We start from the raw sequence: 121,896 nt of genomic DNA, 5'->3' as shown, positions 1-121,896 counted from the left end.
CATTTTTGAGGTTTATGTCCAGGTGAAACATAAATACAAGGACGCCGATGGAGGAGTCAAAAAAAGGAAAGGAAAGAAAAAGCAACGTCACTCTTCCACCGTGTCAGGATCATATGACTACTATATCATATTTCCAAAATAAAAGCATTTTATCGTGAAAACAGTTATAACTACCTTATCATTATAGTTACAATTTTTAACCTATACCCAAACTACAACACAATCAATAAATTAGATACACAAAGAGTACATTTACGCAAAACTAAATCGCATAGTCTATGTCTGATAGCCAGCATAGCGGTGGTGATGATTTATTTTGAAGGTCCCAGTGTTTGTTTTGCAGAGTCGTTTCCGGGAATTGACGGAGAAGGACGGTGACGTCAGAGACGTTGGCCGCTCAGTCGTCGCTCGCCGAGCAAGAAAGATCTACCGCGCAGCTAGCTGGAGACAGCTACCAAAATATAACTGTCATTTAGTAGAAGGAGCTCTCTCTTCTTCTAGTATATCTAATTTTTTCCCCCCAGACACACTGTCAAGATGAAGAGGCGGATACACTTTGGTTCCGTGCTGTTTCCTTTGCTAATCTCATGTTTCTCTTCGTGCTCGGCGTTTTATCTTCCGGGTTTAGCCCCAGTGAGTTTCTGTGAAGAAGGCAAAGGTGGCGACGATTGTCAGGTATGGTCGCTAAATAATACTTGCATGTCATATGTAGTCCAGTGGAATTTTGCACAATTTATGTTTTGCATTTCTGTTTTAACACGTTGACGTCCCCAATCTTCGTTAGCTCCCAGTATTCCCTCCTAGGCCCCGGCTATCACCTGGAGTCGGCGTAGTGAAGTAACGTTCAGTTTCTCGTGGTGTTTACTTTGGAAGCTGGTGTCACATTTGTAATGAAGCTTCATTACACTCCCGACCATCGATTTTAATCATTAAGCCCAACTCAAATATTGACTCACTAACGCTCCCATTTGACGGAAATTTCCTGCCAAATTTACCTGATGACATCCAGGTTAAAGAAATAACATGGATCCCTTTATTTCCGTTTGGCTTAATTGTCTATTTGACCCTTTATTATTCACCACCTTCAGACCATCTGGTATAATATATTGTGGATATCCTCTAAACGACTTGTCACAGCCAGTATCGTATCCAGCCGACTGGACTGAGAGGCTGCTTTGTTTCAAGTTGCCCTGTAAACTCAGTGAAACAGGTTTTCTGTCCTTACAGACAGAGATCCAGCTTTATGTCAACCGCTTGGACTCAGTGGAGTCAGTTCTGCCTTACGAGTATGATGTGTAAGTACAGTTTAATTTATATGTGCATAGCTATGCTTTCCAACCGTTTTCTCTTTTGTATAATAATATAATTATATGTTAAAGGTTCCCATTTTGCAAAGACGACCAAGAGAAAAGGCCAACTGAGAACCTTGGACAAGTGCTGTTTGGTGAGCGAATTGAGTCGTCCCCTTACAAGGTCAGTACTATCAGAAAATGTCGGCCGATTAGATGTTGCATATTTATTTCGTAGTGTATACTTGCATAATACAGCACATCTTTCCTGCACTCATTACAGTTTATCTTCAATAAAAAAGTGGACTGTAAGCCGGTGTGCACAACTGAGTTCAAGAAAGGCAACAAGGGGGACATAACCAAACTGGATTTTCTCAAAATGGGAATGCAGCTGAACTATCAGCACCACTGGTTAGTAGAAGAGAAACATTACTGTGATTCTATAATTGTATAGGGGTTTTTCTACTTTTTAAAGTGATTTTTTGATTGTTTATTAAAGATAATATGTGACCAAAGTGCATCCCTTTAGGTATTCTTGTAAGATATCTTTTTAATAAAAAGCTTGAGCAGCTTCGATCGTTCACAAGCCAACATCAGCATTTTGCTACTTTTCTCAGTTAATCTAGACCGAGCTGATGCAATGGCCAGAATGATGAGGCTTAGGTCAAATTACAAAGTAGTCTGTCTGCACTTGCTCTGGCTTAACTGTATTAAAAATAGGCTTTCTAACAACTGTATTGCTAAAAGGTAGGGGGCTTCAAGGCAAATGATGTTTAAACATGTGTTCAGCCTTTAGATGACCTGAGCAAACATTGAGCCCAATATAATCCTGATTGTTTAAAGGAAAAATCATTCAAAGCTTTTTTTTTAAATCAATTTCGAGCCATGAAAACAACGGTAAGTTTTCGTTGCAAGTCTGACCTGACCAACTTGTTTTCAGGATCATTGATAACATGCCGGTGACTTGGTGCTACGATGTGGAAGATGATCAGAAGTACTGCAACCCCGGCTTCCCCATTGGCTGCCTTGTTACAACTGATGGCAGAGTGAAAGATGCCTGTGTTATCAATGTACGGTTGGTTTTTATACATTTAAAATATTAATTTCATCTAGCTTATAAGGTTTTCAATAATCAGTCACTCAATTCTGAAGTGGTATTTGACTGTTCAGTAAGTTATCTGTAGTGATGTAGGCTGTATGTGTTTCACCTGATTTTTTATATATTTATTTTTTAAAACAAAGTATTTTATTATTTTTTTTAAATGAAGAACTTCCAGTCCTTTTATAAGTGACGAGACCCAATTAGATATAACTTTCTTGGGATGTTTGTGTGAATAGTTCAATGTCACTAAAGAACCGTAGAAAGGTTGATCAGCTTTGCTCAACAAGCAGTACCGGTAGAGCAGCATGTTTCCTTCTGCTAATTGAACGAGGACGAAGGAGTGAACCAAATCGACAACTCGACTTGTCAAACAGTCAAGTCAGGAATGTTCTGCAACTTAAGCATTCCAGGTAGACTGGTTTCAGAACTTAAACTGTGATTTATTTCATAACAGTATCTATGACATAGAATTCTTGTAACAGAGTATTAAAGTATTTAACTACCCATTTTTGCAGTTGTTCAGCATATAAGATCCTCATTGGACGGAGGCAACTTGTTCTGATTTGAAAGGCCTCGCAATGGATATTAGGACAATAGACATATGTACTCAAAAATACAAACTCATGTATTGAACAGAGCCGAAACGGGACTCATTTTACACTCTTGAGTTTCATACGTCAGACCAGCCCACTTTAGATCACGACCTATTAAAATCATGTAATTATAATCTTACATTTGAAGTCTATACCTCTGTTCTGTAAAGCCTTGTAATTCATTGTTTTTTCCCCCCAAATATTTCCAATTCATTACAAGTAAGGGTTGCTCCATAATGAAAATGTAGTTCAACACAAGTGCACCAACATTATACAATAATTTTTTTTCCTTTTTAAATAATTTCAGAATGTATATTTCAAATAAGTGTTAACAGATATCCAAACCTTAAAAATGAAACAAAAACGGAAGTTATTAGCTTCAAAATATAGAATTAAAAAATAAACTTGTTGCTTTGAAAAACAGATGATGAGCTGTTTTTCAAAGCAACATGACCGACAGTAAAACATGAGTAAACCCTGAGCAGTGCACTGGTCTCTGCCACTTTGTTTAAGACAGTATCATTGACCAAAGACATGAGGATTCCTTCCTCAGTGCTCATGAGCATGAATGTGTCAAGTTTCTTCTGGTCAAAGTGCTCTCAAAAAGTCAGTTTTTAATAAAAATTTACTGTTGAAGAACTTCTCATATATTAGAAGTAATGCTTGATGGTTCACACACTGTTACAACAGCTCACCTGTTCCTTCTATACTGACGGAACCCCCCCCCCCCACCCCCCCCCCCCACCCCCACCCCCACCCCACCACTGGATCTGCTTCTGACACAAAGTCAAATTAAAAAAAATGTGGAATAGTCCCAGTCTTTCGGATTAGCCACTCTGGGCCTGATATTGAATATATCTTTCTTTTTCTGTCAGAATGAGTTCAACAAGAAAAACACCTTTTACGTTTTCAACCACGTGGACATCAAGATCACCTATCACAGCGGAGCACAGGAGGACTGGAGAGGGGCGCGGCTTGTTGCTGCCACACTGGAGCCAAAGAGGTAACTGCTGTTCGGTAGTGAATCGACGACACACCGTTGTCTTTAAAGAAGATATTCTGGTTATACAGCCCTGACATGCATGATATGTGTTTTGTGCACATCAGTATCAAACATGCCGATGCGAAGAACCCAAACTGTGAAGGAGGCCCCCCGATGGAAGTCCCTGGAGAGTTTGATAGCGACGTGTCGATAGTTTACACATACTCCGTATCATTTGTGGTGAGATTCCAAACTAAATGATTAATTATATGTGGCACATTTCATTTTCTATGGACAGCAATAAGATTAGAGACTATTTCATTCTTCTTCAGGAGAACAATTCCATCAAATGGGCTTCCAGGTGGGACTACATCCTTGTCTCCATGCCTCACACCAACATCCAGTGGTTCAGGTTTGAGAAGACTCATGATATCTTGTGCCAGAAAAGCACGATTCCTTTAAACGATCTTGGCTCTTGAAGCTTTTCAGTATTTGCAGTGTCTTACCCTTTGTATTTTCCCAGTATCATGAACTCCTTGGTTATTGTCCTGTTCCTCTCTGGCATGGTTGCCATGATCATGCTGAGAACCCTGCACAAAGACATTGCCAGATACAACCAGGTGGACCAGGTACTGTCATGGAAGTTGTACATTGATTCATAGAGTGAGATGTTCATTAGGCCGTCATGTTGCCAGCGTGCAAAGTATCATTCAGTGCCAGCAGCCTCTATCATTTGATAACTGTATTGATTTGAACACATTTTGTCACCTCGTTGGCGAATTATTAGATCTTCACTGAAATATTTGCATTGCTTTTACTTGAAGTTGAGATTTTTGTTTATGCAATGCCTGGCAAGTTTTCTCACACATATGTTTTAATTCTGCTTTGGGAAGTTTTCATTTAAATTGGACGATGCACAGAACCCCATATTATGTTTTGTCGCACTTTACAGGAAAACTTGGTAAAGGTTCCATCATCCAAGGGAAAAAACAGTGTGCACTATGTAAGCTTATTGAAAGGCTTTTCGAACAAACCCTTCTCGCAGTCATTTAATCAGGTGGTTGGGTGTGTGTGATTTTAGCAGTGGGGGCACCTTAGAATTAATATAAATGTGGTGTGGCGTCTTTTAACTGAAAGTTGATATTTCTAGAAACTCCCACGTTTCTAGAAAATTTTCAAATCAATCAGCTCACTGACGGAAATATTTTTCCACATTGAATTTGACACATTCCCTGAGGCTTTGCTTCATTCTTCTCTGCTACAAGGTGACATAATATATGTATATATAGACTGGTGGGTATTTAACATTTATCCTTTTTTTTTTCTTGGGTGTTTTTTTTTATTTTTTTTTAAGAGCCCTCATATCATTTGCAAATGTTAAGCATTTCCTTGTCTGTACCGCTGTTTGCCTACATTCCCAGGAGGACGCACAGGAAGAGTCTGGGTGGAAGCAGGTGCACGGAGATGTTTTCCGTCCCCCGAGGAAAGGGATGTTGCTCTCTGTGTTTCTGGGGCAGGGCACGCAGATCTTCATCATGACCTTCATCACTCTTTGTAAGGACTATTTTACGGTTGCCAATGTAGTTAAGCACATTCAACTACAAATAATTGTTGTATTAATAAAAGTAGAATGACAAATCTTAAGAATAATCCAAAGAAAGTGAGGTAAATTGCCACAGGGTGCGTTGCTGTGTTGAGTGCTGGCTTTGTTTAGAAGTGACTCATGTTGATGCCTTTCATTGGAGTCGGAGCCAGTAAAACAGGTCGGGTGCGAACATATTAAGACATTCAATAAGGTGGTGAAATGTAATTTTAAAAAAAAAGCCAGTGTAAATAACTCAAGTGCCTGTTCTGAAAACTTAAGTACAGCAAATATTAATATTGTTTTAAGCTTTTGTGTAAATTAAGTGATTATAATTTACAACCTTTCTGACATGTCATGATGAGTGTACCGATGACTGTTTGTCTTCTGCAGTCCTGGCCTGTCTCGGATTCCTGTCACCGGCCAACAGAGGGGCTCTCATGACATGTGCCGTGGTCCTCTGGGTTCTTCTGGGTACTCCTGCTGGCTATGTGTCCGCTCGTCTTTACAAAAGTAAGTGTGTCATTAGTGATTTCTTCATGGCAGATTATAATCTTAGGTGTCCACTCAGGCAGCGTTACAATCTGTGTGGCTCTGCCCATCGTGATCTCTTTGTTGTCTGTTTCTGTTGTCAGCTTTCGGAGGCGAGAAGTGGAAGACAAACGTCTTGCTGACAGCTCTGCTGTGCCCCGGGTATGCTCACTTGACACGTTCGCTTAGCTGCTGCTTGTTTTGCCTCATTTCAGCCTTTCACTGCTGGTGTCACTCTCTGATTCAACTCTCTAACACTGTACACTGAGGCTATCACTCGCACTTGTATTATGTTGCTCTGTGTCACTGTCCTTCATCCAAAACTTTCCCTCCAGCATTGTATTTGCAGACTTCTTCCTGATGAACCTGATTCTGTGGGTGGAGGGATCCTCGGCGGCAATCCCGTTCGGTACGCTGGTGGCCATCTTGGCCTTGTGGTTTGGAATCTCGGTGCCCCTCACCTTTATCGGTGCCTACTTTGGATTCAAGAAACCTGTGAGTTTGGTCTTTTAATGTACTCATTTGCCTCACTGAAGGTATTGAGATTAAATACTGTGCATGTGTGTGAATTTGTATTCTGCCTCTTTCTCTGATTCTCTACAGGCAATTGAGCAACCGGTGCGAACAAACCAGATCCCCCGTCAAATTCCTGAGCAATCCTTCTTTACCAAACCCATTCCTGGTATAGTGATGGGTGGCATCCTGCCCTTTGGTTGCATTTTCATCCAGCTTTTCTTCATTCTTAACAGCATCTGGTAAGACGTTGGGAATGTGGTTTATCTGCTCTCTCTAATTCTTATCCTGTCTTTGCAGTAGCACATAATGACTTCCCTTGTAATATTTACATTAACATGGACGATTTGTATTCTAGGTCTCATCAGATGTACTACATGTTTGGATTCCTGTTCCTGGTTTTCATTATTCTCCTGATAACATGCTCTGAAGCCACAATTCTGCTCTGTTACTTCCACCTATGTGCCGAGGTACTTGACTGTTAACTCCTTAATTTTTGTCTCATTTATCAAACTGTGGTTCTCATCTTATCCCGACTTCAGATTGTGGGATGGTAACGTGTCGTTTTGTGTTTTTTGTGTCAAGGACTACCACTGGTGGTGGCGTTCCTTCCTCACCAGCGGCTTCACAGCGGTCTATCTGTTCATTTACGCCGTGCACTATTTCTTCTCAAAGCTGCAAATAATTGGCGCGGCCAGTACTATACTCTACTTTGGATACACCATGATTATGGTCCTAATCTTCTTCCTCTTCACAGGTGAGGCCTTTTGTCAAAGTCTCTTATAAGCACATTCTCTCTGTGTTTTATTTTATTTGCGGTATTGCAAAGATGTTGTATATGTGCAATACATTATTTCATTTTTTTGTCTTTATTTAACGAAATGTAGTTAAATGTCTGTACACATAAAGTTGTCCTTCTGAACAATATGCATTGTAAATGATCAATGTAGACACTCCCATAGTTACCTCATAGGTGTTGTTTGCTCAGTGTTTTGACACCAGTTCACCTTCAGGAGCAATCAAGATCCTGTTAACTTCAAATATAAACCAGGACACTATTTGCACTGTTGAACTTGTGTTTTTTTTTCTTAAGCACTAGAAGTCAAGTAGCAATAATTTGAAAAGATCCTTTGTTTTGAAGCATAATCATAATCAGAGGGAATTTTTGAACAGACGTCAGAGTCGCTTTTGGTCAGAAGTTGTTTTGTAGACTTATTTGGGATCGTTTCTACTGTCGGGTTTGACAAGCAGGAGCCCCGTTTCACCAGGGACTCCCTGTTTTTGTTCTTTTGTTGTGTAGATCAAACGGCACATCCACCAACGTTCACTCTGTGTTATAGATGAATATACGTCTATATGCTGTCAGTGTTCTCGAACATCTTTGTTCATACAGGAAATCCAGCTGTGTGTCTGAGGTGGTACAGATCCTCTAACACATGTTGTTACAAAGCTGGGATGAGTGGAGCATTGTTGCTTCTTTTGTCTCCTTGTTAAAGGATTGACACATGCCGAGGTGCCAACATCTCTCACTGGCCCTTTCAACGTTTTTTGGGGGGGGTTTTTTGCACCTCACCTCAAGTGATGCCACGGGAACATGCGGAAAAGGGATAATGTTAAAGAGTAGATAACAGGCGAATACACGCCTACTCTGCATGTCTTCTAAAAATATGCAGCATGCCATGATGTCGGATGATGACATACTTTATGGTGCTATTCTGCCATTAGGCCAGATAAAAGTTGGGCTCGTCACTGCTGCACTGTGACAGTATCTTAAGACAGAGCTGCGAGTACGAAAGGGATGAAATGTCAAAAGATTATCACCAAGAAGTAATCCAAGGATTCATGGAAAAGATTATCAGTTTCCCTCCTTGCTTTCAGTTTTGATCTAAATAATCCTAATCTTTCTCATTTCCCTCTTGTGTTGTTGTCTATCTTATTCACCTCATCCCAGCGTTGCTTTGGGATTATGCTCCATGTCCCCCATTGAGCAGTCAGATAGGACTTTTATACCCAAATGAATTGATCCAGGATTTTTACCACGTTTTTTCAACTCTGAGCTCAGGCAGCCATGTTCCTCCTGTGACAAGTGCTGCAACTACGAAAGCTTTCCGAGCTGTATAAATTTGATAGCTTTCAAAATTTTGGTGGTCTTTTAGTGGGTGTTTAATATGTTTAACAAAGTCCCATTAACTTATTTAAGCTGTGTACTGTAGAGATGCGCAATCATTTCTTATTTGTTTCACCTGCTTTTCGTTTTCAGGTACAATCGGCTTCTTCGCTTGCTTCTGGTTTGTAAACAAGATCTACAGTGTGGTCAAAGTGGACTAGAGGACCGGGGGAAGGACTGGAGTCCTTGGTGTCTCAGCGCTGACTACCTTAGTGCTGTTTGTGTGATAAATTGGTCTGAGTGGACCTGAACTGAAACCATCTTTTATCATAACAGAAAAACAAAAACAAACCCTGAAGAACAGAGCCCGTCCTCTTCTGTGCTTTAAACCTCAACCTGTTGCTATTTTCTTGATGAAGTCTATAAACTTTTGTGTTCACTGTTGAGCAGTAATATTTTGAATTGCGCCTTGAAAATCATTTGAGGTTTCAATGATTTAGATGTGATAGTGAGCAGCTTTCGGAAAATGTTTTTACTTTAATTTTCTAAAGAAAGTAAAATGTTATGTATTTTGCTTTTCTACTCCCTCATGGCTAAATGTTTTTTTTTTTTTCTTTACTTGTTATGTTGGGGAAAAAAAATTGTACATATACTGTAAAAAGAAGAGAGAAAGTGAGAGAGTGCTACTTAAAGATTGTCACCGTTAAGGAAGTTTTCTTTCAAATTTTCTTTATTTTTGATTTTATGGTTTGAGAAATGGGGGGGTGTAATTCTTCAGTCTGTATTGCAGTTAAGAAATTATATAAAACACTGACATTGCTATGATACACCCATTTCTTGAGTTTTATAGCTACATATTAGGTTGCATCGCATCGAAGGGTACACATGGTGAAGGAGCACATCTGTATCGTAGAAATGTTCATAAAGGACGATCCCTCCATGACCTGCTTGATTTGTTTGGCCATGGAGGAGATTCTCAGTTAATCAATAAGTGATTCAGGAGCTGGCCAATTAAATGCATTTGCACCATTTAGATAAGTGGTTTGTGGATCTGTTGACAACATACAACACTGCTTCTTTTTGCTTCGAGCAGTGAGGAGCCACCACCAGGGGTGATAACATTTTTATGAATAAATGCAATTAATTCAACGAAAGCTTTACACTCATTTTTAAGTCATTTGATAACATGTTGTCAATGAATCACTGTTTCTTATGTGCGTTAAATCCTGAGTCATTCTCATCTTGTGGCTTTACCACTGCATTGACTGCTGTAACTAAAAAAAAATGTCAAGTGATTTTTGGCACATTTTTGGAATACAGTATAATGTTGCACTCAAGTTTCATACAATTTGCTTTTATTAAACAACAGACAGCAATTAAAGTTGAATAAAGGAACCAGAAATAATACAAGTCACAAAAATATGTACTTTAAAGCATTACTTCTCTTATGTGCTGTCACAATGTAATACACATAATCTTTAATGGAGATTCTGACAAATTTATTATACAAGTTTGATTGTCACCTATAATGCTGCAGGCAGGATTTACCCAGACTTCAAATCCATTTAAAAAATGTTAGTTTTTTCTCAATTACAGCTATCACAGTCTAATAAGAATACACCAGAAACATCCTGATCACTCGGCCAAACAATACTTGTTTTTTCTAAAAGGTATAAAAACTTGACAAAATCCAAACACAACACTCTTTAAAATAATGCACATATTTTTTTTTTTATCTCTCTGTGCTCATGAAGACATTTAGGCTCCATGAATTGACTTTCTCTGAGATTAGACTCAGATTTGTGTGCTCTTAACCTCTCCTTGGCATGGCATATATATATATATATATGTATATATATATAAAACCTTGCATTATCAGGAGGTATCTTTACAAGTGTGTTCATTAATCTGTTACATAAGATGTTGCTGCATGCAGCCTACACAAAGTAACTGGTGCAAAGAGTTCACTGGAATGATATTTATCTGTTTCTTTAGTATAGTTTTTTGTTTGTTTGTTTTACTACCAAGAGTACTTAAAAAGAAGCCTGGCAATACAAAGGCAGTGAATACTGAGTCTAAACATATGGTGGTACATTGAGGTAATGTTACCACATCTGTTAAGCTTCAGCTAAAAGAAACAAAGGACTAACATCTGTGTGTCTATCCAATTGTATGTTCTGTAACAGGCACAATGAATCACATTTCTACTCTTTTTTTTTTTTTCTTCTTTTTTTAAAAGGCGCTTTTGAGAATGAGAAAAGTCACTGCGACAGGTAAACACACACATGTAATTTCTGCTCAACAACAAAGGGGCACTACAAACATTTCCAAAAGCAAAACCCTGAGTTCATAAATTGCAAACAAAGATTGTTTGCACACTAAGACTTTAATATCCCAGACCCTCCTGGAGGGTCAAAGTTTAAAGGGGATTGGGTAGTTGTGCAGAAATTGCAAATGAAAAAAAATAATTATCAGGGACATCAGTGGCCAATAATTAAAGCAAACCTGTAAAAACACCATGACCAACATTGCTTTGACAAGTCAAGGCCAAGTTAAGCTTGAATGGTTTGGATTGGGAACAATTTCAATGCCCATTTAGAGTGACAGTACAATTATTTGATACATCTAAAAAATACACGGTTTATACAGGTTAAATCAGCAGCTGCAAACACTGACTTCCGAGGCTTCTAGCTCTTAAAACAGCATTTATATATATTTATCAACAAACAGTCTTTTTCTCACGACCAGTTCTGATCTACAATCGTAAAGGAACAGTTACCAAACCAGGTTTACGTATACATTTGACCTCACATTAATCCATCCAAATAAGGGTTATAGTGGCTGGAGGCCATGGGAAGGTTGCAATCCACCAAAGGACTGACATGAAAAGACACACAATCAGCTTGACACACAAATTCACAGATGAGATGTTTTATCACTTCATTTAACCCTATGACAAAATAGTACAAAATGTTTTTTTTGTGATCAGGTAGGTAGTATTACTGTCAACAACCCCAGAGTTATGTCACACTGTTTAGAATATTACCTTATGCATGAACGCAGCACCGCAAACTCCTCAAATAAGAGCAATAATGTTCAATGAGCATTCAAGTCCGCTCATGTGCTCCGTTTGCTGTGGACCGTAAGCTCTCTTTCAGAGCTGATACTGGTGGAGGTGGTGTCTTTCCGGCTGTCTCTCGACTTCCTCTCAAAGGTGGGAGAGGAGGATGTTGTGCACTCTTCCCAAGTTCGAAGAGGGAAGACTCGAGCGGCCAGGCTGGGCAGGTGAGGGTGGTTTGCCATACGGCCCTCGGTCGTAGTGAAGCAGCTCTCCACAGCAGAGCTCTGGTTGGTGCGGCCCTGCTTGCAGAAAATCCCACAGAGCAGAGCCAGGAATTCTTTCCTCACACTACGGTGCATGTAGCCATAAATGTAGGGATGTAGGCAGCACTGTAAAAAGAAGAGTACAAGGGCAAGGGAGGATAACCACGGGGGAACAGCTGCTCTGGTGCTCATAGATATCGTGTTCAGTATGCTGTAAGGACCCATGCTGAAAATATATGAAGCCATGATCACAAAAACTACACGGGCGGCCTTGCAGTGGTAATGGAAACGTCTGTGTTTGATACGAACTGGGTATCGTTTTGATGAGCAAGGGCCTTCGGGTGAACTGGATTGCTGGGGCTGGGGCTGGGGCTGGAGTTGGAGCTGGGGTTGGAGCTGGGGCTGGACATGGGACTGCTGCTGTGGACTGCTCGGTCCCTGGAAGTCCTGTGGGCAAGGTTGGGAGTAGGATTGTGTTTGTATGGGGTGCACAAGAGCGTTCTGTCTCCGGGCTGCTCTGAATACCATCCAGTAGCATCCAAGCATGATGAGAACCGGCAGCCAGAATGAAAAAGTGGACACCACAACAGAGTAGGAGAGACTGGACGACCACACAACAGAGCAGATGTTGTGATGACGGTCAAAGTCTATCGCTCCCCAGCCGTAGAGAGGAGGTGTGCTCTGCAGGAAACTTAGCACCCAGGTGCAGATGATTAGATTTGTGCCCAAGTGAGGGGTCATACGGGTGGGGTACGACAGAGGGTGGATAATGGCCAAGTAGCGATCCACAGAGACAACTATGATAGTATTGACCCCGGCAAATGCAAAAAGATGCATGAGCACCACCAGAGCCTGGCAGAGCCGAGCGTCCAGCGGCCAAACACCCGGTACCGTGGCTGCGATGACAAAGGGCATGACTAAAATGGTTTGAAGTAGGTCCGCGAGGAGGAGGTTGAGGACAAAGCGATTCGCCACGTGAAGCAGCTGGGGCTTCCTCTGGAATACGAGCAGGACGACCACATTCCCAAACAAAGACACGCACACGATCAAAGATATGAGCACCATCTTCACCACACTGTTAGCGGTGGAGGACCAGACTGGACCCTGGCCGGCCCTGGAGACGCCAAGCTCCCGCGGAACATCGGTGAAATTGGTGCCCACCGTGGGCTCCTCAGAACTTGACATTGTTCATCTGACATCAGCGGAGTGTCGACGTGAAGTCAGGTCAGTCCCATCTTGATGAGGAGAACATCAAGAGAGGTATTAGTTTGCTTTGAGAGCCATGACTTCGAAATCCAAGATGTGTTTGTTAGAAATCATCCACAGCATGTGATGACAGCAGTCCAGGAGAGGAGACTCATCCACGGGCAGCTGCAGACCATCAACACCGATTCCCTGTTCATCGTGATCACTGATTAATCCCTGAACGTTTCAGCCACCGCATAGGCCTGTTTCTTCTCGCAGCCCACATCTGCACAATGGGGGGAAAAAAAAAAAAAAAAGCCATTTTGCCGACAGTTAAAGTGCCACCGTTCAAGCCACCAGCCTCGACAGCGAATGTCCAAATGCTTATCTCTAATTAATGTATAATACCTGCAGATGATCAGTCATGCGGTGTTTTTCGGCGGAGGAGGATGCTCAGTCTCCTGCCTCTCGTTTCAGCCTTCAGCTCCAGTCGATGGCAGCGCGCTTTCACGGCTCAGCGAGCAGACGCTGCGCGTCTTCACCCAGCGGGGGTCTCTCATCCACACCGCAACGTCTCTGCTCTTTTCGGATTTCATGGCAGATCAAACATTTATTATTTTATCAGCCCCCGATCCCGCGCTCGGCGGGTCTTAAGGCTACTTACGGTCGAGTCCTGTCTCCGAGGTGTCAGGGAAATAACAAGGACACCTGCACAGAAATAACCCCACCACCACCACCACCAACACCAACCCCAGCCGGAGCCTGTCACCGACCCCCTCCCATCCCCGCTTCCCATTTTGTGCGTTTCATCATCATCCAGCTACATTTTTCTCCTTTCTTTTTTTTTTTTAACGCTGTGTTCAATTAACCCATCCCTCTAATTGGTGGAATACATGCATGTAAAGAATATCCTACTGGACACATTTCCTATCCTACTACACAGTACATTTGGTTGATACAAAAAAAAAAAAAAAAAATCTATCCTTGATAGATTTTACTTCTCCCAGAAGCACAAAAGGCTGGATTTCCACGTACGCATAGTCCTCAGGATCTCCTTGGTAACAAGTGATTCAATCAGACCGCTGCTTATGTGATCTTCACATAATAGACGCTTGTCAGGGCAGAGGACGAAACAGGACTTATGAAGTCAGTCCTGCATGGCAAACATCCCAGCATTCTGCACACAGAGCTTTTTTAAATGACCTGCATATGGTTTGTTTAAAGAATAACCTAGTAGATCACTAGATTTCTTCAGGCAGGGACTCAGTTGTGTGGGTTTTGGATTTATATACCCTTTATGTCGAATGAGAAGCATCATAAAGATGAATTCACATTTTTTTCATTATTCTTAATATGTTAACAGTTCTTATTCTTTAATATTCTTATTTTCATATCTCTGAGCATCTTTCTGTACTGCTTCATCCTGGTCAGGGTCACGGGATGCTGGAGCCAAGCTGTGGACTGAGCTGTCATCTCCCAATTGGAAGACAATTGCAAGGCACTGAACTGCTCCCAATTGATGGATTGAGCGCCTTGCATGGCAGCCATTAGCGTGTGAATGGGTGAATGTGATTAGTAGTGTAAAGTGCTTTGGGGACTGCTCAAGCAGTTGAAAAAGTGCTATATAAGTGAAATCCCTTTACCATGTGCGAGGGCAATGTCGCAGGGCAAACACACAGAGCGACAACCACACACACTCACAGTCACACCGAGGGGAAATTTATGGGGTCACCAATTAGCCTCACAGCATTTTGGACTGAGAACATGAAAACGCCACAAAGAAACTCTTGTATTTGACCCTCTCACAAGGCAAAAGCACTAACCACTGCTCTACTATGTAGCCCTTATCTTGAACCACAATGTGCTATTTAATTCAAGGCAAAAAAATAAAAAAATCCTCATATGTTTTTTGAAGTTGTTTGTTCAGAAGCAGGACAGTGCAAGTTAAAACAAACGCATATAATCAAGTTAAGCACATCCTTCTCTCTCATTCTTTTTTTTTTTTGTTTTATCCCTGTGTGTTTGTGAGACCTGTCACTATGGACGATTGTCCACTAATATTTACAGAGTGTTGTAACGCTGACTCACAGCTGACACCGATCTGTCTGATTCACACTAGGCAGAAAATACAGAGGCGGTAGCGCATATTCGTTACTCCCTCTTTTGCAGATCAAAAGTAAACAATTGACATATAATGCAATATTAAGTGAGCTATTTTCAACTATGTTTCAACTCTTCCGGGCTGTGTTATTCAACCTCTGGCAGGATGAGGCAGGAAATGCAACTTTGAATTGTTCTGAAGCTAAAAGTGACTACATGTCTAAAACAATACAAAACAAAACAAAACAAAACAAAAAACTCCTGCTGAAATGAAATGCATTCACATCAACTCTCACATGGTTATTTGAGAACAAAAAGCCTCCACATTTAAATTTTATGATTGTGTGGACAGGCACGTTTTGGTCACTTAACTTTATCTTAAAATCTGAAGGGCTTTCCATGAATACTTGTATAAGCCACCCCCCCCCCCCTTTTTTTTTTTTTTTGCAGGGAATGCAAAAATTGCCTCTCCATGTGAGGCTTTGTAGAAAAAAAAAGACTTCATTGAGATGCATAGAAAACAAAAGCAGTACTACATTGTGCCATCCAATTAGTCTGTAGCTTACATGGCCTACTAATCAACACTCATAATTAGCCATTTTATTTCAAGTCTTTGCTCCATCCCAGCTATCAAAAAGCCCTTTGATGTGATCATCCAGCACCCTGTGTTTTAGATTTAGATTGCAAATGGAATACTGGTGACCGCAAATGAGTGGGGAGACGTCTCCCTGTTCTTCTGTTGAATGGACTGCGGTTCAAAGAGAGACCCACAGGCCTGCCGCCTCCTGGCATCATCAAACTCACAATGCAGTATGAATACTCACAGTAGCCTCAACTGTTGATACCTCTGTCATTCAATGTCTCACTCACTCACTCACTCACTCACTCACTCAGTCACTCACTCACTCACTCACTCACTCACTCACTCACTCACTCACTCACTCACTCACTCACTCACTCACTCACTCACTCACTCACTCACTCACTCATTCACTCACTCACTCACTCACTCATCACTACACGTTAAAACTTGTGAACCAACAAAAGTGAACACACACTGAGAAGCCAGTTTTTATACAAATCCTCTCTGAATTACAGACCTATAAACACTATGCATGGTAACAATAATATCACTCTTGTTTGTGTAGACTGATTCAGCCATTCATCCATGGTATAAATTGGATTGAAAATTCCTTTATAAGTCCGACAACTGGGAAATTTCCAGGTGTTTCTGTGTTGCAGCAAAGGAGGAATCACATCTAAAAAAAAGTACAGAGGTAAAGAAAACACAATACAAGATAGAATTTAGACAATAAAAAGTCTTTTTTTATTTTTTTTATTTTTCTGTTTTGGCCAGTAGGGGTTGAAACTCTGCAAATAGCATTAACATGAAGCTCTGTAAAAAAAAAAAAGAAGAAATTAAACGCCTGATAAGAAAACGCCCGGCTTTCTAAAGAAACTACATTCTTTTAAGATAGATATACTGACATTTGTCCTACTCGGTCTGTAGCCAGAATTCTAATCTGAAGATGACTCACACCCACTGTGTTGTAACTGACTTGTGTCTTCACACCAGTGCAGCCTGTTATAGTTTGTGGTTGGAGGTCAGAAGACATTGCGGCTTCTGGATAACACCAGCTCCTTCGTTCAGCCTGAAGAGAGCAGGAGACCAAAGCACAACGAAGAGGCGAGTAAACGTGGACTTGGCTTTATCAGTTCAGACATGTTTACAAATGAATGCACATGTAAATGTAATCGATATAGTCTTTCCCATGCAACAAAAGATCTAAGTCAGTCACTTGATTTCCTTGAGAGCAAAACCCCTCGTGTAGGGGATTTCATGCAGAAAACCGGCCGGTTATTTAAATAATTAAAAAAATAAAAAGCTTACCTGCAAAGCAACCGGCAGCAGGTATAGGTACCTACACTGCATGTCACCTTCCCTGTACTGTAGTTGTAAGACCTTTTTATTGTTCTCAAAAGCTAAAACATGTTCAGGTTTGCTCAGAGGAGGACTCGGGACCCATGATGTGGCTGTTGATGGAGCAGAAGCTCATATTATTGTAGCAAACCAAAAATCCAAACAAACTAAAAAATCACAAAATCCTGGAGATTACAGGAGATTATTGCCAAACACAGAGAAACCAACAACCGGAACACACAGAAGACGCCCCACATTTACCACAGCCACCAGGTGAAACACATCAGGGCGGGGAGCAGCAATCAGACACAAGAAGGGGAAGTCAAGGAGCCTAATACAAGAGATGTTAGAATCTCAAAATAACACAAGAAACAAAATGTGTACCATGACAAAACATAGCATGAGTAATTCAATAAATTGCCAAAAGCAAGAATTCAACTAATACTGCTGTTGATTTCCTGCAGCTGAAATTGTTTCCAGACCATTGCCAATATTGACACCTTTGTTGTTTGTTTTCTTAATTGTTGAATGTTGCCAAAAATATGTTTTTCCAGCAAATACACATAACATATATGTTCCCTGGACATATGAATGTGAATTGTGTTCTACGACACAGAACTCCATTTATCTAATAATTTTTTTTAAATATAACAGCTTGATTCAGTCAGATAGATAATTAGGCTTCTTACATATTAATAGTACTCTCAGCAAAAAACAAGGCAATCCAATGCCAGTGTAAAACAAAACCTTCATAAAAGTTATCTAAATTATCACATTACCTGTAGTTACAAGGAAACCAAGGCATATTGTATTGGATCACACTAGACTGTACAAGGGCACCAAACAGTTACATGCACAGACAGAAATCACAGCAGTATGAGGAGGAATAGGGGCATTACCTGTGGACCCCACACAAAATTGGATGTTAAATAGGGTTTTTTTTTTTTTGTCTGGTCCCATCCCCACCCTCTAACACACAATTTACAGAAATCCTATTCCACGGGCAGTTGAAATCTTCTCTTTGTACCTTGCTGGTGAGGACAGAACTAACATGTGTTTCTGTTGTTTTAACATAACAGAACATAATGATGCAGTTGCTACTTTTTGATGACAGAGTCCAAAGAACCCCCCCCCCCCCCCCCCCAAAAAAAAAAAACAACAACAAAAAATTAAACAAAAACTGAACCATCATAAGCTTCATAGAAGTGAAACTCTGGCAGAGCTGTTCCATTGTTTTACACCCTGTTCAGATGTACTTAAAAAGGCAACGTATGTATACTGTGTTTACACAGACAAGCCGATGTAAAACCTCTGGCATACACAAGCCGACAAAAGCAACAACAAGAAACTGGACATGCTAAAATGTTTTGGTCTTGTTTCACCTCTCATATGAGAGGCTTGTGAAGCATCTTTAGAACCTTAAGCAGTTCCAGTTGCCTTTTAAAAAACAAAACATGACTACCATATACAACTGAGACTTTCCACGGACAAGAAAATACAGCAATATCAAAACATGCCAACCTTTAAAAAAAAAAAAAACCATTTGCAAATGCAACCAATATATTTTTCACACATTTCTGGAAATGGATTCTTCTAACAGTGAATGTTTTTATACATGTATGCACTGAGTAATTTCGATTCACAATGTAAACAGCATTACATGTCAAGCAATACAAAAAACAATTTTTATGTGTCTTTTTTCTTGGTAACCACTCACATTTCTGAAGTAGGTTAGATTTGAAATGTATGAAATATTTTGATGGGCGTAATTCATATTTTTGGTTTTTCTTTTCTGACAGAATGAAAAGCCGCCTTGTGCCTTTCCAGTATGGGCCCCACACAACCGTGTCAAACTGAGACGACGGGCTTATGGCGGAGCTGAGGTAAGTGGAGGTGGTGTTGCGTGAGTCATCCTTGAACAGTGACATTAAAGCTGGTTCCCGAAGACCACGTTTTTCTCTGCATTCGTTGTTACTCCACGGAGTAATTTTGAATCGCCACGTTTCCCATCGCATGCGCGTACAAATGTGAACATGATGTAATGGTTGGAGTGAGCGTGCTTTTGATATTTGATATTAAAGAGATTACAAGGGAAATCAAAGTCTTGTGACATGAGAGCCATTCCCTTGTTGTCACGCGAACACTTTTAGCGATTAAAAAGATTGCGTCTTAATGTGTCTGTCACAGCAATTTCCACAAGTTTCTTTACTGATGCAATTAAAACAAATTTGTAGTAAATCAAATTTTTTTTTTTGTCTTGATCAGCCTTTAATAAGACATGCAGAGAAACGTCAACAGGTTATATAAAAATCCACTCCAATATATGCTGCTTTTGAGTGTTATCATAGATTAGTGCTCGCCAACAGCTCAGGTAAAAAGGGGACATCACAGCAAAGACTGAACGTCATCACACTTAATTGAGTATTTCTTAATATGTGGAATGGACTGACAAAATAAGGATCTAAAAAATGTGTCGTTAGTAAAGCTTGGAAAACATCTGTGATTGCAGAAAATAGTTGTATTGATGACATTGTATGAAGTCAGATAAATATAGGCGCTCCTCATCGTGGAAGCTACGGTAACACAACGTGTGGTTTGTGTATGTGCAGTGAATGTAAAGACAGCCTTGTGCTGGGATTACAGTGTGTTCCCACGCCTAGGACACATAACACACACGAAGTAAATTACACACACACACACACACACACACACACACACACACACACACACACACACACACACACACACACACACACACACACACACACACACACACACACACACACACACACACACACACACACACACACACACACACACACACACACACACACACACATAAAAGATAAAGCATGGTTGTAGCGGGCAACTGCAAGAAGAATTTCTGTAAACAAACAGATGACAAACAGATTGAGAGCGGCCATCACAGCGCTGCTCTCTGAAGGGAGCCTTTCATTTTATTGCACAATAGCAGTTGTCTCCGAAGCCCAAACAGTTTAGAAGTAATTACTAGTGTTTTCCCCAGAAGGTGATTACTTTGCCACACTTGGCAGCCATTGTTACCGGTCGTGCACCGCACTCATCAGCCCCACAAAGGGGAGAAGTGCTCGATTGATGATGAGCCCTCTGTGGCTCGGAGAGAATTTAAAAGTACTTGTATGAGGCTCTTTCAGGAGATTAACTTGCTATAAGGGCTACCTGCCATGGACACATTCCCTGTATTCATGGTGCTGGCACAAAGACTTTTTAAGAGGGGCACAGCTGCATGAAAGCAAATGGTGAATGGGGATAACACTCACAAAAGACAACAAACCTCAAGTGTAAAGAAATAAAGTGTTTTTTAAGATCGGAGGCTTCTATTCAGTGCTCGGCCATTCCTTCTTTTGACCATTGAGGATCCGGACACTCTACCATCCAAAGCCTCAATCTAATTATTTTAGGACAAGACATGTTATGGTGCAAAGTGGCAAAGAGAGAGCACTTTGGACCAAAGTGCACTTTAATTCAATCATTCTATTTGACAGATTCCCCCTTCAAATGGACGTCACACACCAGTTGACTGGCACAATCAGGAGGTTCCTCGCAAAGCCCCCCACCCCCGGGCCCTTTTGACTATGGTCAGGAAGAGCGAAATACCATGCACTCATAAATATAAGCAAAATATAGGATATGAGTGTATGTGTCATTTATTGGTGTATTTTACAAAGGAGTGAAATTGTGTAAAGAAACTCAGGCTAATTTATTTTAGCCGTAAATTGTAGAAATCTTCAAAGGAAGATTAGACCACAACCACAGGGGCCCAGGTCTGAATCCATTCATTAAGGAAAGAGAGAGAGAGAGAAAGAGAGAGAGAGAGAGAGACGGCATGTGTCCTTGCTAGTCTAAATGTGAAAATTGCTCATGCCATTATTTCAGATGAGAAAGTGGGAACTGAATGGATTTGCTTTAATATAACAGACATGGGATACCACATACAGAGAGACGGAGGGGGGGCCAGACTTCTTTGCTTTTGCTCACACAGTGGAAAGGCCCTGACAGGTGTGCTTTTGTATGCGTATGTCTATGTGAGGGTAAGGCAGATTGTGTGTGTGTGTGTGTGTGTGTGTGTGTGTGTGTGTGTGTGTGAGTGCGAGTCCGTGTATGTGCATGTGAATTTGCGGATGTGAATAAACACAGATGTAAGTTGTGTGTGTGTGTGTGTGTGTGTGTGTGTGTGTGTGTGTGTGTGTGTGTGTGTGTGTGTGTGTGTGTGTGTGTGTGTGTGTGTGTGTGTGTGGGTGTGTGTGTTAAGCTTTTCCACACTGTGCTGCCACTCCCTGGTGTAGAGAGGGGCCTTCTCACTTCTTCTTGGTCTGGTCTTATAGCGGGCCACGGTTCATTGCTGACCTTCACAAGAGTCAGACTAACTGATCCTGAGAGAGGGAAAAAGTAAGAGCCCGATCGTGGGCATGAAGTTATTTGTAGTAGTGATAGCTCATGGACAAAAGAGTGTGTTCACCTGAAGTAAATTCACTCATTCTGCTCATACTTTGAGTCGCCTTACCGGACGGGATTAGGTCGAAACTACAAATCTCCAAAACCACGTCGCCTTCTCGGTAAGACAATTTAAATTTCTATGCTCTTATGAAAGTAGTGAGGAATTTGTTTAACTTCTTTCGTAATTTTGCAAACTTTCATTAAAAGTCTCTTTCAAATTAGACACAAACACGTGCACGGACGATTAACAATTAAAACAATGCCTGTCTTACAGAACAGGGCCATAGGCCGGTTCACGTTCTGCCAGGCTCTTGGGTGTGATAAACCGCCAGCACTCCGATTTTGACGTCAGTTCCACGGTCAATGAGGTGAATGACACTCTGAGGTCAGAGGTCACCTCAGCTAATTTAGTGATCAGGGACGTGAGATCAGACAATAATCCCAAAGCTGACTCTTGGGTAACCTCTTTGTTGTAGACTCATATTACGAACTGTTTGACCTAAATGTATATTATTGCCTGTTTTTCGATTTTGTTATTAAGGGGCATCACTTCAAGGAGGAGAGATATGTGGTTAGTTGTTGCTTCTATTACTGCGGCTGGAGAATGGTGTAGTTTTACATTTGACCACAAGATGTCAGGGTTTGACTAATAACAGCGCAATACCCCAACCACCCCCTCCACCAGCACCTGAGGGGGAAACTTGTGAGTAGCCTGCACATGGTGTGACAGCTTCCCCAGGAAGCTCGGGTGACATTTGCCTCACTTAATGACACAAGCTAATTAATCATTAGCTGTCCCAGAGGTATTGCTGTTAGAGAGGCTTTGTCGTGCCTCTCCTCAGTAGGGGGTCCCAGCTTCAACATGTTATGTATGCATAACTGCTTCATCCCACGCTACAACATCTTAATTCTCACCCGTTTAGCTAGTTTGACTGAACTACACTCGTTCTTTTACAGCCCTTCATCTCGGATAAAGTATAATCGGCTGAGAGATAGAGAGCACTGTAATTTCTCTCAGCCCCTCGGATGTAATGTTGGGCGATGAAGTCTCGTACTTTGTGTAAGGTAGAACTTGGCCTGTGTTGTCAGCCGTAGTGAGGATAGGAGATTGTATCCGTGGTTAATTGAACAGACAAGAGTATGGGTGAGTTATATTTGCAGCATCAATGATTTCAACCACTTCATCAACACCTAATGAACACCTTTAATATCAAATGAGTGCAGTATTACTCACCTCTTCCATTTTGTTGTAGTGTATATGTGTTGTGACTGTATTGGAGTGAAGCAGGTTGGAGCGAAGTTTCAGCCTTCTTGTGATGGTGTTTAAGCTTTCTTAGTACTAATGAGTCATCGTGACTTTAATAAACTTAAGCTGATAAAATATTTGAAATTTGAGAAAATGTGAACCCAACTTAACCAGGCCAGATGGGTTCTGGATAATTGTCTCTGGTGTGGTGAACCTGTATTTGTTTAGCCTCTGAGTTCAACATGACTAACAGAAAATATTTTATGAAATGAGGAGAAAATGAAAAATGCCCCTTGTACATGTCTGTGCCCCTTCAGCATCATTACTGCCCCCACCCACTGGGCCCCAGGCTGGTTTTGGACAAGCCAAGCTTGTTTGGTATGTAGTTGGGGCTCTGGGTGATGCACCCAGGTTCCCCCTTCACCCACCAGAGAGGACTGTGGGGTGTTGCATATGTGCAGAAGGCCATCGGGGGCACGCGCTGATGAGAGCTTGGACTGCAGGAGGTCTTTGAAAAATGTTAGAGGTTTTAGGATGAGACTCAAGGTACCCTTGGGATACCATGATCCTTGACACCTGCTTGCTGACCCTTGTGCTTTGTTCTGTGACCTGAGAATGGTGCATGCATGTGGAGAGGCGCAGACCTGCTACAGCGAATCCAAAAGTTTCATTTGGACACAGATTTAGGTGGCGAATGACCACATGTTTGTTGCAACTTTTTTTTTTTAAATGACAGATATTGTTAGTATAGCAGCAGGATTGGTGTACATATTTTCAAAGCTCTCCCCAAATTCGTCTATATTTTGCATACTGTATGACATTTACCTTTGCCGACTGTCGTTTACACTGCAGAAGTTAGCACTCTTGTGTGAGACTGAGAAAATTCTCAGTTTGATCCTGGAGCTGGGCACCATTAATGTAGAATTAGCTTTCCCAGGTAATTCTTAGACAGATGCTTGCTTTGATAGAACCATTATAATAGGCCTGACAATATTTATTTGTTTTTGTATTGAAGTTATTAAACAACAGCCTCATTTTTAGACAGTTTTCTTTGATGCAACGACCTATTGATATGCAAGGGAGTACCAGGTGAGGCTTTAAGGCCTTGACTTATTTTCACTTGGATAAACACACAATTCTTCATTACCTCTCAAATCGTGGGAATGATTTTTTATCTCCTATGAACTGTAATTTTACTAGTATAGACTCAACATAGGCCCTTCAGTGTGCACAAGATACTAAGTAAATTTGACTTCAGATCCATAGTGGTAGGGAAAGAGTCTGAAATAAGCATATGTCCCTGAGTAAACCTATCCGACAAAGATTAGCTCCATTTATATGCTATTATTGTGCTCACAGTATGTCACCTTGATGGAACGCTACATGACTTAATTTTTCGCTTAAAATTAAAATCTTTTGTGCATGACATCTAAGCCTTGACCTTGTCGATAGGGACACTGTACTTTCCACATTCTTTGCAGGAGGCCTTTGGACATGACACAGAAAGAGATAACTAGACAATACTGTTCTGTGATTGTCAAAGTACCTGCTGAACCTTTAAGATGCAAAGATGGGATTGCTGCTGCGTTTGCTGTCATCTCTGTCTGGAAAACCACCGGGGCGTGTCCCTCCTGTGGGAACCCCATCCACAGGCCTAAAGTGACTGCACCACCTTTTCCTCCACACCCATCTCTGTTCCCTGCCAACAGCGCACAACAACACATATGCACCTGCACATGCACAAACAATAACAGGGAGCAGCCTGTGCAAATATACCTCACAGTGGCAGGATTTGTGCCCGGGAACATATTTAAGGATGCACACTCGCTACCCGTCCCATCTCAGCGGGAGGCCACAGGAAACAGATGAGGACTAGTCAGGTTGATCAGGAAAACTACAGCCCACCTATACTTGCCAAACACCGTGCTCACACTGCCGACCTGTGGGCTTATTAACAATGAATCACTCCAATTTTCTGTAGAAAGGGGAGAGACAGACTTGAAAGGGCCTGTGCCATGAAACTGATGGCGAGCAGAGAAGGGGAGGGTAATCGCTTGTCATTGTGCGCTGTTTCCACTCCTCCTGATTTATAACGGGGACACCCAGTTGTTCTGCATGCATCAAACTCCGTGCATAACATTTTCCATTTCGGGGTAACAAGTTTATATGTGAACCTTTAAGATTACTTAGTTACATACTTATTTGTTGTGCATCAAAGTGAAACAAACTTTTCAGCTCATGCCCCTTTGCAGTCGAAGCTTCTTAACCATGGCTCTTTCATGGTATCAGGGGTGGGGCTAGGAATTGCATGTGATTCTCTATCTCTAGGAACCCCGCAATTACATCTGGCACAACTCTGCATGAAGTAACGCTTTATAAGCCTTTGTGCATCGTGGCTTTGAAGATCCGTGGCCTTCTATAAGTTTGCTTTTTGTCCCCCCTCTGTTGTACACCCCCCCATCTCCCCATCCCCCAGCTTTGGACAGAAGACAGAATGTGATGTGTCGTCTCCCTCCCCACACAAAGCCCCAGTGCATTGGACACACCTTGGACAGCACAAAGGATGAAAAGCACGACGAGGCTTGGACACGCAAGACCACGCTGCCAAGCCCGATAAAGACGCTTCAAAAGTCGAGCAGCAAACAGTGGCCTTCTTCTCGTCTACTTGCTTCTTTTGCTTCCCAGGGCCTTGCAGTGGAAGAAAAAAAAAAAAAAAGAGAATGAAAGAGGTTGACTGAGTAAAACGATATTTGTGTCTTTTGCGTATTTATCCGCATGAGACCTATGAGTGTGCTCTGAGGTAATGTTGTGTCTGCAGGAAAATAGACAGTGTAAATGTGTGTGTAAACACCTAGATTAACATTTGTATGTCTGCTCATGGTATGAGTGCAGGATTAACCAGAAACACCCCAGCTTTGTAGCTGGAAGCCCATAAATAAACTCTATTGCCCATCTCCAATCCCCTTGTCTCCTCAGCCGTCTTCTCGATAGAGGCGAGCCACAGTCATTTAGACTGGAATGGACAGTGGTTTACTGTCTCATTAGGCTTGTTTGTCTGTTTGCATAAAGTTTGGTAACATGGAAATAAATCTCACATCTGGTCATGAATTATACAAGAAAACGAAACTGTACCTCGTTGTTTTGAAAAAGAAAAAAAAGGCCATATTCTACACAGAGAACCAGTTGACAATGTCGCTCTATTTCTTCTCTTTTTTTATTCCCTTGTTAGTACACAAAATTATCCAGACATCATAAAACATGACTTTACACCGGTAGCTCCCTCCTCCTTCCTCCTTCCTCCTTCCTCCTTCCTCCTGCCTCACTCTCTCGCTCTCTCTCTCTCCTTCGTTGCCTCATTGAAACAGATGGCGTTTTATGCTGGGCACAATCAGGACTATTCAGCGTCAGGCTGGGCAGGCCCTCCCCACCTGCGTTCAGCCCAATCACAACCTAATGAACACATTGGGAGCAGTCTGTTCCAAATTACTCCCAGTTGGAGCCAGGGCCACAGGTAACCACCCACCACCCCCCACCACCCACCCCCCCGTCGCCCTCGCACTTTGCCCCTTCGTCTCCGCCTCACCTCCTTTGCAACAGTTGCCTTGCCCACCCGCCCAAAGTGACATTGGCTCCAGCGCTTAAACTCTATCTTTGCCTCCTAATCAAATCAAGATCCATATCTCTGAGCTGTCAGCATTCCAACACAGCTCAGAGAGGCTATGTAAGCAGCGACAAGCATATACATTACATGTGCGGAGATTTGGATTGACAGCTAACGTGTTTATATGTTGGAGCTGAATTGGTTCTATTTGATATTTCTCTGAGAACTGTTTTTCCTTACGCGTAAGAAGATTTCTGCTTTTACTATTTATCATCTCCCCCACCTGCGCACACAAGCACATACACTTGTGCTCATACAGTGAGAAAACATGAACATATACGGGACTGTTCAAGGCCCCACCAATTGCAGTGGTGTGAACCACATCAGGCCTATCTGGGAGCTGTATCAGCATGTTCCCACCGCCTTCAAAAAGACCTGTTTACACATATGTGTTTAGATCGCCAGTACTCTTATTTTCATTCATGTTCTGTTGCCTGAATATGGCTTCTATGTATTTATGTTTTATTTATGTATTGATGGTGAATGGAGAAAGTTACCTGTTTCTTTCTAACCATAGATTTTGCATGCCTGTCAGCACTACACTTGAACAGCTTTTATCGAGTTGATGTGTGTCACGGCGAGCACAGAGCTGTTGTATATCGTAGGCCGTTGACACCTAAAGTGTGCTGTAGCCAAGAGCCTCTGACATTCTGATACACCCTCCAACATCCCCAGGGACAAAAGAATGAAACCGGGGCGCCTGCCTCGTCATGTCTCATCAATTGCTGGAGGACCCCAGAAACCGCAGGCCAACTAGCAGCTGCCTCGTGGGTGTCCATCACTGGATTTGACAGGAGAGCTGCCCTGCTGGCTGCCCTTCTTCACTGTCCCTCTGGTCAATCTACACCTCAATTGGCCCTGCACTGGTGGGTGATGCCTTCTCCTTCTGCCGCATGTCAAAAAGAGCCAGGAGCCACATAGGAAGTGCAAATATCCTCTAATGGCCTTGATCCAGATGGATGCGCTCATGACAATAGGCCCCCGTGCCTGTGGTTTGGGTTTTGTCAGTGAGAATCCCAGAGACCACCACAATAACAGAGCAAAATTATGCATGCAGGCCAAGTACCATTGACATGTTAAGGAGCATCGCCAGTTGCTATGATAATTAAGTTAGCTCATTCCATGGCAGAGGGCTCTTTTGTCTTAATAATTCTTTAAAGTCACTTTGGGGACAGAAGGCAGGCCATAAGACAATAGATGCAAAATGAGAAATAATGGATGCTCTGGGTCACCATTCCTCTGCCCATTTGCTTAACATAGGGCCTTCATGGAGACATGGAGCAGTGACTGTGTGAGTGTGATGCCTCCAGAGGCGTGTTTTGTCAGCTCTACTTTCGATCACTCAAAAGATTGGCACATTCAATGAAGTCCATATGGACATCTTGCGAAAAAAAAGCCAATTTAAAAGACCAAGTATGAAATATTCAGAGATCTGATCTATTCATGACAGTGACAGACGCTGAATTCTTTATGTCTGTTTGACCTGTGGCCCACAAGTATGTCACTTTTTGTAACATCACACTTGCCATGAGTGAAGACTGACCCGTTTAAGCAAGCAATAACATCAATAGCATCCCCTCTGTTCACATTGCTTTTAACTGGGATGTTTGGTTACGGCAAGGGGTGTCTGATCTCCCCTGGCCTTCATAGGGTCTTGGTGAGAGTGGCCACTTTGTGTACAGCTGCGGCATGTTTTGCCAGTAAAGTAAAACCAGGAAGCCTTTGTAACCTAACCAAAGTCTCTTCGAGAAAAGGTTGGAAGTTCACTTCTTATTTGGAGACTCCAAAGCTTTCTTTCCGTGGACACACTGAGCCAGGTCAAAGACTTCAGAAGTCGCTTTGCTCGCATTCATGCAGCTGTAGGATGAACTAAGAGTTAGTGAACGTCTGTTCCCAAGTTTTGTTCTTTGTCTGCTGTTTCGCTATCTTGTATTTCTTTTCTTAGGTTTGACCAAGTGCCAAAGTAGTCTTCAAACCGGTCAGTTTATTATTCATTCAAAACAGACATCTAACTATGAAGCTTGTTTGTACTGCCACATTCACTTTTTTATTTTCACTAAATGATGCCAATCTGCCACAGCAGACAGGCGCTGAGTGAAAAGATTTTAAAATGCGACTGCAGCACTTTCAAGGCAGGTCCTCTGTGTTAACGAGATGGTAGTTAATGGTTCTGCTTTTATGGTGGTGGTCGCATGTATAATTAAGCTGCTGTTGTATTTGTCATAAAAATCACCGGGGGTGCAGGAAATGTTGCAGGAGCCATTTTTACTTTGAGCAGTGGAAAATTAAAACCGTCAAACCTCACAATGTTGTTTTGACATCATTCCAATGTTTATGGATTTTCCTGTGTGTGGTTGAGGTTTTGGTATTAAAAAAAAAACACTTAAGTGCCTCACCTTGTGTTTGTTGGGGGAACAAAGGTTGCAATGTTTGCACAATGTAGATTGTCCCTTCTGGGAGGTCTTGCCTCTGGTGATACTTGTTGAGAAGCCTGTTACAGGTCTGCTATTAATGGATGTCTGGCTGTTAGTGATGGTATTCCTGAATCATACATTTTGTGTAGCAAAATGTTATCTACTTACTAAGCAACCATTTAGGAGTCCATTGTACTAGGGGATTTGTGCCAATAGCGTGCAATGAGTATAATGCCAGTGCAACATTTTTAAATGGGAGGGCAATCCCATTGTAATAGCACTGTAAAAGCACACTGATAGCCTCTTGCTCTAAATATTACCACTTCTCGAGCAGATTTGTATTTCTCTACGCAAGATGCAAAGACATAAATATTGATTTCCATCTCCAGAAGCAGTGTTCACGCAGACTGTACATTCAACACAATCTCTCACAAGACAAACTTCTTAAGCAGAGTTTCATTAATTCATTTTGAGGACAGCCGAAAAGGTATTAGGAATTAGTCACTTACAAGGATTAACAAGATTTAAGGTGGCAGCTTGTTGGCAGAATGTCATGCACTGCAGACATGGCTTAGATAAGCCTGATGTATGATTTACCTGCATGGCACCGGCGGTATCTATGCGGATGAGTTGGGGTGTCATGGCCCCAGTGTCACCTCTACAATACCAGTTCCCTGCTATGCTTATGACTCTGTATCTATGCTAATATGGGAATCAGTAGGACAGAAAGCTCATCTGGCTCATGCTTTTGCTTTATCTTATCACTCTACTTGCCATGCTCCTTTCTGCACTGCATCACCACATACCTGGCATGCTGTGCACATAAAAGGAATGCAGTCTCTTCTGACTCTTCTTCCATCTCTCACCTTCACAGTTTTTTTGGTATTTCTCATTTCTACCTTTCATCTTTCGCCCTGCGTCAATGTCTGCAATGCTTTGTTAAATTATCACCCCCTGCTATTTGATATAATGCATTGGCTGTGGCATTGAAATTATACAGTACATACCCAATCTTATTCTTCCAGTTTATTTTATAAGTGTAATCTCATAATGACGAGCCATTGAGTGAAAAATATCAAATCAAAAGAACATCCAAAAAGTTCTCGTCCCCATCAGTTTTTGATAAAGAATGGATGGGTCCAGACAGTAAATCCTGTCTGACTTAACTAACACCCCCGCTCCGTCCCTCTTAGCCTCTTTGTCTCCACCGCGCCCTCCCTCCCTGGCATGATTATTTCTTATCATGTATTTATTTGTTTAATCCACCCCTCCCCCCACAACACTTGGCGGCCCTCTCCCAATGCACGAGCTGCCTGTCTGGCAGCGAGGCCCCCTCATCCCCCACCTCCTCCTACTTTTCCATATCAAGTCCCCATGCCATCCCCACCCAGCTCCAGCCCAGCCACAATGGGCGGATGTTGCTTCCAGAGCCTCAGAGCTTCATTGGGGGGGAAGAGACCCCCACCCCTACATTTCATCCTTACATCCCTCCCACTTGCAAGTGGCCACCACTAGCCAACCTCTATGCACATTATAAATAATGGATGCATTAGCATGCATGAATATCTTTTTAGAAGGGGGGCGGGGGGGGAGTGCCTTAATTCATTATTAATCCCCTTCAAGGCAAAATGGGCCGGGGATCTGGTGGAGCTATAGGCCTCTGCTGAACACCGCTTTTGGGACCTCACTTGTCTGTGCTAGGGTCCTCCTTTTCCCAAAATTGGTGACCAACTCCACCCACCCATCTCTTCAATCTTTGTGAGGCTCCTCCTTTTATCCCCTCAAGCTGCGCTTAACACATCTGGATTGGGGGAGGGGTAATCTTTAATAACTAAAATTTGGGGGTTTGGTGTAAACTGGGATTTTAGGATGAACATTTTATAAAGTGCTAAGAGATGGAGATCCTTTAATCTACTCTTGGCCGACAATAAAAAATGTATACATCTCCATCAAGATGTGTGTTTTTTTAAATACGCTTCATGAAGGTTCCTGTGTACAAAACAATGGATTAAAAATGTGTGTTTCATGGCCAAATCTCTATTTTTTTTTAATACTTCAAGGATTATTTTTCAGCTCACCTACATCAGTTTAGGTGGGCGGGTGAATCCTGCATATAGTGCATGTGTGTGTAAAGTTGATTTGGTAAAAGTTGGGCACCAGTGCTTTGTTGGCTGGTCTCGTTATAATTCTCCACTATTCAAAGGGTTGTTACTTTATGGAGGTTGTGTTATCACGGAGCTCCTCACTTTGAAGTTATCACCAATACCATTTGGTTTAGGAGCAGGGCTTGGAGATGAGAGAGTGAGAGTAAGAGCAAAGGGGAACAATTTGGAGGGGCTAAGGGTAAGAGGGTGGGCTGATACAACGAATGCGTACAAACCTAGTTAGAGAGCGTTAAGTCGTGTATGTGGGTGGGTATAAGGAATTATTGGTATTTTTAACCCTGGAACACTACGGTGGGTATTTGGGACAACACATCAAATACATGGGTTAGAGGTTAAGAGCATGTGTTTCATGGAGATAAATTACTATACAGTGATTTAACAAAGCATGTGGGTTTGACAGAGAGTACCTCCTAACACTTTTGCGTGTGTGTGTGTGTGTGTGTGTGTGTGTGTGTGTGTGTGTGTGTGTGTGTGTGTGTGTGTGTGTGTGTCTGTGTGTGTGTGTGTGTGTGTGTGTATGTGTGTGTTTATGAGTAAGATGGAGAATGCGTATCTTTTTATTGTATCTGTGTGAGTCACAGGGCACACCACCACTCGGCACCACACACCCCTCTTCCACCACTAGGCTACACTGCCTGCCTCGCTGCCTCTTCCCCTGCCTTCCACAGCCATCTGACTGATCCAGCCAATCCTATACAGACAACAGCGCCACATGAGAGCATCATCCTATCAAAAAATACTACACTACACACTAGTGTAAAAGCTTTGGGCACTCACACAGTCCTATACAAACTGGATGTGTGCCTGCTTTACTCACATTAATACAATGCACATAATCCTGTTTGTTAGAATCACCATGGCATATAAATATGACAAATCCATGTGACAAAGTCAGACACAGCTTCATTATTCCCGTGTGTAATACTGTTAAGTGCACATGCAAAACACGTGTTACAGTAGCCCATTTGGGAATAAAAGAAATCTTAAAAAGTGCACGTTCAATTAGAGCTTTCACTTGTCCTCAATGAGTTTGTAAAGATTTTACAACAGAGCTGGAGTGTTTTAGAGCCTTTGACTTTTGACAAGACAAGTAGTTACTGAAAAAAACAAGAAGTTGAAAATACTTTCTAAAACTCAGATTTTTTTATTTTTTTTTGCCAAGAGTGCAAATGAATTATTGTCAAATGCTTTAATAACAGAGATCTGAAAATCTCCCAATCATAATGTTCATGTTTTGAATGGTGTGTTCCACCAGAGGAGAGTTGTCAATGTTCCTGACAGCCCAGTGTCTCCAGCAGGACAGAAGTGCCGGGGGTTGTTTTATTGGCACCCAGAGGACTAAGTTTCGGGAATTCTTCGATCAAACGTTCTCGGCACGACGCTAGGAGTGACTTAGGAAATTTGGGCACCACACTGTGTTTCTGAACTTTGTGCAACCTCTTAAAAAAAATCCTCTTTCTGGGCAGATCGTTGAAATATTGTAAAGTATTTGCATACTGATGAGCATCTATCACTGGGGCTTATGGTATGAGGATAAAAGGAGACCCCAGATAGATCAGAGATGTGCAGCTGGGCCTGGGTTCAAAGGTGAAGGAGAGAGATCTGAATGAGGAAAGAGGTTTGCACTGATGGCACGGTCAATTTAAAACTGTCCCCTTCTTGCATCTCACTTTAATTTGCCTCACTGACTAATTATTCTATGGACTAGCACCTGGAATAATCGACTTGAACTTATTTTTTTTACGCTTTCCTTTCCAGACTCCTCAACGCAAGTTAAACCTTAATGTTTAAACACAACTGAGAGTAACCACATTAGCAATATGCAGGTTATTTTCGAACAGAATAGAAACAGAAAAGCGTAACTGTAACTGTATTCCTTTTTAAAACTTGAATCCAATGTGACATCAACAGGTGTCCGAGAAATCGGTGACAAACATGGCATACATTGTGCTTTAAGAGCTTCATCACACGGTCACGAGTTGTGATGTATAGTGTTTTTGAAGTGTGATGATGCCGCCGCCGTTGCATAATCGTGGCCGTAAATGCGCACCGCGCACCAGGAAATGAACCTCGCCGGCGCATCACGGGGGGGGGGCTAGGATGATGTGAATGTGACGGGTTATATAAAAGTATAGTGCACTATTGGAATGAGCCAGATGGGATGATAGCTGTCATTTCTTTTTTAAAGAATAACGTAATTCTCGTCCGCGTACGGACGTTTCGCTCGTCTGTGACCTTGTGAACTTGCCTGCCGCGTGACCTGGAAAACAATCTGTGTTATGGCTCCCCGAACACCCCTCCACGTCTCCGGGCTTATTTGTACGGGCTATTCCCCTGGCAGGAAGTGACATCAACGGGTCCAAACTAAGAAATATGTCGCAGGACGGACTGTCTAAAGATGTCCAGGACTGGTGTTTGTAAGGGAGGATGCCTCGCACCGGCTCCACAAAGTGATGCGCACTGGAGAATACAGGAGTGCGCCACACAGGCGAGACAGACAGACGCACGGGAGGCTGAGTGAGTCGCCTGCTGAGTGCTTTAATGCCGTCACTTTCATTCATGCAAGTTCAGATATGGTGCCATACTTTGCCCCTGTCTGAATGCGGTGACGCAGCGCATAGCAGAAGCGATAAGACTTTACTGTGTTGAATTAGGGACATTTTTTTCTTCTTCTTCCAATGTCGCTCTTGTGGGCTGAGGTGTGCTGCGATGCAACAGAAAGCAGTTCCGTTTGAATGGCAGGTGCAGGAGATAGGGCAGTAAAAATCCGAGCCGGGGTTTGTCGGCGCGCTTTTTGCGCATTTTGATTTGATAAACAGAGCTATAAGCTGACGCAAAGACCGATTTAGGACTATTAGGGGAATAACATAAGGGTCATGTGAAGTTTATCAAGTTGGATGCGTGTCACGTAGCTTCGTAAGCGTCTTCCAAATGAATGAATGGCGGCTATTTTTATCCGTCCAGTGCGTGTGTGTCTCGTCCTCACGGGGGAGGCTCTGACAGACAGTCAGACCTGCCGTGCGTCCAGACTCCAAGTGCTGCAGTCACGTGGTGTCTACTATAAGCCTCACGTCGGGTACAGCCTCCTGTGGTCCACAGGCCATTTGACACCGAGTTTTCTTCCGCAATCGAAAAAAAACATAAATAAAAAAAACAAACAAACAAAAAAAGCTAAGTAGTGAAAATAAAATATGCTGAGTCATCACTTTTGGATGGATTCAGAAAGTAAAATAGTGTAGTTTTTTTTATGTTTTCCTAATGTTATCTCAATTGAAAGTCCCCCTTAAGTGCAAGTAAAAACGAATTTATTGAGGAATACAGGACACTAAACTTCCATTATACTATATGAGAGAAATTAAAGCGTGAACCACCAACTTGAAAGTCTTCATAAAATACTTTCTGTCAAAGAAAGTTGGATCGACAGACATTTGTATTCAACATGTTGTATCACCTCATCACCCGCTATCCTTACCTCTCTATCTATCTATCTATCTATCTATCTATCTATCTATCTATCTATCTATCTATCTATCTATCTATCTATCTGTCTATCTGTCTATCTGTCTGTCTGTCTGTCTGTCTGTCTGTCTGTCTGTCTGTCTGTCTGTCTGTCTGTCTGTCTGTCTGTCTGTCTGTCTATCATCCATCCATCCATCCATCCACATTTATCCATCCAAACATGCTCAACAGATCCACACCTACATTTCTATGCACATTTGCACATGCATCTATCCAAACATCCACACATATACTGTACCATATGTATGTATGTATGTATGTATGTATGTATGTATGTATGTATGTATGTATGTATGTATGGCTATATGAATATTACATAGACATTATATAACTCCTAAACCCAAGTGTTGGCTCCCATTTATTTTATAAGATGTCTGATAAACTAAATTGATCTTTGTCTTTTCGCTGCTCTCTGCCAACGATGCAAGCCCCAGCAGATCTTGAGCCATGTTCTACACTCAATGCTGCTCTTGAAACATCGCTCAGTGAGATTCAGGGACAGTGGAATAGGAACCTAAATATTACAATCCATCACTGCTCTGTGGTGAAACTAATTCAAAGATCTAATCCTAAAACTTTAGACCAATAAGCATATTTTATTGGCTCGGAGTAATTCTTCCACATTGTTAAATAATACATCAACTGTACTGTCGTGCTGTTACAGTATACATTTGGCACGCGTGTGCAGCAGTCTATAGGATTACTGGTGTATATAACTCACACTGCTGTTGCCTGCCTGTCCAGAGTGATAGCTTCATTATTCATGGTTGCGTGTAGACAGCAGTGCTTAATCTCTGGGTTGAATGGGGCAGTCTGTGACTGTGGAAGTAAATGCTTGTGCTCGGTCAGCCTTATCTGGCCCTCGTTGAAGCATGGAGAGGCACCAGAGAGAGGGCGGACTGCTGAGCAGGGCCTCGGGGTGGCAGGTAAAGGCCCGGTCCTGTAGCGGCATTTGGGGCCAGTTTGAGGCCAGTAGTAATTAGCCAGACTGGACCCGGGAGCAGGGCCATATATTCTCAGCGGTGAAAAGGTCTTGGCAGGGGGTCTATTGGTGCTCGACAGGTGCAGCGGGAGGAAGGCGTCAGGAGTTTAGGGAATCGAAACCAGAGATGAGGCCAAATGAGTCAGATGCTTGTCTTCACCCCTGGAAGAACCTCTTCCTGCCCCTGACAGTATGCATTTTCAGATTTATGTGTAGTAGTGCATACTTGTGGGTGTGTGTGTGTGAGAGAGAGAGGGAGAGAGAGAGAGAGAGAGGGCGAGAGCGAGAGAGGGGTTACCATGGTGTGATACTGGAGTGGGAAGATCAGGGGGGGCATGATGTTTTGAGTTGTGGTAATCATCTGTCTGACTTTGTTTGGCTCACATTTGTACGCAGAAAGTGGGCACACTTTTTGTTTAAACATCCATGTGTCCACCAGCATTATGCAACACTGCTTGAGGAGCTTTGATCGTTGAGCTGTAATGACAGCGGCGAAGAAAGGAGGGGAAAAAAAAAATCATGCCAAAATGTATTTTGACATGTTTTTGATGCCAACAGTCTGCCGTGTAACTGTGATGAGAAGTAATCTGGAAGTTATGTGTACTGTGAAGGGGACACACATCTCATTGTGCATGGCCGTTAGAGAGAGGAAAAGCAGTGGCGCTGACCATGTCATGTTTTTTCTTGCTTCCGGGCTGTTCTGCTTGAACTCAATAATCCTGGTTACAGCCATTACAAATCCTGCTGTCTTGACTTGAGACCCCAGACAGGAGACAGGCTGTGCAACTTGGTTTCATTTAGCATTCCTCTGGGCTTTATGGGCAGGTGTTTAACATTACTGGCAGGATATTTATTGGCAACTTTAAAGGCAAGTTTTTTTGCTTACCTCTCAATTAGGCACACACACATACAATGTGTGCACTGTAGGTGCAAGCAAGCTCAAACAAAGACATGCATAAACATGGGAGAGTATGTTTTATACGCATTGATCAAAGATTGACAGCACAGATGCTCAGCAGAAGTTGCCGTCACTTCTTTCTCCAGCTCTGCCACACATGTAATACCTCTTGAGTCACAGATCCACATCCCCAGAATCCACCTCTGACCCATGACTATCGCTATCTCTCTCTATGTGCCCCCCTTCTACTTCACCCATTATGCCAGGTCAGTGTATGATGTGGGGTAGGAATGGGTTTGGAGGCACGGTGGGATGTGTGGCCTGTAATTACCGAAGCTTAGCAGGGCCAGTGGCTGTGATGTGCAATTCTCAAATCAAGGTGCAGCCTGAAGACTCAGCCAGCCCAACTGCTGCCCTCTGCTACTTGATTGCTGGCAGCTGGGTGAGCCATGTCAAGTGGCAGGCTGGGAAATGTGAAATCCCAGATAAAGCACAGAGCCCTAAAAAGCCATGAAGCTCCAGTAATGAGGAAAGTGATGGGGTTTTGGGTTTGGGCACGCTTAGCAGGCAGGCAGCAGGCAATTGTAGCTCTTTCAACCTCTCCCTCTTCTTGGTGTGTCCATATGTGAGAAAGAGAGGAGAGGTGAAGGTGTTTATATATTTGAGTTTTCTAATCCAGGATTTAGAAGGACCCAACAAACTCCAACAATGTAGAACTGGTGGGTAGGTCAGCACAGCTCCAGGTATACCCACCCTAAATCCTCCCGGGTCATCGCCTGACATAAATCATAAACCTACAGTACATCCTGCCTATGCTCTCCGGGTTTTCCCTGGGCCAGTTCCTTTGAAATTAATGGTAAACTCCCTGCATAGTCTCCAGTTTGGTAGCAGCAGAATAATCCCTGATATTAATGGCGGTCTGATTTTGAACAATTTTGGAGCCGTTGTAGTAGTTAAATGCATTCCTCGTTTTGTGGAGGCCATTATTCCTCCTTTTTAATCACCCCTTTGGCTTTTATAACCTCCCCAAGCCTTAGTGTGTGGTTGGGGGAAACCACATGTGGGCAGAGAACAAGGCTTGTGTTTATCAAACAGTTAAAAGTCACATTTTGGACTTGGGTGTAAGATGAAGATTAAAATCATCAACATTTGCTGTGATGCGTCTTATTTTTTATATATTTTTTTAAGTATTATAAATCAGTCATGACTGCAGCACAGAAGCAAACACAGCTTTGTTGTTTGTGTAAATACCTCTATTATTCCTCATAACAACAGTCGGTGAAAAAAAATTATACTACAGTGGCTATTGTATCACATTTGCTTTTTTTTTATTATATGTCTCTACAATTGATACAATTGTACACTGCACCCCCCCCCCCCCCCCTTCTCTTTTTTATCAGTGCTTCAAGCAAATACCAAAAAATAAATTTGGCATTGCTTTTATTTGGAACCACCCTCCAAGCATCTTCATTGTCTGCGCTTGACAGTGTGACAAAAAATTCTCCTTACAATATTATTTCTCTGATGAGTGTCATTTACAAGCAAAATAATGTTTTGTTGCAGAGTTTTGTTTTCATTTGAGACAATTTTCTCCTTTTCCATACTTTTTATGAACACTATGACTATAGTGGTCACAAAACAAAAAGCAGCATTTTCGTTATAGTAATACACTGTAAATGTAATTTAACTTCTCCTCACTGTTTTACGTTGGTCATAATGTATGTGATTTTGAAGACCACACTTTCAATTGTTAAAAAAATATTTCAAATTGTCCACCCTAACTCTGACCTGAAGGCATCTTCATAATTAATCTTTAAAGACAAATCATAGTTGTACTTAAATGAAAAGCTGAAGTATATTTCAAAATCCCTAGGACACTGGTAATATTTATTTTATTAGGGACTATTGCACACAGTTGCTGCACAAGCGAGTATTTACATCAGCAGGCGGCAGAACGTTTGGTTTAAAACACTCAAACTGCAGTGACAATTTTCAGTGTAACAATGTCAGATGAAACCCATTGCAATGTTATGACTGAATGATGTGTTTTTAATTGTTTTGTTGTTTTTTTTCCGAGATCTGAACCACAGAGAAATGAGCTGTGCTAGGATTCTCTGCAATGACCACATTTGTTTATTTCTGTTATTTTCCCCCAATCAATCTATTGCTTGTTTTGAATTTTTTTTTTTTATAGTAAAGCAGGCAAACAGCTTTGTCATTTCTTTTTTTACCCTTCTAGTGTGATTTTGTGGTTTTAATTAGTTTAGTTTATTGTTGACAAGAGGGCCCCCGCTTATTGCTTTGCCCTCCATCGAGAGGACGAGGTGTGATTATACTGCGCACATTTTTTTGTTGTGGGTTCTCTGCTCATGTGTTTAATATGGCTTCAGCCTGTGGCTTTTAGTTGACAGCATGTGTGAAGTGGCTCGTCCCGGTGATGGTTTAGTTATAGCGAACTGAAACACCTGGGTGTTGAGACACCAAACGGACCCGCTGCACTGCGATGGGTGACATGCTGTCACGCTAGACTTGATGGCATAATTTACTCAGGTCACAGTCACGCATACTGTTTAGCAGGGTGGGAACGGGGGTGCTTAGAGTCACTGCTTGTTTACCCTGCGCCTGATGGCCCCCTGCCAGCAGCTACAGCAATTATCACCTTGGAGGAATGTGGGACCCTCGTGTTAAATTCCCTTTGACCCCCCAGTCGGAGAAGGTCGGGAGGTGGGAAATCTCCCCGGGGAGGCGGTGGGCACGGGGATGTGCGTGCATGGGTGACACAAGCAGTGGGTGCAGGTCTGAAAGCTGTTTGCGTGTTTATGCATGTGTGTTGTGGCTCGAAGACACACAAGATCTCCATCTTTAGTTCTGAAACCAACCGCTGTGCTTTCAGAACCCCAACACGGCAAACAAGATTTGCATGGTGTGTTTACAAAGTAAATTGCTTTCTAAAGATCTTAATTCCACTTAGAGAAACATTGAAGGTGGTCCTGGAGCATACATGTGACATAAGTTATTAATGACAGAGGGTTATCTGAAGGTAATGCTCAAATTTCACTTTGGCACTAAAGTTTATTATGTGAAAAAATGGCTTTTTGGTGGGCAAGCTTTTAATGAGTGTTTGTCTCACTGTTGCATTTAGGATGCCTCAATAAATTAGCCCAACCACACACGAAAGACCTCAGCATTTGTGATTTTAATGTGTTTGTTTGTCTCAAGCTGTTTTTAGTACACAAGTGTAAATCACAACTTTACAAGTAAGTGTAGCGCACAGTGAAGGGTGGCTGTTAATGTGCATGCGTGTGAGAAAAAAGTAGGCGAAAAAAAGAGAGGGCACAGACTGGATTCAGACATGAGAACTGCATTGTGTCTAAAGCTTTCTGCATTAAACAAAAAAAATTAATTAAGGAGAACATATGAAACATTGGCACAGTCAAATTTACCCAGACATACACATCTTTTTTTCTTCTTCTATCTTTCAGTGCCCCATATCGAATGTTTTCATAACTGTGAAGAAAATAGTTGGGAAATAGTATCATATGTGCCGTAGGGAGTGAAGAAAGCACGGAAATCGATTGCGTATGGAATCACTATTTTCTGACCATGATTGATGCTCCGAGCTTATGCATTTTTATCTCCACTTTTACAGGCTCTCTATCACGGCTGTCTGCTTAAAGGGATGCTGTCTGCTATCCAGTTACGGCTGAGGTAAGATACTAAAATCATGAGCTCGTCTAGTGCTCTGTCTGTTCTGGATGGCTGTGTTGACATAATATATCGGTACAGTTTCTGTGTCATAATCACTTCAAAGGCGGGAGGGGAAGTGAGCGTCTTCCTGGAGCATCTCACTGATCTTAACCTCGGTTACCCAGAGACCAGCAACTGTGCTCTGTCCAGAGTGGTCTGCGTTAAGTTGTGCATTGATTAACTCCCACTTGAAGGCAGCCACCCTTGAAATGTGAGGGCCTTTACGCGTTGTGACAAACCAAAGTATCCCCGCAGTGTCATCAGATCACCATGCCACTTTCAATTAACGATCACCCCAGACCCTCTTTGCCCCACTGGCAGGACGGAGGAGCTTTGGTGGGGCCAGACCAGCAGCTTAGTCCTGTCCCAAAGGTCCAGAACTCTCATCATTTATTCATCTACACACAGGCAGACAAAACAACACACACACACACACCCGTCCTGTACTGGGACCGCCAGCTGCCAGCTGAAGGAGAGCAGGGCTCAGTCAGGGTGGGGTTAGGTGGAGAAGGGCGGCGCCGTTATAACTCAAACACGAGGCACAATCTGCACATCATCCGCACCTTCACCCTGTCAGGAGTTCAACTTCTCCATGTTGCCATGGCAATGTAATTTACTCTGCCAGAGGGGTTGTTCTTCTCAGTTTCAAATTGCACTGTAATGTTGGAGGTGCTTGGAGGGGTGGAGGGGTTGTGGGGTAGTGGGGTGATATGGTGCGTGCGGGGGTTTGTGTGTCTGTGTGTGTTGTGTGTGTGTGTGTGTGTGTGGGGGGGGGGGGGGGGGGGGGGGTTGCACTTTGCTGTGCTGTGATAAGAAAGTCTTTGAAAAGGATGATGGACTGAACTTGAGAAAGCATTTTGATCTCGTTCGCATGCTAATGAATCTGGTCTTGTGTATGCATTGTATAGCAGCCCTTTGCTTTTGTTTATTTAGGCTGTTTTATGTGCAGCTCTTTATCCTTCAGACATTATTCGGTCATTTGCACTTCTCTCATTCCAAAGATAATTGTTGTATGTGCTAGGCCAGACACAGCCGAACTCCCTAACTGTGGCTTTTTGTCCGTCTGATAGCCTGACTGTAAGTAAGCTCCCTTCTCGCTTTGCAGGCTTCTGTCTCCCTCACACACATACACACACAGCCACAGCACTCATCCATGGGCAACACACTCATTCACACGCGCTTTCGCATGACTACACAAATGCACAAACGGGACTTCAGCCTCAACCGGCTCACGCAAACAAAGCACACTCACTTACTCACTCGGGAATTATCGTGGTAGTAAAACGAGAGAGGAAGAGTGAGCGAGTCAACGAGAGAGAAGGGACCAAGACGGGGGAAGCAGAGGGGAGGGAGGTAGAAGAAGAGTGACTGCCCCAACAGAAGTATTTTATCCCCAAGCGGTTTTTAATCGCTGCCATGTCCATGACCCAGTCGTGAGGACAAGCCATTGTTCCCTACTGTGGCTGCTGTGACAAGGTTGATGTAAGAAACTGAAGTTGTGGTGGTTATTTATTGAAGGTGAAAAACTTACATTTCAACTCACAAACTCCTATCGACATACTTTGCAATGCAGGTGTGCAATGCTGTTTGTTAAATCTATTTGAGCTGCCGGTTAACGGCTCCACGGCTCAGCAGCTGACTCGTGTTGAGCTTTTGAAGGATGCGACAGACGTGTTCTGGAGTGCGTTGTTCTGATGTTCCCACTTGTTTCCCTCCCTGCCTGTACTTCCCCTTCTCTGGCTGTGTGTTTGTGTGTGTGCTCTCTCTGGTCCGCTGCTTTGGCACAAAAAGGAAGACCAGGCCGCCCCGTTCTTTGTTTTGCTTCTTGTAGGAAACTAGCAGCAAATTGTGGCTCAATGAGGCGTTTCTGTTTTGTATGGTCTGATAAAGTGCAAACGAAACCGTCTGGGCTACACTGGCCTGCTGCAGTGTTTTCTATTGTGGTTCGGCCTATGAATGTAGGTCTGTGTGATGGTTGGTTAGTGTTGAACATTAGGTGACAGGGTGGGGGCTGCTGGGCGGAGAGACCATTCACACAGTTTTAAGATGTCACCCTGTGTTTGGAGCTCCTGTCCACTGTGTTTAATTGTGATGAGGGGTGATTAGAGCTCTGCTAAAAACTGAAGCAGAGTTGTATGTCTTGCTTGCTCTTCGGGGGTTTTCAAAGTCTCAATATTGTAGAGTTCCCAGACAGCGAAAACATGACACACTTGTCAAAGTGATCAGAGCAGGGCATATGTGTGTGGGTGTATTGATGTGCACGCGGGAAATATACCAGTTTTTACTTCAGTGCATTCATCCAGCACCTGCACTAACTACTGAGGTTGGAAATGAAAGGGATGACTCACAGAATATGCAGTAAAATCATGACGACAATTTCAAGAAGCCAAGCTGGAATGTTTTTACACTAATGTAAAGTCTACTTTACTATTCTGTTGTGATAATTACTTTGGTCAAATGTGGATTTTTCTGCAGTTTTTGAAGAAAATACAAGCTGAAGGTGTATAATTTTCCTCAAGTTAGATTTATGGGCGGCCACATCACAAACATAGTAAGCCATGACATTTTAAATGGGTAGTTTATCTTTTTCAGTGTTGTTTCCTCACAGGATTTTGTATAATTTATTCCAACCCCATTGGGATGCACCACAACATAATGCTGCAAAGAACCACAGATCAAGTTCACGGAGTCAAGTAAAACAAACACATGGTTTGGGAGATAGACAAAGAAGGAGGTTCTTGGGTGTGCCATGGCCCTTGTCTAAAGCGGTTATGGGGCCCGCATGGGCATTCTGCTCTCCAGAGGCTGTTGGGGGTAATTATCTGCCAGGGTGCACGTGTGGGACTGTGTGTCACGAGTGTTATGCCGGACATTTGCGAGCATCCTGTCCCGGGTCTTGGTGGTTCGACTCCAAACAGGATGAAATGCGTACCCACTCAACCCTATATACTCCTTCACGCTTCTGTGATCTATACGTGCCCTACACACACACACACACACACACACACACACACACACACACACACACACACACGGTTTAGGCCCATCTTTTTGTTACATGCTGGAGTTGAGGAACAGGATCTGAGAGTCCCAGAGGAGGAGCGTGGCCGGGGGAAGAGGCTGAGGAGCCATCTTTGACATGGGGCATGGGGCCCAACAGCACAAAGCCCGATTCCCTGCTCCTCCATGTGGAAAATGGCAGGAGGAGGAGAAGGAGGAGGGGATGGAGGCAAAAAAATTTGCAGAGTGGAAGAAGGAGGAGGAGGGAGCGACAATTAGTGGGATCTTCTTATCACAGGGGCAACACTCATTTAATTGACATTTGAAGTTTGAATTAATCCAACAAGTCTATAGGCACTATGACAATAAACCTGTCATCTGGGGTCTGCGGCAGGGGAAGGGCCAGCTGAGGCCAAGGTCACTGTTAGAGGTAGTCGTGTTGTTGGCTGGAAAGGTTGTCCACAACAAGATTATAACCCATTATGCATTTAACCCATTTGGATAAGTTTCTCCATGACTGCTCTTAAGCGCTAACACAGTGCAGACACTCACCACACCAAGGGTTTTTATGTGTTTGCTTTTCCTCCACTTTTTTATTTTCAGCAGAAGCCAGAGTGAGTAAACAACATTTTTTTTTGTACCACAATAAAGCTGACCCTGATAATACCAATGGCATGACAGAAAAAAAACACACAAAACGAGGTGGCCAAGGGGGGAAAAAAAAACTAGTCTGCTCATTCCTGCTTTTTTTACTGAAATCAATAAGCTATTTAAAGTCATCAGAAAGAAGCATCGCTGTCAGCCAGCCACTAAGGGAAATGAAAGCACAGTAAGTCCTACTGCCATCTGAAGGGAAGACTTGGAAAAGATGCAAACCTTCACCCTTAAATTATTTTAATGCACCAAAGCTATTAGACTGTCTACTCACTTTATAACGATGGCGCATGTTTACAGCTCTCTGTTGGTTTTAGGTGAATTTTTACTTGAATAATTTTGAACAAATGTAATCGAAAGCAAATGTAATGTTCAGGCATTATGCTTTCAGCACTATTTCATATCAAGATGTTTTGTTGAACCAAGGGGAAAATAGTCATTTATAATTTAATTATTTTTCGCCATACATTCACCCAGCAAGCCTACAGAAAGAATATTACAATTTTACCAAAATGTCAGTGTCCAGCGTCCAGTCAAAACATATCTGTAAATACTTTTTTACAACCCACCCTTTAGAACTCATAACGTTTCTACTAAGAGGTGAAACTCCCTAACTAATCCTCACGTCTTCTATAACTCATCATCGGACTTGGAGTTGTTGTTGGAGCTGATCTGAGCTAACTCTGGGTCAGTAGGTACACCCTGGACAGAGCAAACACCGGGAGACAGAAAACCACACATACATTGACACTGATTCTCCGAGTACCCATGTCTTTTATATGTGGGATGAAACTATAGTACTAGTGTATTGGTCCTGGGAAAACATGCAAACTCCACCCAAAGAATAAAACTGCGAGAGTGCTAACCACTACACCATCATCCAGTCCCAGTCAAAATCTTTCTGATAACACTATGAAGTAGTAGTATATCTGTTTCTCTAACTAAAAGGGGAACATTAAATCATTAAATTAAATAGTTGTTTGGGCCCCCGGCTGGCTCAGTTGGTAGAGCATGAGACTTGCTATCTCAAGTTAGTGGGTTCATGTCCCACACCGGGCGCCACCTTCCCGTGGGCTCACCACCTGCAGGAAAGGTTCTTAATCGGTGCAATGTGGTCTGGGTGACAGTGCTCAGACTGCGACCCAGAAATGGAGAAGATGGATGGATATAGTTGTTTTGTAATTTTTTTTCCTTGTGTAAAAATCATAGGACACATATCTCTCTTATGTGTCTGAAGCTTTTCTGTTACAGATGGTAATTGATAACTGAATGACTTTCTTTATCTGCTGATTGACACCTGCTACCTGAAATAGGATTAAAGCAGCTCTCTGAATCACCAGATAGTCCAATTCACTTTGTGCACAGTGGAAACAGCACCACATCACACGGCCTGTACTTCACTTTATTTAACTTTTTCTTTAATTTGGTGGGTTTAAATGACCTCTCCATCACTACGGCATACTTTGCAATTGTACGTGTGTTCCTTTTTTTTTTTTTTTTTTGTTCTAATCACTATGCTGACAGACAGTTTCATTGTCCAGGGTGACTTTGTAGAAATGGCAGAGAGTCAGAGGAGACTCAGAATACTTTTAAGTCTTACAGCCAGAGCATAATCCTCTTCCTTTATCTCTCCGGTTGATCTGGGCCAAAGCATTGTGTGTGCGAATGATTCAATGACTGCCTGCTTTTCTGAAGCGCTCACTCCCATACCCACTCTTCCCCTGTCTCTCGCTCGTTCTGTTATTCTCACATGTATCTCTGTTGTTTTATCACTCTGTTGTGTAGTGACCAGCCTCCCTTCAGTGGTCATTTCCTATCAGCTTTGTGTGGGTGGTTACTGGGTGGTAGTGATCTCTGTTATGAGTCTACTTTCTTTTTATAAGAGAAGATGATCTCTCCCTTGCACACACACACACACACACACACACACACACACACACACACACACACACACACACACACACACACACACACACACACACACACACACACACACACACACACACACACACACACACACACGCAACCTTGCACTACACACCAAACAGACACCTTGGATTACATCCAAGAATCACAGCTGGATTAATGCGTGTGTGTGTGTGTGTGTGCACGTGCTTGTCTGCGTGTGTGTGTGCTGCAGATACATGTATGTGTGTGTGTGTGTGTGTGTGTGTGTGTGTGTGTGTGTGTGTGTGTGTGTGTGTGTGTGTGTGTGTGTGTGTGTGTGTGTGTGAGTGTGTTGCTGTGGGGGGTTGGGGGTTGGGGAGTGGGCTGCATCTGGACCATCTGATTGGCCCATTGGCACAGGAGCCAGGCAAGATGCTGATTGGATAGCTGTATGGAGGCTAGCGTGCAGGTTTATGTGTGCCATGTAGCTTTGCCTCCCATAGTGCTGGCCAATAGCTCCACATATTGGATGCATTACAGATTAGAGCCAATGCAACTGTGTGCACAGAAATGTGTGTCTGCGTGTGCGCCATTGGGGAGCTACACAGCTCATCTATGCAAGAGCACTTTTATCTTCTATGTGCAAATCTGCACGGTCTCCATTCACCGCAGTGATCACGAAATGCATTTGCCTCTCCCAGACTAATCATTAATTATTAATGGCAGATTTGACTTTTTGAGTTTCAGATCAATGCGGTAACTGCCTACTGTTAGAGAGCTTGAACTGCTCTTCCATATATTATTTTGATCAAAATGTCTGAATTTATTAAGGATTCCTGGTGATACCAATACTCAATTACAACCTAATTTACAATAGAGATTTTTCAAGGTTTAATCTGGGAAAAGATGCACTGATATCTAAATCACATTTCACTACATTGCACTGCCAGTGTTTTTCTTGCCTGCTAGAATTGACAATATAGGTCCAAAATCCAGTAATAGTTAATTTAATATAATAGGTTGTAACACAGCTAAAATTGGATGGAAGGCAAAGTAAACCACCACTCTAAATGTCATGTCTTCCCACTTTGAGTGGAAACTGATTTATTGGAAAAAGCTCATGAAGGCACATAGAGAAGATGCAAATGCCACAAAGCCCTGAATCAAACACCGCTTTTATTGCTGTGAGTGAACAGTGCCAACCACTTCCACACCAAACCATCCCCTGATACGTTCATTCCTTGGGTATGTTTCACTCTTCAAAAAGACTTTATTTCAGTGTGACATCAGTGTCTCTTCACCAACATTCTGGTCTACGAGGCCGCGTCCACATTAGGACTTGAAAAGAAAAAAGAAAAAAGTTTGTCTTCATTGTGACAACTGAAAAATAACTGGATGGTTACAGAGAAAACATGGCAATAAACGTCTGAGAAGCTCATCATCACCTTCCATCGCTTTTTAACCTGATAATGGACATAAAAAGGAACAATAAGGAAACATTTGAAAAGAGAAGAAGGAAAAGTAAGAATAGCACACAGAAAGGAGGGAAGAAAAGAGACGTGTTGAGTGCTGAAAGCGGTAGCTTCCTCGTCTTTGTGACAGCCTTGCCTATTAGAGGTCCTAACTCTGTCATTAAACTTGTCAACACCACTGTAATTGATGTGAGTACTGGGCTAAACCATCGAAGCTCACCATGCATGTGGCACACACACACACACACACACACACACACACGCACACACACACACACACACACACACACACACACACACACACACACACACACACACACACACACACACACACACACACACACACACACACACGAAATGTAAACTATAAACAAAATGTGACCGTACCCTCACACATACTGCCCATATGGACATGTCGAAATAGATTAACAGACACACATACATATTCACGCACAAAAACAGTCGCACCATCAGCATGGCTGCACATGCCACACGGTAGCTGCTTATTGAAATCATGGCAGCACTGTCAACCCCAGACGGCTCTCCTCTGCCCACCTGTCAAAAAAAAATTGAGAGGAAAATTCACCTGGCTGATATCTCAATCTCCTTCAGCGCTTAGCTAAGCTTAAACCGACCATCTGGCTCAGCAGCTCTGCTTACCTCCCTCTCTCCTTCTTAACCAACTCTCACTCTCTCTGAGGCTTTTTAAAGCGTGTCAGCAGTTACCCGGCACAGCGGTCTTAGTAAGGCTGCTAACGTGGCTAAGTGTCCCTCTGCCTCTTAGTTAGTGGGTGCCGTGTCTCTGTATATGTGTGTGTGTGTGTGTGTGTGTGTGTGTGTGTGTGCGTGTGTGTGTGTGTGTGTGTGTGTGTGTGTGTGTGTGTGTGTGTGTGTGTGTGTGTGTGTGTGTGTGTGTGTGCGCTTCACAGATGGCAACGGGAGGGGAGGGAGAATTGGATGGGGTGATGGAGAGAGCTGTCTGAGGATCCGGCAGCTCTCAGGCAAGGCGGTCTGTCTGTGGGCATCTGCACTGGCAGCCCCCCCATACCTCACCCCCTCCTCCTTATCCATCCACTGCAGCCACGGCCACCTCACCATCTCGACTTGGCAACAAGCCGCCGTGCAGAGCAGTCGCAACAACAGGATTCCCCTTGACCTCTGAAGTGATACTTCACTATTGAGCTTCTCAAATTTTACCCACTCAATGATTATTGTGATAATTGTTCGGATGAAAAATGCACAATGGTTTCTTTTGGGGGAAGGACCGACTGTACAAAGACATTTTTTATAAGGAAAAGTGTTAGAGTGCACATCTGCCTATGCATGTGCGTGGATTATTATGTCCTGTGATGTGTCTGCTATTTTGTCGAGGCAGGATGGTCACGAACTTGTATCATGGAGTTAAAATTCATCAGTTTTTGCCAGTGCATGCAGTAAAGTTCTTTGAAAGTTTGACCTTTTCCTCCGGAGGTAACATCCGCACACAAAGACACGGCGTAGCTTGTCATGCATGCACTTTGGAGTTACTCTTTGTTTCAGCTCACCAAGGAGCGTAACTTTCAGTTCTGACAGAATAAGTGAATACATTAAATAATAAGCGCATGGATCTCCTCGCTCGGTAATTTATGCAGATATCCTCTTTAGGGGAATACAGTTTTGATTGGCTAAGACACTGCAGCCGCTCTTAGTAAGGGCTGACACATCTGTTCCAGAGAAATTCATGGAGGTTTGGGCACTGGAGGTGTTGGTATGCACTGATTAGCGCAAGGCTGTCTTTACCCAACTGCCGGGTTTCCTACTGGGCTTCCATAAACTGTTTACTAAGGAGTCTGTTGCCATGGTTTTCAGCCATGTTCCAATCAGTCTTTTTTGACCACTCAGCTTTATTTATTCCTTAAAAAAAAAAAAAAAGGCCCATGCCTTCTGCATCAACCAACTGTTGTACCCCTCAAACCAATTGTTCTACATCATGTATATACTGAATTTCATTCATTTGCAGCATAGCAGGCTTGGATGATGATATGAGACTGATTGGATGAGCGTCGGAGAGAGAGCCTTCACAAGCTGACACCTTTGGCTCATGGGCGGTTTTGAAACGGAGGCTTTCATGAGGGAAAGCGATCACTATCATAATAACCTAATAACACCATGTTCTGTGGACGTGATGGAGTTCTAGTTAGAAACACATGCTAGCCGCATTTTTTGATCTCTCTTGAAAATGACTTTTTTTTTTTCTTTCTGAAAGCGTACCTTAATGACACCCCTGGGTAACATCCGATGAAAGTGAGATAAGAACCGACAGCCTTTTCTTTTCTCTTTTTTTCATCCAAAACAGCCTTTTTCTTGATCTTGCACATCCTTTTACTTTCATTTTTCTATCCTTTCAGTTCCCTCTCACTGTGTGTCCCTCTTCCTTGTTTCTATGCTATAATAAGTAGCAATAACCAGCAACAACTCTTCTATAGATCAGATAAAGTCAAACCAGCACAATTATGAGGCAACTTCTAGATGTCAGGTCTCGCCTGACGAGTGGATTGGTTCTCAGTTTGTCCGGAAGGTCAGGGGTTCGTCTTCTTGCAGGCTCCGCGCCGCATCTTTAGTGTTTAATAGTCTATTAAGCTGTTTATTTAGACCCTTTGCACCTCTCTTAACAGGAAGCCATAGCCTTCAATTGGATTACAGCTAATTAAATCCAACACACATGGCGAGTCAACAGACAAAGGTGCCATATATGCACGGTCTTTGCTTTGCTCTCACTCTATCCTCCCTTTAGATGGTTGCAGTTCATCTTTGACTCCTTTAAACTAGATCTGCTTTCACAATTGGTGGATCTTTAAATGTTTACCCCACTTTAATCCCACCCAACAAACAAGGCCGAATCTTTCTCTTTATTGTATTTTATCCTCTCTCATCACCAACTACTTTGAAGCCTTGTTGACAAAATAAAAAAGGTCCAGTCGAAGAGCACAATGTTCACTGTTATTTACAGATTTGGGGAATTAAACTATATGAATTGATGATTTTTAAAGGAGTGTTCACATTTGGCATATCACGTTGATCAGAAATTTACAACCTGCTTCCAGAAAATCTAATCTGTACTCAGACTTCAGTCAAACCGCACCAAAGGCATCCAGACCACCAGAACTTGCCTCCCCTTCTTTGACACGGTCGATTCGTGCATGCATTGGGCACTTTCCTGCTGCTGTTTTGACTCCTCATACATTAAAAAAAAAAAAGCTCTTGGTGAGTTCTCAACTTTGAGAAATCACACCACAACAATCCCACATGCACTGCATTTCATTCAGACCTGCTCACACCATTGTTGGGAAACGCTTGAATGTTCTGTGGTGTAATATAAGTGACAACAGCTTTGCGGCATGTCTTTTGCTTACATTTTTTTCCAATGTCAATATTAAAATCCTGCATGAACACAAAGCGCACCAGACTAAAAGGCTGTAAAAAAGTATTTTTTAAGAGTTTGTTTCCAGTAGACGCCGAGCTCTGACTTTATGACTGTTGTGCAAACATGACAGTAATGATTTTATGGTACGTTTATATTCAGGATTTATTTTTTCTAAAAATGTTAAACCTTTCCTATGTACAGTATGACAAGAAATATGTCTTTTGCTTAATTGAACATTGCTAAGAGGATAAGAACGCACTGGCAAGTCAGCTATTCAACCTGACTTTTTCTTTTAAATTAGACCCTCCTTCTCTCCCCTCCCTTGTGTGTCGATGAGCTGTTTGTGGCGACACAAGGTGACGTGTGATTGTCTGCGGAGTGTGAAGATCATCACTGGGCTATTAACAGTCGCCAAAAGGGGACCGTTAGTGAAGTGTAAACTAGCTATACCTGCTTGGTGTGTGATGGGGGCTTAAGAGGAGGAAAACTCGGAAGAAAAACAAACCTGGAATTTAAATTGCACCATACAAATGCAATGAATTGAGACATAAAGTTCATTGGTCTCTGAGGCATGTTTATTTTGATGACGGTATTTATCAGCAGGATGAGAGCAGCTGTCGAAGGCTTCCGCAGCCAGCTGATTCACTGCTTTGACCTACTGTTTGCCTTGCATTTGGGCCTTTTTAAACTTCAGCTTAAATGCTTTATGATTAAAGGTATATTGCAGGGCTAATTGCCACTATGAAGTACAGTTTGTTCTCACTGATTTTTCATGTGGAAGTATCAGCTCTCCGACATCTTTTCTCCAGCTCACTTGCTCGCGCTTGCTTTCTAATAATACCCCAGTCTCAGTATTCAGCCAGTCAATTAGTCAACTACCTCATGTTCTCTCTGCTCACACTTCCACTCTCTCATGTTGGAGAGGGAGAACAGAAAACACTGTCAAGAAAAAGGTGAAATGATGGACTTCAACCATCTGTTTTCTCTGGCAACAAGCAGCTCCTTAATCTTTGTCCTCTGGTATGATAACATTGTTGGTGCAGTGACGCTGTTTAAAAGGTAGAACAATTTTGCCTGAATGGATGGATGGAAGTGAGTGGCAGCAGGATCCAGTCATCACTAAGGGAATGCACTCAATAAGAGAACTTCAACGATGCAGGAAGCTTTAAGAGTCTTATCATTCTTCCAAAAAGCCCTCCATTGGATTCAGGACTTGCCTATAACCACATACAATATATATACACACTCTCAAGTGGTCACAGGCATTGCACACACTATCCAACAAAAAGCCTTTGAAAGGCTCAGGAGAGTTGCTTTCCTTTAAGTCTTTTTATTTCCACCTCTGTGTGTGTGTGTGTGTGTGTGTGTGTGTGTGTGTGTGTGTGTGTGTGTGTGTGTGTGTGTGTGTGTGTGTGTGTGTGTGTGTGCGTGCGTGCGCGCGCACGCGCATGAATGCAGGGCTGGGTGTATTCATCTACAATCACTACTATTGCCCTAGAATTAAGGTGGAGACTCATCAAGAGAAATATTCAAGTGAACGTTCCTGCCATTCTAACACAGACACCTCCAGCAATGTATCTTCAGCTTCCAGCATCCACTCAACAGGAAACACACAAAAACGCACAAGGTTGTGTCTAATCTTCGCCGCAAGGAAATTCTGAGCGTAAAGGTAGACAGGAGTCATTTTTTATTTATTTTTTTACTGCAAGAGAGAGAGAAAAGCAGTCAGGCAGGTTGCCACAAACAGGGAATACTCACAGATGGCCCTGACAGACTGACAGACACCGGATGAGAAAAATGTACATTAACGGAGAGATTGTCACATAAGACACATATTTACAAGACGTTTGTGTCTGCAGATAGCTGCACTAAAATATGAGCACAGCTGCATGTTGTGGCAAAGCTACCCTGGACTCTCTTCTCTGAATGTTAAACTGCTGATGTGATGCTTGGGTCACAATCATTAAGCAGACAAACCTGCGATTCTGTTTATTTTTCCAGTCAAATGTGTGTTATATTGAAATTGGCTATTCATTTATTTTTGTGTTATTTATTAAATTGTTCCCCCCATTTGTTTCATCTAATTTTAATCATTCCCACAAAATAAATAAATAAATAAATTATAAATACATTTTTCAATCAATGCTTGACTGACTTATTTTGTTATCTGATAGGCAGGAACATTTTGTGGATCGAGGATTCTGAGGATTTGTGACTCTTTTCTGGTGTAAAGTGAATAGTTTTGGGCTCAGGACTGCTAAACATATTACACTGGACTGGCAAATTGTTGTTGTTGTTACTGTTGTTCTTGCAGAACCTGGGTTTCATGAACAGGAATCTACCAGTAAGTTTGACTGAACAATCGGACTTTTCTCTGAAACAAAGCAAAAAACTGCAATGACGTACTTCAATGCACAAGAAAACAGGATTATTATTAATTCAGAGAATCCATTACTTGTTCTAGTACCATATATGTGTTGGTGAAAAAGCTTGGTATGAAAATAGACTTAGAGTTTGGACGCGGTCCAAAGTTTTATTCACTCGGGAGTCTGTAAACTATTGTTTTGATGCAGTACTGGTTTCGCTCTGATCACCACGTCATTTTGCAATGTTATTGGTTGTTGAATGTAGCTTGTTGCCGTCTCACTGTGGAATCAGGAATTTTATGACGCTGTCTCATCAGCCCATGCCGTCTGTGGCCGTCCACAAACCTTTATACGACATAGGACCACAGATTTTAGTCTGATTATCAGATCGATTGGCCTTTTTTACATCTGAGACAGAAGCTCGTTTTAATGAAGTAATCAAACAATTACGTGACTATTAGTGAACATTACTACTTTACTTCTCAATGAGTAACGATGCATCCAGAATATGACTTTGAATAAAACCCTTAAAAAATGCAACTAAGACTATAGCAAAAGCAAATACATTTTAAAGTTCTTCCTTAATTGGACTTTTCACATTTTTTTTTTGCATTGTTTAGTTTTTACAGCAATGTAAATTATTCATGCTGAAATTTTCTAAAAGCAGATTCTTACTATTTGAGATTTTTAATGATATGTAAGCTCATGGTTGAAAAAAAAACCCCTACCTTTGTTTAAGATGGAAAAACTGATTTAAAGCAAGAGGCATTACTTATCAAAATATTTGTCCTTTTGTATTAAAAATGTAATGTTTTTGCAGTCCTAACCTAACCATGCTACATTACCTTTATGAACATATAAAGCTAAACAAACCTGTTTTTATGTGTATATTTTAATACGTGCAGAACAGCTGTGCCAGATTTCCCATACTAAAAGCTACAGAAACATTACAGTTTGTGATTCCACGTTTTCACATGGCTCCTTCTTCTGGCGCTGTGCTGCGGATCCTAGTATTCTTTGGGTGAGATGAGAGAGTGATCTGTAGATTGTTTGGCATGAACGTGAACATATTGAATTCTGGCACAAACCAGCAACATTCTGTATCTTCAACAGGAAAACGGTGTTATCAGTTACGTGTACGATAATGAACAACTCGCACACGCGTAAAGACGGGCAGACGGGCCCCTGCTTGTGGTGGCTGATGTTCTGTTGGCGTTGGGGGGGATGCTAGGCTGGATCCTGCTGCGTCTTTTGTCACCCTTGCTAATTGAGTGATCCTGGTGACCTTGTCGCCACTGCCTGGTAACACGTCAGCAGGAGCTGCTGTCGCTTGCCTCCACTTTAAGTCATAACTAGATGACTGGCTTTGTGATGGGTGGTGGTTATGGGATGTACCTGATACACTGATAGTTACAATGATGGAAGGCTAGATGAAGGGCTGACATATGAGGCACACCACAGCCAGGCTGGAGGGTTAAGTGCAGTTTAGCGACTCCTCTGTGTTTCTGCTTTGTTTGCTTGCAGGGCCGACAACGCTAACAATACTGAGATCACGATTCAGCTACTGGCCTGTGACTTCATTAAGATGTGGGTGGATGCATAAAGAAGTATAGGGGGGAATATAAAAGATTTAATGTTCCTTCAGGACTTTTTCTTTTTGCTGTGGAAATGTGTGGAGTATGAAGGGATACTTACACAGTTTGAAATTAGTATGCTCTAAACATATGAGAATAACACTTGACAGATGCTCACAGAGTGATATCATGCCCCATCTTATGATTTTTCATTAAGTATGCTGTAACAGCTGCACTTGTACATCTCACTCAGTAGTGACAGACGTAGCATGCCAAGTCTTCAAGAAAAAAAAAAAAAAAACATCAGTCATATTTCAATGCATGCCTTTGGAATCTCTTTCAGAGAATATGTGACACTTTTCAGATAAGTGTTTTTGTGTTAACAAAATGGAAATCTTAATTTTGCTAAGCTAATTATAGCCTGCAGCCCGTTGCTAAGCAACCTAATGACAGGAGACAGCGGGGAGTCAAGAATCTAACCTTTGGCTGGAAAGAGCCAAGAGGTGACATATGGATTTCCTTCATATCAACTTCTATTGATGCACTGTGCTGTGTGTGAGACCGCACTGCACTTTACAGTTGAAATGGTTCAAAGACTGTTTTTAAATTACTGTTTTTTATAGAGCAAAAAAAGGATAAATTGTTTAAACCAAGGTGGGAGAACAGAAAGCTTTCAGTCAATGTTAGTCGGCTTGAATATATTGCTGGTAGGAAAATATCAGCCCTGATATGTGATATGTGTTTGCACGTGATATGTGTATGCATGTGAGTCATATAGCGATGTCGAAATGTACATTGGCATTAGATTGCACACATGATGTTACAGTGAAATATGTCTTTTTACGCGTGATGCAAAACTAAAAGGGACACAGGACTATATGGGCTGACTGTACTATTGGATTTAGCACAGGAGAACTTCGAGCCGGTGTCAGGGAAGCGCTGCAGTTTGTGTCTAATATTCCAAATCCTCTTTGTGGAAAAACTGGACAAATAATGACAGAGAAGGAGTAAATAGGTGAGTAGTCTGTTATTGTTTTGTTTATGATATATATGTCTGACGAAACTGTGGTTTTTATATTTGCATTTGTAATGCAAGCACTTTTTAATCTTAGAAAATTCTTTGTCAGCCGTCTGATCTTTCCCTCTATCAGGGGGAGTGGGGGGGTGTGTGTGGGGTGGGGGGGTGGGGTGTACGTAGCAGTGCGGAGGTGGGGTGGAGGGGGAGATCTATGGCTCAGCGCCAAAATAGTTTTGAAGTATCTGTGAAAAGACTCCTCTTAATCCGTTTTATTTGCTCTGCTACCTCCGAACCATTTGTCCACGCAGAGTTTCAAACCCTCCGCTCCACCCAGCCATCTCAGGGATTTAGTGTGGTGGAGCAGAGGTACAAGAGCCCACAGACAGTTAGAAAAAAAAAAAAAAAAGCCATCTGGCCGGGGTAGTGGTGGAGGGGGGTGTTGCGAGGTGGGGGTGTTGGGAGGTTTGGGGTGGAGGAGTCATGCTGGGCAATCAAAATGACGGACAGCAGCGAGAAGTGTTTTGCGGGCTCCCACATACATGCAAAGTAGCCCGGCTTGTGAGCATTCACAGCTCCCTCTGGTCTTCAGGTAAACACTGACTTGCCAAGGTATGCTTGGTCTTTCCCCACCTCCGTGTGTGAATTTTTGTTTGTGTATGGTAATAATGTGTTTGTTGGCCGGCTCGTGAGAGGAAAAAGTGAACTATCTTGTGTTTACGTCCCTGTCAGTGGCTCGTGTATTTGTGTGTTCTACAAGAAAGGCTGCCAGATTTATTTCTGTAGTTTGTCTCTTTTTTTTGCCAGCAGACTGTGTTTGACCAAAGAAAGCAGGGTTAGCAGGTGAAATAAACAGCATCCATATTTCATGAACCATCAAAAAACCTCAGATTCGACACAGGCCCAGTTCTAAGGACACTGTGAAAGGGGGCGCACAATTGTTCCTCTTCGCTCTGAGCAAATATTATAATCCTATTCTCTTATGCTTTCCATCTTGCCCTCTCTCCCTAATGTTCACCCCAATCGCGGCCCCTTTCCCTGAGTGAAAACCCCTTCGAATGTGTGGAGGCTTCATTTTTCACTCTCCCTTTGGGGCTCTGTTGTCAGAGAGCAGCCCTTAGGAAGTCTTTATTTCTGCCAGGCAGGGCCTCTTGCGTTCCTCCACCCGCTCCCTCCGTTCTCATGGCTGTCCCCCCCACCTGCTGAGATCCTGATCCCAGCCGGGGCAGGACTTCAGCGGGGGACAATTACTGCTGCTCCCCAGCTTTGATCATCTGACCACATGGAAGCATAACAGCTGACCACATGTTTCAACAGACAAGAAGAAGAAGTAAAAAGAGAAAAGAGGAAGAGTTAGAATAGAGTGAGAAGAAGAAAAGAAATCCCCTTTTCATTTGAGTTGAGCCCAAAGTTCTATTCCACTTTAGAGGCTTTATGGAGAGTTAGCCCGAATAGCCAAATCTGTGTTTCAGACAGTTTCCTTTGATGGTGATTATTTATTTGGATCAGGGTAACCATACTTATTACGAACTATGTCTGGCTACAGCCTCAAATAAAGTTCAGTTTCAATTTGCCACTCACTCTTTTGTGGGTGCTGCAGAGAGAGAAAGAGAGAAGCAATTTGAGGCAGCCCTTGTAAAAAGTGAGTGCTAAGTCTGCTGGTATTGTTGGCCAGATTGTCAGGAGGCCAACTGGGCTCTGCTGTCGTGTTCTGGGCACTGTCTGGCTTTTCCTCAACCTAGGCCTCCGTTTCATTCAGACGGCTTCTACACAGAGTCAGAAGCTTTTCATGTGGGCCAACAGGGGTTACCGTGGCAAACTGGCTCAGTCACAAAGTCACCGCCACATCCACACCACCAAGATGAAATAACATCAGGGAAATAGCTCTTGAGATATGCAGCGTTAACGGCAGAGGTTAGTGAGATAGCATGTGAGTAAGCCAAAGATGGTCAGCTAAAAACCCAAATTACAGATTTTCTGCGCAAAAATCAAATATAAGTATTGTATAACATGAAAATCATGCAAAAAAACCCAAAACAACAAAAGGTGTGTTACGTTATGGTGAGTCACTTTTTCTCTACAGACATAGAGACTCTCTGCGCTGACGGATAACTCCTCAAACAAACCAGGCCACATGGGTTAGATGCAACCTGACAGGGCAGAGTGAGACGGGAGGGAGCCTGCTTTGCACTGGTTGTCAGGGATGGCCTCTTGGAGTGTCCCAATTGTAGAGGAGATCACTTTACCACATTAAGGGCGCCTCAAAAGAACCTCTTCAGCAGCACTTTGGCCCAGCCTGGAAGAACAGGGATTGTTTTGACTGCCCTGCCACCTATTATAGTCACTGTACTGCCGACCAACAGCTTGGCCCTTCCTCAGCCACACTGCCACTGTTACTCACACGACATATGTGCATGCACTTGTGCGCACACGCATGCACGTACATATGTGCACACGCCCAAGGACCATGCCGCACACACAGATTAAAGCACAATGGCATAATTTAAAAAGTGAAAATGTTGGTGCGATAGTTCTGCTTAATAGAAATTGCAGGAGCGATATTATGAACTGGAAAGTGTGTGTGTGTGTGCGCACGTGTGCGCACGTACGTGTGTGTGTACGCAATGCATTAAAGAAGCAGAAGTTCATACATCATTACATATGTATGTATGCCTCCACAGTTAGCTGATGTGTCAGCAAATCAGAAATTTTAATATGACCGTGAACAACACTTTGGTTGATAAATTATAGATTTAAATGAATATGTGCATTTATAACGAGGTGATAAAAACCCAGGAAATTATGTTAGTAAAGGTGTGATTACAAGTTTTCTTGTAACAAATGTGTGTGTATATGCAAGTAATAAATCAACAGCATAAAAAACTGTTTTTGAACACATCCATACAAACACAGACACTCATGCGCACACAAACCCACTGGTGTTCCATTGAAGCACTTTGTGTACATCCGAAAGAAAAATTACTTAATTAAATGGTTGTTTATTAAATTGAAAAGGCAGTTGGGATTAATGATTTCGCTTACTGCTGTAATTAATGGAGCATGTCAGAATGTGTTAAAAATTAACTTGCTGCATTTGTCATCCTCATTTAATATGACATCATGAATTGTATATGGTGTAATTTTGATGTGTTTTCTTTATTGCTGTGATTTCATTTTCATTCTGTGATCTGACACAAGCTTGAAAATATTTTTTAATATAAAATAAATTCGCTTTTCTTCTTTCTCGTCAAAGAGAGAATGGTATCTCTGTTTTTTTTTTAAATGGTTTTTAATTAGATGAATTAAAGAGCATTTTATGAGTGGACATGATAGTCTGTTGTTACGCTTGGCCCATGTTCACGTTTCCTCTCTAAAACTAAAGTTAGTTTTTCTCCAGAGACAGAGAGTCACTTTATGATGTGGCCTTGGCCATTTGTATATCCTGCCTTACTTCATAATCATTTTTATCCGGCAGTTAAAAATAATTAACAAGTCATGCTCTTTTGTCGTCCACCATTTTAGGTCCTCGCTCCAGCAATGAAAGGGCTTTCCATCAACATGGTCACGTAATAGTGTCAGGATGCATTTTAAAGTGCAGTAATTCAGCGGTTTACACAGCCTCATAAAATACCGACATGCCCTGATAATGAGAAGCATGAATGGAAACTTGGAGTTCCCTGTGGCCCCGTGTGTGTGTGTGCATACGTGTGTGTGTGTGTGTGTGTGTGTGTGTGTGTGTGTGTGTGTGTGTGTGTGTGTGTGTGTGTGTGTGTGTGTGTGTGTGTGTGTGTGTGTGTGTGTGAGTGCGAGTGGGGAGACGTTGTTAGAAGAAAGAAAGGAAGCAAGAATGAAAGAACAAGAGCAAGAGCAAAGGCGGAAACAAAACAAAACAAAAAATCTGAGAAGCTTTTTAAGCCAGAAAACTGCTCTCTAGTATTCAACTTTATGGGTGTAACTGTAAAAAAATTTAATTAAATTATGAGAAAGTACTTAGGTGGACTCATATGCTGACAAAATGCAGACAGAGTAAGGCTGGTATGCATGCTCAGAGTGGCAGGACTGAAAACCGAGGCTTCCCATAGTTCCCTCCCCTCTGAGCAATATCATATGGACAGAACAGCAAAGGTCACCGGCAGCTCAAGCACATAATTCTTCATCTTTCAGCCGTCTCTCTACTCTTTACGATCTCTTGACCTACTGATGGGGCATGCTGCTCATGCATATGTGCTCTGTGCATGTAACACAATCTGAAAATGTGCTAGCAGAGTGTGCAGAACATGCGTGTGTGTGTGTGTGTGTGTGTGTGTGTGTGTGTGTGTGTGTGTGTGTGTGTGTGTGTGTGTGTGTGTGTGTGTGTGTGTGTGTGCCCGAACACTTTTCTGCATGCTTTTCCTCCACCGGGTGATCAGTGTCAGGCATCTTGTAGAAGACGTCTTAATCTTGCATTCCCAACATTTTGTTGTCATGGAATAAATCATGATGCAGTGTGGAGGTGGTGGCAGGCAGCGTGAGTCAGAGAAGCTGTCTGCTTGACTTCACTCTCGCTGGGGATCTGGTAACTCAGCAGGTAGTCCAAGTACAGATTGGAGCTAACTCTGCCTTTCTTCACTCGAGACACCCCGAGAGCTCTATTCAAGAGCACGACTGTTCCTTTATTGTCGAATAAATTGCTGGAGTTCTTTTTTTATTGTGTACAGATGGGATAGGTTCAGGGTTGCTCAGCTCCCAGTCATTTCCTCACAAGGTGCGTGTGTGTCAAAGACTTGATGTAATTCAGATTTTACCAGAATAACCGGTGATCCTGTTTAAGTGGTGCTGTTTAAAGAAGTCGTGGCGGCGAGGCAAAGTCATGGTTGGGCCGGTGATTTGTAAGTTTCAGATGGGCGCTGAGCATTAGTGAGTTAAATCCTGGAATCAGCCTGCGACCTCTCTGTAAGGTTACCACCACAAGGGCTGTTTTTCATCTCCCCGGTGTTTTTGTTAGCACTAACAAGATTGACTTATAGCAGATTTGCACTACTGTGCATGTCGTAACCACTTGCTAACTAGCAGTTATTCATCTGCCCAGCAGCATGAATGACGATGTCTGATTTATATTAGCAGCTCAGTAGTCACATCTGTGTTTATCAGGCAACAGCTTTGAACATGACTCAGCCAATCAAAACTGTCTGTTTTCTAATATCTCCTATTGCTGAGGTAGTGTGTAAATCAGTTTTTTTTTTCTTCTGTATAGCAGGCAGTTGCTGGGGCCTGTGCCAATGAGTGTGTGAATTACACCCATGCATAAAGCTGTCCTTGTGTCCTGCTGGCCAAGAGCTGCGGGGAAGCTGGAAATGATCGTAAATTAAGCGGCACTTGGCTGGAGAAATCATACAAAATCTGGGATTGAAAGGAACATTTGGAATTATTACTACAGACCATAAGAAGAGTTCCCATAAAGCGAAGGAGGCCGTGGAAGGTGGGGCACAGGATGTACAGTATCAGAGTGCTAGACTACATAACAGACTGGTGGCAGAGACGGAGACGGACGATAGGTCAGATTTGGGGTGCGTCTCTCATAGCAACAGTAGTAGTCATAAACGTTTGTCCCAGCTGATGCCTGCCACTAGAAATGAATTATTCACTCACTTGTCAAATCAATAATGACCGGGTCTTTAGTGGCCTACTCTCCCCATGCCCTACTTATCGGTTTTGGGGGGAGAGGACACATCATTTGACAAAAGCTTGTTATGTCCCAAAAAGATTTTTTTTTGTGGTTTGCATTCATTGTAGTGGACATGCGGCCCCTCGCTGAGGGAAATTGGCTGTCATTTGTTGTCATTTTAAGGATTGTTTCTGGAAAATTGGAAGTTTGAACAGAGAGTTACATATATATACACACACACACACACACACACACACACACACACACACACACACACACACACACACACACACACACACACACACACGCGCGCACACAAAAAGAAGCTGGATTGAAGCAAGCACACGCGATTAATATGGCAGTTTTGTTGAAATGGAATGTGGCAAATAGAGGTGGGTGGGAGTGGAGGGCGGGTGTGTTGCAAGGGATTGGTGGTGGTGGTGGGGGGTCTGGCAGGATGGGGGGTCGGGGGGGTTGCCATGGCTTTAAGGGCATGGGCATGTTTGGATGGCACGGCCCACCCCCTGCCCCTCCGCCTCTGTTCATGTGTCACTCACTGTCTTCCAGTCTGTAATTTTCCATCTACAGTAACAGCCTGGGCACATCGCCACGCAGGGAACTTTTAAAATAAATAAAGAATTCATTAAATAATTAGTATCTCCACAACAATCTCTTTTGTTCTGTCAATCTCTGAGTGCTCGAAAGTCACCCTGAGAGATGGGGAGAGAAAAAGAGTAAGCAAGCAAAAGGGAATGGGGGGAAGAGCGACAAATTAGTGGAAAAATCAATTTAAAAAAATTAAAAGCATTGAATTTTTTGAAATGCTTTTTACTTATCCGCCATTGATTACATCTAATTGGACCTCATTTCCTGAAAAAATGGTGTGTGTGCTTACGCGCACAGCCGTGTACTTGCGTGCGGTGTGTGTGTGTGTGTGTGTGTGTGTGTGTGTGTGTGTGTGTGCGCATGTTGCAGTCTGTGTGTTTGTGACGTTTCCTAATGGCTGGGTGCATAGATGATAACCACTTGGCTTGGAGACAGACAGATATGAAAGGCTGTCACTCTGAAGAGAGACAGCTATAATGGCCCCATGAATGTCTGTGTGTGCGTCTGCATATAAGTAAAAGTGTATGTGTGTGTGTAATCATGAAAGGGTGATGATAGGGGCCCACACTTGGGGCCCGGCCATGCTTCCTAATCAAAACCCAGCCGCTCGCCGGGTGCTCGTGCGATTGTGTGCTTGTGGCATAGTGTTTACATAGGGTGAGATGGAGCAGAACCACTTCTTTGTCCGAGCTGAGATTTGACATTGCTGTCGCCTCTCCTCACCCCCCCCCCCCCCCCCCCCCCCCACCCCCTGCCCACCACCCCGGTGTATATAAGGTTAGCAGCCTGGAACATCCTTGTATTTATGAACAGCTTTCACAAGGACTGCAGAGGATAAAGGGGACCCTTTATACCGAAAAGACTTAGATAACTCAATCATAAAGCTTCCTTAGTTGTAAAATTACAACAACAAAAATCTGAATTTATGTTTTCATGTGTTGATACAAGACAGTGAACAAAACTTTTATCCACTGCTACGCTGCCAGCAACAAAACAGTTTCGAATAGCCGCCTGGTTTATTTGAAGAAATATGTGTATAATCAATAAGTAGGGTAGCAGCTCGTTGTGTTTGTAGTTGTTAAAGACCTCTAAAGAACCCCCCCTTTTTTAAGTACAGTAAAGTGTTTGTGTGAAAACTATTGTCTGGTGCTCGAATCAAACAACCGAGATGTCTGCTGTATTGTTGCACCACTCAAATGACCCCCACCACAGCAAGTGCTTTACAGCCAACAAATCCACCTTTTAAAGTCAGTTAAAGGGAATTTTGATCAAAAACTGAAGAAAAAAAATATCTCCAAAGTATTTTGAAACTCCCAACGAAGTTTTCCGAAATCACTGGGGTAAAGGATGAGGAAGCTGCGCTCAGTCTCCATGAATGTGACTTTTACGGCAGACTGGATTTTATGATTTCTCTTTGAACGTTAAACCTCACATTACAGTCCAAACAGACATGTAGAGTTTTGGAATGTCACCTTTCCACACTTTTTTGGGCAGCCGAGAGCACTTGTCGCTTCTGTCTGTCACTCCTGTCTTTTTATTTTGTCTAAGGCACTACATCGAGTCGACATTTAGTTTTTTTCCCCTGAAATTAATGGGGAATTAATGATTCCGTTATTCCCCCGCTGTGCGAGGAAGGGGTGGTGGTGGGGGGTTTGGGATTCTTTTTTTAATCGCCCAACCTCTAGAAACTGATTGGAGCAGAAAAAATACGCCCAGTCCCCTTCTGCCAGGCCTCACAATGGAGGCGCTGATTTTTTTGATAGGGTTCTATGCTGTCAGGGGGCCAGCTGGAATTAGAAGTGGATTAATAATTTTAAACAAGGCTAAACCGCTTGGACTGTCTGTCTGTCTGCTCTTTCCAATGCTTAGCCAATGGTCCGTCTGCTCTCCGACCACATCAAAACAATTTAAAAACACTATATCTTCCTAATGAAGAGGGTTGGGTTTAGTTTATAGGTTTGGGAGAACATGAAAACATGCTTATTTACACAGATTTTATGAGGTTGCGAGTTTGCCTGGATTACTGTGAACATTTTGACATCACCAGAACAACATCCTTAAAAAAAGCATTACACTGACTTTATGATGGGTAAAGTTGGACTAATGTGCCATGACGGGCTGTTCTGTGAACTGAGGAACTTTTATTAATTTTGTGTTGACCTTTTTTCTTTCTTATTGTTTTTTATCAAGTAACTTCATGCTGTTCTTTCCCCCTCACTTTTATTAGTGTTTTGCTTCTGGTTTGCTCCAAGATATATAGTAGAGCTCATAAGATCGCCACATGTCTAATGTCTATTGACCTTTCAAGCTCCTTATAGAAACTACCTGTACGGAATAATCGGTATTCCCTGTTTGTTTTTTAGGTGGGACCTACCAGACTAAGCTGGTAGAAGTTGGTCCAGTGGCTGAAAAGCTCAGACCACCAGAATGGTGACCCCAGTCAGCGGAAAGATTAGGTTTAGCACCAGTGGGAGTGTTAAATGGTGAGTCGTAGGGATTTGGGGGACTATTTGGAATGATCTAAAAGCAGACGTATTACCAGCCGAATCTGGGTATAGTAAAGCCTGACAAATCAGACCCTGCTGGTAACATCTTTCACAGAACAGAACCATGTCTCGGTAATCCCCATGTAATTTATGTGTGTGTTGGAGTACAACTGTGTGTGTACGCGTGTGTGTGTGCATGTGTTAGCAGGACAAACGGAGAAGGGAGAGGTCTCTCTGTGGTCATGTAAGTGGGACTGAGTCTTTGGGGAGAAGATGGAGCAGAATCAGCACTCAGTCATTTTTCCAACTGGCCTTCCTCTGTCAAACCAGGCGAGGACAAGAGGGTCTTTAAAATGCCTTAATGAGAGCCAGAAAAGACCTGTGTGCCATGCAGAGGTTATTACATTTGACACTTTTTGGATCGAAATCAATTTACACTGCTTACTGCAAACTGGGCAAATGCATTTAGATAAAGCTAAAGCACAGATCAAAGCAGGACTAAAATGAAAAAAAGACAACAAAAAACAGACTATAGCATAAATCTATATTTTTTTCTTTAATTTGGTCATTATAAAAATGTTCTGTGAATGTAGCAGGGACATTAGCCCCCTTCTGAGCTATTATCCTGGGTGTCTGGTGTTGCAATTTCACACTCTACTGATTCTGACAAGCAGTTGAGTCTGCATGCCCCAGATTTCACCTTATTTAGGTAATACAGAAAAATCATTCCCAAGACAAGGTAAATTAAACTGGGTGCTGGGATGACACACTGCTGCCTATTTCACAATATAGGGAAGAAAAACAGAGTTAGGGAAGATCTGAGTCTATTTTTCGCCACATAAAGTTCACTACAAATGAAATCTACACTTCATAAACTCGCAGATTTTAAGCCTTGTTGCTACTTTGAACCATAAGATCATGTATGCAAGTGGTTACAAAAACCTCAAAGTAAGTCTTTGACATTATTATTTTTTCAATTCATGTTTTCAATCTTTTCACAGCATGTGAACTTTTTGAGACACTTCCCAATGCCACGTCCTATAATATCACGTTTTAACAACAGCTTCCAACCAGCTTCATTTCTTATGTATGAACGATGGCACATTAAATGTAAGTGACAGACAGCAGATTGTATACATTATTTATGAGGCACAGGAATGAAAACAAACTGGCTGCGTGGTAACGTGTCGCTGGATTAAACTGTAGCCTGACCTGCACGCAGCCTGAGTGATGCAGACCTCCACACCCATTTGTTTTATTCAGCGGAGAAATCCGCCTAAATTGCGTTATCTTGGTTTGGCTCTTGTTTTGTTTTTTTGGGGTTTTTTTAGCGAAGAAACTCTAAAACAAAGATGGGGAACGACTAATTGGAGGGAGAAAAAAAACATTAAAAAGCACACAATCATATTTTAGGAGACGTCATTGTGAATTTTGAAACTGTTTTCCGACGGGACGTGGTTTTTGTCTAAGTTTTCTGAGCGACTATTTGTTATGAAAGCGCATTTTACGCGTTTTACGCACTAATGCAGCGGTATTTAGGGGAGTCTCCTTCTTTTGACACTGCCCTGGCTTTGATTGAACTCGGTTTCTTTGACTTTGTTGCGGCCAAATCTTTCAAGGACAACACAAGCGGGTCGTAAATAATTAAAAGTACGCACAATTTCTGTTTCTATTATTTTGAGTCGTGCAGCGCGATGCCAGGAGATGAAAGAAACAGGCCATGTTCGTTTCTTTTGACTGGAAACACGCTGCATCGCATAATAATAATAATAATAATAATAATAATAATAATAATAATAATAATAATAATAATAATAATAATAATAATAATAATAATAATAATAAGAATGTTTTTCAATAAAATTAACATTGATGTTCTTTCTTCAAGGGTTAATAAACCATATTTTTAACATTATTGTTCTGATTATTTTCCATGCATTTTAGTCACAAACAATATATATATATGGGAGGAAATGACAAAAATGCAATTTATTTAGCTCGGAAAAAACAACTGTGGTGCAACAAGTCAAACTTTGCTGTGACTCTGGACTTCTGGAGGGGCTGTGGGGAGTTTTAGATTACAGCAGGCTCGCTGGGCTTCATCGGGAGAAAAATATGTCAGCGGTCATCATAGCAGAGGATGGATAGTGTCTCAGGGATGCTAAAGAAAACATTTGGCTAAGCTACATTTGAAGAAACAAGAGATAATTTACAACCTCCAAAAGTCTCTTGAGGGAAAATGTGCAGCATATTTTAAAAAAAAAAAGTGTGCCACGGATTTGTCCTGTCGGATTCTGGTGCGTATTGAAAATTGAAATCCCAAGCCACCACTGATACTATTCTTTTTGCATAACATATCGAGATAAATTATGATATAAAGTTGTTTTTAGAAGTATATTGAGACTGAAATAGTTCCAGATACAATGCAGCACACACTTTAGCAAAGGTTGTGGGAACCAAAGTCCTTTCTCTTTTGTTACCGGCCCTCCGACCAGAATTGAAACAGGAAAAGCAATTATTTGAGAGATTGTCCCACAGCCATTGAAAAGATATCAGCATGAGGGTTGGGATTGGCTTCGGGGACACCTATGGCCCCATGCATTATCCTGGCATGAGGTCGCTTTGGCAATCGCCTGCCAATTTCCACCAGCACCTGGCTTCCCCCCTCTTCCGCTCCCTTCACCAGGCCCTCCTACCTGGCTTTTTTTTTTCTTCCTCCAACACCTCCTCCTCTCCCTGCAAACCTGCATGCCTCTTATTGTCCCAGGATGGGGACCTTTTATAGCACAAGGACATAAATCTGTACTGTGCTCTACGACGCAAAGTTGGAGGCGTGCAATCCCACTGCATTATTCTTATTTTATTATTATTATGGTTAAACTGATTGTTGATGCTTGAAGGTTAGAAAATACATTTATCTGAGCTCTTCTGCTGTAGTTGACGACAGAACTGAGAAAATAACTACAGACCAAAAACCACAGAATAATAGTGTGGCTAATGCTGTGAAAATTTGAGCCAGTGGTGTTCAGTTTGGCCAAAAGGCACAGTTGGAGAGTTGAGTCTAGATTAGTGGAAAAGTGGCAAGAAAATAACTGGTGCTATGTCTAACACTTTTGTTATGGCTGTTGAAAACCTGTAGAACACAGCTGTTGAATATCGCCCTGCTTTATCGCCAGAACTCCCGCCACCCACACAAAAACCTGCTCTTTGCCTGTTGCTTAAACACATCTTGTTACAGTAAGTTCACCTCTGACCATAGACTTACAAGAGCACAACAAGGACCAGGGCACCACATATGAAAATACAGATTGTATTATTGTTGCGATGGATCCAGCCTTCTGTTTTGCGTGTCACGTTTATTCTCTTTACTCCTACTCTTTCTTGCAGCAGTGCCTGCTGCTGTCACTGTGCAGATGTTACTGAATTCTACCACATCATTGATGCCCTTGTGGCCCTTTGTAATATCTCTGCAAATGCACGAATAGTGTATGTTGTATTTAAAAGAAAGCATGCTTTTTTTTCTTTGATTTTCAATGAAATGATCATGAATTTTTATTAAAATATGGAATTTGCCATTGGATTGCTATGAACATATTTTATAAAAGCCTGATTTACTCTGTTGATTTGCAGATTAAAAAATATGGCATCTGGGAACAAACATACTTTTAAAGCTTTTCGGATACATGAATCCGTTTTTATAGTCCATGCACTTGAACCTTTTCTTTTTATCGCACATAACAGTTTGGCTTTGTTTCTGAAAAGATGGTGTATCCATTGTCCTGGAACAAAGTGCTTTTTAACAAATGCTGCGTAAAAGTTCTATCCTTGATATATTTCATTTTCAGTTGCTTAGAGGTGTAGGTTAAGAATCGCAAGCCAGCATAATATAAAAACGTATTCATTTCTGATTGAAAAAACAATCTTTCGTTTATTTGCAGTAGGCTGCAACCATTACGACCACTGATTTAAATAACAACTCCAAAAAGACAAACAAGCCAGCCCCTATCACGTGCTTGAATGGGAAAGATCAGAAAAGAAAAATTAAACTTTGTAGGAGTGATGCCAGAAATTACGCACACACGTGTGCGGACTGTGGCGGGATCAAGCGGATTGTTATTCATGACCTGCCTCATGCATATCCATAACGGATTAAAGATTGTGCAGACATTATGCAACAAGATCTCGTCTTTTTTGACGTTGATTGGCATTTGTGGGACACAAATCGGAGTAGAGCAAGATATTTGATATAGGCTACATTTGTTACTCAGTGTGATGCTCTGATATGGTCCCCCTCCCCATCTATCTATCTATCTATCTATCTATCTATCTATCTATCTATCTATCTATCTATCTATCTATCTATCTATCTATCTATCTATCTATCTATCTATCTATCTATCTATCTATCTATCTACACTCATGTGTCTGTGCGCTGCGCGCCGCTGCTGTTCAACATGTGGACTTTGATATATGCAGCCGCGCGTCTTGAGCCATTGCGCACGCGCAAGACTGTCACACCACCACAAAACGTAATGAATGAACCCTTTAAATAATAGAAAGGAACTCTCCAATTGTAATTCATTGTCTTTGCAAAAGAGGACATTAACGAGCATTGTCCTTTTCTTTTGAGAGGGCTATGAATATGTGAGCGTCTCTGTCCGCCCCCTGTGGGAGAACCCCCCCCCCCCCTTTCTTCTCCTGTGGGGCTGAGGTGTCCCGCAGCTCTCAGGTGAAGCGATTGTTGAAAAACGCTGAATCACGCCATTCAAACAATCCGAAACAAATGTTGCTCGGTGTTGACTTTGCAGAAGATGTGTGAAAAGCACACACACAAAAACAGGCAACTAAAAATCAGCTATGGCTTTAATTAGAGATGTAATTGCTGGTGATGAAAGTTAAGGGTGCATATAATTTAATACCTCACTATTACGGCTTATTCAGTGATGCGCGGCTCGGTGATTCATAAAACTATAGTCTCCTTTCCTCAAGGGAACTTCGTGTTATTGCGCCTGTTTAGGAGGAAGCATCACCACCGGCGCGGCGTTCGGGGCAAAGCACCGGGTCATTAAAATGATGTCAGTTGCTCATTTACCCATTTGCCACCTCTCAAAAGTGTTGAGAGTATATCTGTCAAAAGACAAACGCAAAGCACAATTGCTGAACATCTGCTTTGCTGAGTGAGCGTTTGCCAGCGCCCTTACTCCAGGGACCTATTAACATTGATCCCGGCGCGCGCTCTGATAAGGAATTCATCAAGTTTCTGACACCCCGCCAGATGTTGGGGAATTGCCGCTGTCTCCTGTTGGACATCCCACTAATAGATGGTCTTTCAGCCCTTAGCATAATAGCAATATTATTTGAGAGGTGGGTGTTTTGTGTGGGCTGGCGGGAGTTAATGATAGCATCAGAATATAACAATTTATTTTGGATCTGATAGCGAAGCCCCCTTGGTACTTTATTTATTAGGCACGTTTGGGCACTATCTGGGGTAGCAAGGTTGAAACAATGATTTTGAGTAATCTCCCTATCTGCTGCGCCTCTTATAGGGCTTATTGCTGTGAAAGCATGAACACTTTGGGAATTAAACACCACGAGTAACTTTATATTTTTAGATGAGGCCGGCCGACCACTCTCTCTCATCTGTTCATCAGAAAAAGCGCCTGCAGCCTACAGGGTTATGATGGGGGATGTAAATGTCTTTTATGAGCTATTTGAAGATTAATTGAACTCAAACACAAAGCCATTGTGTTAATCAGTTTGCATCACAAAAGCCACGAAACACCTAAAGACAGGCGGTGGATTAAGGTATTTTCTGAATGCATATTCAACACGCTGCTGGAGGTGAAATAAGCATCTGTAATTGGGGAGCACTTCAACTTCCGAGCAAATGAAGGCCCTCGGTTAATTATCACATGTATGTTAAAGTCTATAGAGTTATTTGTTTAGCCAGCCATATTTTACTTGTGATGTTAGAGATTTGTCGTGTTTCAGGCAGTAATTGCCGCAAGGTGTGTTTGTTGATTCACATCGTGATTAAAAGACACACACATCTGCAGTGCTTGTTCGTCACAGACACATCCGTTCACATTCTCAAATAACTGAAGTCATTCATAATAAGTGCGTGCCTTGCACAACGGCATTAATGCAGCACAGTACTTGGATGATGTTTTGGGATGATCGAGGAGCTGACAGTGCGGTCACGTGCAAATGTAGTATGTGAGTTTGCCCACGTGAAAATTTCTCAGATTCTGAAGTGCCTTTGAGCAAAGCCAAACACTGCGTCGCACTATAAAGCTCATCGGTGCCAGATAAAGCCTTGTGTCTTTATAAACTGCCTAATATTTGTAGGTTTATTTACGTATCAGTTGTAATTATCAAGTTGAAGTCTGTGAATGTTGTTTAAATTATTAATTGGTGATAAATTAGCCACAGGATTGGTTAAGATCCCAGCCTCCGTCGCGTGACAAAAGGCGTTGGGGACCTGTTTGTGCCAGTTTATCCTCTTAGAGCGCGCTCTCCCGCTTAGCCAGCAAATACTCTGCGTCTGAGGAGACAGCGGACGGTAACTCGGTTGTAGTTAGTTGACCAATGAATCCTACTATAAACTTCGGCGGCGCGTTCACGAGCGCCAGAAGTGGATTTCAGACCCCCACCCCCCCAACCACCCCGTCCTGAAACACCGAAGACAGAGAGGAGATAAGCTGGAGCGCGCTGCCAGCAGTCAGCTGCCATCCCCCGGATCCAAGCACCGCAGCCCCGTATAGCGATCCATAAAATAACTTGGAGATGAATGGGCGCTGCAGTGGAACATTGTTGTGTTACAGCCGCTGGTCTTCACACCACTGCATCCACGTGACCGTCACTGCTTTCTAATCCATTGAGAATCCACAAGAAAAGGATCCTTTCATGTTTTTGTTTTTTTTCATTCTCGAGTGAATTGCCTGCTCTGGTCCCTGATATATTCTGCAAAGGATGACTTGCATTCATCGTCAGCATAAAATGCATAGAGCATTTTTTATTTTTTTTTGCATTTCACTGGCAGAGTCACACTAGAGCCACACACCGTTGACCTAAATACATATAAATATAGCGTATGATGATTTTTTTCCTGAAGTGATTTCACTTTTAAATGTGAACACACTGGAGGTTTTATTTATGTCACGATCGCGTTTTTTCCCCCTCCTTCTTCCGTGATGATCACCTGCTGTATGTGGGAGCGCAGCCATCTCTCCCTTTAACACATCCCAAATCTGTGCGTAAAAATGCAGCCTTCATGTGATCGCCGGGTCTCGGCTATTTGACGTCACGGTGTCTGAGAGGAGGAACTTGAAATGTGCGACTAGACGAGTCGAGAAGGGAGGGAGAGAAGGGAAAGGGGGAGGGATGGGGAGGCTAAGGGGGAATGCGGGGGAGGAGGGGGTGAAAAGAAACGAAATCTAACGGAATACAAGAGGTGCGCTTGCGCAAAGTATGAAAAAAAAAAGAATTTGAATCAATTCCTAAATCTGTTTATACTTGAAGGATATTGGAGGTTAGAAAGAGTGGGGGTTGACACAGAAACACTCCTCTGCCTTACTGAGAGGTAAGGCAGTGCAGTATTCACATCAGTCGTTTTAAACAGCCCCCTATGTTGTTTTTCTCCAGTACTGCGACACCAAAACCCTGGATGAACAGCCAGTATATTACTCCAGAAATCAGGCCTGTGCATTAGCTCTTGTTGTGATTTAGAGGGATTTCTTTCGCCATTTAAATGCTTATTATGGTGCCCATTGATGTGTGGTAACTCCTTTGGTTGTTTTTATGTAGCGGTGCCTTGTTAATCGGGTAGTGGGAGACGCTGAGGCAGTGCCACTTTTGGCATCGCATCCCACTCCACTTTCACGGTCACACAGTGTCCTCAGTTGCCCGTCTTCCAGTCTGCACGTTAGCTTTATTATTTCTTGAGGGGATCTATTTTTTTATTACTTCCAAGATTCATTGAGATGAAGAGGGGGAGAAAAAAAAGAAAAGACTTCACATGTGCAAACCTCCGTACAGCCATAAACGGATGTCCACCACCCCCAGTGAACCCCCTGCGCACTGCCAAGAAGTGGCTCTCTAACTTGCTCCCTATTCCCACTCAAGGCGCGCGCACACACACACACATACACACATACACACGCACAGCCAACATACTAAGATGGCGCCTTAATCAGTGTCAAGTTCAAGTGACTCCTACTAGCCTGATACAAACAGCATGGCAAAGTGTCGACTATATGCGTAACATGCAGGGTGCAGGGCAACATGGTGATCATAATAATCAACGTAGCAGTCTGAAAGTCGCTTTTTCATATTGTTGTTTTTAATTTCAGTCAAAATTCCCGTTCACATTTCTTCATAAATAGTTGGTAAAAACAAATCAACCAACATACAGTAGCCTAAAAAGTACAAGGAACGTTTGACTCTGGTAGCTAAATATGCTAAACGCATAGGCCTGCTGTTGTAACATGGTTCCGCCTTGATGTGGCACAGTGACACAGTTCATCAGTAAAACATTTTTGCTCTTCAGGAATAACTTGGAGTGTGACCCATTTCTCCCACAAAGTGTTACAACATCACATTCTAGCTGTGTTTATACATCAGATATTTTTCTCTGACCTCTGGACATGGGGCAGAAAAGTGGTGGGAATAAGAAAAAGTACTTCTTTTAAATTAAGGTATAGAAAATAGCATATAAAACATATATTCCTTAAATTATTTAAATAAACTTATTTCATATATCACTGTCAAGAGGTACCATTTTTTTTTACATTTTATTTTAAAAGTAGTGCTGGTGGTCTGAAATTGTTCTCAGATGAGTACAATATACTTTGTGTATGCATAATATTTAATTCTTGAGAATAGGTTACAATGCAATGCTGTAACTCTTTTTGCCACTGAACGTATTCTCCCCCAACCCACATAGTAGATCTAGAATTCCTTCTACTAAATTTAGTCAAACACAAAAATGTCATCTTGACAAGTTATTCACACAAAACAAGCAAATGTGTAATCAAACTGCTCTATATGCAACACCACAACAAATAACACGCTTAGTATCACAGAAGATTTACATTTAAAACAATGCAAGCTGACAGACAAAAAACTTTTTTTATTTTTGAAGATACTGTGTTGTGACAGTTCCATTGTTGCCGATGCACACATTTAAACATACTTGCACAAAGACATTGCTGGAACTATAAAGACTGCCATACTGGCGCATATATTTGGGCGCTTGACCCCAATTTTGAAATACTCAAAATACTGTCACCTTGTTTTGGAAATCATGAACTTCGCACACTCATCTAAGACCTGTAGCCTACAGGAGTGCAATAGGCTGATGGGTTTCTTTTTTTTTTCTTCTTTTTTTTTTTTTTCTTTCCAATACTGAGTTTATGCTAAGGATTGACATCTATTTCTGATCCTATGAAAGTAAAATACACAAAAAAAGTTTTAAATTTAACCAAAAATAAAGATATCAACAGAAACCTTTTATAGTCTCTCAGCTCAACTGAACTCAGTTCTACAAAGTCAATGATTTTACATGTCAATGGTCTCATAAAGAAAATAAAAGTGACGGAAATATCTGCATTATATATAGACAAATCCATAATATTCATATAGATGATTTCTTAGATCCAAATAAGACACATGTAGGCCTATTGGTTAAAAAGAAAGAAAAGAAAACAAAAACAAAAACAGAAGGATACAATCGTGATGTTGGAGCTTTAGAGTTTATCATTTGTTCAATGTTAAGCTGGTTATGACCAAAACTGTACAGTTCTTGTTAGAAAACATTTCCATAAATATCATTTAAGTTTCAGAACTTATACCCATAATTAAATTACAAATTGATAAATATGGCATCATGGATATGTATTTACAACGGTATTAACAAAAGGCAACGTTATATTTAACGGTAACAATCGTAACCTAATACCACATTTCTCCACCTGAAAACGGACTTTGACAACAGATTCGACCCCATCAAACAAGGAAATACATTCACGAGTATAATATTTATTTATGATTTTTTTTTTTCTGTGTTCAAGTTCATGACAAAGACTTTGGCACGTTTCTTAAGACTGTCTGAAGTTTCAACAATCAGTTGGAGAGGCGACAATAGCGCGTCACCGTCATATAAAACAGCGTGAAATAATCTTCCTTTTTAATTCTTTTTTTAAATAAAAATTTGAGAAAATACATAAAATGAAAAATAAAACAATTTTTTTTCTGAAATCTGTAAACTAAAAGATAAAAAAACATTTATTTATACTGAGAAAGTATTACGTTTTTTTTTTTGTTTTTTTTTGTAATTTATTCAGGATCTGTTTGATTTCCTCCAAAACTGCGGAATAAATGTCAAATTTTCGTGTTCCTGAGAACCGACGTGGCCTGCTCGGTGCTGGCTTTTGCTCTCGTCTCCTGTTGTCCCAAACCTATATATCAATGTGTGTGTGTGTGTGTGTGTGTGTGTGTGTGTGTGTGTGTGTGTGTGTGTGTGTGTGTGTGTGTGTGTGTGTGTGTGTGTGTGTGTGTGTGTGTGTGTGTGTGTGTGTGTGTGTGTGTGTGTGTGTGAAAAGAGAAGAAATCGTTTTGTTGTTGGTTTTTCTTTTGTATGTTTTTTTTAAGGTTGTATCCTCGTCCCCCTTGGTCCACATTGGCTTTGCTCTTCTGCCTTCAAACGTACCATTCATTAAAGTTGGGTGCCAGTCCTTCGCTGTGTCCAGACGTGTTTTGCACGGCTGACGGCGGTGTTTTTGTCGGGTCCTCTGTGCTGGCTGAGACCAACACTGGCGGTGTGGACGACTCGTATCCAGAGCTGGCTGCTGGAGACGACTCGGATCCTTGAGACTCGTGTACCTGCAAAAGAATGCAAAAAAAACAAAAAAACAAATAAACAAAGATGAGAATAAACGATGTGGGGATGAGATTGAGAAATGCTACAGCAGCCCTCTGACTCGATGCGTCTCCACAGTGGGATAGTGAACCTAAATCCGGGTGAAACCTCGGGTTGTATAAGGCCAAGTATGGCAGTGAGTGTGGCAGTGAACCCACTGCAAATCGTGAAATAGGCGACATAACTTAGAAGCTACAACATTTTCACAGCACATATTTATATATTTTTTTGGGGGGTGCGTAAAATGTAATTAAAAAAAAATCCATGTCAGCAGCACACTATTTGGAAAAATTACGCACAGCAAAAGACTCAGATATTCACAGGTCATTTAATATTTCAGCTGTTAAACACAACCAAGATTTATGTGCCACTGAAAGACTAATAGCCACTCTGTATTTTTTATTTTTTTATTTTTTTTTTAGGTTTAGGAGGGTCTTGACAGTGTTGTAACATTTGAAGAAATGCCTTAAGTTGTGATACTTACTGTGGAGGAGGAGGGGGCGCGTTGTGTGTGTGTGTGTGTGTGTGTGTGTGTGTGTGTGTGTGTGTGTGTGTGTGTGTGTGTGTGTGTGTGTGTGTGTGTGTGTGTGTGTGTGTGTGTGTGTGTGTGTGTGTGTGTGTGTGTGTGTGTGTTAATGTGTTTAAGGAGTAATGAAGACGTTAATTACCTTCATGTGTTTCCTGAGAGAGCTGGGGTGTGTGTATGACTTGTCGCACACTTTGCAGATGTATGGCTTGTCTGATGTGTGCACATGCATGTGCTTTTTCCTGTCGCTGCTGTTGGCGAAGCGTCTGTCACAGCCATCAAATTCACACTTAAACGGCTTCTCACCTGCAGGATTAAATACACATCGTGAATTAGCCCAGTGGCCCCGCAACAAAACAACTCCCATTGTAACACCACCTGTAAGCCCAGAGCACGGCGACGTAAATTGTCTGCAGCCTATTATATAACAGAGTAACCTACATTTTCGACTCGGCATGGATACAGCTTCACTACTACGCACTGCTCTGTCAGGCTTTATTTATTCAAGAGGCCTGTTCCTTCATGCTACTACTGGCCTGCCCTGTGCATCAGCGCACCTATAGTAAACACAGGATCAACAGGGCATTCTGCATCATGCAATGACTGAAAATGGACTACGAGTATAAGACTAGGCACAAATCGGTTAATTGTAATTGTTTGAGACGAACATAGAAAAGCAAGCGACTCCGCGGTCAGTCCTATTCAAACTAATGAGCAAAAAACTTTGTGAAGTGGCTCAAGTGCCTTAAAAAAAAAACCACAGAAAACTTTTTGGCATACAGTGATCCGGAATTAGCTCCAACACAAAGTTGTTTAACAGTGTGCACTTCTTACTTGAGTCAACATAGAACCAATTCGTGGATTCAAAAATAATTAACAAAGAAACTACACAGACAACTATTTTGGCTCAGCTCGGTGTACTGAGCGTGGGACCAAGTTTTCAAAGGGTTCCTAAACAATAAAAAAACAACAACATTCAATTCTATTTTGAATCACCCTGAAATGCCTATTATACACTTTGCGTTTCTAAGTCTTCTTTTTTTGAAATGCTATTTTACGCCATGCGTTGATATCGTTGGTGCCTACCTGTATGTGTTCTTTTGTGGATTTTCAAATTTTCCGACCTGGCAAATATTTTCCCACATCCGGGGAACGGGCATGGGAACGGTTTTTCGCCCGTGTGCACGCGGATGTGGTTGACGAGTTTGTACTTGGCCTTAAAAGATTTCCCCTCTCTCGGGCAGTCCTCCCAGTAGCAGATGTGGTTGCTCTGCTCGGGGCCGCCGACGTGCTCCATGGACACATGAGTGACCATTTCGTGCATGGTGCTGAAAGTCCTGTCGCAAGTCTTTTTGGGTCTGTTCATCTGGTTCTCGTCTATCCATTTGCAGGACAATTCTTGCTTAATCGGTTGCCTCATGTATCTAAAGAAGGCCCCTGGACCGTGGTGTGTCGGCACATTCATTCCCATGTTCATATTGATAGGGTGGTTGTAGTTGTGCAGCTGAGCCCCGTAGGGGTCCGTCCGAGGACTTGCCACCGGACGGTAGGGATCGGGTCTTCCAAAAATGTCCCCGCGTAAGCCCAGATGCATCTGGCTGTTAACCACATGTCCACCTGATGACGCGTGGCTCACTCCCTGGTCGTGAAGTCCTGGAAACAACAAATGTCCGGGGTTATCGGTGATCCCGGGCGGCCCGTGGAGGCTCCCCGCCGACGCTGCAAAGATCCCATGCTGCGCGCTCGGCGCGCTGGACTCTCCAACACCCCGGTTCCGGAAGAGAAAGTCCCGTGTTGAATTGAACGCTCCCCCGCCGTACGAGCCCACCTGCCCGCCGTGCGAGTGTCCCAGTGCATATCCAGTGGCTTGCGGGGTGAACGCTGACGTCTGGCTGGAAGCGATATCGTGAGCCACCGGGCTGATTTTGAAAGCTGCGGAGTGGGAGGAATCAGTGAAGGGATTCAGTCCCAGACCCGGGTCTCTGTTCCCGATTTCGTGGTGCCGTGGTGTCCCGAAACCCCCCACTCCTAAAGATGCAAACTGCGGACCGCTATCAAGAAGCATAGTCATGAGCTTGAAAGCAAACTTAGGAGTCGGGAAGAAAACAAGAAAATAAAATTAAAATCCAGTTTAGCGGAGCGCGCAAGCTGCAGACACTGCGCCGAGATTTACCACGTTGCTTACGAAAGAAATCCTGAAATTTAAAAAAAAAAAAAAAAAAACAAGCCAAGCCAAAACGGGGAAAAATCCTATGTAAAAGAGTTGGGAGAGAAAAAAAACTCCCGTTGACTGCGATCCGTGAGAAAGAGGATCAAACTTCCCCCCCTTACCAAGCGGATGATGTCCTTGGACTGATAAAGTCAATCACTCACTCCCTGAACATAAATGAACTCGGGAGGCAGTGCTACGACAGCCAATCCGCGCGCGGCTACCCTCTTCACACGTGACTGCCAGGGAGGGTGTTAATTGGCTAGATTTCTGGTGATTGGCACGGTTTGGTATTGAAGATGGCAGGTCGTCTCAATTGGTTTCATTTGATTGGTTCTTACCGACATTATTTTGCAGGTATAACGGAACACTTGGGGCGCACATCGTACATGTGTAGCGTGCACTGCGAATCTTACATATTCAAACCACTCAAGGAAACTCCCCGAGCAGTGTTGTGAATACGGTCTAAACATTGCAGATGCAGTTTTGAATACTTGGAAACATTGCTGCTAAACAGCACTGGAACACTTTTGTGATTTCATTGACAGTGGCTGTTTTCAGGCAGTAATAATGCATCTATTAGTTAAAAAAACACTTTTTTCAAACTTCTATCTATCTATCTATCTATCTATCTATCTATCTATCTATCTATCTATCTATCTATCTATCTATCTATCTATCTATCTATCTATCTATCTATCTATCTATCTATCTATCTATCTATCTATCTATCCATCTATCTATCCATCTATCTAATGCATCACTCCATATCATTGACTTATCTTTTATTTTTCTCTTTCATTTGACCAGTTTGGCTCTTATTAACTGAAAACTTGAATGTACTTGGCGCAGCTCCAAAATGTGCCTTTCTTGAAGCCGCTTGAAAGGGGAGGGGGTATTTTTTTTTTTTTTTTTTTGTGCAAAAGCTCTATAGGGTGTAAGACGGAGGAATAAAAGACAGAAAGAAAGATGGCAGTAATTGTAATATCCTGAGATTTTTTTTTTCTTCTTTCGCTCAGCCAAAAAATTCGTGCCATTGAGCAAGTTTCACAGGGCTGCCGCTGACTCGCTGCAGGACACATAAAATCTGATCAAGTTCAGAGACGCGCTGAGTGCTTCAAGCGGCGCTTTTTAACTCCAAGCCTTTCACATCCTTTCCCCCTCAATCTGTCCCAGGAAGGAGCTCACATTCTTTATTTTAGGGATCTGGACCCACAAAAAAAAAAAAAAAAAAAAAAAAAAAAAATCAAATCAGTCCTTCATTTTGCTCTCACCCTCATCCCACCGCATTCACTCTCAGAACATTTCGTGGAGAAAGAGTTGTAGATTGACAAGGTGAGTTTTCTTACTTATCTGTCGTGTTTCTGTGCTTGAAGGCGGGGAGGCCTGCGTGAACAGCATGCCGTGCGTAAAAGTGCGTAAATCTACAGTTTATTACCCTGTTTAGCCTTGTGGAGGAGTTGGTTTTCTTGAAGTGAACCTCGGCTGCTCGGTGTTTAGGCCTGTTACTCATATGTTAATTTAATTGTTGCGAGTTTCCGCATACCTCTGTTTTTTTATGACCGTCGCACACACTAGTGCAACACTTGCGCTTTTTGTGCACAACCTCAACAACTTATCTCCGAGCAGAACGGGGAGTGAGATTCACTTCATATTTTTCCTCCGTGAGCGGCTACATCTCTCTCTCTCTCTCTCTCTCTCTCTCTCTCTCTCTCTCTCGCTCTCTCTCTCTCGCCCTTTCCCTGTTTCTGTGCCTCTCTCTCTATCCCTCCCTCCTTCTCTTTAGTTTTCGTCCCTCTCTCTCTCTCTCTCTCTCTCTCTCTCTCTCTCTCTCTCTCTCTCTCTCTCTCTCTCATACACACGCACACATCCTCACAGTTTACTCCCCCCATTCGTTCTCACACACTCACACTGCACAGTTTGCACGTGCATGAACACACACACACACACACACACACACACACACACACACACACACACACACACACACACACACACACACACACACACACACACACACAAAGACAAAATGAGCCCTCACAGCCAGGCGCGTGCACTTGAAAAGTGAAATTTATTGCTATCTTTTTGAACTTTCGCAAGTGACAAGTATCCAGTACAAGATTTTCTGTATTCTCTCAATATTGTACTGTGGCTTGTGGAAACGCGAAGGCTTCAGAAACTTTGTGTGGTCATGGGCAGTTTATTTATTATTTTTTTTAATTTACACCACCATGGAATAAGGAAGCAAGTTGGTTTAGATGAGTCACAAATGTTTGTGAGCGACGTGAGGAGCAGCGTAGGCACTGAGCTCTTGCTGAGAAAAGAGGGAGCTGTCGTCAACCGAGGCCCTAATGTAAAGCAACTGTTGCTGAGCGTTAAATTTAAAACCACTGCAGAGCTCCTGTGGTATGGGGCTACTGGCATTCATTTAATATTTCATTATTTAATTATTTAAATCTACAAATGGGGAATTTGAAAAGCGGGGACTTCAGACACTCATTTTCTAATTATTAATTCTCTCACCGAATCAAACATAAAGCTATTATTATATTCTTTGATTTTGTTTCCTTAGTTTTTTTTATTTTTTATTGTGTGACCTTTTTATGTGCATCTTAATGCCTATAAAGAGAAACGTGGCCTGGCGCACTAGTAATTTTTATTTATTTTTTTGTACTGGACAATAACAAATAGGTCTTTAAATGAGGTGGAAATTTAACTTTGAAGACCTTCTAGGGCTTTTTTTTTTAATCTTTTCAACACACACTGTTTTTCTCACACACAGCAGCTATTTCCCCCCGAAATATCTATCACCACTCCTCGAGCGTGTACCCCCCCCCCCCTCCCAACATTTCCACGTCAAAAACAATAACTATAGCATTTAACTATTGCTCCATAAGTTTGGATTTTACACAATTTTGTACATTTGATTTCACATTTAAATGCACACGATACAGAATAAACATGCATTAGTTTAAATCTATATTTATTATTTGGTAGTTACTGTTAATAAATCTCTCAAAATAATCTAAACATATCTGTGATGTAAATTGCTAAATTGTATCAGGTTATGCTGCACTACTGCAGTATGTATGCTTTGATTATTTAGTTTCCTCTGCTGGGATTACCTCACAGACGTTGGGATAGCCCATTGGTTATAACATAATCTTCTTCTAACTGAGCATGCGCGTCACCTTAAAATATCAGAATATTTTAGTGTGCATACCTCTCTGACAGTAGGCCCATGCTGTTGGAAAAGAGCAGAACATAGCCTTCAGCCTAAATGGTAAACAACTCACATTTATACATTTTTTATTTTTTTTTTTACTAGCCGAGAAGAATCAGCAGCTGTAAAGTTTATTTCAGTACATGATTTGTAAATGACCTGGATGCATGATAATTGTTTTCTTATATAAACAAATTGGCCTATAGCAGCAGCCCAGTGTGTTTTTTCTTCTCTTTTTTTTTTTGTTTTCAAGCAGTTGAGTCATTTTTTTTTTTAGTCCATGTTGTCTGGCCCACACTATGTTTAGCTGGCTCAGGCCACTGCTTCTGAGTTGGTGGGCTTTAACTAAACTCAATAACGACCAGACAAAAGTGAAATCTCTATTTCCAGACAACAATAGAACAACCACAGCCTGATATAAACTACATGTATTAAGTACTTACTGTGTAGGCAAGTGTTTTTCAGGTTTTTAGTTTAAATAGGGGGAAAAAAAGGGATCACCTTATCCCAGAGGCACAGTTACATGAATTATATTGTGATTCACTGTTTTGCTTAAATGGACATTTTGTTGAGTGAATTTGCTTGATTTGCTGTGGTTTAATGTGGCATAGCAAGAGAGTGCATGTTTCCTGATTTAATAACAAAAATTACATTTTGCTCTGTGTGCCGAATGAGGGGCATTTTCCATGTCACTTTTCTAAGCTCACCTACGGTCTGCAGATCCCACACCGGCATAAAGGCTCAGGCTCCTGCAGTAGCTGCATTCATACCAGGAACCCGGTGATTTCATTCCACCTCAGAATTAAATTAATCACCATTTCATGTCATATTTTTCACCAATCTTCATTACGCATGCACCATGTGCATCCACATAGTTTCCAAATATGCAATGTTTGAAAAAAATAATCAAATACTTGTTTTTTTTTCCGAACACATTCATTGTGTGTAAAAACGTATTTAGTGATTGTGTGCAAGTGTAATGGTGTTAACTCCATAATAAGTTACATCTCAGGCAACAATCAGTTTATTGGAGAACTGGAAATTGTGCAATGTGATGACTGCTTTTTTGCATTCGCTATTCTGCATTATTTTGTGCTGGGTATATGTTTGTGCTCTGCTTGTCGCCATTGAAATGTATTGTCATGCTATGTTTGCTGTATTTTATTTAGCGCCGGCTCAACACTGTATATGGTTTGATATTATGCCTGTGCAATGCATTATTTTGCCATATTTCTTAGTTTCACTGTTCATTCGGGCCTCGGGTGACCAAGGCTGCTTGGGAGTTTGCCTTCATATGGCTGATGGAGAGGGCTAATTGACTTCTTGCTGTGATTTACTGGAGCATCTGTCTCCAAATGGACTCATCCCAAACCTGTTAATTCATCTAAATTTCACAAAGTCATGGCAAGACTGTGCACTGCCACCCCTCATCAATTATAATATCTTAGTACACTATAATCTGAGGCTTGCAGTTGTTTTAACACACACTGTCATGCAAAAACACATGTACACACACATACAGTATAGGCAGTGTTGTAAGAAAACACACACACACACACACACATGATTTCGGATATAATTTCTTGTTCCTTGTCCTTTCCGCCCTTGCTTTTTTTTTTATGTGTGTTTCGCATTATAGTGGAAATAAATCTCCACAATAAATCCAAAGTGATTTGTATAAAAACTGCGACTATTTTATTTTCAGATAAACATACATAAACACACGTAAAGCTATCATATGTGTCTTCGATGTTTGGTATTTATGCTCCTAATTTTTCAAAGATGGTTCATCATTTAAGGGGAAAAATATGTCGGTTGTTATTGTTTTGGCTTTGAGGACATTGCGATTGCTGATTTTTAGTCCTCTCCTGCTGTATACTGTTCAAACTGGCACTCGACTCGTATTCCATTCTTCTCCTAGCATTGCACTCTCATTGTTCATTTTGCTGCACACTCAATGTACAAGGATTGACTTGGACCTTCTGGATGTAAAGAGCATACCCTGACATGGGTGTTTTGATAGTTGGGAGTGATATGTTGTGGCCAACAGTCACTAGGATTTTGTCTGGCTTGTCAAGCAACCAACAGATTTGAGCAGACTCCTAAAGCTGCAGGGCTGAGACAGACTGCAGATGTCAAAATTGTGCAATTTTTTCCACTGTAAATATTTAAACTGGTCTTGTGTATTTTCATGCATAGCTTGAAATGCTGCATTATTATGGGTTTGTTTTCTTTTGCTACACTTTACTGCCGTAGTAACACAACCAAGTCCTCAAATTGGTTTTTATATATTCTTGTGTTGTGATTTTATTATTTATGCTTGAATTAAGCCATTCTACAAGAAAATCAATTTACCTTGGGTAATTTCTGGCAGGATTTTAGGTATATAAATTTAAAACCCATCATATGTTGTGAGATGATTTAGTTACTATGACTGAATTTACTGACAATAGAAATAAAATGGAAAGCACCTTATTAAGCCATATTCTAATTAAGTAATGATCACATAGAAGACCAACTCAACATTTTAGCAAATTAATGAGTTATTAGGACTTATTAATTTTGGTCTTTCAACACTACATTCTAGAATATCACAGAGTAATCAGCAGTTATCAAATAGGCCTTTTACGCACACGTCCCTTGCTGTGGCAGTTATTTTTTATAATAAAAAAATGGAGCCTGAACAAGCTCATAGAATCAACGCACAACTCAATGTTTAATCATAAAAGTCCACCTATTCTACAAAGTCCTCTTTATTGTGTTTCCTCTTTTTCCGCTGCAGATGGACGAGCAGTCGTTTGGGGCGCAGGTCTGTCAGCCCCTTTATTCCGTCTGCATGACAGATTCAAAACTTTCGGGTTTATTGGCCTTCAACCCTCAATCATTTTCGGAAATGCATCAGGTTAAAGGTTGACAAACATGAGCGTCCATTACAATCATGACGGAATTAGGCCAGTTCTGGGCTTGTCTGCTATTTTGCAGCACTTAATGTCAAGTGGGCCCCTTGCTTTGTCTCTGCCTAGGACCCGGCGCAGGTGACGTCAGCATAACAAAAGACCCCCCCCCCCCCCCCCCCCCCCCCCTCCATTTATTTTATTTATATATTTTTAAAAGCCCTAAAAAAATCCGAATACTGCAAGACTTTGGAAATAAGAGAGTGGGTGGTTCAGTTTAAATCTATAAACATGCAAAGGCGTGTAGATTTCAATTAAACTCACAGATAAAAGAGTCTGACTTTTGATTAAAAAAAATAGAAAAAAGTTGCTCAAAAAGTGTGTTGATGGAGGCAAAGCTGCACGTCAAACGCGTGCAGACGTGCAGGAATATTTGCTGCACCACGACAGAAGCAAGCAGAGCTTGAAGCTGCTGTCCTCACAGCACCCCAAAGTAAGAAAGTTTAACAGAGTTTCCCTGGAACAGTGCGAGGCTATATCCACTGCTGTTTGTCACGTTTCATAATTTACATTTTATGTAACCATTTTTACATTTGTGCCAGCCTGCAAGAGGCATGCTGCTCTTTTGAAGATTATTAATTTATTAGGCGTAATTAGAAAGTGTTCATGTATAGAAATGGCTTACACGGGCTCAAAGGTAAAATAGTACATCTTGTTCTGCTGTACTCTCCAATGACACTGCTGCTGCAAAAAAAATATCTGTCTGAAATAACTTTTATTTTTTTTGGGGGGGGGGGGGGGGGCGGGGGGGATTGTGGTCTTGTGGGGGTACTTGTTGCTTTATCAAAGTTTTATTTTCTTTGGACGTGAGACCAGCAGGGGGAGAGGAAACAAAAAGTGCCTTTCTATTAAGCATGTACACAATGTTACACCAATGGGAGCTCAGCTCACTGTATGCAACATTTCAAATCGAGTTTTAATAACTTTGTTGTTGTAGTTACAGGGGGGTGGTGTGCGATTATTAGATCGTTGGTGTTTTTATTTAATTCAAACAACTGGCTACATTTATTCAAGAATAATTTTTTTAGAATGCAGATCTTGACAATAATTGGGCTGGACACGCAGGGACTGCTCTCTCTCTCTCTCTCTCTCTCTCTCTCTCTCTCTCTCTCTCTCTCTCTCTCTCTCTCTCTCTCTCTCTATTATGCTGGTAAGGCAGGACATTTGCTCGGACAGGATTGCAGGAGAAATAAAAGCCATTATTGGTTGCGATTGTGTTGCTTCGTGTGCATTTAATCACTTGACTCCAGCGGACGCTCGGCGTTAACCTGTACATTTTCTCCTGCGCGCACATTTGGGGAAAGAGGTCTGATAGGAAGGCGCCTGAAGTTTAAAGAGGCAGCAATATTTGGGAGTACCGCGGCACATTTCAAAGCATTTTCTCTCCGATATTTGAAAACGGAGTCATGCAGTGAACGCCTGCATGTCCCTTTTAAAACAAACCCAGCGCCTGTCAATCACAGCGCACTCCAACCAATCCCAAAGCTCCCTTTTTAAAAGCAGGTTTGCCTGCTGTGCTTTTATATTGCACCATGGCCTGTTTCGAAGCATTTTTACTACCACGGTTATTGCCACAAATCAAGAGGGCAAAGTGAACGGCATGGGACTCACACCAACTTTAACGAAACCGAGTCTGGTTCCTACTTCTGCGAAGTTCACGGCCAAGAATTTCACATGCAGATGATACACAACAAGGGAAAAATGGGAACCGAATTTCTAGGTGCATCCTGAGTGCCGAATTGGTTGATTTTGCAAACTCATAGCCAAAACTCACAACAAAACATGACAAGCCTTTCGAGGTTTAGTGGCTGCCCTCTCTCTTGCGTCAACCCCGGGGAGAGCAATACTGAACCCAGCGTGGTGCTGCCACCTTTGGCAGGAGAGCACATGGGACACCCCACTGGCAGTTCCTTAAAACTCTGCCCCTCGCACAATTTGCGAGACTACCCCGAGACGAGGTCCAGTGCATATGTTGACCATTCGGTTCCCAATTTTTCAGACTCTGGATACCACAGCCACCGGTTAGAGCACAGCCCTAGGGGCATTATCATTGGAGCCAATCTTTCTGGAGCCGGCATGCCACCCGTCACTGATCAACTGGCATCAAGAGCTAACCAACATGGCGGGATTGGAAGGTATCGTGACTTTCCTGGCTGCAGGGACAACAGAAGCCACACTTTTTTCACAAGTTATCAGGAGCAGGCCCACGCCTCCACGGACGCATCTCGAGATTTCGGAAGCCAGATGATGCTGGGTCTACCTGGGGACCTCCTCACCCGGACTCACCCTTATGGCCAGACCATCAGCCCCAAGGGAAACAACCAGCAGCTGGTCACACAGTTCCTGGGTCTGTACAAACCTCTTAACATGGCTATTCAGCGAGGAGGAGGCGACGCTTTCTTCAGGTGCTCTAAACAAATAGTGAAACACGAGCTGGTTTGCAAGTGGAGTGACGGCCAAGAGGGGGCTGGGAAGCTGCCCTGCTCCAGAGCCTTCGGGACCATGTATGAACTTGTCACCCATGTGACAGTGGAGCATGTCGGAGGACCAGAGCACTCTGAATATGTGTGTCACTGGGAGAATTGTGCGAGAGACAGGAAGCCTTTCAAAGCCAAATACAAGCTGGTGAACCACGTCAGAGTCCACACAGGGGAAAAGCCCTTTCCCTGCCCATTTCACGGCTGTGAAAAAGTTTTTGCAAGATCAGAAAATCTGAAGATCCACAAGAGGACTCATACAGGTTAGTTAACAATAGTATCGCAATGCAAATTTGAATAATGACAATAACAACACAATCAGCAATACTTACATTGCTGCTGCTGATAATGATATAATAATAATAATAATAATAATAATAATAACAATAATAATAATAATAATAATAATTATTATTATTATTATTATTGATAATAATAATAATAATAATAAAATTCGTACAAGGTGTTTTAAATTGTATTCATTTATTTTAATTCAATATTATCACAGTAGCAGTATAAATATAATTCAATGTGTAATGCAATGTGTTCAACCTTTTTATTATTATTATATTATTATTGTTGTTGTTATTATTATCATTATTATCATCATCATTATTATTATTATCATCATCATTATTATTATTGTTATTATTATTATTGTTATTATTGTTATTATTATTATTATTATTATTATTATTATTATTATTATTTAGGCCTGCAATGTTGCCAAAAGTGTCTTTACGCAGAGATTTACGCGCTGCTGCAGCTGCTTGTGTCCGTCAGTGGCTGTTTCTTTTCTCTTCTATTTTTTGTTTCTACAGGAAAAAAGCATGTGTAAGTCTCCAGCCATGAACTACAGATGAGATGTAGCACAGTTGCAAACGCGTGTAGTCAGCAGCAGGCCTTGTGGTTAGGGTGCCTCTCCCACTTCATTCACTGAAATTATTAAATAAATGCCGGGACACCGGAGAGTCGTGACGTAGCCGTTACGCTGCCTCTGCCTCCCAGGGACTCATCTGCTGTGCTCAGTAACACCAGCACAGCACAGCACATCACACAGTGATGTAGCAGGAGTGGTGTAGTAGGGAGGAAAAAGGTGAGTAAAGGGATGACCCAAGTCGGTGTAAACAAAATGAGTCATACTTCAAAAAAGATTTAATTCTTTTGCCTTACTCTGGCTGACATTCATCCTTTTACTGAACACTCTGAAATGATATCACAAAATGCATTTCACTTTACAAACTCATCTTTTTTTGTTGCTTCTTTTTCCTCCCTAGTATCGCAGAATTAAATTCCTCTTGTGAAAATAATTTATCTCGTTTTATTCTTCTTTTAGCATTTCTTTGGATTTATGGTACACGCATCAGGCGTAATTGCGCGTTTCTATTGAAACGTGACAATGAAGTGAATGTGCACAAGAAGGGGAAATGCTGGACTGATACATTTATTAGGCACACCCTTTATTGTTGATCGTTTCACTAATGAAAGCAGACAGAAACTACACCCAACCTTAATATTTGTCAAGCTGTTACACTTCATGCCTTGCGTGTGTGTTGATTAAGCATTTGTTAAAAAAAATCTACTAACTTACTTTTTCTATTTTGAAAGACCAATACCTATTAAAATGCTATAAGGTAAAGTGGTGATTTAACGAACACTATTCAAGTTTTATTTATGAGTCCAGCTTTCCTCTCTCTTTGTGTGTGTGTGTGTGTGTGGGGGGGGGGGGGGGGGGGGGGGTTTATGCAAGAGGGACAGGAGCGAGCAGCTGTAGGCAGTTTCGTCCAAGAAGATCAATTAGCGTCTTGATAGTCATAATTCATGCTATGATAACGGAATTTAAACAAATCTTTGCAATTGGTGTCGCAGGGTAATCCAATGGAGGTTTATTCGCTTTGCCTTGCTTGTTTAGTCCGCAGATAAATGGCCGCACCTGTTGCGAGTGCATACGGGGGCTGCAGCAAAGTTTCAGTAATAATCAGAGGGGATTTGTGCAGAATAAGGAGATTTGATTTTAAACATTTCAAGATATTTAGGTTGATCTGGTTTGCAGAGCGGCTCTGTTTCCAGGATAACTGAATGGAAGTTGGAACCCAAGTTGTCACAATGCGCATTTCTTCACTTTTAATCTAAATGTTGAATGCTTGCGCACACCTGGTGACTTAAACGTGCACCAACATCTGTTTGCGTGATCTCGCAAAAGCATTTACATACTTCTTTGTGTGTGTCTCTCTCTCTCTTTTATTTTAATTTAATTATTTTTTTGCACGTTCAGGGGAAAAACCTTTTAAATGCGAGTACGAGGGCTGCAACCGGAGGTTCGCGAACAGCAGCGACCGAAAGAAGCACTCTCACGTGCACTCCAGCGATAAACCCTACATGTGCAAGGTCAGGGGCTGCGACAAGTGTTACACCCATCCGAGCTCCCTTCGCAAGCACATGAAGCTGCACTGCAACAAGGCCCAGGTCGCCAAAGGCGGCGACGCGCTTCCCGGGGACGGGGGTCACGACGCGGAGGGCAGATCGACCCGAGTCTCCACTGGAAACCAAATCACCCCCACGCACCCGCCCACTTCCACCCAAGACGTCCCCATGTCCCCGGAGAGTCGAGACGAGACGACCCCGAGGTCACGTTTCCATCACGCGTTTGACAGCAGTTTGGACTATTCTGCGCACAGGTCACAGCCCCTCCTGGACCCGCTGTTGTTGCAGAGGGGGGGCTACAGGTCCCAGTCCTCCCAGTACCCCTGCGGCCAGACGGGTCACTCATTTGCCCAGAGCTCCAGGACCTTCTCCCCCACATCGCCCTTCCAGAAGAGTATTGTGAATGGATGGTACACATGCCACAGCGGCGTGGACTCCTTCCCACCGAAGCAGTGTAACAACATCCCGTCTCTCTGAGTCATGGATGGGACGCACTCACACTTTGTTTATCGCTTAAAACCTTCAGCTGTATCTCTGTACCTTTGTGAATGTCGTATCAACTATTTTGTGAGACGTCCTCGGATCACCTTCTTGCATATATGTATCAAGCTTTATTTGTTGTCGTGAGGCCTGCTTGGTTGAGTTCGGCTCGTATGGCCTTTATATATATATATATATATATAAAAAAATTAAAAAAAACCCTCCGGTAGTAAGAACAGTTACACACTGCAGATTCTGCTGATTGTTCATCGTGTTGCGTCATTATGAAATATATAGCTTAAGCAAAAACATGACAGAGGATTTTATGGATATCTGCGCCTTGAGCTCTCCGAACTTAGATTATTATCATTAATATTATTGGAAAGTGAAGGGAAATGTTCTGCCAGCTCTTTGTTGAATGTAAACTAGAATTAATGTATGTGCAGATGGATAGAAATATTGTTCATGGCTTGTGTGTGGAAAGATGAAATAAGTATCTATAAGAGCTTTTCTCAAGTGAAATTTTGAGATCTAACAAGCCTGTGTGATGGGCCTGGAGCGCAAGTTGTCTGTAATTAAAATACCGAGGGGCTCAGTAGTTTTTTAATGCCCTTGATTATGTTCCTCTTTTCGTCCCACCCCCCCTTTTTTTTCCATTAAAGATTCGTAGTCTTGTAATCTGCTTTATATGTATATTCCATATTTCTGTGCAGAGTAAGACTATTGTGAGTATAAACCACAGTGTTCGTGCTACTATAAAACGTTTAATTAGCATACAGTCCTGCTGTACATAAGCCTACTGTATACATAATTATGTATCTTATATTTTATTAAAGCGTCTATATTCTCTTTGATCAGGCGTGTGTGGTTGAACCCAATCAATGCATTCATCATGGACCCAAACTCCTCCCCTTAAGAAATAATAATAATAATTTAAAAAAAAATCTGTAGTGTGCGCCATATTTGCAGGTTGCACGCAAGTTAATCGCCTGAATGCATCGGGTGTTTCGCAGGTTTGCACAGTATAATATAGTCTGCATGAAGTAGTTTTTAATTGAAGTAAAATTGACGTGACTTACCCAAAATGATGAGGTCAAAGTTGCAAACAACAAAAGGTCCTTTCCGAATTTCATTTTCCAAACTGAGCAATGAAGGCCTGTGATGTTTGGAAACAGATTTGACACAAGGTCACGTGATGGCCCCGCCATGTCTTTCAACTTCCTCTTCAAGTCAGTTTGACGTTTTCATAACCCATTATTATTGTTTTTATTGTTATTTGTGAATTTATATTTGATTTTTGTGCCTTTGTATGTCTGCTCAGTCACTCGCTTTCTCTTTTCCCAACACACGCACACACGCACACACACACACACACACACACACACACACACACACACACACACACACACACACACACACACACACACACACACACACACACACACACACACACACCTTGGATTATGTTATTTTCAAGGTCAAAAAGCCGAATGACAAATTTGCTACGAAACATTTTCCTGTCCAAATACTACAACTCAGTTGAACATTCAAATCTTTTTCATTACTTTATTTAAACTACAAACAAAATATTCACTTTCTAAATGTTTTTTTCATTCAGAGAATTTCAAGATGTGTGTTTTTAAATTTGCAGGTTTTTGCTGCTCGCAAATGTTTTTGTAGAGAAAAGATGTTCCGTTCTGTTTCATTTGTGCTTTGATAAAAGTCATAACAAAAATGTTAGTTTACTTTTTTTTTTTGGGGGGGGAACAGTAAATGTTTGCTTCACTCCACCAAAGTTACAGTTTCGCTGACATATTTGTTCATGTTTGCTTGGTTTTGGTACCTCCTGGAATGTAAATTTGAACAAGCAGGTCATTATTGTACAGGAATAAGCTGAGGAGGTTTCTGTTTGAAGCCTGTCTTTCTCAACACAGAGCCTGAATTCAGTTTAATTCAGTTTTAGAGGATAAACTTCAGTGAGGTGTTGTCGCACGGATCAAAGAACACATTGAATTTGTCCAAAATTAGCAAACATGTTCCTACCAAAGAAATAAAACGGACTCAAAGCGAGTAGTAGAAGTAACTAAAGATGATGTGGTTATAAAAAAAAAAAAAAGTGTCCTCGGCCTCTTTGGGAAAATACTGCAACAGCTTGATAATTCTGGAGGTCAGATGGGTCGCATTTATGCTAAAACCTGAAATGGAAAAAAAAAAAAAACCCTACCACTGCCAGTAGCAAAGCTTTATTCTTTGTACCTGTATGTATGAATGTCAGCATTTTATACCATTAAAGATGTGGCTGCTGAGTGCCATTAAAGCTATAAGTTTGCTTCACACATATTAAAAGGAAATCAGGTCAAAAGGGCCCAATTTTTTTACATTTCTTTGAAATATATGGTTGTGACGATCTCACAGATATCTATCTGTAATGCATGTATGTCCTTTACGCCAGTGAAACAGTTTTAGGTTGGACAGTTTTGTGGATTGATCAAAATCAGCAGGAAAATCGTGACTGGATTAGACCGTTTTCAGAAAGGTGTAGTTTTGCAGCTTTTTTTTTTTTCCCCCAATGTTATACCTAAAACTAATTACAATTACCCTTTAAAAAAAAATCCACAAAACTGCTGTAATCCTTGCATATTTCCGAGCACAATATATAAGATAAAATTTGTGTTCTCTTCCAGTTCTGGGGACTGCGATGCATGTGATGTGTGAAGTTGTTTATCCCTTCTGTGTGCTGGTTCTGGTGGCAGTTACACGTGGTGCTCCTGGGGATTTATCTTTTGGGAGACACAGAATTTTATTTTGATGGTGCATTTTGCAAATCCCACTTGTGTGTGACCGCAGTTAATTTTAATTTTTTTTTTTGAATTTTCCATCAGAACTCTGTCAGGGAACCAATCCCATGTTTCTGGATTCAGTTTTCTATTAAAACAACACAGAGTTTTTTTTTTTTCTGGGTTATTCAGTTCTTTTGCTCTTGCTCCTTACTTGTGAATTGGTACAGCTGAATCGGTACTTCTTAGCCTGTCTAAAGTCTATGGAATTGACAATTAAATTTTTTATATATAAGATACGAATGCAGTTGATACAACATATTTTTTCCCGTCTTTCTTCAAGCAAATTGAGGCAGACTTGCTTGGTACTGACCACTGTCTTATAAGAGATTTTAAAAGTAACTCTGAGTTGTATTGTGCTGTTTTAAATAGTGTGATCACGGTAATTCCATTATTTTTAAAGTTAATTGCAAGATTTTCCCTCATTCAGTTTGCGAGCTCTTCTTCTTAACCCCCATGTGTTGCATGCATGATCACATTTTGCCCTTTTCTATTCTGTTTCTAAAAATACTCTCTCTCTACCGGATGTGATCAAATATTACTGTGAGCTCAAAGAATCCTCTGTATTTTTTTATACATGAGGACACAAATGAAGCCAAAAGGCGACAACTTAAATGGTAAAATTCTTAAATGAGGTAGTCTTCATATATTCTCGCCCAGCTATGGCGATATTTCATAAATACTAAACCCTGCCACACCCTTCCCCCCGGTAATCACAACTGATTAGACCTCTGCCTCCCTGTTTGCCACTTGCCCGCCGCCATCTTTACTTTTGCGCTCTCTGCCTAGCAACAAGCACGGGGCGCCATTTTGGACGGGGTATACAGGGCATACATCAATTTAATGTAAATAAATCCATTTCACCTTCAGATCCAATGAATTATTGTCTTGCCCCCCTGGGTTGCTGTTGTGCCATGCTCGGGTTGAGCCCCAGCTGCGTACCAGGAGGTGGGCTGCTTTGTCGCACCAGGTCTTCTGTTTTATGCATCATCATAACCACATATGACATCTTGCGTAACTTACACTGCGCAGCTCCCATACTTTTCCGAGGCACTCGGCTCCGGCTGAAGAGGCTGTGTCAGCATTGACTCTTGACTGACCAAGTGTGTTTTTAATTGGGTCTCTGGCTCTTTCCCTGTCCTCCCTAGGTCAAGCCAGTGGTGCTGTTTCTCCCCAACTTGCTTTCTTTTTATCCACCCCTCCGTGCCCCCTCCCCTTTCCTTGCTAGATCCCCTTGTTCCTCCGTCTCATCTATCTGTATCCCTGCAGCTCCTGGCTATCTTCACCCTCTATGGCTCCTCCATGATGGCCCCCTAATCTCTGCAACTGTGGTTCCATGGTAAGTAGGTATCCTACACCAGATTTTCTCCCCAGATACGTGGAACTTGACTCAAATATCTCCGTGTTTTTTCTTTTTTCTTTTCTGTTAAATGCCCCCCTCTGCACGGAAAATTGCAACAGCACATGGTAAACTCGATGCAGCTGCACTGCTGCTTTATTTTCATTTCTGCAAATCTTTTTTCATTTGAACAACGACCACCACGAGAGTCTTTAGCATCCATGCATCAGTGATTGTGACAATACATAATGAGTGCAATTGTAACACTTAATATAAATTGATTCTGAAATGAAAGACTGAACAATATATAATACAACTGTCAAAAAGATGAAATAGTGGAGTGGAATGAACGTGTTACTCATGTCACTTGCTCTTATCGACGAACATTAGTAAGGTAATCTGTTTCATGTCTAAGCCTGTGTTAATTTGACAGCCTGACAATTAATAAGCTTATAACGCACACACATCAGAAGCAGAGTACTTATGTAAGACAATGCAATCATTACACTGGAATGTTCGGATTGTGTGTTTACAAACCACAAAATGGTGAATAGAAAAAGTGGAGTCCCAGCACTCCGCTCTTATGATTTAACCAGACTGATCTTTCAGATTTTTTTTCTCGTCGTCATCTGCACTGCAGTTTTCTGATTTCAGCGGTGCCAACCCCCTGTGTAGTCCAGTCTGTACTGGGGCTTATTAAACTAGGCTTCTTTTCACTCCTCCCAACGGTCGCTCCACTGTCAACTTAAGCCCAAGCTCCTAAAAATACTTAGCTCTCTGGCTATTGTTACAGAATCTACCAAAAAATTGGTGTAACTTACGAGAGTATGGCTGAACAGCCAACATAAGGCTGATAGAGAGAAAGGCCCCGCCTATTCTCATATGCATATTTGTTAGCTCTTAAAAAAAAAGAAAAAAAAAAGTCTTTTTCTTCCCCTGCTCTTTTTCATTTATTATCCATGCCTTACATAACAAATTTTGACAGCTTCTGATGAGCCAGTTTTTGAGACGCTTGTATGGTCTCCCATGAGCTGGTAAGCTCAGGAGGTAACCACATGACTGACAACGATTGTCTCGCACGGAGAATAAACAAGCGACTGACAGCAAAAGTTTTTCAGCTCTGGCCTGCAGCATTTGTTGTGGCCTGTCGCGATGCAAAAAGGAAAATAAATAATATTTCAAAACTCCACATCTTTCAAAATTCATACTTTCAAGGTTTTTTTGGGAGTTAGAGTAGGTTGTGTGGGGTGAGCAGACCTTTGAAGATCTTTCAACTCCTGCAAGCTCCAGGCCTATGAGATGCACTGCCATCCTTTTAAGGGACTGACCATAACTTTGGTCCCCTTGCTTTTAATCCCTCCTCCAGACCCTTGTCATCACAGATCAACCAGTCTGAGCCTTAATGTCCTCCACTCACTGGCAAGGGCAGCTGGTAGCGTTTCATGCATGTGAAGAGCCATATGAATATGCTTATATCTGCACGTTGGAGCAGGAATTGATGTGCCTTTGAGAACAGTGAATGATCTTTGTGAAATTATCAATTGTGTTTTTGGCGCCTCCGTATAATGTCTCACATTTTTCAGGATGCTTTTGAAGCATTTGTTAGAAAACATTAGAAATGGTTTGATCATGACTCCTAAAGAGCACGCCGCTTTAGATTTGCACAAAAACGCACAACAAAAGGAACCTAAATGGCTGTTGTCTTTGCTGTCTCGCAAAAACGATCACCTTTCATTAGCGACAATTGTGTTCTGTTTTGAGATGCAGAGATTTTCTATAGTTTCTCGAATCTGTGTCGTTTGAGGTTAAACCTATAAAAGGGGATCACATTGATCACGGTCCAGGCTGTTTCAAAGCAGTGAGTAACCGTGAGTGTTTAATTTTATCTGTTGCAGTATGCATTGCGAGGTGGCTGCGTAATCAAGCTTGTGAACTCCACATCTGAAGGACGGATTCCGTGTCTGATCACATCCCTACTGAAGTCCATCCATTCGCAGAACATGGATGTGTCGGCGCACTGGAGCTTGCGTTCCTCGGTATGTGGCTTTCAAATGAATATGTACTGAGTAGTTTTCAGCTGTGTTTAGAGTGTTTGCGGCGGTGCAGGGCCAATCTCGCCGTTCAACTTCCACAAGATCACCCCGGGGCCCAACTTCACAATGATGGATGTGGGGCGGAGGGGCAGAGGAGGCCCCACACACACACAACCCAGGAATTCCCCATGGGTCTTTTCAATTACAGTTAGACCAAGCTTTGCACTGTGATGATATGTTGCATTAACGCTGTGACATTAATTGACTGGATAAATGTGATTTGGGGTGGTGTTGGCCCCAGAGTGAATGATGCTCTGTCAAAAATCAGCAAGAAGTGTGAGAGATTTTTTAATCAGATGGAATAATCTGAACAAACCAAAGAACTAGTGATGGAAATTTATTGTCGAACGCATGAAAACATAAGCACAAGCAGCATGGGAGGGTGATTAGCGACTAGTGTGGCTTTGAGAAACGCAGGTAATGGATTTAGAGAGTGTAATGAAATGTCCATTCATCATTTTCATCTTCAATAAAACAGCCAAACCTTGTACCAAATATATACTACGATATGATAATTACACGCTGATGTGTGAGCACATGGCTCTGTAGGTCTGTGCGTAGGCACTCGTGCATGTTTAACATCAAAAACATCTGCAGCGATTGTCTCGGGATCAGTGTTACGCCAATATCACTGCTGACTCAAACCTGTGAAGTTTGGACCTTTCTACAGATGACTTTCAAAAAGAACAAGGCAGAACTGATGGCATTTATTTCAGTCCACAGGGAATAATCCTGTTTTCAAGGTATCTGGAAGAGGCGAAGGAGCAAAAATCCTTTCTCTATGCAACAAAAGAGTGTGTCACATAGTTCCTTTAGGTCTATAACTGAAGTGGTATATAGCCGAGGTAATTAGCACATGTCCTCAGCTCCACTCCAGTTTCTGCACTGTTGCTGTCGTGAATGCCACAGTTTTTCCTTCGGTTATGTAATTGACAGAATTATGCAACCCATTTGTGTAACTGGGGTGCATCTCAGGAAAAGTGATCCGCAACGAAAAGAACATACTCCCATGGAAAGAAAATGCAAAGCATCCAGTGCAGCGAATACAAAACCTCACACCTGCTTCGGCAGATATCAGGCCAGTGATGCTCAAACCAACAACAGTTTGTCACACGTGCGTCAGAGCTTTTTGTCTGCAGCAGGAAGCACTCATGAATTCATAAACAGATTTGTCTAGGATTGCTACCAATTGATAAGAACACCACGAACTACATTCTGTACATTCGCTAAATGCAGTATATGCCACAGTACGTATGCATAATGGCCAGAAGCCTAAGAGAGCGCGAACACAAAGAACACAAAGAACACAAAGATCTTCTTATTACAGCTGTACTGTAAGTACCAGACTTGTTCCTTTTATTGTCTGTGCTTTACATTGTTGTAAACTCTATCCCCTTTAATCAACACGTTAAGTAAAGTTACCAGCCTGTTACATTAAAAAAATGTTGTAAACAGATCAGGAGCCAGCGTGGGCTGATGGTAATACCCGCATGTGAACAAGATGCCAGGGGCAACATGAAGTCGCTGACATAATTATCAATGCAGACTTTATTATTCATCGCAATAATAAGACAGGCTTTACTGTTGTTGCCTGTTGTAACTCGATCACAACACAGGGTGCCTGAGATAGTATAGATCACAACATGTCATACCATACCATACCATACCATACCATACCACTTATCGTACAATAAAAATTGTGGACCATATGAAATATCGTACCAGACCACAGTGGTTTCTTATCTGGAGTCCTGCCCTCTTGGAGAAGGTTCCAGAGACCGTGGGGTAATGGGGATGTAAGAATATTTCAGCAAAAGTCAAAGAAAGATATCTTAAGACACTTTCTAGAATCTACAGAAGATCGGTAAAACTGCCCATTGTCTGCTCACTGTATGTTTGTGTGCCCTTTGCTTTTGACTTCACTGTAATGTTTTCAAGAATCGGCGACTAGGAAAGGTCTCTGCAACCTTTCTAAAAGGAAAATTGGTGTGGCGCACCATTTCCATGCCATCTCATACTACACCATACCATCCTAGTGAATTTCACTATGACTTCACTTACTTATATTATGGGTTTAAATTTGTGTAAACTGTGTGTGTGTGTGTGTGTGTGTGTGTGTGTGTGTGTGTGTGTGTGTGTGTGTGTGTGTGTGTGTGTGTGTGAAGCAGCAGCGTGGAGGACTGACGTCCTCATGCATTCTCACTCACAGATCACAGAAGTGGTGGAAGACTGCTCTTTGATCATTTCTGTTTCCAAAATAATTTCCTTTGAACATTCCAAGTCACTCGTGCTTTTATTTATAAAGCCTATTTAGACAATCAAGGAGTTGAAAATAATTAGGCTTACATGCACGAGTGTGGACATGTATTCCCTTTCAATCAGTTAAAACCAGCTCTGTTAATTAAAGTTCTGAGCTGTTACTCTGCCCAAATAATTTTCTTATTAGCCACTGCATTCCTTAGATCTGTTGTCAGCAGAGCATATTTTCTTTTGGTTGTTCGTTTCTTTTTTTTTCCCGTCACAGAAATCCCACTGACCCATATAGTTGATCTCTTTTTTTTTAAAAAGCGCATACTATAGATTCCAAGTTAAAAAGAGTGAAGGCTCTATTATTAGTCCCATTTGAGGTGCACAGCATCCGTCTAGGTACTCCTGTGTGTTGCTGAATTCCCTGAGTGAAGGCATTACCATCTCATTTGGGTAAGGGTAAGATTACCTCATGCAACCACGCTGTTTTATCACAGAGTGTGTAGGGGAGCCGAGCTGTCGCTGCCTGACTGTTTACTCAGGCAGCTGAAGGCAGAGACATTCCAGATACATTTCACAAACATCACACGTGACAACTTGTGATGCCACCTCACTGATGTTTCCCTTGAAAGGTCTCTCACTAACAACAACATCCTATTGATCCTCGGCACCATTTTAACAACCTCCTCACACCCTCTCACACATGCACACCTGAGTGGGTATGGATTGAAAAACGTTAGCAGTTAGCCGCTAACTTCACCAGCACAATCCTTGCTGGGGTTGTCAATTAAGCGGAGTCACTGTGGGATCGGCCCCTCAGAGGGTTCCTGTGCTCGGGGAGAGAAGTGGTGGAAATCACCAGTGTAAACAGCAGCTCATCGCTCGGTGCGGAATTAATATGCAATGCTTACATTTTGTTCTTGATTAAAAGACCGTGGCACATGATGGGCGTCCAAATGAGAAATAAACTACTTGCAATAACATTTTGTTTAATTGGATACATGAAAGCAGCAATTAGTTGGAGTGAAGTCCTTTTACAAGTCAGTTCATCCACATTGTTTAGTTTTTTTTTTTAAAAAGGGAGAAAATGTATTCACTCTAGTTTTTTATTCGTCTGTATTTTTTTGAATAAAATCTTCTATAACAAAACAATTAGCAAATAATATCGTGCTAAATTTTTGGCAAAACTCAGATCTAAATACAACACACACACACACACACACACACACACACACACACACACACACACACACACACACACACACACACACACACACACACACCAACCTCACAAGATTTCTGCTCTATAACATGATGCCGCATCAGTTTCCAGTCATTATCTTCGTCGTTATATAAAAAAAACCAACTAGGTCTTTGTTCATGGGGTAAAACTAATAATCCAAACTCATAATGAAAACATTGTTTGTATACAGTTGGCAATGTTTTATTGGGGATTTTCTATATTCACTTTCCTCATGTGATGTCAATTCTTAATGTGTTGTGTTGGACTCTTGCGTGATAAGCGCAAAGTTTTATGGGGTGTCTCTTTTTTCACAATATTCACATATTCATGCAGAAGTCGTATATCCTTATTGTGTGTGTATTCTTTTGGTAAATAAATAAACAAACAAATAAATAAATAAATAAATAAATAAATATGTTCTGTTTTCAATAGGTGCAACTGTGCAATCTAAAGTAATTCAGTACAACCGCGCTTTCATGAATTCTGCACTCACAGACTCACAAATATATTCTTTTGCTTCATGCCACCAGAGAGTTACTCTTGCTCTGTGTTAATTTTGGGTTTGCTTTATTGTTGCGATGGACTGCTGTAGAGCGAGAAGGACTTCTCATATTTCTCGAGCCCTTTAACGCACATAGGAGGGGTGGAATATTGGAAAACCCTTCTCAATATAATGTGGCAGAACAAAACAGAAAACTATAGCTTCTGAAATAAACGCATAGTTCAATTGAAACTCAAACAAAGTCGACATACTTGACTGTTTAAATGCAGAATTAAGGCCAGAGCTGTTGAACTCCATCATATTAAATTGTAACCGTTGAGTATACGTCACTCATTGAGCACATCCGGTAACTTGTGAATCTCCTTATCTTTTTTTATAAACTAACTTTGAAGGAAACACTAAACTATAAAGAAGAATAGCTATGCCAGGTGCACATTTAGTAGTATTTCTTTTAAAAGCCCAAGCACTTTTAGCAAACCATCTCCTATTTAAAAAACAAACAAAAACTGTACGCTTGTCCACACAACAGTACAGCAAATGGTAGCGTCTATTTTCAAACACACCTACTATAGATCGACAACTGAAAATTGTGAAGTATGTGTGATCTTGGTCAGTTTAAATAGAAATATCTAGTTGGGAATACCTTTAAAACGACAGTTGGGTTCAGATTTTCAAAAGCATATTTTAGCTAGTGCCTTATGAAGGATTAAATGCAATAAAGTTCAACGGCACACCAACCTACAGCCTTGAAATGAACATGAATATTGGATCAATGCTTTCTTAAAATATTGTAACATTCATAAGTACCCTGAAGGTAGGTTAAGTTAGTTTGGCTTTTTATGGAATGTGCACCATTCGGTTTCTGTTGTCAGGAAACACACACACACACACACAAAAAACACAAAAACAAGATGAGTGAGATGTCATTTCTCACAGACTTCAGGGATAAATTACCTGCTACTTTCCAGCTCCACCTGTCAACAAACACCAGGTGTTTCACGCTTGTGGTACATGACTGTAGACACGGAGTGTTCATTTTGTGGCTCCACACTTTCAATCAGGTGATGTAAGTGTTGGGGTCTGAGGAGCTGGGCTGCGTTGCGTAGTGTGAAACGTTTCCTGTTGTGGAAAGTGGGCAAGATGACCGGTAGTGTCGCGCTGTTATTGCACCAACCTTACTCATCAATCAGAAATCAAAGCTTTGACAGTTGCCAACATTAAAGAGCTGCTGCTGGCATGTCTTCTGCCATGAGGTTTCTTTCTGCTGAGCATTTTAATATACTGTAGGTCTCAAGCAGCCTCATCAATGATCATGGAGAGGAGGCTGGATACTCCTGAGCCACACCAGGCAGAGTTCCAGTCTGTATTCATGCTGGAATATACAGTCATCAAATACAGTACAGCCGTGGACCACTCAAACGACTGAAGCGCCACAAATGTAAAATTTCTCTTTATCAATCAGCCAGGAATGCTGTTGGATTTCATAAAAGACAGATTTTCATAGGAAAAGGTAAACATAAGCTTAATTAAAAAGAGCCATGTCTGTAAATAGCAGGCAGACAGATTGCTCTGCCTCGCGTCGTCACACCTTCCTGAATATCCCAAATATTTATTCCCAAAGTAAAGCTTTTACCTATTGTTTGCAGGCTGTGTGCATGTTGCCTGAAGGCCTTCAGACTTTCCTATTCCAGGATGATTTGGGGTTTTGACATCAAATATAAACTGCACATTTAAAAGAACAGAAAAAGAAAAAAAAATCCAATAAAAGTAACCAAAATGTCACAGCTGCCAGTTGCAGGCTGCATGCATCAAAAAAGAGAGAGAAAAAAAACTTTTCATCCTTATTCCACTCATCTGCATTTAGGTGTGTTCACCATGTTTTCTTTTTTTTTTTTTTTGGCTCCTTTTGGGATTTTGACTCAGGCAAGATGTCTGTTTATCTGAAGTACCAGCAGAACCTCACCCGACCCTCTTTTGCATTCATATTGTGTCTTTAAAATCTCAAGGAAGTCAGAGTAAACGATCATACTAACTGCTGTAACTCTTTGATCTGCTGCTTTAACCACACATTAATAATCACATTAGGCTAAATGTAATTTGCACCCACCATCATTTAATTATCACCTGTAATTACATTTTTCTGGCTCCTCATTTTCACTCAACGTTTCATTAGGTTAACACATTAGATATGAAAATGTTCATTTACACTGACATGTTTTGAAATTAAAAGTGTGCATGTTTTCAGACATTTGAATTCAGGGATTATTGTTTTGCAGATGAGCCTGTCCTTTTTGCTATTACAGGTCATGCTTCCCTATCGGGAGGGAACCTCCAAAATTGGTCCATGCTGCTTCCCAGCGTCACCAGCGACTAGCGCTGTTCTGCGAGCGTGGCGTCTCTCAAAATTGAGACTGAACCACATAACAAGTCCCTCGTTAGACAAAATATGTGCAGCATAGCATGCATGTTTTATGACGTGAGTGACAAGACGTTCTGTGCTTGCGCCACATCTTGCAGCAATGTAGTTTTTGCCTCTACCAGAGTATCTTAATTCCTGCACGTAGACTGTGATTTAGCCTTTTTTTTTGTGTGTACCAGGACATGTTTATGGGCTAATAGGCCTTTGTTAGTAGTACTCTATTTATTTAATACAATTGTAGTGTGAACAGAAGGAATAATAAACAGGCTGACTAAACATACGATTCTTCTTTTGGGCTGAGAAAACCCTGTGTAAGGACACAAAAGGGGGACGTTTCCACCGCGGAAAGTAAATTCTTTTGAAGTGGAACTAATCATCTGAGGGATGGTTCTCGTTGTCCTAACAACGCAGCTGAATTGGAATGAGCCTTCTTTTTTGTGGAAGATATGTTTTCTTTTTTTCATTCAGAACTGATGATGATAGTAGTTTCACGCCCTGTCCACCCACATTGTCCGTCCAAACTTCTTTGCAGATAAGTCTTTACTTGGAGACGCCGAACACACGGCGGGTGACTCTTCGACTGTGACGTCAGCGTCACTTCTCTGTCTCCCAGTCTTTCTCTCCTTTTTAATGCCGTTAGAATGAAAAGGGAATCTCACAGCAAATCCTCGCCAATAACAGTTCTTTCTCAGTGTGAAAAGATCAAGTCTTAGACTACCCCTCCATTGTGATGTACCATCTTAAGATAATATTGCTCTAATGTTTGAAGTTTTAGATGCCCAAAATCACATTAATGCTTTAAATGAAATACAGTGAACGTTTTATGTTAATGTCAAAAAAAAGAAAAGAAAAAAAAAAGGAGGATATTTGAAGTTAAAAATACAAACATTTTCCTTATTTAAATACTGTGATATGTTTCTCAGTGTGAGGAATTGTTAAAATATAAGGGGAAAAAAATAGTCAAAGGACTGAGTAATAAGAGGATTTAAAACTTAAGATCCCTTATTTTCTATTCTTGAATATCTTGTGCTCTGCAATAAAAGCCAATATTAAAGGTTTATATGGGGACATCTCTGTTTAACTCACTTTTTTTTGGGAGTCTGAACTGCAGGATTTTTGTTTTTCATTTATCTGCTTCACATTTCTAAACTCATATTAATTATTTCTTAGAAATGAAGATCCGAATAATTGGGTTGTTACGTTTTAATTGAAAGAACATAGCTAAATGCATAAAGGGCTTTATTCTTCTCATGGTGTGATAAAGGTCAAATTATAAACTGGAAGAGAAAGAGAAGAGAAAAGAATAATCAATGAACGTTGACTTTTGCATGCTTGAGTGTCAATCACACAACACAGGTCTTAATTACACCTATACAGAACAATTTACATTTCTTAATATGAATTGTCAGCCAGAAATTTATATTAAATAGGGTAAACTCACACCTTACACACATCCATATATACAATATATATACTGTAATGGGCATCATTGTAACTGCATGCAAACAGCTACAATGGTCCTCATATTTAAGTTTGTTCATGTTTAAAAACCCCGTAACCATTTGACTGGACTGATTAGATCTTCTAATAACTCACATCTCTTTTGTCTGAACTGACAGGACGTAGCTGTGGATCCTGGGTCTGCTCATTTTCCTTCAAGGAACTGAAGAAAAAAAAACAAAAGGTAAAAGGTAACTTTGGCCTTCTGACCTCGGACGGAGGGAATTCCAATCTCTTACTGTTTTAAATCTTTGTCCTCACACAAGCTGTATAACTTTGCCTCTCTTAAATTATAAACGGTTGGCCTTTCTGCTTCTCCTATAGTCATCCAGCCGTTTTATTGTCTCAGTGGGGGTACAGGGTTCAGGCAGCAGTCATCGACCATAACAGAGGTGAATTGTTTTGGTGAAGCGTCTTGGTTACTGTGCGAACTTATCAGGCTGCAAGAGGGCAGAAGTCAAACACAGAGTGGATATTTTCAGGGCAAACGTAGGTTTTACTACCCGGACACAAAGAAACCAAATCTCTTATTGCCAGTGCGAAAGGTTTTAAAGAAATAAACAGATGATTGTCATGGTGTGGAGATAATTCCATCTACTATCTGTCAAACTATGAATTAAGATTGAACAGATACGTTTATCTCAGCCTTGAGCTCATAAGCCTTATTTTTGTCATTTGTGCTATTTCATGATTGTTCAAACCTTGCCTACTGAGTTTTTGTGCTGATTATATATGCAGACTTAGAAGAATGACAGCTATATAAAGCGACATTATTCATAACTTTTCTCATAGATGATTTATTAATTGAAATGTTGCAAAAGAAAAAAAAAATATGCAAAAGAACAACCGGTTCCTAGATTTAAGTTATGTCTTAAAATAGTATAGAAATATACGCATTAAATCAAACTGCTTTTCACACATTAACGATAGTGAGCTGTTGGTGGCAATGTTACATATGCAGCTACAAATTGAGCAGATAAATTAGGCTCGCTATGAGTTCATGTTGAGGTATTTGCATGGGTGAGAGTCAAGTGATAAATGAACAAAGTTGCTCTCCCTCGGAAACAAACTCAAGTTCTGCACAGATTTGTGCTCAGCAGTCATAAATCTGCATGATGTTCGGTTAATGCAGCAGCTCTTCACAGTCCAATTAAAGCGAATTTAGGCTGCCGAAGCCCGATTTGGCAGCAGTGTGCTCACTGTGATGTCACACAGGGGTGGATCCCTGGTTGGTGTGACAAGAGAAGACAACTCTGTCTTCTATCTGAGGACAATAACAGCAGGATTAGCCTTGACTCTTCTTCTAAAGGGCAAAACAAATGTTGGGAAGATGGACCTGTTTTGTCTCATCACCACTTGCCTGCTGTATCCTGCACGTTTCTCTGCTAAAGCCTCGTGAGCACACATACTGAATAGTGCAGGTTAAGGCAGGACACAGCAGATAAGCTCATGACACACTTGAATGTAGGCCATTTATAGCTCCTGTTGGTTAGAGGGAAATCAGCTTTTTGGAGGATACAAACTTAGTATTCTCAAGGCACCTCGTTTCTTCTCTTTCCCCCCAACAAGAAAACGGCTCAATTTGCAGTGATTGAGAGCTCGCTGTATCACCCACATGGATGGAAGAAGCTAGAGTCCTGAAAATGGAGAATTTTTACACGAGCAATGTCCCTTAAAAAAAAAAGATTTTTTCTTGACATACTGATCAATCAGTAAATTTTACATTATAGGTTTGGATCCAAATGCAGCTTGGCTTGCTAGTATTTTTGTCATTTTACGTGCCATGCGGTAGCTGGTTGCCATTGTCATCACGGCAGACTGGGAGCCGGGGAGAGGACGCCAGCGCTGTGCCAGTTGGCTCAAGTAGTGAAAACACAAGGCAGACACTGCACAATTCTCATTTTCATCGTTCCAGACACGAAGGTCACTTATTTGGCAACTACAGTTTCTGTGTCCTGCTAGTTACAAGGCAGAATCTATGGAGTCTATACCATGTAGCGTATGTATTCATAAAGTCCCTGCTGTAGACATAAAGTCTGTCGTGTACATATTTATTTACGTGTTCGATTTTATTTTTTTTGTGGACAAATTTCAAGTACTAATTTTCCCTTTTTTAATACGCAAAAAAACCTTGGTTATTTCTGCAGGGTTATGTAACTTCTGCACCACAGTGATTCAATAAACAAATTGAAAAGTATTCATCAATTTTAAGAGTTTAAGCCCCTATCAAATAGAAAATAGAAAATTGCAAATGGTGTAAATCTGTTATTTTTTTTCACGATTTCTTCAGATAAATTGAGGTAAAAACAAGATACGTTTGTTCCGAAATTGCTCATTGCAACTGTTTTGTGAGTAAGTTTATTCCTGATGGCCTAATTCTGTTAAAAACAAAGAATGAAAAACACACTTTATTCTTTGCTATTCTCGATTCTTTGAAGCTACTTCAAATTAAAAAGAAAAAAGAAATGTGTGTACCTTGGATTATTGTATAGCTCTACCAGTTTTAATGCAGTGCCTAAGCCTGTGGATCTATTCTCTTGGTGGTGCTTTGCTTAGTAGACAATAGTCCTGCAAATATCAGGGGCCAAGTCATTATCTTCTGCTCAGCAGGTGTAGACATTATTGGAGTGTTGAACTAATGATATGTAATGAGCTCTCTGTGACACATGTCTAGCCACCTTACTATCATGGGGCCCATTAATAGATAACAGCATCGTAATTAGCTTTGCTGGGAAGCCAAACCTGAGCTTATAAATATATCAAACAACATTTTAAGTTGTGTTTGTGCACTGTTTGCAGTTTTACATTTCATATGTTTCCGTATTCTCTCTTGAAAAAGTGTGAATTGTTTTGCTTTTACGATACTTTGGTAAGTGAGGTTATACACTATCAAGGTTAGAATACTATTTAGAGTATATGCACTATTGTCAAATCTCCTATACAAAGTGTGCACATATATAAATGTGTGTAACTACTTTTATTCTAAAGAAAAAGAACTTATTTCATGACCAACAAAGGGATGAATCATTATTGGTAGTGTTTTCAGTGTGCTCAGTAAATTGAAAGCCCAGGACACAAATACATGGCTGTCTTAAAAATTTATATTGGAAATGGTTTTGATGTTGTACCCCACCGCAAACACTTTCAGCCTTCTGCAGGTCTCCTAGCAACAGCAAACAAAGGCAGGACCCATCTCAAGTTTCCCGTGGAGCGGCCAGTCCGGCGTGCCTTTGATCTTGACTGGGAAAATAGCTGAGTGGGCACTACTCGCATTTGTCTTTCATTTACTCCGGCACCCCCACCCCCTCCCAAAATGTTCACTGAAACAGGCAAATCTTCATCTGTCCCCAGCAACCAATACCCCTCGTGGATAATCAACCATAGCAGGGGGAGTCATTGAAGCACTGTTTAGCTAAAATTGGAGGTTTTTGTCTTGGAGCATGGCTGCTACCTTCAGTAGACTATCATTTGTAGTTCGAACCTTACCCATGATGGTATTTAATCTATTGTTTTTATTGTCTCCAAGTAGTCTCACTGCTGAATTTATCAACTTGTGCCCCATTACTTTGAAAAGAAAGCCTTTATGAAGACATGGCGCATCCATAACTTTTCCTTTTCAAAGTGTTTTCAACTTCGTGAACTTGGTCCGAACAGAAAGTACTGTTTGTTTTCCATTAAAAAAAAAAATAAACTAAAACTGCTTGCACACCACAGCTGATGTAGATCTTGCAAGTCACAGTGCTGCCACAGAGTGGTCTTATTTGAGCTCCACATTAAATGAAAACCCCCCCGAAAAAAAACCAACATTCTGAGCACAGAAGAAAAAAAACATTTAGGATTTATTTCTGAGTGTCTAATGATGCTCCCCAAGTAAGTCCCAGGAATCAAAATCAAAATAACTTCCTCATGCTATACATACACACAACAAAGATAGAGAGTGCAACGCATCTAAGAGCCATTAAACGTTATCTCAGTCTGCTCTGCGTTCATCCAAAGTAGCTTTGACAGCTTGGAAGATTAAACAAATTGAAGTGTTACACACAGTTTTGGTGTAATTTACTGTAATTGATGTTTCTATCCGGTGCTGGTGCCTTCTAAAGCAATTGCTTGTGTTTGTTGGAAGACATGCAGCCCAGTGGGGTGTATTGACTGAGGCTGTTGACTAATACTGCTGTATTGGCATGTTTTAAAGCTCTCCGATTGTTTGACTAACAGACTCCTCTGTAAAAGTGAAAGCACACCTTGCGCACTGCAGGCAGTCAAGGTATGTTTTATACTCTTTTTACACTTTGGCACCAAAACAAATAAACCATTGGGTCAACAAGTCATTGTCTGTCCGTCCTGGGCCTGAAACATTTTGTTGAAATATATGTTTAAACCCTGTATAGCAGGGGTGGGCACATGAAAAACTGTCATATGATGCTGGGTAGATCAGGATAAAGCCACAAGCATGAACTGAAACTCCAGTAACTGAAGCTGTGACCTTAAACATACAAGCCAAGCATTTTATTGGTCATTGGCACTCATTTTCATTTGATCCATATTTACCTACTGCACTCGTGGACACAGTGGTTAGAGCTTTGGCCTAATAGCAAGAAAGTTGTGGGTTCAAAAACGGGCCGGAGCCTTGCAATGTGAAGTTTGCATGTTCTCCCATGCTTGTGTGGATTTGCTCCAGATACTCAAAAAACATGCATGTGAGGTTAAGTGGTCAACCTAAATTGACCCTAAATGTGAGTGTCTGTGTTTTTGTCCTGTCAACCGGTCCACAGTTTATCATGGCTCCATCGCCCGTTACCATGCACAGGATATCAGTTGTATAGAAGATGGATGGATGGATTTTATTACAGTCCATACATCTTCTGTATTTATGTGTACAGTGGACGATTTACATTTTTAGTCAAGCTACTTCCTATGTAAAATCATGATTGAAGGTACCACTAATTATAGCTGTAAGTTCAGTTGTAGAGACAAGGCATATGTTCCCACCTTGAAATGTAGCACAGTGGAAGTCTGGAAATAGAAACCCCTCAAATGTGTGCCAGGGACAAAATGAAGTACATGCAAGGTATTAAAAAAAAAAAACAGCAGTGATTTCTATTGAACTGAAATAACAGTAGTGAGAGAAACAAAACAGTCAAGTCAGCTCTGAGTTAAGATTATGTTATGATGCAAAGATCGAGAAATAAATTCAAATCTTAACAAACAACAGTGAGAATATTGTATTCAACAAAGTTTATTAATTGTTTGATTTTCCCCTCCTGTCGTAGCACTTATCCTCTTCCGCAAAATGTCATCTGAAATTTAGCAGATGTGCTACTTTTCCGTAAAAATGGATTTAAACACACAACGTGCAATTAATCCAAACACTCAAATAATTTAACCTGACGTTGTTTTCTTAGCTAGAGCCTGTCAGTAGTGCTTGTGTATTATTTTTTGCGTCTTTAGAAAGTAGGAACAAAACAACAACCAGATATTTCATCTGTTATAGATGCTTGGCTGTGAGGAGCTGGTTCCTATTTTGGTTTGTCAAAGCAGAGAAGGCGCATATTTACACATTCCTTCCAGATTCTCCTATTGAAGCAACTTAGGGTTTTACATGTACAAAATGTTGAGGAAAAATCTGTCCCACCTATGCTTTCAGTTGCCTATATCCTTCTCTGTAAACGTTTCACACTCAGAAGTCTTATTATTCAAACACAATACAGCCATACTGCTCAGCAATAAACACAATGCAGAGGGAAGCCAGTTTACTTGTTTTCTGACCTGAAAGAGACAGAATAATGATTATTTTCACATGCATTCTTCAAGAACCCTTAAGTAAAACTGTTATTCTGGGAAGAAAAGGGAAAAAAAAAACCATTTGAAGTGGATCTTTTTCTCTCTCGCTTTCTCTCTTACAGAAACCCATTAGAATCCATTATAGCATGTTTATATATAGGATGTTTCTGATTCAGAATCCTGCGCAAAAAGACAGTTATAGCATCAAGTATCATCACATTACCCCTGACGAAATATAAACCATGCCTTCATGCTTGTCTGCACCCAACCCCACACTGAGTTGCATCCCTCTGATAACCGCACGTGCCATCTGACAACAATGTTGGGGTGGAGAATGTATTAACATCACCCTGAGCCCAAAGCATGCACTTTTACTGACACCCGGATTCATCCATTTTGAGCAAATCAAATACAGGTGTCCTGAGAGGTACTGTATCCTGGAACCAAATCAGTGCTCAGCCTGAATTCAGCAACAGTGTGGGTCCATTTATTTTCCCAAGAGTATCATTTCAGGGGTTTTTTTTCAATGAGAAAGAAAAAAGCCATTCTGCAAATTACTTGTAGAGTTTTATTTATTGGGGAATTCCTGAGGATAATAATGTTTCCTCCTTGGATAACAAACACAGAGTGCTGTTTTCAATATAGAAGTGGTTAATGACACTTGTAGTTCAAGTGTACTGATTTGTGGTGTGTATAAATAACAAAAACATGACTCCGCTGTATTAGATGTGGCATACACTCAAGAATGCTGAGGGCTGAGAGCTAAGTGCCGAGGGCAATAATACGGATCAGTACTATGAGCGATAAACAAATGTTTTACACACAATTCTTGATTTCACCGCTTCCGTTTCACACACCGAGCATGCCCTCTTTTTTCTTATGCTGTGTCGACTTCACTCGAGATCTGAAGCTGCGCAAATAGGATCTTGATCTAGATTATAGTGAGTTTTAATATCGGACGTTATCCCCAACTACTTTACATGAGAAATGGTTCTTTATTGGGTTCAGGACAAACTTTGGATGATTAAAAACCGAAACCATCTGCATGTCTAGACACGTTATGTGAGAAAATGTTGTACTTTGGTTGAGCTGACCTTGTAATTCAAAGCCACTTGTTGCTTTTCAAAGCTATAGTTCCAAGTCCAAGTATATCGGAAGAATATGCATTCATTTTTATTGCATTTATTTTGGAAGACTATTTTGTCCTTGTGGTCAGCTCTCGGCAGTCCAAAAAGCGGCTAAAGTGTTTCTGCCCATTTGATGATGATTTGGCCCCAGACACAGTCGCACCAGACTGCATGGCTTCATTTTTGTCTGTGAAAGAGGATGTTTTAATGTGGAGGTGTTTAAGAACACTTTTTGTGAAGAACTTGAGTGGTGAAAACCCACCCACACTCTTACAATTCATGATATTATCAGTGTAAGTCATCGAAACACAGGCTACTGTTAAGTTTCAATACTTTGTTTTTACACTTGAAGTTTTTTATAAAGTTGTCTAAAACAGTAAAACACTATTCCATCTATATGACGGCTAACACAAAATACTTATTATGTTCATAGACTTTGAAATCATCTGCGTCCTGATTAGTTGTAGATTTTGTGACACCAACTCTCAAGTGATTTATCCCTCTTATTATTTAATGTTGGTCTATATATCCAGTACTTGTCATAACCTCATATTTTATCTGTAGCGCAATGGATTTAATGTCCTCAATCAATCTGAATGGTTTCCACTGGATCCTTGGGGTATATAAGGCATGTCTATTTAGAGTGATGCAAAGACATGTTACAGCATCTCAATCTGTTAGCCTATATGCTATGTACACTTGGAAGAAGTCAGTGTCTGTTTGTGCCATATAGAATTATCACCTCTTAACTATATGACATTTCTGGAGAGAAACAACAATCATGGCACAGACGGAGTGGGGGTGGGGTGGCATTTGTCAGTGCTCTCATTGGGGTTCAAAAGTAGAATGTAAAATGTCTGTCTTTGTCTCGTCCAACACATTTTATTTTTGTAACTGAGAAATCTGTTCAGGGACCCCAACATTTTTTCCAACTGTCAGGGTGTCATTTGTCAGAAAAAAAAGAAAAAAAAAAGAAGTGAAACTGAATTGCCACCCCCAGTCCTTCTGTATGTTGTGAGGTTATAGCTGTTTCGAACATGCAAGGTGGGGGTGTGTTCGGCATGTACACGTAACCGGTCACCTGCCTCCTCCTCCAACACACACACACACACACACACACACACACACACACACACACACACACACACACACACACACACACACACACCCACGCTTCATGACCATGAAGTGTGTGTGCCTCTGACACCACTGTGTCGCATAGTTTAATCTCTCATCAGTGACAGTTGACTTTAAAGAAGCTGAGCCCATCTGCCTTTAGACTATTGTCCCTCATCATGGAATTATTAACCTTCACGGCAACCTCTTGTTCTTCAGTTCTCTCATTTCTTCCTCTTCCTTTTTTTTCTTCTTCTCCTCCCCAGAAGCCTGCACAGTGACGCCGTCAAGCCATTAGCGAGTCCCTGCACTGATAATGAAGCCACAGAGGTGGTCCGAGCCAGTGTGGCACGGGAGCTTGAGCAAAGGAGGAAGGTAGATTAGGATAATTACCTGGCCATGGGGGCATGATGGAGAGAAAATGTCTCACTTCCTGCGGGCCTTGATCAAGACGGAGCAAGGCGCAATCAGGTGTGACTACTTTTCCTCAAAACAGAATGAAGATTAATCAAAGGTCCAATCATATTTAATGGTCGACATCAGAATTAATGTTGAATTTTATAGAATATTTAGCTTTTTAAACAATTGATTTTTCATCTTTGTATCTCTCACATCCTGTGTGTGGCTATTTGTTGTCTGTGTACTAGGTTTCTCCCAAAAAATCATAAGGACATCCTAAATATCCACACTCCTGGAGACTTTGAAGAGCCTATGAGGTCAGGTTTTAAATTATGGTCTGCACCCACATCAGGCTTTCTCTCCCCACTCCTGTAAATCCATTTTCCACACAATGCATTTCAAATCAAAGCAGCGTCACCATAACATGCCTTAGGAAACATTAAGCCATAGTGCGTTACTTTCATGTATGATAGCATAGCCCCTGTATGCTTTGATGTGCTCACTTTTTTAATGCTTTATTAATAATAACACATTGGCTCCTCACACACCAGCGTCAGCTTCTGGTGCTCATTTCTCTCCTCCTGAACTACATCCTTCACTATTTCCATGCCTCAGCTGCTTTATCCCTCCCCAGCCCCTGAGCCTTGTCTCAGGATTGGCCTGTTTGTGTTTGGGAGGGGGATTAGGGGGAATGACATGGGCCTCAAGATGAAGAGAGTGACACGGACCTATCGGAGGGCAGCGAGTACACAGCGCTGCAACACTATTGGTTGCTGAGGAAATCGGACATGTCTTCATTTCTTCCAGTCATCCTCTCTGAGTGTCTAGCTTTCATTTCCTTGCCCGGGGAGGGAAGGCATGAAGGGGGAGGTTGGATTCAGGATTGGAGTTTCTGTTTGTGAGTGTACACGTGTGCATTCTTGCAAGTTGTGTGTAGTCAGCTTGGAAATACAGAGAGATGAGCATGTAAACACTGATAGCCCTCACCTCCTCCAAAGCTGGACAAAATACAAAGCAGCCTGCGCATTTCTAGAGTAGTCCCAGATGAACGCCGTGAATGGGATGTCTGATTCATACACTTGCAAACGTCCCTAATGCTTTCTCTCATTGTTTCAGGTTAATCACTGGATGTTTTATATTGCTGTTATCGACAAAAGTACCTCAAAACATGGAATCCTTGGTGTGCACTTGTCAATATTTCCTTTCTGACAAATTCAATATAATGTTGGTAATTTACTGGATCTTTTTGCAGCCCAACACAATCATGTGTAGACGCGCACAAAAAACATCTCCTGATCAAATTTTGCTGTTATATGTTGTTTTGTCATGTTCATTTCTGATGCTTCTTCAATTTCTCAGCCATGCTGCATTATCGAATCTTGTTTTTTTGTTGTTGTCGTCGAATTATCATTTCATCCCACAACTTCTGCAGGACAATTTCTCAAGTCATTCATCTGCAATCTGTGGTTGTGTTCTGTAAAAGAAATAAATATATTAATGCACTGAAATAACTCACGTCTGTCCCTGGTTCTTTCAAAACATTATCTGTGAGCCACATTTCCAAAAGCTCTTCACTGACCTGCATGTGTTTCATTTGTCAGGCATGCTTTTCTTCTCATGTGTGCAGTCACAGCAATTATTCAGTGTTATGCAATGTTTAATATACAGACTTGACAGCATCTTACAGTGGAAACCCTTCCTGAAGCTTGCAGCATGGAGGCTGTGCCTGTTGAGTTTGTTGTACACCAGACTGTTCTCAGTGTTCGCCTGCTTGTCAGGATGCAGCCAGTTGACTCTGGCTGTCTCCACAGTGATATGACTGGGAGCAATGGGGCTGGGCCCCAGCCGACTCTCTCCTCCTCGCCCATAATAGATCTCCGAGGTCTGATGGCCCTCTGGGGGCACCTGGCTCCCCTCCCTGCCATCTCTGGCTGAATCGATTGCAGAGGCCATCCCAGTGCAGAGACCAGGGGTCAACTTCAAAGGCCTCCTGCCCACTTCCTGCCACCTGGTGTTCTATTTCGGACCAAGGGTACATTTCCTTTCCACTGTCTCCGCCCTTCTTTGCCCTTCTGCGAACAGGTTAAGGACACGGAGCCAATACTGCTCCTCCCCGGCCTCCTTTAGTCTCCTCCCTTGCAACCCCCATGCTGAGAAAGGGTTAAAGATCAGTTTCACCCAAAGCCACACAATTATACCGCCGTTTGATGTGAAAATCTGCGTTTGATTGAGATATTTACAGCTAAGTATACGCGTCTCTACATTCAAGCAGTTTATTGAGCGGTTGTTTTGGGAAATGGCACATTTCAAACAAACTGAAATCGCTCATATAGACTTTGATTACATTTTAATTTATTTCATACATAACATTTATACATACAGCCACTGACAAAAATACATCAACAACAACGGTTTGTATTCCTTACATTTATTTTAATCATTTCAGAATATGGTAAATGTACATCTTTCTCACACACAAATTTAGTCAAGGTAATGTATTGTTTATGATATAGCATTAAATAATGAAGTGAACATTATGGCCCTCACTTAAAACATGTTTCAATATTAACTGATCAACAGATCTGCTATGGTATGAATAACTCCCTCTCTCTCTATTTTCCTGTTGGTCACGTAACAAATGGCAGGGCTATCGAACACGCATTTCAATTTTTTATTTTTTTTAATATCTCCATCAGGGCTGTTGGACAATCAGTCCAAGAATACATATTAATCAATCGGGATTTTTTTGAATCTGTTTATTAAGCCCAGCCATTTTTTCCCTCCAATACATTAGCAGATCTCAGTATGTCCGCTACTCTTGTGAACAGGGATGAGAAGGAGAAAGAGGGAGAGGAAATAAAGGTCTGATGAGTTTGGCAAAGACAGGATGGAGGCTGAGACAGATGGCATGAAGTCTGCAGCACTCTGGCGTGGCTCGCCTGGTGCTAAAATCCTCCTCTCTCACATTCCAACAAATCCTACCAGGAGGCTGGGGAGTCTGTCACACCACTCCAAGGATCCACACGGCTCTCTCCACCCCCCACCCCCCCACCACCACCACCATCACCGCCATCCACCACTGCCCCCCCGCTGTACCCACTGTAGCCGAGCCTCTGACCACTCTATCACATTGCTGCCATTCAGTCGTCATGTATGTATACATTCACACATTAACATGTATGAAGGTGGGCCATTTGGCTCTTTAGAGACCTGCTAAGATAAGCAGCTCCGGGGGGGTTGCGGAGAAGACTAAAGGCCATCTGACTGCTCTTATGATAAAGCGAACCGGAAGGGAACGCAGGGGGCATATTAGTGAGGTGGCTTTTACTGTCATCCCAGGGTAGAAATCTTATTTAGCAAACACTTGGGGAAATTGTGTGTGTGGGGGGGGGTTCTAAAATCCATTTATATCAGAGGAAGAGGACATAAGAAGCTTTTTGTTTAGTTTCACCAGTGCCTGCATCAGCCTGTGGCCTTGAACAGAAACAGTGCAACTCAATCTCAGTCCAAACACACCCTGCTCAGACCCATATTTCAAAGCTTCCTGTGGGTCTTCCAATCCAAAGTGGACAGTGAGTGTGACTGTGATTACACAAATGGCACAAAACCAACAACTGGATCACGGGCTCCGCAAGACATTTTCATCTCCAAATACACTATTGGATACGCTTTGAATTTCTAAAGCGTGCCTTCCTTTACCATCTCAAAGTAGCTCATCTATTAAGAACAATCTAATTTATTTTACACTCTGCTCTTTCCCCATGATGCTTTTTCGCTGTATTTCTGCCTGCCTTCTGTTTGTTCTAATGAATGGCTTCTGAGATGAGAGTCTGCTGTGAGGAGGTCACAAAGGGCTGCAGAATTACATTACTGTTAATGATAATAAAAAGAACAATCTGTACTAAAGCTCTTGGATGTTTTCTTTTCTCTTCCCATATGGAATAAATGTTTTATCTGGTATTGTTTTGAATATTGTCAAGCTTGAAGTCCATGCAATTAAAATGCACACTAAATATTTTTTTGTGTTTCGAATGCAAGAATTCTCTATTGACAAAGAAGGGTGCTCTGATAAAAGGTATACAGTGGTGCGCCATCTGGGTGTGTACACCACAAAGCACATCAGGCATGTCTTACCAACATGGTGCTGCATAAGAAAATACATTCCCTACGGCAACATCTTAAGTGCACAGAATAAGAAAATTGCAAACTTCTAACAATTGACAAAAGGTTTTGCTGGAGTTTGTAGATTTGACGTCAACTTTTTTGCAGATAAAAGGTTACTTTCTTAGCTTTTGTATCCTGTGTAATAAACAAAATGCAATGAATTGTGATGGCATCCATTTTTAAATCAATGCTAGCGAATGCCGTGTTCAGTAGCACTTGTGTACAGCAGTGTTTGTGATTCAATATATCTTCAGAGGGAAAACTTTTATTTGGACTACTTAAAAAAAAAACTTTTCAGTGCAAAACACAAATGTGTTTGAAGCGTATGACAAACATGAACCTATTTAGCAGTGGTGCAGGTCATCATATCAAACCTGTTCAACACCACTGTGTTTCCTAGGGTTGTTTACATCGATGTGACATTCACAAGCAGATGATTTGTGACTTTTCCCTCCACAGCCAAAGAGTCATAGTTGCTGGCTGTCCTTCCTGCGTGGCAGGGCAGCATGGAGTCCCCAGGCTCATTGGCACTGCAGCTGTCACCCACAGGATGGGAAAGTGGCAGGGTCGATGGCTCCGCGGCATGGCTTCTGGCAGAATCCTTCCCTTCCTGGCCTGGTGAAAGGGCAGGGATAGGGAGCCTGGTCTCTCCGCGCATTGATCGAGGGCCAGCCCTCCATTAGCCACTGTCAGAGTTAAAGGTCAGCTAAGGCCAACTGACGGGCCCTGCGTGCGCATCCTATGGAGTGACTCATTCGCGCATCCAAGGAGTGGAGTCCTTGTCACTTCGGTCCATGCTGCTGCCCCTGCCCCAGGCCTGGTGGCCATATGAAAATGGCCGTTCAACTCAGAATAGCTGACCCCTCCCTTATGAGTTGATGCAGTCTACTCGGTCACATTTGCCCCTTTTTCTGGTTTGATGCCAGCCATATTTTTCATTATTGCTGCTTTTACAGATATTGCTATCGCCTGCCAAATTAAAAGAGCGTTCCTTTTAATTTTCTCGAGCAGAAATTGCTTAATAAATGAGCAGGCCCTGATTTGCACTGATGATCACACGGCAACACAATTGCATCAAATTGCTCACTCAGAGATGGTGCACCACATCGTGCTCATCATTGAGTGGCAACCGCTGCCTGGTGTGGTTTACATTAATGCAGCCAGGCTGTGAAAGGGGATAATTGTGGTGCTAAATGCTGTGGAAGCTGACAGGATCTATTTCTTGAGTTGTCAAGGGCAGCAGCGATAGAGTGGGTCATGCTGGAGTCTAAACAGAGAGAGGCAGACGAACTTATTTGCACCAACATGCATGCACACACGTGAGCCCGTGAACACACACACAGGCAGACGAAAATCAGCCACACTCCACATAGAGATGATTGTCTCCCGCTTCTGTCAGGTTGTGTTTTTCTGTAGCCACAGAGGCCTCATCCTGGGAAATTGAGCAATTTCTGATTGAAAATAGTGCCGGTAATTAGAGCACTCACTATTTGTAACCACTTGGCATTGCATTAGTATGCAAAGCTGGCAGCCAGCTTATCTTGGGGAAAACGTTTGTTTCCTTAATTGCCCTCTTAGGACAAAAGTGAACGGGGTGGGTGGGGAGAGAGGAGAGTAAAATGTTAACGTGCTGCAGTAAGAATGGAGCCTGGTGTGTTGAGGGGAAGTGACTCCCTGAACACAGGGGTTAAACTCCACTAATGGGCTGCATGCAACACACATGGGCACATGCACACAGAGTAGCAGTGGAGCACCCATACACCCACATATGGGCACACACTTGTGTTGGCACATGGGCACATGGAAACACAGACAACTATGATGAGCCCACACATTCCAGGACACACACAATTAGGCACAATTATCTCCATAGACATACTGTATAGTGTAAAATTGGACATGTAAATATAACCATTCAGCTCGCTAATGAATTAAATGACCCTGTTTTTAAATAAAGAATCCATTAAGCTCTAAAGCAGGAAATGTCCATTCTTTAGCTCATGTATTCAGTCCAGAACACTCACGTTCAGCCATTGATAATAAACTTGATTCAAAGTTATCCTTCAACCCATTTATTAGATGTGGGGCTTTACCTACATTTTCTACGCTTTTCTATTTCTCTACTATAGTCAAAGATATGGAAATTGTCACAGACTATTCCGAAATATAATTTTTGATATTTTTTAGGTGACTTCTTTTCTTCAAGTAACTTTTGCAGAGGATGCAGAAGTGAGCCTATTATGTTAAATTGGCTGATATTTTTCTGGTCATCTTGAACCAAAGAATCTTGACCTTATTTCTAAAAGAATATATATATATATATATAAAATATATATTTTATACATATATATATATATACATATATATATATATATATATATATATATTGTTCCACAAAGCATAATTACTTTTTGAAGTGAAACTTGTGACGCAAATTGTTCTTTTTTTTTGTTCCACGAGTGACTTCACAGAAATACTTCACATACTTTGAAGTAGTTGCTGAATAATGATTTCCCCTGAATGTTGGACAGAAGTGGCTCAGACCAGATTGGGAGACTTTCTGTCACAAAACAGAGTGGAAGTGCTGCATTATTAAAACTTTCCACCATCTGCAAAAATTTAAAAAAAAAAAAAAAAAACTAAACTTAAAAAAAAGGAAGACAGATTTAATTTTGATACCCATCTGTGCACAAGATAAAATATACTCTTCAAGATCCGACAGCTGTATGATTGTACATTTAACTGAAAAAAAAAATGACGCAGCGGCTCCGGGAATACAGAAGTTGCAGCTCAAGACAAAAAAAAAAAAATGTTCCTGTGTAAAGAGAAACTAATCGGAAACATTTGTCCCTTACAATAAACTGACGACGCAGCCGTAAATGTTGAAGTTTGGAAGATTTTAATTCCATTCAGGCATTTTATGATGGTTCATACTGTTTTTAATGCTCTCTGAAAATTATGGCTGAGGTTAAAGAAATATATATATTTAAAGAATTTAATGTTTTACTCTTTGAGGAGGTTCTCGTCACGTGTTAAAAGTCACATTTCAAAGTTCAATTCGCTTTTTCGCAAACAAGCGCAAAGACGCAGAAATAATTTCATATTACGCACAAGCAAAGTCCGTCAGAGAGGCTTTTTTCAAAGTGTAATTGATACTTTATTTTTTCAATTGACTTATTTATTTATTTATAACAGGGTAACATCTTAAACCGCTTGAGTGATGGGAAATCAAACCCCTGCAAGCACAAAATATTAGGCTTATGATAATTATCAGGTTTAAACTGATTAACACTGAGTGCAACGAAAGGAGTGTTTTTTCCTTAAATAAGATATGACAGAAACAGGGTGAATGGGATGAAGATGATTTGTATAAATCAGGTTTTCCTCTTAAAAGCATAAATCGGCAAACCTGAAAGTGATTAGACCGCATCTATATGATGTTTCTTATAATTTATAAGATTGAGACTGCGTGTAGTCTTGCAGTGATGTATTTCATTTCATACAGTCTAGGTGAGATGCGACTTTTTTCCGGATTATTATTATTATTATTTAATTTTTTTTGTGCACAATCGCCTTTCTGAGGCATCGATGCCACAGGTGCATGTGGATGGCTGATGGTGAAGTTACCTGCAGGCCTCCTTTGTACTCAAATCACTCAACTTATCATCAAAAAGCCGCTTCAAAAAACAAACTTCATTTCAGTCTCTACAGAAATTAGCAGCCGAGATGCTAGATCTAAGCAAATTCACCATTTATTTGTGTCCGTTTGATGAAAGTTTCCGTTTCTTTCTCAGACATCTGTTGCATTTTTCTGTGGCAGTGACAAAGGGAGTTGTATTCTGGGGGAGAGACAACGACTTGAATTTCGTTCTCGGACCAGAATTAAAAATAAAAGTTTGATTAAATAAAAGAAAAAAAAGAAAAGAATTTAAAAGTGCAGAATCTGTGATAAAACCACGACAACGCTCCTTTGAAAGTACCTGACAGGACCGAGGGACGGGAGCCCACCACAACTCCTTTGAAAATATTTGAAAGAAATCAAATTAGGTTGGCTTGATACGAAGACAAAATATTTCTGTGGACGTTTTAATTAGCAGCACTAATGAATCAGGCCCCAGATTAATTGGCCGATTTGGGTCCAAATGCCGGAATTGTAAGTGATGTGCGCAAAATGTTTATTTACACCTTGAAACAGGAATGAGCGCGTTCGCGTGCACGCGCCGCAGGTGGGCGACGAGACAGTGCGTGTGGAGGTTGTTCAAAAAAGCCAAGTTGCTTAATATTTTATTTTTTTTTTTTTAAATCACCAGGTCTGTCAATCAATCAACCGATCAATCACGCCAAATAATTTCAGATTTGGATATTAAAAGGTCTCCATCTCAGATTGTGAACTTCGTTTGAGGAGTTTAAGAGACCAACAGCTCGGTTTCTCTCTTTTTCTTCTCTGATGGAGGCTGCGACTCAATTTTGCATTTCGCCAAACAAAAACACGAACTAACACAAAGACTAATGCGGTGTTTCTTCTTTAAAAAAAAAAAAAAAAAGGAAAGAAAAGAAAAGAAAAGAAAGAAAGAAAGGGGGATCCCTCTTTAGATCATCTCCCGACGGAAGTTTGGGAATGTAAGACTTCCTTAAAGTTGTGAAGGCCAAAATGGCTTTAAGAGAGCTGAATCAGTGTCCGTGTGTACACACCACGTCCAACAAAAGCAGGGGCTAATCCATCTCATTTACACAATGCTCAGGGCCCTGTTTACACGGGATATACCCACAGAGGGCCTCTGCCTCTCCTCCGTTATTTCACACCGGACAGAGGTGCTTCTTTTTTTAAAACTCATTCTCTCATAAGGGGAAGCTTTAAAGATTCTCATCGTTGCATTCTGTAAACAAAGCCCAATCAGTGAACATGGATTCATATACAGTAGGCTTGATCTCACTTGTGCGCATCATCAGTTGTATTTGATCACTGCGAATCGTTTGGATTTGTTTCAGAAATTTACAATAAAGATTTTGAATGTGCCACACAGGAAAAATTGTCAGAATTCACCTCTGTTCACCGCTTTTATTTACAAGCGTGATTGAATGCAATTTAATTTCCGTTTTAAAAGCTATCTCATATGGTCCAAAAAAACAACATCACACATACACACAAGCATAATACACTATTGAAAGCACAACGCCCGATAAGGAGGACACAAATCCTAAACAATGCGTATGTTTCTGATATACATATTGCATTACAGCAATAAATGCATTTCTATGATATTCATTCGTATGGAACATTATAGAAATGCAAGTTTTGCTCTAATGCAATATGTATAATAGCAAGATATGGATTTTTATGATATGTATTCTCCTCATTCGTCTGAGTAAGGACAATAAATATCATAGAGATGCATACTGCTGTTATACATGTTGCAGATTCAAGCAAAACCTCATTAGTGTCTGATTAATATTAAGAATGTAAAGTGAATACA

At 41.6% G+C, this 121,896-nt stretch overlaps 4 protein-coding genes and 1 long non-coding RNA gene across 6 annotated transcripts; 3 read left to right on the top strand and 2 right to left on the bottom strand.

Moving 5' to 3' along the window:
* Positions 1-363: 363 nt before the first annotated feature.
* On the top strand, positions 364-10,114 carry tm9sf5 (transmembrane 9 superfamily protein member 5). Of its 2 annotated transcripts, XM_080465799.1 has the most exons (18): positions 364-675; positions 1,228-1,295; positions 1,380-1,473; positions 1,573-1,700; positions 2,230-2,359; positions 3,860-3,987; positions 4,092-4,206; positions 4,299-4,378; positions 4,490-4,595; positions 4,919-4,969; positions 5,388-5,520; positions 5,942-6,061; positions 6,184-6,241; positions 6,415-6,574; positions 6,683-6,834; positions 6,951-7,062; positions 7,178-7,349; positions 8,853-10,114. In XM_080465799.1, the coding sequence occupies exons 1-18, from the start codon at positions 538-540 to the stop codon at positions 8,918-8,920; spliced, it is 2,013 nt and encodes a 670-aa protein (XP_080321925.1). In that variant the 5' UTR covers positions 364-537; the 3' UTR covers positions 8,921-10,114. The 2 variants fall into 2 exon arrangements, with proteins under 2 accessions (XP_080321925.1, XP_080321926.1); XM_080465800.1 differs by lacking the exon at positions 4,919-4,969.
* An 819-nt stretch (positions 10,115-10,933) lies between these two features.
* On the bottom strand, positions 10,934-13,706 carry gpr101 (G protein-coupled receptor 101). The gene is made up of 2 exons (XM_080465837.1): positions 13,617-13,706; positions 10,934-13,494 (listed from the first exon to the last, which is right to left on the bottom strand). The coding sequence occupies exon 2, from the start codon at positions 13,206-13,208 to the stop codon at positions 11,817-11,819; it is 1,392 nt and encodes a 463-aa protein (XP_080321963.1). The 5' UTR covers positions 13,209-13,494; positions 13,617-13,706; the 3' UTR covers positions 10,934-11,816.
* A 19,538-nt stretch (positions 13,707-33,244) lies between these two features.
* On the top strand, positions 33,245-113,763 carry LOC308111195. Its single transcript, XR_013935433.1, has 7 exons — positions 33,245-33,708; positions 40,240-40,298; positions 93,762-93,831; positions 95,727-95,867; positions 103,955-104,019; positions 112,126-112,330; positions 112,507-113,763. It is a non-coding gene; the product is annotated as an uncharacterized lncRNA (long non-coding RNA).
* Positions 74,754-78,245, bottom strand: zic3 (zic family member 3 heterotaxy 1 (odd-paired homolog, Drosophila)). Its single transcript, XM_080466141.1, has 3 exons — positions 76,975-78,245; positions 76,031-76,194; positions 74,754-75,325 (listed from the first exon to the last, which is right to left on the bottom strand). The coding sequence occupies exons 1-3, from the start codon at positions 77,957-77,959 to the stop codon at positions 75,143-75,145; spliced, it is 1,332 nt and encodes a 443-aa protein (XP_080322267.1). The 5' UTR covers positions 77,960-78,245; the 3' UTR covers positions 74,754-75,142.
* On the top strand, positions 86,057-89,652 carry zic6 (zic family member 6; the record flags this gene model as incomplete). Its single annotated transcript, XM_080466407.1, has 2 exons — positions 86,057-87,014; positions 89,027-89,652. The coding sequence occupies 2 exons, from the start codon at positions 86,057-86,059 to the stop codon at positions 89,650-89,652; spliced, it is 1,584 nt and encodes a 527-aa protein (XP_080322533.1).
* Positions 113,764-121,896: the final 8,133 nt, after the last annotated feature.

Source organism: Lipophrys pholis, assembly GCF_963383615.2.
Source record: "Lipophrys pholis genome assembly, chromosome: 6".
Lineage (NCBI taxonomy): Eukaryota > Metazoa > Chordata > Actinopteri > Blenniiformes > Blenniidae > Lipophrys > Lipophrys pholis.
Note: the sequence above shows the minus strand (reverse complement) of the source record. Positions and strands in the feature narration are given on the sequence as shown.

Excerpts from the sequence above, each read along its gene's own strand:
- tm9sf5 (XM_080465799.1), top strand. The coding sequence starts at position 538 with ATGAAGAGGCGGATACACTTTGGTTCCGTGCTGTTTCCTTTGCTAATC. Across the intron at positions 1,474-1,572 it reads TTGAGTCGTCCCCTTACAAG|TTTATCTTCAATAAAAAAGT; the intron begins GTCAGTACTATC and ends CACTCATTACAG. Across the intron at positions 4,207-4,298 it reads CATACTCCGTATCATTTGTG|GAGAACAATTCCATCAAATG; the intron begins GTGAGATTCCAA and ends ATTCTTCTTCAG.
- gpr101 (XM_080465837.1), bottom strand. The coding sequence starts at position 13,208 with ATGTCAAGTTCTGAGGAGCCCACGGTGGGCACCAATTTCACCGATGTT.
- zic3 (XM_080466141.1), bottom strand. The coding sequence starts at position 77,959 with ATGACTATGCTTCTTGATAGCGGTCCGCAGTTTGCATCTTTAGGAGTG. Across the intron at positions 76,195-76,974 it reads CCACAAAAGAACACATACAG|GTGAGAAGCCGTTTAAGTGT; the intron begins GTAGGCACCAAC and ends TTAATCCTGCAG. Across the intron at positions 75,326-76,030 it reads CTCTCAGGAAACACATGAAG|GTACACGAGTCTCAAGGATC; the intron begins GTAATTAACGTC and ends ATTCTTTTGCAG.